The sequence below is a fragment of the Sceloporus occidentalis genome, unplaced genomic scaffold (genome assembly GCF_023333645.1).
Source record: "Sceloporus occidentalis isolate IW3139 unplaced genomic scaffold, rSceOcc1.0.p SCAF_6, whole genome shotgun sequence".
In the NCBI taxonomy this organism is placed as follows: domain Eukaryota; kingdom Metazoa; phylum Chordata; class Lepidosauria; order Squamata; family Phrynosomatidae; genus Sceloporus; species Sceloporus occidentalis.
Window position 1 is genome coordinate 79,309,129 of NW_028316986.1, and position 123,860 is coordinate 79,432,988.

Consider the following 123,860-nt stretch of genomic DNA (forward strand, 5'->3'; position numbering starts at 1 on the left):
AAAGAGACAGTAGGGGTCAGGATTGGGATTTTCTAATGAACTGCTATAGTTCTCCAAAACCCATAGCAATCACACAAAAACCAGCTGAGTCTCATCCAAAGATGTTGATTATACTTATATAAGAATAATACTTATATAAGAAATATTTTTGATACACATCTGCCAACATTTGAAGCCAACTCAGAATACTGTGGTTAAGTATGTAAGCTGTCAAAACATACCAGATAATAAAATCAGATTCAGTTAAATACTGGTATGTGTCTGAAACAAACCTGATGAGAATAAGAGAAATGTAGTGAATCATACAGAGAAATAGTAGGCAGTCTTCTCCATGAAAAGCTGTTTGGGGTTTATACAGACATTTTAAAATTTAGTTATTATCTCATCTTTCCTTCAAGGATCTCAAGGTTGTCTGGTTCTTTCACTACTCCAGTGTTATTACTGCAATAACCCAGACGGGAGGGTCAACCTGAGAGAAAATGTCTGGTGCAAAGGAGCTTCATTGTTGAAGGTAAATGTGAAACCAGGTCTTCTTGGGCCCAGAGCTTTTACCACTATCTTTCTTACAATACCAGAGCACATTTCTCATGATGGACTAATGTAAAGTCATACCCCTGGTGTTATCAGATTCAGAGCTGGAAAATAGCATCAATACTATCAGCTGCTGGGATAATTTTTATTTAGGAGCTGGCATATACACTTAAATTCAAGTAAATTTAATAAACAAAGAATAAACAAGCAGCTGCTTGCCCTCTCCTTTCCAACCTACTGTAATCTGTGGCGGTTAGTGCCTACTGTTGGCAGTTCGATGACCCTGCTCTGAGTTGTAGTCCTAACTTTAAATGCTCTTTCCAAGCTGCTGGTTCTTATCCCCCAAATAGGTCCAACAACTTGGGTTTAGAGCTTGGACTAAAAACCAGAATGGATTCACCATTCCACTGACATGAAAGCCACTAACTGCAAGTGGGTTTCTATACCGCACCAGGTTTACCCTTTTAACAGAAGAAAACATGATGATCTTGCATTTTTTTAAAAAAAAGATTTAATATTCTTTGCTTTTGCATTTGGGAACCCTGCCTGGCACACAGTTCTAGCATTATTGGTATGAAAGTGGCCTTTATGTTTATTAAGGTAACTATTTGCATTAAATACGAGCTTAGCTTTTGTAAATAATGAGTATTTCAATCCAGACAAAGATGTAGGGAGCTTACAGTGACTTAATGTGCATTCCATAGTACCATTTAACTGCCCCTCCCTGCCCCTAAAAGAAGATTTTCACCTTTAACTAGCTTCAGCCTAGAGTGTAAGAGGTGCCATAGGTATATAGACCTTCTTTACAGAAGCATTTTTGGTGAATGAGGACAGCAAGAAGTTAGCAAACAATTCCTAGAATCTAGTAGATGCAACTTAAAGACGAAGGGGTGGGTGGCTGGGTAGTGTTCTACCCAACTTGGCAATAATTCAGTTATGTTATTCTACATGTTGGCAATACAATATGTCAACAAAAAAGGAGGCCTGAGGTATTTGAAGGATATGCCAGGTTTCGGTTTTAGATTTAGAGAAAGCAATGATTGACATACTTTTGTTGATTAAAAGAGGCCAGAGAGTATTTTTTACACTTAGATGTTACTCTTCACATTTTAAAGGAAACATGCCTAAACAAGAATCTATGGTATCATTACCTTAGGCAACATGTGGCCTTCCAGATGTTGCTGGACTGCAGCACCTATCATTTCTAGCCAAAATAGCTAGATCCAACACAACATTTAATTTAATAGTGTCTGAGGCTACAGTCCTTTATACACTTACATGGACTTAAATCCCATTCACCCATAGTGAGACTTACTTCTGAGTAAACATACATAGCACTGCACATCTGCACCACAGAAGGACTCAGTTGCAAAGCTGTATAAGAAGCTTCTCCATGTTTACCTTGGATTCCTGAACACATTTATCTGGGATTAAGACAAACTGTGAAACTTGTTTTTGAATAAACATGCATAAGATTTCTCTATTAAAACCCTGGTTGTTGTTGTTGTGTACCTCAATTCATTTTTGACCTACGGCGACCCTAAGGCAACCTTGTCATGGATTTTCTGGCAAGATTTTGTCAGAGATTTGCCATTGCCTACCCCTGAGGCTGAGACTTGCTCAAGGTCATCCAGTGAGTTTTGTGGCTGCAATATGCCATGCTGCAGTTTATTCCTACCAACCTCTTGGAGGTATTAATCCTTTTGCAGGGTAAATGGGTTGGTAGTTATACTTGATTTTGTTGTCATTGCTCCATTTTTGCCTGTGAAGTTCCTGATCCTGTAAGCCTCAGCAACCACTTCAAAAATAATCACATTCTGAACAACTTGAGTAGTTCTTTAGAGTGGCCCTTTATGCCTACGCTCATGTCTGGGGGACATTTACTTCAGTCAGCGAGGACTAGCCTGGCAACTGTTAGCCAAAGGACTTCTTCAGCCACCCCTAATTTGTGGAATGATCTGCCAGATGAGATTTGACAGTTGGATACACTGCCTGAGTTTTTTTTTAAAAAAAACATTAGAGCCATCTCTTCCAGCAGGCCTCTAAAGATGGTTTTTAAACTATACATTTTAAAATTATGAATTGATTGTTTTAAATACATATGCTTTAAAAACTTATATTGTCTTTAAACCAATTGTGTATTTTTAATTGATGTTTATGTTTTTAACTGAGTTGTGTGTCTGTTTGTTGCTATATTTTAACATTCAGTTCCCACTTCAATGCATAGGGAAAAGTGGATAAGAAATTATGATGATGTGTCTTTATGTGTCATCAAATTGCCTGATGACTTATAGCAACACAATGAATTCCATAGGATTTACTTGGGCAAGGAATACTCAAAGGTGGCTTACCATTGCCTTCCTCTGAAATATAGCCTACAGCAGCTGGTTGATTTATTTAGACAGACACAGATGGATAAATAATGGATATGGTTTAAGTAGGGTGGCAATATATCTTAGCACAGACAGTCAGGAAGACTATGACCTAGTGACTGATGTGCCTGTTCAGTGTTTCCAGAGTGAAGAGTGAATCCCACTGTGGGAGAACGGTGGGATATAAACCCTGGAAAGAAAGAAATAGGTGACCTTCATGGATTCGGACAGCCCTTAAAATAGAGGATGAGCCACTGTAAAGCAGGCCACATGGCCACCTTACAATGATTCCAAGATGAGCAGCAGACTGAATAGGGGGTGAATAGTTTGACAGTTGTTTTATCATCACTGAGTTGATAGTTTTTGAATAAATGTAAGACCTTCAGCTGATCAGCTTAATGTTTCTGTGTGTGTGTTTGAGTGAGAGATGTTGATTACATTTCCAAAAGGTTGTAATTATTCACTAGATTTGGTTGAGACAATCCCAGTTAATTCTCTGTTAACCCACTTTTTCAGCTTAAAAATGTCGTTTCTCTTTCATTCTCATACTTTCATTCTTTTTCTTCAGCTTACATCAATTCCTGCAAACTGTTAGTAACGATAAACGATAAATAGAATCAGTACGTAGAGAGATCTTGCATCTGAGGAAGTAGACTGTAGTCTACAGAAGCTCATGCTGCCAAGTTCTTTCTTTCAGTTAGTCTCAAAGGTGCTACAAAATCTCGATGACTCTGGTGGTCATGTGGCCAGCATGACTGCACAGAATGCTGTTACCTTCCCACCAAAGTGGTTTCTATTTCTCTACTTGCATTTGCATCATTTCGAACTGCTAGGTTGGCAGAAGCTGGGACTAGTGATGGGAACATTTGGGCCTCAAACTGCTAACCTTCTGACCTTCCAATCATCAGAATTGGCGTCTTAACCATCAAGCCACTGCATATTTCCTTTAGGGAAAGTGGTGATATTGCCAGCTCTCTCCTTTCAAACACATTTATTAACGTTACAACGCATTGTTCATGCATGATGAATGTCTCACTTGTTGTTGATTTAATTATGATGCTTTAATTACAAGTATGTGTGTGGTCTTCTAATACCTAAACCACTTTCCCCCATTGAAATGATACTGCTTTGTTCCTGACTTGTTTGACCTTCCAAGTTTTTTTAAAAAACAATTTCCTCCCAGTTTTGCTTCAGCTAGTGGTCATTGCAGGCAGCAGGACATCTAGCTCTCATGATGAGGATGCAGCAGACAGAATTTATGGACACTGGGTAAGGAGAGCATGCTAAAAGTCCACCTACTACGTGTGGATCTACACTGAAATAAGTCTGCTGACGAAGAAATCGGTGTCAAATGAGTTTAATTAAAGCCAGCAAATAGATCAAAGCAGTTAAACAGATGCCATGTCTAATAAATAGAAGAAAATGCAATACACAAAAAGGAAGAAAACCCTCAAGCAAACAGGTCAGCACCTGCCTGAAGAGGGACAAAGAAATCTGATACGATAAAGTATGGCAAATCTTTACATCAGAATCAGCATTCTGTGGATGCTATGGATGAAAGGAATTGCCTGGAACTAAATTAATTGGGTGAACCTGGACACTGTGCGGTTTCTTATACTCCAAGAACTGGCTTGCTGTAGAGACTCCACTGAGAAAATAATGCTATCAGTTGATCACTCTTATGGGTATGGGATCACACCTTACGGGTACAGAATATACTCTTTATGCAAAATAATCTTCTCTAAGTTTTGAACTACTCTAGCACTTAACGTTGGGACTTTAGAATCCTGCTTAAGGACTCTCAATGTTTATCATTTCAAGTCTGTGGAATATGTGTTCCATCCATCTGCCTCATTGTGGTGCAGGTTTTGCCACTGACATATAGTTTGGAGAGTAAAGGGTGTCATATCTGGGCTTAACTGTTCATTGGACAAATTGCTAAGATGCTCCAGAAGACACTCTTTTGTCAGATATTGGTGTAGTTGGGAACTGCTTCTTTCCTTCTGTTCAAAGTCCACATTTCAAGTTTATTAATATAATACAATAGAAAATATAATATGTGTGTGCGTGTGCGTGCGCACACGTGCATGCATTTACATTTCTACTTTGGAATAAGATTTGCAAAGTAGAGTGAGGTTTCTGCAGAAATATACAGCAACTTAATCTCCTTGTCTCTCACAGTGCACCCTAACCCTAAATGGATACAAGCAGCTGGATCTTACAAGATGCTTCTCTCCTACTCCTCACTGTACTGGCTCTTGTAGCATTTCCAGCCCTCCCACAGGTAGGATCAATTCTATAGGTGTCATGCTTTTAATGACATGGGTATATCTTCCATCAGTGGTTTATGCCACTTCATTCTAGGCAATTGAATTTCCGATGTCAGGGGGACTCACAATTGTACTCAGGTTGTAACATAGGCTAGACACAACTTAAGGTATGGATATTAAGATCTTACAACTGAAGCCTTAAATATTTGAGGATCTGGGTTTTTGAACTACCACCTTCCTTTATATAGACTCTCTCACATGCTATGTTCAATATTTAAAGTCCTGTTGTGGGTGTATGTACAGCGCTGTGTAAAGTTACAGCACTATATAAATAAAGCTTAATAATAATAATAATTCTTACTGATTGATGATTGGTGTGTTTCTACCGAGATGAGGGTCTTTCGTAAAATAATATGTAGAGAGAGCTTGTAGACCCTTTGAGGATAACTGAAAGAAAGAAGTTGGCGGCATGAGCTTCCATAGACTTCAGTCTATGAAAGCTAATGCTGCCAACTTCTTTCTTTCAGTTAGTCTCAAAGGGACTACAAGCTCTCTCTACATACTATTTCTACAGACTAACATGGCTATATCTTTGAATTCTACCACTATGAAAATCATAAAATAATATTTATTAATAATTTTCAAAATAGAAACATATATACCGTACATACACTTTGACAAAGACATAACCATAAAAAACAAAAACAGCAACAAAACAACAAAAAGAAAATATATACCCTACTAACATTTACTGTGGGATGCAGTGGCTTAGTGGTTAAGACATCATTCTGATGATCGGAAGATCAGAAGGTTGGCAGTTTGAGGCCTGAGTGCTGCATGATGGGGTGAGCTCCTGTCACTAGTCCCAGCTTCTGCCAACCTAGCAGCGTGAAAGCATGCGAATGCAAGCAGATAGATAGGTACCACTTCTCAGTGGGAAAGTAACAGCATTCAGTGCAGTCATGCTGGCCACATTACCATCGGAGTAGTCCTCAGACAACACTGGCTCTTCGGCTTAGAACTGGAGATGAGCACTGCCCTCCTACAATTGGTTACAACTAGACATTCATGTCAAGGGACTACGTTTACCTTCTAACATTTACATCTTCTACCTCATGAAAAAAAGACTTCCTGCTTTTCTCTAAGCATCACACTTAATCATGTACTCTAATTTCTCCTCCCTTCATTATTTTGTCATCATTTATTCTTCACTAAATAACTATCATATACCAACTTCTCTTTTCCAAAGTTAAAGTCAAAAACTAACTTTACCCTCTGAAGCTAAAAACACTCATATCAATATTAAATTCCTGCTTCTTAGTCATGTTCAAAATGGAGGACCTTTTGGAATGCCTCCTGGACAGAATGAGGTTAGAATGTAGGTCGGGTGACTAGATGTCCTCACTGCAAAGGAGGACAAGGCACTCCTTGTAAAATGGAGGGCATTCAGGAAAATGGAGGGATATTTACCACATAAAAGCTAAAGACACTCCCAGAAATAAATTCCTGCTTCTTAGTCATGCTCAAAATGGAGGACCTTTTGAAATTCCTCCTAGACAGAAGAAGGTTGAAGTGTAGGAGAAAGAAGGGTCTCTGGTGAGAAGAGTCGAGATGTCCTCACCATGCAAAGGAGAACAAGGCATATATAAAATGGAGGACATGCAAGAAAAATGGAGGAAGGAAGGAATAAAAAGAAGGAATCCCAAAAGGGCCTCCATTCTGGGAAGGCCTCAGAAGCAGGGATTTACATTGATGTCAAGGGTGACCAGACTTGGTCCTCCTTTTTCAGGACCTGTCCTACATTTCAGCCTCCTTCTCCCCATGAGGCATTCCAAATGGGCCTCCATTCTGAGCAGGACTCAGAAGCAGGGGTGTAAATCCCTGAGTCCTGCCCAGAAAGGAGGACCTTTGGGGATTCCTCCTGGAGGCTGAAATGTAGGACATGGCTTGGAAAAAGGAAGGCTCCAAGTCTGGTCACCCTGTATAACAGGCTGTTGACACTCCAAACTTGTTCCTTTGAACTTCAGCTCCCAGAATCCCCAGCCAGCATGGTGAGCAACAGTCAGGGACTCTGGAAGCCAAAGTCCAAAACTTCTGGCTGGGCAAAGTTTGGGAACCACTGCCTTGCAAAGGCCTGCTTCTGAGTCCTGCTCCAGATGGAGGGCACTGGGGTGGGATGTGCTCAAACAACTGCCAGGAGGACTGGCCCATGGAGAAACCATACTTGCCCAGAGGGAAACATTGGGAATTACTTGCCCATGGAGAAACATAGGGGAATATTGACCCTTAGGAGAGTACATAGGGAAATACTTGCCCATAGGGACACATTGGGAATTACTTGCCCAGAGGGAAACATTACTTGCCCAATGTTTCCCTATGGGCAAACATTCCCCCGTGCTCCCCTATGGGCCACTATCCCCCCATGTTTCCTCCCTATGGACTCCAGAGGCCAGGGCCAGGGGAGGCGGGGCTGGAGGCTGGGCGGAGGCGGGCCCTGGGCGGCTGCTGCTGCTGCTGCTTCTGGGCCAGGAGGAGGAGGAGGAGGAGGAGGAGGGCCGAGAGAGAGACTAGGAGCCCAGTGGAGGCAGAGAGGGCAGCGGGAGCCCGGCGGGGAAGGAGCCCGCCATGGAGCCTGTGACCAAGTGGAACCCCAAGCAAGTGGTGGACTGGACCAAGGGTAAGGCACTGCCTGGCCGCCCTGCCAGCCTCGCCTCCGACTCCCCAAACTTCCCTGACTCTCTCTCTCTCTCTCTCTTTCTGTGCGCAAAGGGATCCTGGCGCTGCCCAGAGGCTCCAGACCTTGCTCCTCCGAAGGGCGGCTGCGGATGGAAGGAGTCCTGGCTCCTTGGCGGAGCTCAGGTCCCAAACCTCTGGAGCGACTCAAGTTTGGGATCTCTGCTGTTGTTGTTCACCGCCTGGAGCCACGGGGAGGGGAGCTGGGGTGACAAAACAACAACAACAACAATTTCTTACCCACCTCCCCCTATGGCTCCAGGTGGGGAACATCATCATCATCACCATTATTATTGTCGTTATTATTATTATTATTATTATTTACCTTGGAGACTAACTGCTTCTGAGTCCTGCCCAGTAGCCTGAGCTTTCCTAGACTTGAGGCTACCATAAAATGTTTATTATTATTATAATTATTATTATTGAATCCAACTTTTATTTTAAACCAGGCTGGGAGGAAGATCCCTGGATCCCTGGGTGGGTAAGAAATACATTTAATAATAATAATAATAATAATAATAATAATACCATTATCATTTCTTACCCGTTTCTCCTCATGGATCCAGGCAGGGAACATGATGATAGTGATGATGATGATGATGATGATGATGATGATGATGATGGTGTAGCCCCTTGGAGACTAACTGAAAGAAAGAAACTGGTAGCCTGAGCTTTCCTAGACTTGAGTCTACCATAACATGCCACCTCCTTCTTCTTCTTCTTCTATTATTATTATTATTATTATTATTATTATTATTATTGAATCCTCATTTTAAACCAGAATGTAAGGAAGGTTTATAACTGGCAAATAAAAATAGTAAAAGGGAAAGAGATGATGGGAGTTTTCACATAACACACACAAGTTCCCATACCCCAAATTGAAGAAAAGCAGATACATATAGTAACATATATACCCACATAGTTTAAAGATGGATATTTAGGGATGGAAAAGCAGAAGGTAAAGCCGCATCGTTGCTCCAGACATCCTTCAGGAAGTCATTTCAAAGTGAGAATTTAGTTCATGTTTGGACAAACATCCATCTGAGGAAATAGGATAAAGTCTAGGAAAGCTCATGCTGCCCACTTCTTTCTTTCAGTTTGTCTCAGAGGTGCTACTACAGGATCCCTTTGCAGACTGACCTTCCAGACTAGGGCTTGCAGTTCTCTTTGCATAGCTGACTGAGGCCTCTCTCTCCTTTTGGTTGCCCTCCCTCTCGCCTCTTTCCCTTGCCTTCTCCTGTCCCCTTGTCTCCCATTTGTTTTGTTTCAGGTTTGTGCGCCTCTTCCGCAGGGATCAAACGTGCAATGAGTTTATTGCTCTGAAAAACTGAAAAGTGCTTTGGAAGTTCCCTTGCTGTGAGCAACACAAACACACACACACACACACACACATATGTGAGCGTGACACATTCAATTGCCTGCGTGTGAGGTCAGGCCAAGCGTGGGGTTTTGCAACTTGGTGTGAAACTCCTAGGCTGTGGAAACACGACTTGGGGTTTCTTTTTCCACTGGAGATCCCAGAGCTTTCTGGTTTTTCAGAACTGAGCTGTGGCGTTCCAAGCGTGTCAGAGGCTTCCCCTCCCCTTCCAAGGATTTCTTTTCAGGCTGAAGCTTCCATATAAACAAAAGCAAAGTATTCCCTTTTCTTTGGCTGCATCTGGATGGCAGAAATAGTCTGGTTTGACCCCACTTTAAGTGCTATGGTTCAAGATGATGACATTCTGGGAATGGTAGTTCGTTGAGGTAGTTTGTATGGTGCCCAGAATGTCATACCCTTGAGCCATGGCACTTAAAGTGGGCTCAAACCAGATTATTTCTACCATTTAGATGCAGCCTTTGAGAGCTAAATCAGGAAACTTTGCACATTCAAGAACACAGGAGTCCACAAAGAAGAGTATTGGCTACTCATGAGAAAATCAGAAATACTTGAAGTGCCTCCTTATGATTTTATCGTATGTATAAAATGATGATCTAAATATGTTGGAGACTAGATTCTCCACCTCCTCAAACAGATGTTCTGTTGCCAGTTGTTCTTATTTATTATTGTTGTGAGCCTTTGAGCTGTTTCTGACTCATGGCGGCCCTATTACGCAGTTTTCGTGGCAATTTTCTTCAGAGGAGTTTACCATTCTCTGGGCTGAGAGTGCACGACTTGCCTAAGGTCACCCAGTGGGTTTCCATGGCTGAGACAGGATTTGAACCCTGGTCTCCAGAATTATAGTCCAGCGCTCTAACCACAACACCATGCGGACTGGATCTTACTTATATCAGGAGAAAAATTATGACAGCATGACGCTGGAACTTTAGACTTGGTGTACACTTTACTTGGGAGGAGGTCAGTTTGACCTGGACAAGACATACTTCAGAAGAAATAATAAGTATAAAGTTGTCTTAGTTAGCCCTTCAATTTATAGAGTCCACTTAATTTCCTGTCCGAGGCAAGCAACTCCATCCTGGGTCAGTGTTACACATTTGGGAGCATCTGTGTGCTCAGACATTCCTAACCTATTATATTTTTTGGAGCATGTGAGGTCTGCAGTTGTGTGTTTAGATGAGAGCCTGCAATGAGTTGGAGGCAGGAAGAGTCCAGATGTATGATGCCAGATATGCTTTGGGGAACTTTTTTTTTCTTTTCCTAACATATACTTTTTTTGGCTTTTCTGGAGTTTTGTTTCAGAGTGGCTGTGCACTAGTTGGTTCGTGGAATGGTATGTGCAAAACATACAAATAGTTTAATCAGAATTGCAAAATAACTGTGATGTTGCCAATTCCCCTCCTTTAATAGCCTCTTTTTCCATTTTATTTAATACAAATTAGACATTTTAACATGCAAGATTAAATATTTGAATCCATAGTTTAATATGGTGCCCTCTTCCCTTTATGATGGCAAGCATGGGCCCTATAGTGAGCCAGCGTGGTGTAGTGGTTTGAGTGTTGGACTGGTACTTTGGAGACCAGGGTTCGAATCCTGTTTGGGCCATGGAAACCCCTAGTGACTTTGGGCAAGTCACACTGTCTCAGGTTCAGAGGATGCCTATGGCAAACCCCCTCTGAAGAAACTTGCAAAGAAAACCCCATGATAGGTCCACCTTAGAAATGCCATAAGGCACAGGACAACAAATGGGTCCTGCAGTACTTGTGACCCATTGTTCTGGGTATGGTAGATATTTTTTTAAAGGTAGTCACTTGCTTCTAACTGGAAGAAAATGTTATTGGAAAACCTTATTGGGACAAAGTTAGAGAGCATGTTCATTGAGGAGCCATTCTCTGTTGTCCCCTTTACCAACTTTTTTGGACGTCTTTTTTTTTTAGCTCAAGTGCTTGAAAACCATTGCAGTTAAAACATCTTTCAGGAAAGAATGTTTTTGACCTGGGTAGCTTTTTATCTGATTGGTGTTGAACTGAACTTTATCCTTTGTTTTGTCCCTCTTGCTAGTTGTCATGTTTCCTTAGTAAAGAAACATGCCAAGCATAGCTTAGTAAAGAAAGGTAATCCACGAGCCCCTAAATAATTCAATTTCAGTTTGAGGTGCCTTTCAAACTGAATAGTGGACTGAATTTGGCCCAGTTTGTGCTCTATGAAGGGCTAATGTTTCTGAGACGTTTTTTAAAAATGGTTTTTGGTAAATGGATCTTAGGAACCTTTTCTGTTGGTGAGTGCCCTTGGAATGGCCAGCAGTGGCTGATTATAATGATATAGTGATTACAATATTATTTAAATTGGTGATTTGCCGATGCAAATGTTGTGGCTCATTCTGAGGCTCCATCATAGATGAGGAAGGTCTTTTTAGAGCTGCCTCACAGTTTTTCCATAAAATCAAATCAGATCAAATCAAAAGAGAAGATATGTGACAATCTTGATGTAGGGTTTTTTTTGGAGGTGAGGACTTTGTTGTGATGATTCATGGGCTTTAAAGGAGAAGTTGGAAACCTTACATGCCATCTGTGGTTCTGTTGTACTAGGCTTGGCATCAGTGTGACCAAGAACCCCCTGCCATTTCTGAGACACTGCATAGCTGGTTGTGCCCCAGCTACCAATACTATAACATCCCTACCCTGGTGCCTTAAGGCTTTGTATAATAAGATATTACGATATCAAGAAATATACCAGGATTTTGGTAGGCTCTGCAGTGTAGTGGCAGAGAATGCCTTGTGCCCTAGCTTGACTACTTTTGCTCATTGTGGAGAAGTCAATCAAGAACATGGTTGAGGACATCACAGTCCCAAAGATGTACTTAACTCACTTAAAGGTTGAGTTGCACTATACAAATGTGTTCATATGCTTTCAAAATATTTTTATCATAGTTATATCTTGTCTTTTTTTTCACGATTGGGGCTGCATCTAGATGGCAGAATAACTGCCATGGATCAATTTTATAGAATTCTGGGATTTGTAGATTTTTGAGATATTTAGATTTCTGTGTCAGAGAGCTCTGGTGCCACAACAGATGACAAATCCCAGGATTCAGTAGGATGGAGTTAAAGCAAACTGCATTAATTCTGCAGTGTGACAGCAGCCTGAGACTCTTGCGTGTACGCTTAAATGAGTACTGTTGAGTATGATTTGTAATAATTCATACTTTCAAGTGATTTCTCATGCCTGTACCTCTTATTTGGTAAATCTCCTAGGAGTTGTGAGAAGTTTTTCTTCTCAAGTTAGAAAGATCTGCATCTTTCAACTACCTTTCTACCTGCCTCTTAAGAAACATTGACTAGGCTCCACAAGTCCCCCTCCCAAAGCATTCTGCATTCATAATGTGGTTTTGGCCTGTGAACTGTTAACTGTTGGTCATTACCAACTAGAGTAGATCTTTTGAATCACTTGTTGAATAGTGAGTCAACCTGTAGATCAGGGATAGCCAACCTTTTTGAGCCGGGGGCCGGGTTGCTGTCCCTCAGACAACTGGGGGGCCGAAGCCGGGGGTGGAGCTTCCACCCTCCGGGGGCGGAGCTGCATGCCGGGGGCGGCGCTTTCGGCCGAAGGGAAGGGCTTGGGCACCCGTCCCAGGCCCTTCCCTTCTGCCGAAAGGGCTCCAAGGGGCCCTTTCGGCCGAAGGGAAGGGCTTGGGCGGGCCGCTTCCTGGGCTCCTCCACGGCCCTTGCGGCCCCAGGCCTCTCTCTCCTGAGGGAGGCCTGGGGCTGCGCCCGCGTAAGCAGCCTGCCGCCTCCGCGGGCTCCCCCACGGCCCTTGCGGCCCCAGGCCTCTCTCTCCGCATTAGGGATATGCCATCCCTAAGCAGCGGTGGCCTTGGTGGCAGTGGCGGCAAAATCAGGCTGGGGTTGGTCCTGCCGCCTTGCCGGGCCAGATCCGGCCTTGGGCCGGGGGTTGCCAACCCCTGCTGTAGATGAAACCTGTTAATTTTCATGGGTTTACTTTAGTTGGAATAATGGTAGAATTTACACCTTTGTATGCTTCATCCTTTATCATCCTCCCAACTCATTTATGCCCCAAAGCTACTCTTGAAGACCAGGAGATCTTTCAGGGGGCATTCAAACATTTTTATCCCAAGAAGATCTGGATTTCCATACTGATGCAATACTGGATCGGTGTTCCCACTACATTTTCCATTCCTGAATCTCTCCATGGCATTTTTAACCCTGTTGCCATTCACACTTGCCATCAGAGCGATTTAAAATGGAGGCTCCTCCTTTTCCGGGAACGATGCAGTGCAATATGAATTGATTCGGTAGCGTACTTACACTACTGAAGATGCAGATTGTTGTGGCTCTTAAAAAAAGATGTGGGTGAAAAACCCCAGTATCAAATATATTGTGTTAAGTGTGTTTTCTGGTAGCCCCCCCCCCCCCCCCCAAACTGATGTGAACGCCACAAAAATAATCCGGTTTCACACCAGATTATTTTCGTAGTGTGAATGGGGCCTTAATGTCACATTTGAGCTTGGAAGTGTTCCTCCTTTTTGGATTGTAACTCCCAGAATCTCCCAGCCAGCATGCATGGCTGGGAGATTTTGGATTTTTTTGGATGAGTCTGGGAGTTGTCATCTCAAAGAGAACATGTCTAAGGTGTGCATGTGCTGCATTGTGAAGTTATAATTGAAATCAGCAACCTGTATATATCCAAAGATGCTGTAGGCTAATGGAAGTTTAAACTGTAGAATCCATGACCCCAAGTACGTAGCACTGATGGCTGCCAATTTGGATGGCTTTAAAAAGGGATTAGGTAAATTCCTGGAGGTTAGGACCATCAGTGGCAACTAGCTACGGTGGTTATGTATTACCTTCAGTATCAGAAACAGTATGCCTCTGTAGATCAGTTAGTGGGGTACATGGAATGGAATATGCAGTTTTGCTCATGTCCTGTTTTTGGGCTTCCCATGGACAGCTGATTGGCCCCAGTTTGAATAGAATATGTCCTTTGGTATTTGGCTCCATGGGCCTTTTAATGATCTTAGAAGGTTTTTATTTTATTTTTTAATTTTTTTGGATCTTGCCAAAGGCTGTATTTGTGTGTACATTTCTTAGTATACATGCATTGGATTTCAACTGTAACGTAAATAAGGGTGTGCACATGTAACTCTGCTAGAAATAGCCTAGTGTTCAGTGAGCTTTAATGTAATATGTATGCCTTTAGCAACTATAATATTTCTTTGAGTGATGCTTGAAATTTTCCCACTGATTTAACTCTTCATCTTGCATTGAGAAGTTAATTTTTCCCCATATTGTATGATTGACCTAACCATTTAAAAAAATATCAAACTATAATGTGGGTTTAAGAGTGCTTGGTTTGTTTCCTTCTGCTATTTATTTTAGAGGATCCTCCCCTAATTAATCAAGGCTTGGCCTCGCCACAGTCAGTGGTTTTAACTGTCTCTTGGGTCTGTGTGCTTTAAACAGGAGGGATTCCTCTCTACTAATACACTTTTTTCATGCTCTCAGTGTGAATTGACCTCCGTGCTTAACATCAGAAGGTTTCCTAACACTGTACTTTGCTTGATGAGTTTGTAACAAGGCAGTGCTCTTGGAGAAAAAAGAGAACTCTTTATGGGCTTAGGTTAAACACGTTTGTTGCTTTTGAACATAATAGGTGTAATTTAAAACATGCAAGTGGCTTGATAATCACATTGATGTAATGTTTTATTTTTTAATCCATAGCCAGGGGGAGGGAGGGGGAGATACCTTTTTTGGCCATGATTTCTTAGATTGTTATTTCTAACCAAAGTTTTACATTCAGTCATGTTGTATATACTCTCCCAGGGACAGAAAGGAGAAAGCAATGGCAAACCTCCTTTGAACAGGTCTTGCCAAGAACTTTTGAGTCCCCGTAAGTCAAAAACAACTGGAAGGCACAGAGCATGCATCCATTTCAAAAAAATTGCTGTGCTAACACTAGCATTCTAGACATTTCTGCTCAAGTCTGTATTTACTGGACATAGTACTGTATGACCAGCAGTAACAGAGAACTGTATTTAAGGGCTGAAAAGAAGCTGCTTTTGAGGTGGACAGAAAACAATAGGTTTTGCTGTCTTTATGGATAATAAATAGGTGGCTGCAGCAGTGATACAACATGTGCTGCTGTGCACATAGAAGGTCACAGATTCAATTCCTGCATCTTCAAAAAAGAGAGGTGTTAGGAAGGATCAAATTAGGGGAATTTAATTAGCTCAAATTTACGAGAGGCGTGTCCTAACAAAGCACGCAGCGGATCGTCCCCCTATGTGTATACCAGGGGTCATCTAGTCCAACCCCAAGAAACAGAGACTCCAATGCCAATGAGTTGCAATTAAAATATAAACATTTATTAAAGCCACACAACAAAAGGGATCATGCACGCACACACACATTCAGTGCTAAAGCAAGGGAGGGGGGAGAGCTTGGGAGTAAAGGAGAGAGGCACCATTGGAATAATTACCTTAGGAGTCTTCTCCAAGCGATGGATGCGAGGGATGGTGGATGGTGAAACACGGCCGCGGGGGAACGGGAAAGCAAGCGGCGACCGTGGTGGCTTGAGCTGAGTTCCGGCGGGCTAAGCTAACAAGAGGCCCGGTGACAGTGAGCTTTTGTCTTAGCTCGAGTGATTTCACCGGAGCCCAAGGCTCGGGGGAACTCAAGCTTGGAGCAGCAGCTCAACAAGCAAGGTTTGAGGTTTGGAACTTCAGCTCGACAAGCCCAATGAGGGCAGAAATCTAGGTCCTATTTATACTGTGAAACATATCCTCAGGCTATGGCTACCTGGTGAACAAAGGTCTTGATGGCTATCTTTTGTCTAAGCTGAAACTTACACAATGGATACACAAAGAAGAGGTCTGACACTTTTCAGGGGAAGACAAATATCTAGATGGCAGAGCTGTTAATACAATCACTCGCTCATTGAGAAGGAGGCTACCTCTATTGTCCTCTCTTCTTTGGGCAGCCTGCGAAACTTGTAGGGCAACTCCCAAAACTGCCTGCTGAAAGGTTTGCATTTTACCTTTTTTCCTGTGACCAAGCCTAGCAGCTTGCTGGCTACGTGGTCGGCTCGCTCTTAGGGTAATGGCGGCTTGTGATGGGGTCAGTCAGGTGTCATGATTTTTGATCGCTTGGCACCCAAAATTTATATAAAACCAAACTTGGTAACAGAGGGGCTGCTGCCACGCTGCAGAATTAATGCAGTTTGACACCGCTTTAACTGCCATGGGTCAATGCTATGGAATTATAGGATTTGTAGTTTGTTGTGGCACCAGAGCTCTCTGACAGAGAAGGCTAAATAGGTCACAAAACCACAAATCTCAAAATTCCATAGCATTGAGCCATGGCAGTTAAAACTGCATTAATTCTACAGTGTAGATCTAGCCTAGGAGAACCTGAGAGCTGCTGCCAGTCAGCGCTGACTGTATAGGCTTAGGTAGACAAATCCTCTGATTGTGTATAATGCAGCCTTCTAGATTCCTGTAGCTCTTCTGTCTATAAATGGCTGATCACTAGATCCTGCTAAGAGTTCTCAGACTTCTTTGTAATCATCTTTCCTGAGTTCAGAAGTTCAGAGCTCTGAAAGTGGTGAAAACCAAATACTAAAACAGATCAAATAAATAAACAAAGAAAGTAAATATGCAGATAGTTGATCAGGGTTAGGGTTGCCAGAGTGAAAACTGAAACAGGCTCCTGCACCTTTAGTAGTTGTGCAGAAGCGGGGAAGGCAATGACAAACCTCCTCTGAACCATTCTTGCCAAGAAAACCCCATGATAGGTTTGCCTTAGGGTCGCCATATATCAGAAGCAACTTGAAGACACAGCACAGACCCAGAGAGAAGAGGGGCTTTTGACCAGTTTTGCTTGTTACATGATTGTATGACAACCAGTGCCTGCTAAAATTCCCTCTTCTACACAACCATTAAAGGTACAAAAAACCTTCTCCTAGGTCAGATCAGAACCAGGAAGGCTTTTAAAGCCCATAGCTGTCTCTAGAAATCCCAATTTAGTCTTCTCTAAATCGGCATCCTCAAGATGTGTTGTGTATAACCACTGTCCTCTCTGTCAACAAACAGCTTGTCCAGGAAGATGCAAAATTTAGGGCAGGACTTCTAGAGGGCATAAAGTTGGGGAAGGTTGTCCTAGGGTGCGTCTGTACTGTAAAAATAATGCATTTTGGTACCACTTCAACTGCCATTGCTCCATCCTATAGAATCCTGGGATTTGTATTTTGGGAGGCACCAGCACTCTTTGTCAGAAAAAGCTAAAGACCATGTAAAACTACAAATCCCAGGATTCCATAGCATAGAGCTGCAGCATTTAAAGTGGTATCAAACTGCATTATTTCTACAGTATAGATGCACCCCTAGATGTGTATAATCACTGGGAAGTTCCTGCCTTGTGTCTCAGAACCATTGATGTGGAAGAGGGACTTCTGCAGGTATGGCACTGAGGTAGAGAAAGATGGAGGTAATGAGATTCCCATCCCCAAGTCAAGTTGTATTGTGTAATGATTTGAGTGTTGGAGACCAAGGTTTAAATCCCCGCTCAGCCATGGGGACCCACAGGGTCTCAGGAGAAGGCAATGGCAAACCTCCTCTGAACAGGTCTTGCCAAGAAAACCCCTGTCTTTTGAGTCCCCGTAAGTCAAAAACAACTGGAAGGCACAGAGCATGCATGCACAAATGCACACAAACAGGATCTATGAGGGAGGCCAATGCAATGTTGCTATGTCATCAGAGAGGCTTGTTTCACACCAGGAGTTCTCTTAGGAGCTCTGGATTGCAGATGCTGTTGCATTAGTGTTGCACAGGATAGAAAAGGTTTTAGAATGTAGGTACTGGAGGAAATGGCTGTGAATGACTAAATCCATCTTCTTATACTGTCCTGTGGAAAAATTAAAGGAGTGATCCTGTTAAAAGTTAATTTGCTTTCAACTTGCTTTTTTCATGATATGCCAAAATATACAGCCTTTAAAAAACCTGCTCTTTTCAAAAGTATTCACACAAGCCTAGCCTCTGCTTGAATCATCAATTTGAAAAAATATACTGTTGTTTAAGCAAACATACCTCCTCTTGGAAAATTTTAATTTTTGCATAAGTTTATATTGGCATGTTTTTCTGGAGGCTTTGCTTTGGAAAAATATCCAAGGGGTCAGATGCAAAGGTAGCCTTAATGTTTGTAACATACCGTATAACTCTCTCTCTCTCTCTCCATATTCAGTACTTATTCTCAGTCTCAGGGGATATGCTGAAGAGCACACTAGCCTAATTTGCTCTAATAAGCCATCATCCTGAGGTTCTACACTTGCAGTTGCTAATCTGCAGCATGTGTTGCTCAAATGTCCATGTTTTAGAAGGCTGTCTAAACTTTATTGCAACCCCAGCTCTCCTGATCTGCACCATATGGGTCTGGCTGATTTTTTCTCTCTCTGTGAAGACATTAATCTGGGCAAAGACTTTAACAATTGACTGGCTGTTGTCTTAAGATCAAGGGAATTAATGAGACCTGGTTGCTGGCTATATATATATATATAGATATAGATAGATAGATAGATAGATAGATAGATAGATAGATATAGATAGTGCATGAACTAAATGTACACTTTGAAATGACTTCTTGAAGGATGTTTGGGGCAGTTATATAGCTTTGCCTTCTGCTTTGCCATTCTTAAACTATGCTATGTGTATATGTTGGTTTGGAAAGGGAAAGGAATTTTAATTTTTAAATTAAAAATTAAAGCCTTTATTTAATTTGTGGTGTGGGAATTTGTGCTCCATCCCCAAACCTGATGGTGTTTGATGAAAACTCCTGTCATCTCTGACAATTTTTTTAAAAAAAGAATCATTTTTGCTATTTTTATATGCCAGTTATAAGCATATAAGCATGCCTTACAATCTGGTTTAAAATGCAATTTGGATTCAACAAAAATAGGCATATTTTGGTTTCCATACTAATGGTCTCTTAAAAACAGAATCCATTGCTCTTTGATTAACCACATTCAGCTCAACTCTGCTTTCTCAGCAAAAGAATGAACTGATGGAAAAGTATCTGACTTGTGTGTCCAAGCATTTCTTAATTTTTGTATGTATGTGTGTCAAAAAAGACATGCTTTTGTCATTGTGCTAGATATAATTCTTTGGACTATTAAGCAGAGAAAATGCCAATTTCCTTTCTTTGTCATAGGCCACATTAGGGCAGTTATATCTTTGACTAGATAGCCAAGTTATACAGACCCTCTGCTCCTTTCGTAATCGCATGAGAATTCAAACCAGTACATCTCTGATTAACCATAGCTTGTGTTTTATCCAGACAGTGAAAGTATGGCTTGTTGTTGTTGTATGCCTTCACGTTGTTCCTGACATATGGAGACTCTAAGGCAAACCTGTCAAGGGATTTTCTCGACAAGATGTACCGTATTTTCCTGCGTATAAGGCGACTTTTGAACACTGAAAAATCTTCTCAAAAGTCGGGGGTCGTCTAATGCGCCAGATACAGGTAGATAATCTTGGGCTTTTTATTTTCTTGCTGCCAAGAGTAGAGTACATTATGCCACAAAACCCACCCCTTTCCCTTTGGCTGAGAGTCTGGCAAAATTGCAGAAGCCGGCGGCGGCGGCGGCGCAATCCCCGCTCTGCCTCTTCTTCTTCTTCACACAAAAAGGGAAGCGCTGGACTACAATTCCCAAGAAGCCTTGTGCACCGCAAATAGCATGGCAGAGGATGAGGCTGCCTGGGCTGGGTGGGGAGGAGAGGGCTAGCTACTTTGGTAGGTGCCTTACAAAATCAGGGTATCAGCTCTGAATGGCGGTGGACCTACCAGGCGCCTCCTTCCCTCCCTCTCTCCCTTTCCACAGCGAGCCTCACCTTTTTGTCTCCTCCGATCCCCTCAGGTCCTCCTTCAAATGGGGCTCCTGGAGGAGTTTGCTGGTAATGTTCTCAGAGAAGGATTGCGAGAGAGAAGTGAGTGGAGGCTCTTTCAAGGGACTTTGGACTTCAGCTCCCAGAAGCCCAGGCTATTGGCCAACATGGCTGAGGCTTCTGGGAGCTGGAGTCCAAAAGCTCTTAAAGGGAACAGTTTGGGGGACTATAATATTATATAGCAATGGTCCCCAAACTATGCTGTTCAAGAGCAAACTCTGCTTTTTAAGGGGATTTAAACATTTTTAAGGGGTTAAGGCTCTAAGGCAGTGCTTCCCAAACTTTGGTCCTCCAAGGGCTTGGGACTTCAGCTCCCAGAGGCCCCAGCTAAACTGGCAAACAGTCAGGAATTCAGGGAGAGGAAGCCCAAAATATCTAGAGCCCAAAGTTTGGGAAACATTGCTATAGGCCACAATGTTCCCCAAACTCTGCTTTTTAAGGGGATTTTGGACTTCAGCTCCCAGAATCCCAGGCTATTGGCCAACATGGCAGAGGCTTATGGGAGATGAGGTCCAACATCTCTTCAAGGGCACAGTCTGGGGACCACTGCATAGGACAAAAGATAACCTCATGGGTTCTTCAGGTTCTAAACTTTTAAGGTTTAGAATCATAGAATCGTAGAGTTGAAAGAGACCCCAAGGGCCATCCAGTCCAACCCCATTCTGCCATGCAGGAACTCTCAATCAAAACATCCCCAACAGATGGCCACCCAGCCTCTGCTTTAAAGCCTTCCAAGGAAGGAGACTCCACTACACTTTGAGGGAGTGTGTTCCACTGTGCAACAGCACTTACTGTCCCTTAGTTCCTCCTAATGTTGAGGTGGAATCTCTTTTCCTGTAGCTTGCATCCATTGTTCTGGGTACTAGCCTCTGGAGCAACAGCAAACAAGCTTGCTCCCTCTTCAATGTGACACCCTTTCATGTATTTAAACAGGGCTATCCTATCACCTCTTAACCTTCTCTTCTCCAGGCTAAACATACCCAGCTCCCTAAGTCTTTCCTCAAAGGGCTTCATGGTTTCCAGGCCCTTCACCATTTTAGTTGCCCTCCTTTGGACACATGGCTCCAGTTTCTCAATGTCCTTTTTGAATTGTGGTGCCCAGAACTGGACATAATATTAATTAAAAATTAATTTAAAAAAAAAAAACCAAAGATACACTTTGCACAATTCCTTTTGCTTCAGGGACTCAACGGTTCCACAGTATTTTATCCTCTCAGCATTCCTGTCAGGTAGATCAGGCTGGTGCAGTGGCTTGAGTGTTGGACTATGGTTCAAAACACACTGAAGAAATAATGGACTTTGAGAGTGCTTTGACTGCCCTGGCTCAGTGCTGGCTAAGTGACAGTTTTCCTGCTAAGCACCTGCATGTCATAACCATTTGAATTAAAATTACTACCATATTGAAATCAAATCTGATGTTTTTTTAATTTTTATTTGGTGTGCGTTGGAAGAGGGGTAGCCTTATACGGTGAGTATATCACAAACTCTATATTTTAACTGGAAAAGTTGGGGGTCGTCTTATACGCCCAGTCGTCTTATACACCGGAAAATACGGTATTCAGAGAGAAGTTTGGCTTTGTCTTCCTCTGATGCTGAGAGAGTGTGACTTGCCCAAGGTCATGCACTGGATTTCCATGGTTGAGTGGGAATTTGAACCTTAGTCTCCAGAATTGTAGTCCAACACTTAAATCACTACACCACACTGGCTTTCTGAAAGTATGGCTATCAGCTGTAGAATACTGTACTATAAGCAGTGAACCCCAGCCTTTGGTCCTCCACGTGTTTTGGACTTCAATTCCCAGAAGCCCCAGACAGCTTGGCTAATAGTCAGGAATTTTGGGAGTTGAAGACCATCTGGAGGATCAAGTTTGGAAATCACTGATCTAGTAGCTACCCCCCCCCCCAGATGTTGGAAAGATCCAGGGGAGCAGTAAGGGAGAAAGGAGGCAGCAGGAGGATGGTGAGGGAAAAGGGGGTGGCAAGGTGGCAATCAGTAAAGTTTTGGTGTGCAGGAAAGACAAGGGGAACCAGCAGCCTTTAAATACCATAGTGGGGATGAGATTGCATGAAACGTCTTTTCATGGTCCCTTAAAAAACACAACATAGTCTCACTGATCATTTACTGTGGTGGTATTTCCTACTTTTTGCCTACCTGCACAAGCTTAGCTGCATTTTTCACGGGTGGTGGCAGCGGCGATTGGAAAATGCTTCCAAGGCTTGTTGTGCAAAACATTGCTTCTATGTCTTGGAACAGCACCATTTGGGGACAGACTGACAGACTGGAGCAAGGAGTTAGAGCACATGGCAGAGGGTATGTGTGTTTAGAGAAGCTTCGGCAAAAAGGAGCTTTCAAATTTGGGATCCTGCTTAAACTTTGTGAGCTTTGCTGGGACTTGGCTGGCAAATTGGAGCTATTCTGCTGCTCCTGTTTTCTTTCATCGGATAGGCTGGGAGAAGAGGTAGCAGAAGAAACAATGTTTGTGGGGGGGGGGCACCTGGAGCTGTGTGGGGAAGACATATCCCTCGTGAAGGACGGGGAAGAGTATCTGGGGTCCGTTCTTGGAAATAGTCCTTCACCTTGGAGCAGCTCCTGTAGTTAAAATCTCCCTTTTCCTATCTGGGCCATTCTACAATCCAGGGCATGTGGCCTCTGTAAACCCCCTACAAACACCTCCCTCTGCCTTAACAAAGAAGGATTGAGAATTCTTCCTTGCCAGGGAGAAGTTTCTCCCTTTGCATCCAGTTGCCTTTGGAGTAACAACCGAGCAACTGGCAGAGCAGCAACCTGGAGGCCTTTTGCCTGTACTGACCTTTGCTGGAGTGGTGGCATGGGTGATAGGTTTCTTGGTTGCTGGTCAGTCAGCTGCTCAGTTGCTGCTCCCAGGAATACCAGGTGCGAAGCAACAGAGATTGTTTTCTTATTAATTTGCAGTAGAATAATAGACCTAAAAATAGGAAATATATATCGGGTGGGGGGGGGGCGATAGGGTCATCACCCAAGACAAAATGGGGTGCTAGTCAGAAAAAGTTTGGGGACACTGCATTAGAGGATATGAAACCAACTTGAAACCATTTTTAATATATTTTGGCTTGTTCTGAAGCAGGCAATCATAATTTGCTCTTCCATGTGAATTAGTACTTACTGTAGCTAGCATGGAAGCCACAACAAATCTCTTCCACACTATGAGAATTACATAAGATTGTTCTCAAAGTATAAAGCTGGTTGGAAAGCTATGAAAGACAAAGAGGCTGTGCAGACTGCCCCTAAGGGGCAGCCTGCAGCCTCCTCCAGCTGTGCCAGAAGGGGCCTGCGGCAACCGCATGCCACTGCCCTGAACTCTCCTCTCTTCTGTGCAAAAAGGAGCCTCGAAAAGAGGCTCCTTTTTGCATCTTGGAAAGGGGACGATAGCCACAGTGCTGTGGCTTTCAGGCACTCCTTTGGCGCTGCGTTATGTGGATGCAGTGCCAGAGGAACGCGGTGCACCGTGTGGATCCCATGCCTCACCGCCGCCCTCCGGCCAGCCTTAATGGCCGGTGTGCACAGCCTCCAAGTCTTAAAGTTATTTCAGGCTGGTATGTCTAATGTATATAAGGTGAGTTCTGCTTCCTGCAAAAGAGAAACACACAGATCCTTCCTTGACTTTCTTTGATTAGGATTTGCAAGTGTGGAGTGAAAAGGTTTGTGAAAGATCACCAGTAAAGATCATTCTGACTTCGGTACTGGTGTATTATTTTAGTGACTGTTGTCTTGCAGTATGTTTGTGTTGCCAGTGATACCACTCAGGATATATTTCCTAACTTTTCTTTATGTGTATGAATGTATGCACCTTGCATTTACGGCCCATACTTTGACCAAGGACCCCAGGTGGCACCTGTAATTCGGTATCCGGTGAGCTTCACAGGAGTTGCCTGGCTTTTTGATTTCATTTGCCAGCCCATTTGCCCAATGAAAATTCCATCTGCCATATGTTGTTGTTGTTGTTGGCCATGCTTTATTTACACTCCAAGGTTTATTTACAAAGAAGCAGGTAAAAAGATGGTTGTTGGGCATACACAAATACACCCATACCCACACCTGTTCTCTCAAACTTAGGTTTACCAGTCAGATGTATCTATACTATCTGACAAAATCTGGGTAATGCCCAAAGTATTCTACAGAGCTGCCCCAGATCCTCCAATATTCCCAAAGTTTGGCCTTCAACTCTCAGAAGCCCTAGCCAGTTGTGCCAACAGTCAGGAATTCTGGGAGCTGAAATCCAAAACATCTGGAGAACCAAAGTTTGAAAGCCACTACTTTATGCAATCATCACATGCACTTGCATGAGAGTGAGGTGAAGCTTTGTTATTTAGTTGTTTGGCCAAGCTGACTGTATTGGCACTGATGCTCTATTGTCCCTGGGTCTGCCAAGGTTGCTGCATCGCTGGCCACAAAAGCAGCTCCCTGGCAGAAGAGCCTCGCTGGCAACATTGCTTCTTGTGGTGCCAAAACATGGTGCCCAGTCTTGCGAGGAGCAGCTAGAGTGACCCCTCCATCATTGATCACATTGCTGGTTGCCCTGTTTTGATGCCAAGCAAGCGATGTGTTGACAGTGGGACTCTGCCAGGTGGGCACTGGAAGACTTTACTTCTTCCCCACCAGGAGCTGGGCTCAGCTGGAGAGGAGGTGGCAGGCAGCACTGCTATCTGAGAAAATCTGGAGTAACCTGGGAAACCCAGAGTAATCTGTAAGGTTTTAAAAAGTAGATTAATAATAATAATATAATTTATTTATTTATATTCTGCCTTTTCCTTGCAGAATCAAGGTGGATTGCAGGCAAAGGTAAAAAAAAATACAGATACAAAGTACAAAATAACCTCCCCATCAATTAAATCACAGCAAACATAATAACAATAAATTAATTATACAAAAAGTAAAAAATACATTTTTGATACAAAATTAATACAGAATACAAAAAATACAAAATACATGGCATATCATAACATAGCATAATAATCTAAATGACCGTCCCCAACTCTCCCCTGGCAGTAAAACAACAATCCATTATTAATTACATATCTAAAATTGTCAAACTCTATGCTATGTGTATATGTTGGTTTGGAAAGGGAAAGGAATTTTAATTTTTAAATTAAAAATTAAAGCCTTTATTTAATTTGTGGTGTGGGAATTTGTGCTCCATCCCCAAACCTGATGGTGTTTGATGAAAACTCCTGTCATCTCTGACTATTTTTTTTTTAAAAAAATCATTTTTGCTATTTTGCTAGTCAGGGGTTCTGGGGGCATTTGATTAAATGCCAGAAGGGGGAGATTCACTATGAATTGATAGCTATGCTGTGAAAACAGATTGTAGCAAATATGGAGTGAGTCTATGGGGTTTTGGCCAGTGTAGACAAGCCCAGAGAATCACCCAGACAAATTAGAGGCCAGTCTTTCTAAATAAATAAATAAATAAATAAATAAATAAATAAATAAATAACCATATTGATGAGAAACAAGAAAATAAATCACAATAAAAGTGATCTCCAGTGTTCCCCTCTTCCAGAGTTGAGTATTCTGTTCTCCACAATCCTGGTTCAACACTTTAATCTCATTTGATATCTCAAAAGGAACTGTTGTGCATCTAGCCCTGCCTTAAAAAACAAAACAGAAAACAAAAAGCAACAACTTGTTGCCTAAATAGTAATCTTTAGGGTTTTTTTTTTTACTGAACTTTTCCCCCCATTACTGTTAAAGGCCTTTTCATGCTATACCTATGAGCAATTAATTTCCTCCGTCTCATGAAACAATTGCATCTCATGAAACAATTGCATCACAGCTGTCTGTTTTGCAAAACTGCAAAACATATAGGGCACAGAAATTGGAAGAAGTGCCACATGGGGCATGAGATCATTTTCATCTCTTTTAAAGGCTTGTGCTCTTAATTCTCACTTGAGAGCACTTAACTAGTGTTGCTAGGTATGAAGTAGTGAAGTCCAACTGCGTGGGTGCATTTATGTTTCTGTTTCCCGAGTGCTTTGTTTTCATCCTTCAGTACTGAAAAGTGAGTCCTGTTTCATTCTACTGCAGAAGAATTTCCTTTGTTTCCTAGAGGTTAAAAATATATTGAAAGAGCTTTTGCATAATAGGCCAGGAAATGCCTTTGACAGGATACTCTTTCAGACTATCTATTGCAGTTCTAATAGGGCCAACCAAGGAACTACAGGGTCTCAAGACTGATTTTCTTAACTGAAATAAAATGGTACCACAAACATTGCACATTCAACTGCAATGGTCTTTGAAACTTGTCAAGAAAACCCTGTGATAGGTTCACCTTAGGGTTGCCACAAGTCAGAAATGACTTGAAGGCACACAACACACACACATCTATAAGGTAAAGTACCTAGTTGAAGAATGACAGTATTTTACTGTTAGTTCAACCTTACCCAACTTTATGCTCTTTCAGTTGGATAGATTACCACTCTCATCACCCCCAGACAGCATAGCCATAGTCCATTACTTCATGCTTTACTTTTTACTTTATTATTTTGAGATTATTTTATTTTTCCTAACATGACTGTGAATGCAGTCTGGTCTGTTTGCCTACCCCTTTTGAACCCCCAGTTTCAGTTTCATTCATTTTCATTAAATTGTCATATTGATTAATTGGAGGCTGAAGAGAGTGGGAGAAGTATATTTTTATTCAGACAATTAAGTTTGGTTAGTGCAAAAATAGGATTTTATTCACGGCATGTGCTGTCCTCATTTATGTCATTTATAAAGATAGTTTTTAAAGATATTTAAAGTTTTAATCTGCTCTATACTTTTAACTGTACAGTTGGCCCATATTATACACATATTTTTTATACACAGATTCAAGCAACCACGGTTTGAAAATATTCCAAAAAAGTATAGATTTCAAATATCAAACTTTGATTTTCCATTTTTTATAAGAGACATCATTTTGCTATGTCATTATATTTAATGGGACTTGAGCATACACGGATTTTGTTATACATGTGGGATCTTGGAACTAAACCCCAGCGTATAACAAGGGTCCACTGTACTTGTTTTATTTTATTTTAATGTTGAGCTTCAGTTTTTGGGGAAATGATAGAGCAGAAATAAGCAGGAATTATCCCCCCTCTCCCCACCTTCAAATTATTACTTCCAGAACTTTTTGGTAGCTGAGAAATCCCCCCCCCCAAACTTCTTCCACAGATGCCAAGAGACAGACAAGGGGAGAGGTTCAGATATGTGGATGCAAAACTGCTCAGAGGTCTTACTTTTCAGGATTTTTCTCTTGGATAAAATATATTTCAGAGAATATATTCTTGAATATAGGAAAGCATTTTCTTAGGACCTTTCTGGTGAAGTTTCTACGGTATATCTACATCTATATATCTGTTAAGTGGCCTTGCTTGGATGATCGGAAGCCAATTTATGCATGGATTTCCTACACTTTTTTTAGCCTGAGAATCTCTAACCATCATTGCTTAGTTTATCTGAGCTGGGGTTCATGGTTTATTGTCTCCAGGACTAGCCAGAATCTTAAGCTATAGTTAAGTTGTAGCTTCAATGGTATAACTCCTACTTAGATGTTGGAACTTCTAGTATGTTTCATCAGTAGTAAGGATTACGATGAGTTCTGAAACTTGCTGTGAGTTTAATTTGCTAGCCTTTGTTTCTATAGGCCAATAAAAGGTGTAAAATATATTTGCTTTTTAAGTCGGCTTCTAGGCATCTGGTGAATTTGCTTTAGGTAGTAATGCTGTTGAAACTGTTTTAAGAACAGATCACTTTATAAACTTTATGGCTGTAAAAGACAGGCAGCTGGACTGTATGTATAATTATTTTTGTAGCTGCTGCCAAATGAAGATTTCCTCTGTTGGAGCCTTTCTGTCATAGCTGTAGGTCATCTGTCTCCATACCACCCCAAGCTTTTTTGGACTATCATCTTTTATTGCAGTTGCCATTGATTGCTTTAATTTTCTACTGGTGTTCTCAATAATGAACCCTCATGTTGAAATGGAATATCATAAACTGGCCTCGGTGCTGTGCTGACATAACTGATGCTGTGATATGACTAGTATAGAAATGTAGGTCAGTGCTGCTGCATGGAGAATGACCATCATCCATGTGGTGGTATGGAAGTGGAGGAGCATAGAATTTTAGAGTAATATCATTGGAAGGGACCCCAAGGGCCAGCTAGCCAACCTCCTGACAATGCATGAGTCCATTGAAAATGATGCAGGTGAAGCCAGAGTGACTTGTGGATTGCCCTGAATGCTTCTGAATCACAAAAGAACCAGAGCTTGCATGCTGGAGAGAGAAAACAAAGCCATGGTAGTACATACTGCTTCATTGCCTGGATGTGGTCCAAGATGCTGCTGCAGTTACATCAGAACATCATCTGAGCTCCATGTTCCCTCTCCATAAATTTGCCATGCTTAGAGTTGAACAAAATTACTGTTTACCTACATTCAGCCCTCCATATCCACAGATTCTTTATCTACAAATTCAACCATCCATGGTTTAAAAATATTTTTTAAAAACATAAATTCCAAAAAGCAAATCCTGATTTTGCCATTTTATATAAGGGACACCATTTTACTATGGTCATAAACAACTGCAGAAATAATCCAGATTGAGTCCATTTCAACTGTCTATTTTACCTCAATGCTAGAGGATTCTGGAAACTGTAGTTTTGTGAGACATTTAGCCTTCTCTGTCAGAGAGCTACGGTGCCACAATAAACTATAATTCCCAGGATTCCCTGAGTCAGGGTAATGAGCCAGTGCAGTTAAAGCAGTCTCAAAGTGGATTATTTCTGCAGTATGTTTTTGACCAATGCCATTGTATTTAATGGGACTTGAGCATTCATGGATTTTGGTATCCATAGGGGGTCCTGGAACCAAACCTTGGTGGATACTAAGGGCCCACTTTGAACCAAACTACTGTCTTATTCTCCCTGAGTTTCTGTTTTTATATACTTTATATTCTTTGAGTAGAATGCACAGTTTCTGGTATATCAAGCTGTCATTACAGAAAATCAGTGGCAGCAAGTTCTTCATGTTTTGACCCACGTTCCTGGATAGAGTGTTTTCTGTGTAGTGCAAAAGCACCAGCTCTGTTTTAGTAACACAGCAGAATAAATACAGGCACCTGATTCCCACTGGCCTTGGTAGGTATACTTCTGAGAGCCATCAGTGCCAGGGCAGTCTGCCAAATATCACCCTGTTGCTTACAGTGGCTAAATGGCTTTTGGACTTAATTGGAAGCCTCCCTACCCCTTCCCATACCCCCAACTGCCTAAGGGAGACTTCTAATTAACCATGGAAATGTTCAACCCCAGTTGTCAGTGTGTTGATCCTACAGAAAGCAGTTTTCCCCCAGCCAATGCAGTCAACCTTGAGTTTCATACTGTGTGCAGATAAGTATGTGGATTCTGAAACACTGGGTGTACAATAACATAAACTGTATTAAATGTACAGTACTAGCCGATCTTTGGCAGAATCAGGAAGGTGAACAGTTGCATAAATGAGCTGACATGCAACAATGGATCCAGAGGCAGAATGAGCTGAATAGAAAACACAACACAAGTGTTGGGGAAATAACTTAATATAGAATACTATAGTATTGTATAGTATCATAATATTATACAGGCTGAGTTTCCCTTATCTAGAATTCCTAAATCTGAAATACCGTACTCCAAAATCCAAAATTATCCATATGGGTGACTGGTGATGCCCTTGTTTTCTGATGGTTGTGTGTACACAAACTTTGTTTCCTGCATTAATTTATAAAAAATATTATGAACATAAAATTAGCTTCAGGCTATACATGAAACATATGGTAAATGAATTTCATGTTTATACTTAGTTCCCATCCCCAAGATACTGTATATGTATATGCATTTGTTCCAGAATAAAAACAAAAACAAAACCCCAAAATCCAAAATACTTCTGGTCCCAAGCATTTCGGATAAGGGTGACTCAACCTGTATATGTATGTATATTAATAAATGGGAAACATTACAATCCTTTGTTAATTTCTTTGCCAGAAAAGGGTGGCTCAGAGTAACTAGTTGAGGCATGCCTAAGGAATGTGGATTAGAAGTAAAATGTTTGTCACCCAGTGATAGAGAATGGATGAAAAACAGAAACATTTTAGGGGGGAAATAATTAACTTTTTGATAATGGGGTTAGTTTTCTTGGAATTTAAATGAAGGAAAACATTTCTTCTCATGGTATGGTCAGACTTTATAGCCTTGTTCTGTACTGTATGATTTATGTTTGCTCTCCGCTATCCCAGGAAAATATTAGAGTTTTAAGCAAGCTGCAGGTAACATGTTATTTGCTTTATAATGCTTCTAAAAATAAGACGTTTCTGTATTGTCATTCAGAGCCTTTAGTTGTTACTGAGGGCATGTTCAAGGACTTCTTCATTAGAAGTTCACTAAACAGTACGAGAAAGTTGAAATCCTTCCTAGAATTGCAAAGGGTGCAGCTTGGCAACATGTGTTCAAAGCCTTACTGTTTTGCACATGAACGTCTGTTGCTGCTACTGAGCATTAACTGAGTGTCTGGAGTGTGCTGGGTTTTGTACAAACAGTATACATAGCAATGATGCAGCTTCTTCCAAGAGGGCTTAACAGTCTGCATCAGATGGACAGAATGTGAAGAAGTGATTAATCCAAGGTAGGAGAGGGATTGAGGAGAGTTGGATGCTAGCAGAGGCCAAGCAAGGTAAGTCTGAAATTGTTCTTCAAAGGCACAAGTAGGTTTTGAGGTGAAGGGGTTGAAAACATAGGTTGACAAATAAACTAACTTTCTTTTTCTTTTGTGACTACCTAAGAGCATATCACATAGTTGCATCCATTTGCCAGTCTCTGCAGTCTGTGGGTTTCTACTATACTATAAGGGATAAAGGAAATACTGGGGGTGGATGAGTGGGATGGGATTAAGATAATAGGATGGATGGTCTATATCCCTTGTGAGGCACTGATGGTCTGATTGTTTCTTTGGCTTTAATGCAAGTAAGCAAGCAAGGAAGAAAAGGTGTGGAGGGAAAGAAAGAGACTTGTATTGGTCCAAATTTCTTTTATGCTTCCTGTTGGGAATCTCAGCTGCACTTTCTGATGTGTGTGGTGATCTCTTTATGACTTCTCAGGTCTCCTGCCTGGAAATGTAATTCAGACTCTGAATGAAAAAAACTAAGAGGCTGTAAGGAGTCTCTTGAAAACACTTTGAAGTGGATGAAGGATGGTTTGTAAGGAACAGAACTTGGAAAAGTTCCTTTTTGAATTACAACTTCCAGTATCCCCCATGTTGATTGGAAATTTTGGGAAGTGTAGTTCAAAAGTGAATGTTTCTGAGTTCTTGTAAAAGAACACGAGATAATTTACTTTCCATGAAAGACACAGACTCGGTTTTCTCTTCTGGAAGGAGAGCAAATAAGAGCAGCTCATTGTTTTAGTTTGTGCCAAATTCAGTTTTCTGAACTTCTATTTTAGAGAATAGCCTTATAAAGTAAAAACATTCACTTAATTTAACTTCAGCGCAGTCAACTATTTGAGTAAAATAAATAACTGCTACTTCCCTGATGCAGTTATCCAGGGGGAAAAATCACCTGGAAGTATTAATGGATGACGTATCACCGGAAAACACTGTGGGAAGTTGATCCTGCCCAAATTCTTAAGCATATTAGATTGCTTTTACTTTCTGGATGTTTGACAAAAGTTAACCTCCTTGCCATACCCAATGCCAGCTTGGGATGAGTGAGCCGGAGGGAGCCAATTGCAGTGTGTCAGTTTTGGTCCTGGTTTTCTCCTGGTTTTCCTGCTAAATAAAGAGGCTGAAACTGATGGGTGCATCGTTGTGTCCCCCTCCCTTCACTCATTTGTGGACAAAAGCCCTTGCTGTGCTATTTTACTATTTATTTTGTGTTTAAATTCATTTGTTTCCAAAGTGATGCAAATCTTGTATTGCTAAGCCGCTTATCAACTTGGTATCTAAGCAGGCACAGTGGGAGCATTGTAGTGTGTGAGCTTTATTTTTCTGAAGGTTTCAGCTGGGCAGGAATTGTACTTGCACAAATCCCAAGTATAATTGGAGAAGAATTTTAACTCCCTGTAGGCAGGTCACATGCCTGGCATGCCAGGGCCTTTTATTCAGCTCTTGTTCACAGAAGTATTCACTTCCCAGGTCCTGAACCATCCTGAGAACCTTAATAATTTAAAATTGTGTTAAAAGAACTTGTGCTACCATGGAGAAAGAGGTACAGGTTGAGTCTTATCTGAAATGCTTAGGACTAGAAATGTTTTGGATGTTGGAATACCTGTATTTGCATATACATACATAATGAAGAATTGTAGATGTAATTTTACATACATAATCTTGGAGATGGGACCCAAGTCTAAACACAGCATTCCTTTATGTTTGATATATACCTTATACACATAACCTGAATGTTATTTTAGATAATAATTTTTTAAAAATAATTTTGTTCATTAAACAATTTTTTTTGTACATAGAACCTTAAGAAAGCAAAGGTAGCACTATCTCAACCACCCATGAAAAACATTTTGGTTTTGGGAATATTTCAGATTTTGGAATTCTGGATAAGGGAGACTCAATCTGTAGTGAGAAATATAAAAGGCCAGCTGACTGTCTGGTTGCAAGAAATAAGGTGTTTTGTTTTTTAATGATAGAAACTGTGAGTAATACTTCCTATTTATGGTAGGTTAGGCATAAGTAGAGTGGAGATTATCTTTGGCTTTAAATTAAAATGCTAAATGCCTGCTCAAATCACGTCTAGACTTTTGGGTTGTTTCTTGTGTTTCAGAGATGGATTCGTAAGGGGTGAAACTCCTTTCTTCTGCCAAAAAGGGAAAAAGAAAAAAGAAAGAGGTATTGGGGGAAGCCCAGCTTTCTATCAGCAGTGAAGCAGGGTGTTAGCAAAACTTGGAAAGGTTTCTTCTCTGGATGACAACTACTAGAATCCCTCAGTGAGCATGGCCAGTTCTGGGTACTGGAGACCAAATTAAAATAAAAAACACCCCCCCCCCCCCAAGCTTCTGGGTGTTAGCATTTGGCCCCACTGCCTCTGGGAAAAGTTGTGTCTTGCTGCTGTTTTGGCAACTCCGCACCAATACAGCAGTTACATGTTCATTTGTCACATCTTCTGTTAGTTTCCCCAAGATTATGCCATGGCCAGACTGTGATACTAACTACAGATGTGGGAGCTGGTGCTCTTTCAAGGATGTGACGATCTGGGTTCAGAAGACAAAACAGGCAGTTCAGTGTGAGACTAGTGTATGCAAAGATGTTCTCAGATACACATTACCTAGCACTGCCCTAGAAGCTTATACACTGTGGTTGGTGTGTCTTTCTTTGTCAGGGTGTGTTGAGGGGGGGAAAAGGGCCCTATAAGACTTCTGCCCCCTTCCTCATGAAATTTTATTTCAGTTTCCAAATCTCTAGCATTCCTATAAACTAAAACTTCAGCCGCGCATTAAGAAATCTGTTTTAGGCATCCAAAGAAAAAGGGACAGGCAAAGTTACCAAGGGAATGTGAACACAGTATTATGGTAGTTGCAGATGTGAATGGTTTTCAGTGTTTCACCCTTTGCAGTGCTGGAAATTTGGGGACGGAAGGAAAATTTAATTGGGAAGGGCAGAAGTCTTACGGGAAGGGGGGATAGTATCTAATTCCCCCCCATCAGTAGCTACAGCTGTTCTGTGGAGTACTTATCTACATTCAAGTTTGAGCAGGGGTGGGAAAATGAGTGGCCTTCCAGATTTTATTGGACTGCAACTCCCATCATTCATCATCAATGGTTATGCTGGCTAAGGCTGATGGAAATGGCAATTCCATAACATTTGCAGGATTACAGTACTTAGAGAAGGTTTTCCCACTGCTTTTTTACATGAGAGGAAAACTTTGGGGATTGTGTTTACTTGAACAGGAGCATGTATTATAACAATAAGGAGACTTCTTCCTCTGAATGTTTGTTCCCCTTTACCTTATAGCCTGCCTTTCCAACAAAATGACCCTCAAAGTGTTTTTATTCATATGCAGGCTGAATTAATTTTAAGTTAATGTGATGATGTTTTTGACAAATGAAACAATTGTCATTAAATATTATTGATGCTAAAGAAAGTAGAAGGAAGCATACCAAAAGTTTAGTTCTCATTCTGTTGTTGGAAAACACTATTCTGGCATTTCCAGGTTAAAAGTATTCTGGGGTAATAGGGTCTTTTAAATTATTTTCCTCCCACCCTTATTTTTTTTTTTTTTTCATTTCAAGTTAATTAGATTGTGAGTTGTCCTACAGTTGCAGGTGTTTCTTCATTTGTTCTTTGACAGATGATCACAAAGGAAAATGTACTTCAGTGTGCTAAAGATGTGCTTCATATTTTTAATCCAGAGGGATTGCTGAGGAAAAAGTACAGTTTGAATTCACAGCTGGCATGATGTCTAGAAGGCATGTGCATCCTTTACGTGTCCTGTGGAAAGTAGTCTCTTTGTACTACTTTAGTGTATGGTGGGATTGGAGTTTACTTGTACAAATATCTGAAGAAGGGCATATCAGTGGCTACTGGTCATGGTGGGTATGTTTATATTCTTTTTAGTAACAGAGACAACGTGTGTCAATTAGAATAGGTGCTTGGGAGCATGAACAAGATGGTGTGTTTGGGCTCAGGTTCAATTTTTAAGCTTCCCACAGGCAACCTACAGCGCTATATAAATAAAGCATAACAACAACAACAACAACCGATTTGGAACAGTATGGGAAGAGTATGCACGGCAAAATAGGTCTTTGGTTTTGTTTCAGTGTGGCTGCTCTTACGTTCCTTATGTTGGTTCCATTTTAGCTTTATTTCTCATGCTAGAGGTTTTAAACTTATCGTTCTCAATGTTAAGCGAGAATACCTCCCCCCCCAGGCATGATGTTCACAACCTATTTGATGCCAACTAGATTGCAAGTCATGTAATAAGTACCGTATTTTCCGGCGTATAAGACGACCCCCAACTTTTATTATTAAAAAATAGAGTTTAGGATATACTCACCGTACAAGGCTATCGCATTCCTTGGAAGCCGGCAGCCGGCGGTGTACGTGCGCACCGGCTTCTAAGGGGCCTCCAGAGGCCCCTTAGACGCCGGCGCGGGGCTGCCAGTTCCCCAGGCCTCCGGAGGCCTGAGAAGCCGGCGGCCCCAGAGCACGCGCACCGGCTTCTAAGGGGCCTCCGAAGGCCCCATAGAAGCCGGCGCAAGGCTGCCGGCTCCCCAGACCTCCGGAAGCCTGAGAAGCTGGCGGCCGAGAGAGCGCACGCGCCAGCTTCTAAGGGGCCTCCGGAGGCTTGAGAAGCTGGTGGCCCCAGAGCGCGCACCCTGCGTACAAGACGGCCCCCGACTTTTGACCCAATTTTAGAGGGTCTAAAAGTCGTCTTGTACGCTGGAAAATAAGGTATACCATGGAACATTATAGCTAGCTATGTTGAAGTTCCCCTATGGCATGCAAATGTGCTGTTGCTACACAGTGACTTCTGTGGAATAAATAGGGTATAATAGGCAGCGTATATCCTTGTGTATGTGTGCATTAGTAATCTGGGAGCCCATACGGGTATAGAAGGCGATGATGATTATGATATGAGCAATGATCTCTGTTGTAATCCTTCACAACAGTGTCGCATTGCAGTAGGAGGTGTTCCAGGCCAGCCCAGGTGTTGCTCCATGTTTCCCAAACAGTCAAGAGCCTACATTGCAACATGGCTTCCTGTTTTCACTGTGGGAATAATCCTCAGAGTACCAATTATTAGAGTTCAAGCAAGGGAGCCTCTGTGATTCACAAACAAGTCCTGTAACCACAGAAAATCCATTAACTTTGGAACAACGCACACTCTCAATGGCAGGCCCTCCATGAAGGTCTTGGAAGGTGTGGTGTGACTGTGTTGAGCAGAAGACATTAACATAGCCCACAGGTTCTCATGCCTGAGAAATAGAAAGAGAGCTTGCAGTATACTATGCTTTTTTTCTCCTAGAAATTGCAATAAACTTTAGCTTGGCTAGTTTAAACTTAGGGCTTTTATTGACCTCCCAAAATAAATAAATATTTTCATTTGTACAGGAGTGTATTAATAGAACTCTTCCTGGAAAGGTGTTGACTTAATTCCCTAGGTGGTACAAGTGAAACGTTATTTCTGGGTCGTTAAGGAAACAAATAATATGTTTCAAAGGAGATGCTAGCCTTGTAATATTCACACACACACACACACACACACCAGTTTGGCACTTCTGGGTTTTTTGGGGGGATAGTTGTGCTTTTTTAAAAAAATACTTTCCTTAAATACATTTTTTCCACAAATACATTACTAAAGTTGAAAGTCAGAAAAACAGAAAGTGCATGAAAACTATTATAATTTTATGCATGGAAGAAAACTTTTTCCCCCTCACAAGTGGGAACAAAATATGTAATGTTGTCTATCCCAACTTTATAGTAACAGTGTTCTTAAAAATGTTTTGAATAGTTTGTCCATTTTGCTTTGGTTCCTTTCCTAAAGGTAGTCTGTGTATATCAAGGAAATCTGGATTCTGAAGTACTTTGCAAAGTGCCTGTGTTTTTATCTTCCAAACAAGTAACCATGTTAGTTCTTTTGCAGCAAAAACAGTGATGAGGTTTGTGGCAGTCTGAGGCAGACTTCCTGGACTGAGATTGGCTTGGGGATTCTGGGAATTGTAGTCCAGTTTATCTGGATGGTACCAGATTGGAGAAGTCTGCCAAAAAGCTTAGCCATTTTTAATGATATAAGCATTTCTGGACTAGCCCCTTTCTATTTTGCAATAATGGAGTTTAGAGAAAAGAGTGCTAATCAGGACAGATTTCTATATGCAGTATGAATATGCAGTATCGCTAAGACCACCTCTGCCTCCCCAAGCTCAGAGGACAAAGAGGCAGCGCCAGAGCCTGGAGGACTTCTGGGAATAATGAGGGGAGAGAGGAGAGGAAGCACCAGATCCGGGCCACAAGGGCCAGAGGAACACAACGAGAGACCAGGAGAAAGTGGAAGAACTAAAAGAGGGCAGACATGAGAGGGGAAGGGTAGCAGATGCGAGGAGGAAAGGCGTAGGGAAACAATCAGACAACAAGGAGGAGGAATTACACAGAGAGGCAAACTGCTACTGGGCAACAGCAGTAGTGGTGGGTGGCACTGATGTTGAGAGAACAACAGTCACATCATGGCTAACACTTGCTTAGCACTGCGCACAGGGAGGTAATAGTGACCCTCCTTGCGTAACCCCCTCACTAGAAAACCCTGTGATGAAATATTCCAAGTGAGACACACAAGCAGGAAAAGGAACAAACACAGAGATAGAAAAACAGAAGAACTCACACTTGTTAGAGGAGCCAAAGGCATAAAACCCCCAAAGATGATGAGGCAAGCAGGAGATCCATTCAAAGATCCAAAACCTATCCAGAGCAGCACAACACATATAATAGGAACGTGGAATGTGAGAAGCATGAGCCAAGGGAATCTGGACATAGTAAAAATGGGAATGGAACGCATTAACATAGCAGTATTGGGAGTAAGCAAGCTAAAATGGACAGCAGTGGTCTGCTTTGACTCAGACAACTACACAGTGTTCTAGTTGTGGAATGAGAATACACAAAGGAATGGGGTGGCACTAATACTAAGAAGAGATGTGGCAAAAGCAGTAAAGGGATATAATGCCAAATCAGATCAAATCATCTCAATAAGGCTCCATGGTAAACCTATGAATATTACCATAATTCAAGTATGTGCACCAACCACAGATGCAAAAGAGGAAGAAATAGTGAGATTTTACAGAGGAGTCCAAGAAGAAATTGACAACACACCAACACAGGACATTAAGCTAATCACCAACATCAAAGTTGGAAGCGGAATCAAAAACAGTAGGCAGATTCGGATTAGGCAAAAGAAATGAAGCAGCTGAGTGTCTGATAGATTTCTGTGAAGCCAACAATCTATTCATTGCAAATACCTTTTTCATACAGCCAAAGTGAAGATTATACATATGGGCATCATCAGTCAACACAAAAACCAAATAGATTATATAATCAGAAGCAAAAGATGGAGAAGCACCATTTTGATGGCCAAGACCAGACCGGGTGCTGACTGTGGCACAGACCACGAATTACTTATTTCAACAATAAGAGTAAAACTTAAGAAAAGAACAAAACCAAAAATCATACTAAAATTTGATCTAAATATTTCAACATAATTTGTTGCCAGTATAAAGAACAGATTTGAACTACTAAGCATAATAGACCTGGAACCAGAAGAACTATGGTCAGAAGCCAGGGACATAATAAAAGAAGAATGCAGACAGACACTTCTAATAGTCAAAAAGAAAGAGAAATCCTCTCAACCTATCTGTTCAACTTGTATGCAGAACATATTATACGAAAAGCAGGATTGGACACAGAAGAAGGAGGAGTGAAAATAAGAGGAAGGAATATCTAGGATATGCAGACAACACCATACTACTAGCTGAAAACATCAAAGACTTGGAAAAACTACTATGGAAGATCAAGGAGGATAGTGCAAAGGCAGACTTATTGTTGAACATATAGAAAACAAAAATAATGACCACACAAAATTTACACAGATTCAACCTAGACAATGAGAAAATAGAAATAGTAAAAGAATTTTCATACCTGGGATCAAATATTGATCAGAGTGGGGACTACAGTCAAGAAATCATAAGAAGAGTAAGAATGGGGAGGGCAGCTATGATAGAACTAGAAAATATCCTAAAAGGTAAAGACATACAACTGAGCACAAAAGTTAGAATTATAGGGCGCCCTTCCCTTATGTGGGGATATATTCTGGAACCCCCCTGTGTAAGTGAAATTCCGTGGATGCTCAAGCCCCATTTAAAACAATGGGTCTTGTGCACACGGCGTGGCATGGTGTGTACACCGTGGGTGCGTGCACCATTGCCTTTTATGGTGAGTGGCTTACAGCGTAAGCTGAAAGCTGTGTAAAGTGCGCCCACGAATGACGCGGGCACACTGTATACAAGCTGTTGTATTCCCTATCTCCATGTATGGATGTGAGAGCTGGACAGTTAAGAAAGCAGATAGGAAAATAATTTGAGATGTGGTGCTGGAGAAGAGTACTGAGATTACCATGGACAGCTAAGAAGTCAAACAAAAGGGTCCTAGAGGAGATCAAACCAGAAATTTCTCTGGAAGCCAAGATGACTAGACTGAGGCTGTTGTACTTTGGCCACATCATGAGGAAGCACGACTCACTGGAAAAAATGATAATGGCGCGGTACAGAGTGCCGAAAAACAGCGTCCTGCCAGTGCCTGTTCTCTCCGCAGGGAAGCCGCAGCTGCCAAACCGTGTGGCTTCCCTGTGGAGTGGCTGCATGCATAACAATGGCAGCGAGCATGTGTACAGGGTGCCGCCATTTTGACGCCCACATCACATGCTAGAGTTGAGGGGCTTCTGGAAGCGCCGCCCTGAGGCAACCCTAGCATGTGACGAGGGCATTGGAAAGGGCCGGTCTGTACCGATCCATAGTTAGGAAAGGTACAAGGAAGCAGAAAGAGAGGTGCTAGAAGGATGGACTCTATTAAGGAGGTCATGGGTATGAACTTGCAGGACCTGAGCAGAGCAGTGGAGCATAGGGAGTCTTGGAGATGTCTCATCTACAGGGTTGCCATGGGTCGAGATTGACTTGAGGTTGGATAACAACAACAACAAATGAATATTAAAGTGGGTTTGCTCCTCCTTTCATGCATATGCATTTCCAGGTTCCTGGAACAAACATGATGAGAGTAACCTTAAACAGAGCCAACTCAAAGAAGAAGCTTGGATTAGAGCTTGGATCATTTGTTTTTACCACAGTCATATTCCTTTGTACCTATACTTAAGTCCTATTGAGTTCATTGGGACTTAGAGGCTGTACAGACAGGCTTATATGCCGGCCTCGGGCAGAGTGGAGGTGTGTTATGATGCATGCCTGCTGTTGCTGTCATGCTGTGCACCTGACCGTATGGTGGGTGGTGTCATGGTGCTCCTTTAGTGCTGCGTCCATATGATGCAGCGCCAAAAGGAGCACCACAAAATGCCACTGTGGCAGCAAAGGTTCCTTTTCCCTAGTGCAAAAAAGGAGTGGCATTTTGCCATTCCTTTTAGCATCGGAAAAAGGCTGGATCAGGGCCCTGCCATGTAGTTGCCGTGGACCTGATCTGGTGCTGAAAGGGGTGGCAGCAGGCCACTCCAAAGGGGTGGTCTGTTTAGCCCCTTAATCCCAAATTTATGTCTTGAAGATTACATCTTTACTGTTCCTTACCAGGGGTCCATACACACTACACAGTTATAGCATTGTGATTCCAACTGCTGTGGCAGCACTCTATGGAATCCTGGGATTTGTAGTTTAGGAAAGGACATTTAGAATTGTCAGCCACAGAACTCTAGTGCTTCACAAACTACAAAGCCTAGGATTTCATAGGATGTTGCCATAGCAGTTGAAGTGGAATATAGCACTATATTTATGTAATGTGAATCGGCCTCAGAGCTTCTCTTGTATTAAAATTAATAACTAAAGCATGGTTGGGGAGCCCCAGGCTGTGCAGTTGAATCCAACCATCTTGGGGTCTCAATCTGACCTTCTGGACTTTTTTATTTATAAAGCTTGAAAAAGCTGCCGTAAGCTTTAGTTATTGGTAGTAAGAGCTTAAAGTTGAAATATACTGAGGGCTTTTTTGGCCCCACTGTTTTGTTTTTGGAGCTGCCCAGCAGATTTGCATTTTCTGTCTTGGACTGACAGATGTTTCCTACCTTATAAAGCAGGAGTGGGAATGTGGTTGTCCAAATGTGGTTGGACTGCAACTCTACAACATTCCCCACCTTTGGCCATGTTGGGTCCGGCTGATGGGAGCTGAAGTCCAATAACTTCTGGAGAGGCACACGCTGCCCAGTTCTGCTCTAGAGAACAGTTCTCTTGGGCATGTGCATTTTCTGGGTAACCTTGAACAGTACATTTGGGAAAAAAGAATAACTATCTCATAAGTACTGAGTAAGGAATAACTTTGTTAAAAGATGAACTATTTATTATTCATCAGTGTACATTCTTGGAGGTATTAGAAAGGGCTGCCTGTGACCTCTTTTTCTAATTTAAAATTCTTGGAAAAATTAAATAACAGCAAAATGCCTTATAAATAAATGGTAAGAGCCAAAATAAAAAAACCTTATGCCAAGTCTTCCCCAATTTACTGCCCTAGAGACTTATTTGGTTGCGGGTCCCATCATGCTGTTACTTCCACCATATGTGTTTGACTATAATTTCCATAATCTATATACGGTTTGGGGATTTTGTGAGTTGTAATCAAACACATCTTTAGGCAGGCTACATGTATTCAAGGTGCTAAGTTAGTGAAGATGTCCAAGGCTGCATCTGCACTGCAGAAATAATGCAGTTTCAGAACTCTTTAAACGCTATGGCTCAATCCTATGGATTCCTGGGATTTGTAGTTTGTTGTGGCACCAGACGCATCTGACAGAGAAGGCTGAATATCTCACAAAACTTCCATACCATTGAGCCATGACAGTTAAAGCAGTGCAAACTGTGTTGTTTCTGCAGTGCAGATTGGATCCTAGACACTCTTTCTGTATTGTGGAATCAGTGCTCTGAAGTGTTTAAAGGAACATGAAAACATACTGGTTTCTGCCTGTGACCTTACTAACCAGACAGCATTCAGCTTTAACAAGATACTGTCCTTCAGCAGCACCCATTAAGGTGGCTTTGTGGTGGCATTAGAACTGTCTAGGCTTGCCTCTTACGGGACAGGTGCTTATCCAAATCGATGGATACCACATCCAGTTGTTGAAAGAAGCCAGCCTTTGCAACTGGTTTTGTTGAAACTTGAATTGCCAGGTGTCTGCAGCAAATCGCTGAACACACTTTTGTTTCTAGTTTGTTCATTCAGGCCTGGTTATTAGCGCTGGCTGCTGTTGTTGAATGATTATCTTTCAGAGGAACACAGTGAATTGCTAAAATCTCTATTGTGCTGTCAATGGGGGGCTCGTTGAGGCTACTCAGTCTAGTGATAGATTGTGTCTAAGGAGATGTGTCAGAGGCCACCATGCAGTGTTCCTCTGTGCAGCTTTATTCAGCAGTAACTGCTCTTACATTCAAGGAGACATGCTTGGTTTATCTGTTAGTTACCTTCCAAGGATCTCAGTATGATAGACATGCCCCCCCATGTTTTCTGATTAAGTGTTAGAAACTGGAATTACCCTGTCTGGACAGAAAGAAAGCCACTGTATTTGATGGGCAAGTCTGATGGGAAACAAACTTTAACTTGGAGTATTTATGATTCCTTGGAGCTTAGTTTGAACTGTGTGTGTTCTACACAGCCCAGTTCACAGTTCAGCTATTCATAAGCTTTGCTGAGATATGTAGGATGTAAATACCTTAAAGGCACCAGATCCCATCTGATCTTGGAAGCTAAGCAGGATCAGCAATGGTTAGTGCTTGGATGGGAGACTGCCAGTGAACACTAGATGTTGTAGGCAGTATTTCAAAGAATGGAACTGGCAGAACCACCTCTGAGTATGCCTTACCTAACAAAACCCTATGGGTTTATGGGGTCTCCATATGTTGACAGGCAACTTGAAGACATGTACACACACACACACACACACACATTTCATTATGGGTTGCATTCCACCTTCTGTTTTGCCTTCTGTGTGTGTACATGAGTGTTTTACACTTAGGAAAAACAGAATTTCTGCTCTTGTTTTATGAGTTTGAATGACTGAATCTAGGATGCAGGGGAAATTAATAATAATAATAATTATTATTATAATTATAATTATTATTATTTTAGCCCACCTCTCCCTACGGATTGAGGCTGGTTACAATAAAAGAAATAAAAATACATAGCACAATATAGTAATCAATACATCACCCAACAGAATAAACAATTAGACAATCCTCACCCCTATCATAAGTATCATGACAAGAAGTATGGCATTTTCCACATATAAACCTTTTCTTTTAAAGATTGTCTGGTTCTGTGGAGCTCTTCTCGGATGTTCTGTTCAACATCAGAGGTCATGCTTCATGTAAACTATACCACAGAAGAAGTCTGTTAGGAGTGGAAATTTGTTTGATTTTTTCCTCTATGGCTGGCTGGGAACCCAAGTTCCTGGGTCTTACTGAATTCCCTCCTGTTTTCCTATTTCAGTCATTTCCCTTCTGTGCCAAATCCAAAGATGGTTTGCTAAATAAATTTACTTTCACATTGATTCTAGGCACAGTGTTCATATCTTGAACTGGAATTTTAAGCTGAGAAGGTCTAAAAGTATGTACAAATTACTGTCTGACTTCTGCCTGTTGGCCTGGAGCCAGTTGTTCATGGAGGTACTCTGATTCAGACTAATAGATTTAGGACATTATTTTGCTGTTTTTTTAAAATTTATATTCTTCTTTACATGTTTGTTGGTAGGTATGTGTGTGTGCTTTCAAGTCACCTGTCAATCTATGGTAACCCCATGAATTTCATAGGGTTGTCTTGGCAATGGGTTTTCAGAGGTGCTTTTGCCAGTTCCTTCCTCTGAAATGTAGCCTAAAAACCTGGTATCCTGCTTAGAAGTAATTTCCATGATACTTAGTGGAGCTTACTCCTAGGTGAGGGGATAAAGGATTTACGACAGCTTAGGTGGGTCAACCGTTCATTTAGATTTTGCATGGGATAGTCCAAATTTGGATCCAGATGGAGAGATCCGACTACTGCATGCAAAGGAATGTGTGTGTGCGTGTGCATGTGCGTGCGTGTGCACCTTTATGTCACCTGTTAACTTGTGGTGACCCCATTAATTTCATAGGGTTTTCTTAGGCAAAGAATACTTAGAGATGGTTTTGCAATTCCTTCGTCCGAAGTACAGAGAAATAAAGCTGGACATGGGAGAGGTTGATACAAGGCAACTCTGTGTGTATACACTGGGATCCCTCAGAGCGCATAACTGGTTGTAGCTTTGTTGAGTTACTCCCCAACAAAATTTGATTGCATATGTCAGGCTGTAATTATAAATGATTAAAAACTGATTTCCTCCCCTCCACTCTAATGTATATTTATATGGGAACTGGCAGTTCCAGTCTGGTTTACTAACTAAATTTAAGCCCGAAATCAGTAGTATGGTGTGTTGGTTAATTAATCTAGAGTGCAAGGATGTAATCTTGTGGGTGGCTGGGAAGGTCTGATTTTGGGGGGAAGGAGAGAAAAATGCAGTTCTCCTGAAAGTTACCCAGAAGTAGCATTCAGTTGTATGTTTGATTCAGTACTGCAGCTGGCATGCAGCATTTACAGATACTATTTGAACACTAATGTGGATAGTATTTTAATTGCATCAGCAAGTAAATGGATGACACTTGGCATGAGGTGAGACGTTTCTCTGTTTCTACACAAGTGTAAATTGCTTCCAAGTATGATTAAGGATATGTGTGATGAAACTTTAAAGGAATAATTCAGCAGTGCAAAAGCCTTTTGGCCCTAAGGGCCACTTCTGTGTTGACAAGGGGAGGTGGTGCACATGTATGTGTACATACAGGCTTGAATCTATAGAGTACTATGCTAGGTGTTGGTGCACTATGCTAGGTGCTGCATTTTCCCCAGAACTGTGCAATGCTGGCAAGGGAAGGCAGCTCCAAATCATGTGCCCATGATTTTTTCTTCGTGATGGCATTATGTGCCAACAGGAATCCGGCCATAGACACTCTTTTTATCACCACATAGACACACATAAATTGTGCACATTGGGCTGTTAGAAAAAGTGGATGGAGTCCCACTAACTAGCAAACTCATGTGCAACATCAGTACCCCAGGTTGTGCCCCCTACAGTAGAAGAACCCTAATTTTGAAGCACTTCATTTTGTTTGGATTGGAATGACTCCAGCATGTTATAACAACCTATCTGAGAATTAAGCTGGGATACTTTTGTTTTTGCTAAGCGAGTCTGTTATGCCTTTCTTTTCAAAGTATCCCAGTTTGATTATCTGATTGCCCAGGAATTTACCTGAACAAAGAAACTTTCTTCATGTAGAACTAGTGAATTCATAACACTTCTATTGTTTCCCTTAACATTCCAATGTTTGTGCTTTCTCCTGTTCTATGATACCTCTAAGACAGCCATACACAAACAGAAGATAGTGTTGCTGCACTTTTAATACTTGTGGAGAGGAGGGATTTTGAGCAGGTGTTGCTATCACTGCCCAAATTGCAAATGCCAAGTCTGGGAGCTTATGGCTGTATGTGCCACTGAGTCACAGTCCCTCCCCTATTCTTGCACACTTATGTACTGTTTAAATGGTGCTTCAGAACTTAAATCTAATATAAGTCTTAAATCTAAGATTTTAGCACCGACACTAACTACCACATTTGAAGAGGTAGCTTGTATTATATAAATACAATACCAGGCGAAATACAGTGGCAGTTTACAATGGCAGACTTTTACATGGCCTTATCTCCAAGAATGGCTAGCTTCTATTCCAGGGGTAGGCAGTCTTTTTGAGCCGGGGGCCGGGTTGCTGTCCCTCAGACAACTGGGGGGGGGGGGGGGGGCGAAGCCAAAAAATAAACAATGAAATAATAAAATAAAAAACAAGCAGTAATAAAAATTAATGAAATAAAATAAAAAGCAATAATAAAAATTAATGAAATAAAATAAAATAAAAAAGCAATAGTAAAACTTAATGAAATAAAATAAAATAAAAAAGCAATAGTAAAAATTAATGAAATAAAATAAAAACAAGCAATAATAAAAATAATGAAATAAAATAAAAAACAAGCAATAATAAAAATAATGAAATAAAATTAAATTAAAAAGCAATATTAAAAATTAATAAAATAAAAAAACAAAAAATAAGTATTTTATATTTTTAAAAATTAATAAAAAAAACCCAAGGCAGACCTGAAATGGCCACTGACTCACCTTTCCACCTCCTCCTCCTCCTTGGCACAAAGGCTCCTTGGGAAGCCCCGCGCGCGGGCATGCAAGAGGGGCATGCGCGTGCACTGTCACTGGCCCATGCAGTGGCCCGGGCGGCGCGCGCAAAGAAAGAGGAGTCCGTCCCCTTTGGCCAACTAGCCAATGGCTGGCTGGCCAAAGGGGACGAGCTCCTCCGTCCTAGCCCCGCCGCGGGCAGCGCAGCAGCGGCGGCAGTGGTGCTGGCGAGGAGGAGGAGGGCGGTGCTGCCCAGGAAGAGAAGGAGGAGGTGGGTTGGCCAGCAGTTGCATTAGCGGCCACGGCAATGGCCACATGAGCAGGCCCAGCCCGGAGGCTGGGACAAAGGCTGGGATTGGGGGGAACCGGGGCGGGCAGGCAGAAATTGGTGGCAGGACTGGGCTGGGGCCGGTCCCAAGGCCTTGCTGAGCCAGATCCAGCCCACGGGCCGTAAATTGCCAACCCCTGTTCTATTCCCTCTTTTATTCTTGGCAAGGCCTTTAACTGTTGTCTAAGTCAAACACTCTAACCACTATACTATACTGTCTCTTCCTAGATGTATGTGCATGCAATTGCAGCCTTCAATAATGTATTATATTATTATATTATATTATAGTTATATTATAACTATAATAATAAATAGTGGGATAGTTTGAAGATCATGAGTTTTCCTTCTTCAATTATGTTTTCTGCCCCCCTCCTGTATTTATTTTAAAAGTATATATATAGCAGTTGATGAGGAGGGCGGGAGAGCTGGGAATATATTTTTCAGCATTTTACGTAAGTAAGAATAAGCTAGAGAACAGATGTGCTGATTGTCTTGCGTATGTGTTTTTAAATGTTGAAAAACTTTAGAAATAAGATTACAGTAAATTTCTTTCTTATTTAGGTTTGGATGATTGTCTTCAACAATATGTCCCAAAATTTGAACGAGAGAAGATAAATGGGGCTCAGCTGTTACAGATTTCCCACCAGGATCTTGAAGAGTTGGGCATCACCCGGATTGGGCATCAGGAGCTTGTTCTAGAAGCTGTGGATCTTCTCTGCGCACTGGTCAGTGTATAGAACAACTGAATATTGTACAGATGCCACCCCTCATTTTTCTGTCCCTTGGCTAATGGAAGTATTTGACAAAAGGGAGATAAGTTATCCTGATTGCAAGTTTCTTAAGGGAAAGGAAGAGAAGTTGATGTAAAAGCAGCTTTCAGTTTTGCAAGGAGCAATTCTTCCAGTGGTGACATTTACATGAAGCCATTCTGTTACTGAGAACATGTCTGGCAAGATCCCCATTATGAATTCCTCAGTGTCAATATGGAATAGATGATTGAAGCTAATAGGACAAAAGAGAGCAGGGGTGGTAAGAATGAACAATATATTATTTGGTGAGATTTTGGTTTTGCCTCTACCTGAAGTGGGCACCTCCATTCCACCTCCACCCCTTGAAGGAGATGGTTTGGAAATTCAGTGGTACATCTGGATCCTGTGGAACACTTAGATTCTCTTGGGTAGGTCTGTCTTGATCAGTTTCGGTTTGAACCTGGCAGTGGCCTATCCCCTCAAACCCCACCCCCACCCCCATCCTCTCTCAAGGAGTTTTTTTTAGCAGTAGCATCAACATTGAGAGTATGGTGAAAAATGTGTGGAGAAACACTTTCAGTGTTGGGTTGCAGCAGCATATCTGCAGTAAACAATGCAACACACAAAAGTTGAACAGGTTGAGTCAGCAGGATTCTACTCTATGTGATAAATGTAAAAGCGTCATTAAAACAGGTGAATGGAAAACATGTCTTTAAAACAATTAAATAATCTGTAGTGTTAATACAATTTAAAATAATTAAAAGATAATGTTAAAGATCAGCTCAAAAGCCTGATGGAATATGAATGTTTTTAGTTGCCAGGTGAAGAAGATTAGGATGGGCCTATCCTGGCCTCCCTAAAGAAGGAGTTTCTAAGTCTGGGAGCAGCCACCAAAAAGGTCCTCTCCCTTGTTCCCAGCAAATAAATCTGGGAAGGTGGTGGGACAGAGAGAAGGGCCTCTCCAGATGATCATAAAAGTCTAAGAGACTCATAAAGGGAGATATTGTTGTTCAAGTAACTTGGATCTAAGATGTATAGGGCTTTATAGGTCAAAACTAGCACTTTGAATTGCTTCCCAGAAGTGGACCAACAGCCAGTGGAGCTGTTCCAACTAGGGAATTGTGTGTTCCATGTAACCAGACCCAGTTAGCAATCTGGCTGCAGCTCTTTGGGCCAGCTGAAGTTTCTGAGCATTTGTCAAATGCAGCCCCACAGATAGAACATGACAGTTATGCAAATGGTATGTAACCAAGCCATGTGTTTGTATGGCCAGACCAGACTTCTCCAGGAATGGGTGCAACTAAACTGACTAAAATTCCTTCTCAAATCTGACTAAAATTTCGTATTAAAAATATACTAAATTGACGAAAACTGACTGAACTGACTAAAATCCCTCTTCAAAAATACCTGTATAAACTCGACTGTAAGTCGACCTCATGTAAAAGTCGAGGGCACATTTTAATTAATAATTAATTAATAATTTGTTTTATTTATATACCGCTATTCCAAAGATCATAGCAGTGAACAGCAAGTAAGCTAATTTGCCCCCAACAGTCTGGGTACTCATTTTAGCGACCTCGGAAGGATGCAAGCCTGAGTCGAGCTTGGGCCCTTTTGCTGGTCTTGAACTCGCAACCTTGTGGTTTCCAGTGAATGGCTGCAGTACAGGCATTTAACCACTGCGCCACCGGATTTTTGTGGATAAGTCAGGAGTAAAACTAGGGGCATGTAACAAAGGCTCTAAAGGATGAAGCAAAGGAAAGCAATGCTGAAGAATTAAAAATTCCAGCAGGCATAACTGTTTAGCTCACACTAAAGGCTGGATGAATGAGAGTGGCAGTGGGGTCAGGACAGATCACACTCTTATCTTTCACTAGGGGATCATTCCTTTCTTAAAATAAGAATTAAAATATAGTACTTACCGTGTATACTCGACTATAAGTCGACCTCATGTATAAGTCGAGTGCAGGTTTTGGGGGCAAAATTATGGATTTTGATATGACCCGTGGATAAGTCGAGGGTAAAACTTAGGTTCATGCAAAAAGGACCTAAATGATGAAGCATAAGAAAACAATGCCAAAGAACCTACAAAATTATGGCAGGCATAACTGTTTTAGCTCACACTAGAGGCTGGATGGAAGAGAGAGTAGAAGGAGGTCAGTGCTTCCAGGACAGATTGCACTCTTGCCTTTAAACAGGGGATGGTTCCCTTTTAAATAAGATTTAAAGAATGGTATTTACATTGACCCGTGGATAAGTCGACCTAGGTTTTTGGGGTCAATTTTTGGACTAAAATTTCTAGACTTATAGATGAGTATATACAGTATATTGACTCGTAGTTAAGTCGACACAGGATTTTTGGGTCCATTTTTTGACTAAAATGTCTAGACATACATGAGTGTATACAGTACTTTAAAACCTCAAACAATTTTAAACAGTAAAAAAAAAGAAGCCAAAACAGCCACCCGCAGTTTTAAGAACCTTGGGCCATTGCTCATGAAGACCAGCAGCTTGCTTATTTCATTTAAAAATAGAATTTGACCTGTGGCTGAAGTTGCTGATATTCAGGAAGGAAAATATTGGGGAGATTCTTACTGCCCACACATTATGTTTGTATGGAGAAGGCAAACAAGAAGAAATTCTCTGCTTTCAAAGTTGATCTAAAATATGATTGCCTGACTGTGACATGGGTAGTGAGAGTTTAGTGGCTTGCTTGGTTAGGAGCAAGAGGTGTCCCGGGATCTGGCAGTGGCATGGAATTAGGCTTATCTCCTCCCTCGCACAAGAGTAGAAATTCCAAGGCACATATTCAGTAAACAAATAAAAAGTTATTTATTAGATTGGCCCTATCATACTTTGCCGATGACCTGTGTGAAACTGGCCACCATTGTCTTAAGTTATAATGTCAAAGTTAGGTGTGTCAGGGAATGGAGTGTGAGCTGTAAAGATAAGCAATTGTGTCTTTGAGGCCTGGCCCCTGTGGTGAGAAGTGTGCATATGTGGACTTGAGTGGGAAGTATGAATTTGAGTATTTAAGAGGGCAGCTTCCTTCTCCTTAAACCTCCCTGGGTTAGGATCTGTGTCACTCTTGTGACAGAGGTTGCATCTGCACTGCTGAATCACTGCACTTTGACACCGCTTTAACTGCCATGGTTCAATGTTATGGAATTCTGGGGTTTGCAGTTTTGTGAGATATTTGGCCTTCTCTGTCAGAGAGCTCTGCTGCCACAACAAACTACAGGATTTCATAGGATGACACATGGCAGTTAAAGCAGTGTTAAACTTCCTTAATTCTGTGGTGGGGTAGCAGTCAGAGTGACACAATTGAAAAGCTAATCTTTCATAATGATGGTGGATCCCTATTTTTCTTGTATGCAGAATAGTATTTCAAGTTTATTTTTAAATCTACCACAATATTCTCTCTTCCCAGCCTTTTCTTTAATTTCTATTGCATCAGAGGTATTGTGGTAGATACAGTTTACCTTGTGATAGGGATATATATGCTTGTTCTGCAGGCTTGCTCCAGTTCTCTAAACCCATGCCAACAGTATATACAGTTTCATCAGTGACAATGGCGGGGGGGGGGGGGGAGTGAAAGAGTGCTTTCACTCTTTTATGTCCTGACTCCACTACATTCTATCCATTATGTAACTGCTCTTGCACTTGAATGTGTTCTTCTTAAAATGGGCAGAGCCTTTGACTCCCAGTAGAAAATATACCCTTATTTTAGGGGAGAAGAACAGAAATAATTAGTGCTGAAATATTTGGAGTGTGTGTGTGGGATGATCTATAACAAATGTATTCTATATGAAATAGCTGACCTAAATATACCCTGTATATAGTTGTAAACATCACAGATTTTTTTTTGAAAAATATAGTGTTCAGAAAGCATCTTTTAAAATTAAGTAATTGGAAATATGATAACCCCAGCTTCTCACTGAAGTATAAAAGAGGGATGTGTAGTCCAGGCTGATATTAGGCCTGAGATGCAAGTCGGTGGGGATCTAGAAGTCATGGCCATTGACTGTGCTACCATTTTCAAAGTGTCATTTCAGGAAATTGGAGAGGATTGGGGTTTGTACCTCATTAATTGCTATTTAGCCATAAATTAACTGGCTGGTCCTCAAGCTAGTCTATTTCGATCTCTGTTCAAGAAGTTTATAGTAATAATACTGTACTGTAGCAACTGATGTTTTGCCATAAAAGCTGAAGGCAATACAAATTGCTAAAGGCTGCTGCTGTATTGAAGTGTTGTATAGTGGTAAGTAATCAAAATTGGATAGTCTGTAGTTTTTAAAATAAATAAATAAAATATCTATTTCAATACCACAGTTTAAGACAAAGAAACAATATTTCTGCCTGTCTCTCCCCTGTTGCTTCATGTTGTGGGATGCATGGGTTACTGAGCTCAGCATAATGTCTATGTAAACCATAATAAGCTTTTAGGAACCTTGTCAAAGGCAACTTGATCCATAGCTAGTCAGATTAATGATTAACGAGACAAGAATGTTTGACCTTAATGTGTTCCCAGTTGTGTGTGCCTTTTTCTTCTCTATGTGATGAAAAGGGTGTGTTGAACTGAATAGGGGTTTTGGAGCTGTCCCATGCAATTGCCTATGTGCAAGTATGAGGGAAATGTTTTTGAAAACATCTTTGCTCCAACAATATAGCTCCTTTGCAAATATTGCAAATATCATTTCCCCGCATAAATTGTGGTTTGGGGACAATAGTTTTTACACGAAAGGGACAGAGTTATGGGAATAAATTGCTAAAGCTAGAAGTCTACTAATGAAACATTTGGAATGTTCTTCCCTGTCTCTTTAAAGCTCCAGAGCTGAAAAAAAAATGTTGGTTTCACAAAGGGGCATCCCCCAGTCTCAGGTTTTTGCCATCAGGATCTGGAATGCTCTGAATTATCAGTCTTAGTAGAGAGGGACCTGACGTCTCCCTGATCCATTGTATTTTGCCATTGAGCCAGTGGAAGTCCACTGTTGGCTCAGGCTGGAAATGATTTCCAGGCATTTCCAGGCAAAACAATAACAGAACATAATTTCTAAGTTGGAACGATGCTCTCCATGACCTTAAATGAAATTCTGTGACTATGAAGATGACTGTTTCCAATACTGAGTCCCCAGATATTGGATTTCAGTTTCCATGAGTCCCAGCCAACATGAGCAATGGTCAGTTATAGTCCAACAGCATCTGGTGGCCCAAGTTTACGAACCACTGCCATGGTTGATGCTACTGCAAACATTTCTATGTACCATGTTCCTTCTTACTTACTTGGATGTCTTAATTAAAATTTAGAAGTGCTCCAATTGCTTTGTTTTGATGTTTGTGGCTGCCATGGCACTGTGCTGAGTTTGATTTCTTCAGGCATTGTAAATCTACTGTCCTTGGGCGATGACGTAATTTTTGCCTGCCTGCAGGAATGTAAATTCCTAAAAGTGCTGCCCAGCTGCACTGTGTGCATCTAACTGGTACGTTGTCTTCTGAACACTCTGCATGTCTGCATGCATCACCTCAGACAACACAGCCAGTGGAACAGGATGATGCAAACTAGACCTGACAATTTCTGGAGAGCCCCCTATTTCCCATGTATATATGTTATATATACATAAAAATACTGAAAATCTAGATTAGCCTAGGTGTGTACATCTGTTCAGTCCCCCCTCCCCCTCCCCTAGTTTGGGATAGTGGCTTGCCATGCTTAGTTGTGATTATTGTCTACACAAATTAATGATGCAGTTCTTGTTTTGTAACTATGTGAGCATGCTCAGTCATTTGCAGTGTGAACCCTGAGAATACAGCAGCTAGGAACACTTTTTGTTGCTTATATAGGATAGTTGCAAATTACTTGACCAAACAGCAGCTCATGTTTGAACATGTTCCGTTTTCTTAGAGGAGATGTTATGAGTTAGAAAATTATTGCCTTTGTTAGCAAAATACTGTTGCTCATAGAATTTGGCCCAGAAGCAGATTTGGAACAGTTGGGGAAGGGAAGTAAACATAACAGAAACACATCTCACTGTGTCCTATAAAAGGCAATGGGAGATAGAAGAGCCTTAGGGGAACAGCTTCTCATGCTTGTGTATAAATAAATTTAAAAGTGATAGATTTATATTACTGCTCCATTTAAATATTTACTTTGTTTATTAAATCTCTTAATGCAGAAGTGCTATTTTCTTGTGTTTTTTTTAAAGAAACCCTAAATTTCAATTGTTAACTACATAGAGACAACAGAATTTTAGGCGCTTTTAAATAGAAGTGTAGGTTTATTGTTGGCCTGTTTCTTGGTGTGATTAAGCACACAGCAATGGCTTTTTGTGGCAATATGTCAATTCAAGAACATTTTCTTGTGTGTTCATTTCTTCATTCTGTTTTTATTTTTTTAGAGTGGCTTGTCTTGCATTTTGAGATGCTTATCTTTAGGACAGACTTTTCTTAGTGATGCTTTAGAGAGTATATCCTGTGCATGTAATTCTGCTAAGACTAAACAGACCAGGGTCTTAAACAGATCTGTATATGTTTGCATGCACAGGTTTTTTCCCACTAAAAACTGGTTGTCAGCAAAATATGTCATATGTGCCTTCAAGTTGCCCATTGATTTATGGCAATCCCATGAATTTCATAGGTTTTCTTAGGCAATGAATATGCAGAAGTGGTTTTGTCAGTTCGTTCTTTTGAATAATTACAGCTAAATTATAAATAGGTGGTCAAAATCAATTCTTTAAAATAAAATTTAAAAAACAGTTCTGTGAAGTGAGTCCAGATGCATCTGAGGAAGAAGACTTAAGTCTATGAAAGCTCATGCTGCCAATTTTTTTCTTTCAGTTAGTCTCAAGGGTGCTAAAAATCTTTTTACACACTGATTTTGCAGACTAACATGGCTATATCTTTGAGTTCTATGAAGTATTACTTTTAAAAAGATAACCTGGTTTTAAAATAAATCTAACTATAATGCAAACGTATGTGTTAATTTCCCCTCCAGGTTTCTCAAACATTTTCATCCCGTGCCTTGAAACTGGGGTGGTGGTGGTCTCTGTCTCCCCAACACCACCATGGCTTCAACGTTTCTGGAAATTTTATATTTCTACTTCTGGGTTCTATGCCACAATCCAGCACAGCTAATGTTGAGCAGGTCTATGGCCTTTGAGTTCAGATAAGATTTCTTGCATTTTGTCTGTGTACACAGACCCATACATTTTCATAGCAGCACAGAAATGTTCAGTTATAGAGTTCACAGAATTGTTTACATACATGTTTCGCAGTTACATTTCTAAGGAGATGTAGTGTTATACAGAACACATGGGGATAGTGCTTTATTTAACTGCAAAGCAATGTTTTAATCATTTGTACAAATGAATAGGCATCTGCTGTTGTTTAGAAAATACATTGATTTGAAATTTAGTGAAATTTGATTTTATATTTGGTATTTAAACTGATCTCTATTCTCCAGCCCAGTGACTGTAAATTTCTGATTCAGAGTGCCTTATCAAGCATCTTTGTAAAGAAAATTGAATGGATGCAAGAGTAAATGCTTTGTTCTGACTCCTACCGATACCCATAGTTTGAGTAAATCTAATCATCATGCGAATTTACATAAGTGTTGACTCACCATTCAAGAATTAGTTCAAGCAGTCTATTCCAGTTGGCACTACCAATAAAATCTAGGCCTTCAAATTCTTAGTATGTTTACTGGGGCTTAATTTATCACCTTGGGATACTTACCCAACAGAGAGTAGAACTGATTTTATTATGTCTAAATATTCATTGAAGACAGATTAGTATATTGACCTTGGTGTTTAATTGCTTTAGATGTGAATACTCTAACATTGTTATAGAAAATCTTCCAAAGTCCCCCTGCGGTATTCCCAAGTACATTGTGTAATCTTTTGCTAGTTCTTGGGCAAACTAAAGAAAATTTGAAGGGAGTGGTGGTGACATAGAGGAACACACTGTAAAACATTGAAAATTGCCCCTTGAGTTTTCAAGCACATTATATCCAGGTCCCTTTTCTACTACAGTGGGCGGTTGCGATCCAGCTCCAATCGATCCTGGATGAAACGGATTATCTAGACCCATTTCAAACTGGCTTTCGGGCGGGCTACGGGGTTGAGACTGCCATGGTCGCCTTGGTCGATGACCTCCGTCTGGGCATTGACGGGGGAAGCGTGTCCCTGTTGGTGCTCTTAGACATCTCAGCAGCTTTCAATACCATAGACCATGGTATCCTTCTGGAGCGCCTGGTAGAGGTGGGAGTCGGGGGCACTGCGCTCCAGTGGTTCCAGTCCTACCTGTCTGGGAGGTTCCAGATGGTGCAGCTGGGAGACGTGTGCTCCGACAAGAGACCCCTAACATCTGGGGTCCCTCAAGGAGCCATTCTGTCTCCCATGCTTTTTAACATTTACATGAAACCGCTGGGAGAGATCATCTGGAGACATGGGGCGCGGGGTTATCAGTACGCTGATGACACCCAAATAATTTTCTCTATGTCTCCGACTGATGCAGTGACCAGGGATGGCATCTCTCCTCTCGTGGCCTGTCTGGGGTCGGTAATGAGGGAAAACAGACTCAGCTTGAATCCAGAGAAAACGGAAGTACTCGTGATAGGTTCTCCTGGCCCAGGGATGGTGGTGGTTCCACCTGTCCTGAATGGGATCACGCTTCCCGTGAAGGACTCTGTACGCAGTCTGGGGGTGCTCCTCGACTCGTCGCTCCACCTTACATCTCAGGTGGATGCGACAGTCAGGAGCACCTGTTATCAGCTTCGGCTGATACGCCAGCTGCGTCCCTACCTGAGCCGGGGGGACCTAGAAACAGTGGTACATGCTCTGGTAACCTCTCGGTTGGATTTCTGCAACGCGCTCTACATGGGGCAACCCTTGTACCAGACCCGGAAGCTGCAATTAGTGCAGAATATGGCAGCAAGACTGGTCACTAATATACCTAGGACCAGTCATATAACACCGGTCTTAAAAGACCTACATTGGCTGCCTATTCGCTTCCGGGTGCAATACAAGGTGTTGGTTATAACCTATAAAGCCCTAAATGGCTTGGGCCCAGAGTACTTAAAGGACCGCCTCTCTCCGTACAATCCGCCCCGCACACTCAGATCCACCGGGCAGCATCTGTTAAGAGTTCCGGAGGCTAGATTAGTTAACACCACTAGAAGGGCCTTTTCCACCTCAGCCCCCACCCTCTGGAACTCGCTGCCCATTGAGCTCCGTTCAGCAACCTCCCTGGCCCAATTTAAGAAGGGGTTGAAAACTTTCTTTTTCAAGCAGGCTTACCCCTGATTCTTTGCCCTGAGAGCCCTCTCCCCCCCTCTGTTAGTAGCTTGCGATTTGGCACAAGTTCTTTTAGTGTTATTGTACTATTGTTATTGTTTTTATTGCACTGTTTTAAATTTGTATTGGATGTATGTTATTATTGCTGTTAACCGCCCTGATGTTTCGAAGGGCAGTATATAAATAAAGTTTTATTATTATTATTATTACAGTGGACCTTTGTTATACGCTGGGGTTTGGTTCCAAGATCCCCAGTGGATAACAAAATCTGTGTATGCTGAAGTCCCATTATAATGACATAGTCCAATATAATGACATAGCAAAATGGTGTCCCTTATTTAAAAAAATGGAAAATCAATGTTTGATATTTGAAATTTATACTTTTTTTGAACATTTTCAAACCGTGTATGCTTGAATCCTTGTACTGTATAAGAAATCTGTGTATAAGGAGGGCCGACTAAACACAATTATATCACTGTAGTTCCAATTTAAATGTCAGGGTTCAATCCTGTGGCATCCTGAGTATTATGTGGTATTTAGAATTCTCAGCCAGAGCTTCTCTAGTGCCCACCAAACAACAAACCCCAGGATTCCATAAGATTTCATGGCAATTAAAGTGGAATCATAGCACTATAATTATGGAGTGTGAGGGCCCTAGATATCAGTTGATGGGATAAATGGCCAGTTCTTCATTGAATATGGATTCATATGTAAGCTGCCCTGAGATTGTAATATGGGATATAAATGAAATGGTAATACAATTGTCAGTACAGTGGGCCCTTCTTATACACGGATTTTTTATACATGGATTCAAGCATACATGGTTTGAAAATGTTCAGAAAAAGTATAAATTTCAAATATCAAACCTTGATTTTCCATTTTTTATAAGGGACACCATTTTGTTATGTCATTATATTTAATGGGACTTGAGCATACACGGATTTTGTTATCCACGGGGAATCTTGGAACCAAACCCCAGCGTATAACAAGGGTCCACTGTACAGGTTGAGTCTCCCTTATTTGGAATCCTAAAATCCGAAATATTCTCAAAACCAAAATGTTTTTCATGGGTGGCCAAGATAGTGACACTTTGCTTTCTGATGGTTTAGTATACATAACATTGCTTCATGCACATTTTAATAATAGAAACATAAATGAATTTTATATTTAGACTTGGATGCTATCTTCAAGATATAGCATTATGCATTTTGGGTAAGAGAGACCCAGCCTGTAATAATACATGGTCCCCGTTGATTGCCAATCTCACTGTTCAGTGTGACCTGTCTTGAGAACTATTTTAAGATGATCAGGTGATCACTTTTAAAAAAATGTTTCCTACAGAATTATGGCCTTGAAACAGACAACATGAAGAACTTGGTTCTGAAGTTACGAGCGTCTTCCAACAATCTACAAAATTACATCGGTAGCCGGAGAAAAAGTTCGAATTATGATGGAAATACCTCACGCAAACCTCCAAATGAATTCCTTACCTCAGTGGTAGAACTCATTGGTGCTGCTAAGGCTTTGTTGACGTGGCTGGACAGGTATGGTAAACTATATGCAATAAAAAAGAAAAACCAAGAAGGCAATTTATGTTTTAGGATTTGTACCTGGTGTAGTACAGTGGGCCCTTGGTATCTGTGCGTTTGGTATCTGTGGATTTGAGCAACCATGGATTTAAATAAAGAAACATTTATTTATTTTTTAACCAGTGATGGTCAGGCTGAGAAGCAGTCTCAGGGCAGTAATGGATGCTTCTGCGATAAGACCAAGGCAAACCAATGTGTCCTTCCCTCATGGATGCCAGTCCCACCACAAAGCCACAGTCAGAACTTAAACCTCTTCCTCTTTCCCACCCTCTCATAAGGAAGTCTCTGCCATAAATTACACTTCTGTCTCACTCTCTTTTCCACTTTATTACAAAGAAGCCTCTGCCAGAATTTAAATTCCTATTTCTTCCAGAATTTAAACTCCTGCTTTCCCACTTTCCCACAAGGATGCCAGAATTTAAACTACTGTTTTCCAACTTTATCACAAGGAAGCTTCTGCAAGAATCTTTCTCCTGTACTTGCTGCGGTTCCCACTTTCTCCCAAGAAAGCCTCTGCCAGAATTCAGACTCTTGCCTCACTTTTCTTCCCAACTTCATACAAGGAAGAGCTTATACCCCTTTTCTGCTGATACACTTAGCAATAGCTATAGCAAGTACATTTCTATACTGCTTGTCAGTGAACTAGCATTCCCTAAATGGTTTAACAATGTGTAATCAATTGCCCCCAACAATCTGGATATTCATTATACTGAAAGGATGGAAGGCTAAGTGGACCTTGGAGCCCTGCCTGGGATCAAACTCATAACCTTGTGGTTGTGAGTGGCTGTAGTACCAGCATTTAACCATTGTGCCACCAGGGCTCCTTCCTTGCCCCAATCCTCCTGCTGCCCCTCCTTGAAGTGGATCGGCGGCAAAGGGGTAAAAAAGGGAGAACTCCATTATGCAGAGAAATGGCTGCTCCGCGAACACTTTAATGACGGGATAACTCCATGACAATTTTAATCACGGGAGGAAAGCACAACCGGCGATCACACCCTCACACTTTACAGATGATTTAGTGACGTTTCAGAGATGGTAAGCCTCCGTCTGATAATCCTATTACTTCCAAGCAAGTGGGTATCAAGCTCCAGCCTGAATTTCTATTTCCTAATTGAAGGAAAATTGTGGCCAGGGTAAAGAAGGGTTCCAAAGCCAGAAATGTGCCTTTTTCCTGGCTAAAGTAATCAATGACTTGTGGTGACAAGGACAACTATCTGAGCAGATAATAGCCGAGTTTGAGGTCTGGTGATAAGCACAACACCTTTTGTATCCTGTCAGCCGTTCCAAGAGCTGTGCTTATGAGACAGGAAGTACGTAGTAGATCACAAGTGAGACTGGAAATGACAGGATGAAGTGGAGTCTCTGAAATGGCTTTGTTTGTAACCACGGGTTGGATCTTTTGTTTGGCAGTTTGCTAGCTTCTTCCTTCCTTCCTTATTCTGTGTTTACCATATGCAGTTAAACACCAATTGGATCAGTTATTCATTTTCAAAATTGTTGTGGTCCATCCTGGTTTGCTTCCCTTTATCTGTCCCTCTGAAATTAGGAAACAGAGAAACAAAGCTAACTGCCTTTAAAGAAGGCCATAATTATCCTTTTAAATACTGAGGTACAGTTGGTGTTTTGTTTTTGCAAGCTGTGTGAAACAGCTTACCAGAGGTTTCCTTAGGTCAGACAAAAGTAAAGCTCAACAAAGCACTTAGTTTTTATTAGAACATTTTATATAGGTATTGGGAAAAATTTTAAATATTTGATTTGCCTATTTCTTTTAATATCCCAGTTGTCCTCCACTGATCTCAAGGGGATATATATCCTCCTCCCCATTTTTAGAGCCAGTGTGGTGTAGTGGTTTCAGCGTTGGACCATGACTCTGGTGAACAGAGTTCGGATCTTGTTCAGCCCTGGAAACGCACTGAGTGACCTTGGGCAAGTCACACTCTCAGCCTCAGAAAATCCCAAAATAGGGTTGTCATAAATTGGAAACAACTCAAAGATACACAACAATAACAACCCCATTTAATCTTCATAACAACATTCTGAGGTACTATTCAAAGAGATAGCTGTGCCAGTCTGTTTCAGCATAAAAAGACATAAAGGAATCCAGTAGCATCTTTGAGACTAATAGGAAAGAAGATATGTCTAAGCTTTCAGGGACACAGGTACTTCTTCAGACCATTTTGTCAGTTTTTGGCAGTGTATTGTGTCCATGAAAGCTTATGTTATACATTTCTTCTTCCCTGTTAGTCTCAAAGGAGCTACTGGATTCTTTTAGCCATTGAACATTTATAGCTAAATGGGGATTTGAACATGGATACCTCCAGTTGTAGTCAAACACTGTAACCATTGCACAGCAATAGACCTCATCAATTGTTTCACATAGATGGATCAATATGAGTATGGAAGAGCTGCAGGGTCACATCTTTAGTCTGTCTTTGTTCTTATGTGACTTCTTTTAGCCACCCATGAGCAGCTGGAAAGTGGCAGAGGGCTTCCTATATACCTCTGTAGGATTCCTATACGATTGGGCTGCCTCCCTTACTCCTGTTTAGCAGTTTCCACAGTGTAGACATTTGACGTGAATGCATGGATAGCTGGAAGGAGCCCAATGACCACAGGAATGGGACTCAAGAGTAGAACTCAAGAGTTCTCAGCCTTTGTGGGGAGGTCCCCAAGAATCTCAAGAATCTGATGAAAGCTCTGGAATATTCCACCCCTTTCAAGAAAATCACACACAAATGCACATACACATAGTTTTGTATACAGTGTATTTTATTGTGTTGGAAAATGATTCTAAAATAATAATAACACAGAAAACATATAAAAGGACTGCAACATCCCAAATCTACAAAACAGTGATGTTTATCACACTATACTCTTAAAGTGCTACTATTCCACTTTGACTCCTCTAGCTGCCTCCTGTTGCATTCTGGTACTGGCAGTTTTAAGGAGGGGTATTTGGAATTCTCAGGCAGAGAACTTCTCTGCCTGAGAATTCTAAATACCCCTCCTTAAAACTGCAAATCCCAGAATGCAACAGGAGGCAGCTAGAGGAGTCAAAGTGGAATAGTAGCACTTTAAGAGTATAGTGTGATAAACATCAGTGATACCTTTATGGTGCCAGCCAGTGCCTTTATTGAGCCATCAAATAAATTTCACTATTTTGGGGATTTTGAATGTTATTGTACTTTGCTACATGGCCAACACAACTACTTCTGAATGTGTTTTCTACTTAAAAGGACTAAATGTTTTCTTAAAATTAATTGTGATGGGAGAAGTTTAAAGTAACAGAAAGGAAATTTAAGGGGGGGAGTATCTTTGCATCCAGTTCCCCTGAAGCCCACAGACCATCTAGGTGCCTTAGGTGTGCAATTTTATACACACACACACACACACACACACACACAAAGTTTTGAAGATTCCCAACTCTTAGAGTTGTCCAGTCAGCATGGCCAGTGACCATGGGGATTGTGTGAGATGGAGTCCAAAAAAGTAACTTTCCCAAGTTCTCCTGAAAGACCTTTTTAGTCACATACCCCTTTTGGTAAGAAATGACTGAACCACTAGCTCTCTAAATATCTTTACTTCAGAAAAGATTAGCTAATCCAGTTTTGCTTCCAAATAATGTCAAGGAGTTTATTTTACATTGTATTGAAACCTTACTATAGTTGCTGATCCACGTTTGAATGCAGGGTCTTGTTATGCTGTGGGCTATTTGTAAATGGCCATTTAGAGATTTTTCTTTTTCTTTCTTTCTGTTTTTTGTCCAAGCAAACACAGCAGACTTTTGTGTACCCTTACATTTTTATCCCTTGATTTCTGTGCCAAAAGATAAGTGTTGTTTTTGCAATTAGACTAGTGGAGTGCTTACTGTTGTTTGCTTTCTCCCACAAGTCTGTCCCACAAGTCTGTTCGAACCTGTGTGAGAAAGGTTGCTGCACTCCAGTGGGTGGTGGTGGTGATGGGGGTGATGTTGTGAAGCGAAGGAGAGAAAGCTCCCCTCTCCCCTCCCCCGGTCATGTATTGGTGCTAACAATGTCTGAGATGGGCCCAATTCAGATTCTGCCAAATCTGCCTCCCTTCATTTTGTTAGGTAGGAATGAAAGCCTTCTTGCCTCTCGTGCTGCTGACAGGCAAGGGTGAGTGAGAATATGGAGGAACTGTTGGGATCATTTACAGTCCTTGGAAAAATTACAGTATTTTTCTGAATTTAAACTCCCAGATCTCCAGCTGGCATGACCATATAGTTCAAAATAGGAACTTTCTTGAGTTCTTCATATCAGAGTAGACAGTACAGTGGACAAGCAGGGCAAAATAAGGTAGTTTTCTTAATGTTTTCAAGATGGTTGTGATGTTTCTAGCTAACAAAATACTGTTGAAGTTTCCCTGTCGGCTTCTTGACCAAGGATGGCTCCCTTTGCAGTTCTTTGGGATTACTTTCCATCCGAAAACTCACAGATTCTCACAGCCACCTTGTTTACACATTGTAAATTATAACTGGGGCTAACCACTCTCGAGTAGCTGTTCTTTTGCTCCCAGAAGTGACAATGACATGTCTGGTGAACAAGCATCAAGTCTGTAAAATAACACTGTTAGATTCATTTAAAGTTTCAGAAATATATTAACAGTTTGCTTGTGACTGCCTGACAAAGCATCTGTTCCTTTTGCTTTCTGTGTTTGTACATTGGGCTATACAACTGCTGTCTCATGCATCATTGCTGTTAGGATAAAGACCTTACAAATGGGCTCCCCGGATTACTAACAGCAACTCTTCTCTGCCCTAGCCAGCCCCAGTATTCTCACCCAATTCCAGATGATGCAGACAAAGATTTGTTTTTCACTTTGAAAGTGGGATGTTTTCTCTCACCAAAGGCCTGTGCAAAGTGAAAGGAAACACAATTCCTCCCATGAAATCTCCGCTGTACTTGGAGGGCTCTGTTTTTCTCTCCTCCTTTTTCATCCTTTTGTTTAACAACAACAAGAAGAAGATACAGTAGGCCCACAGTATCTGCCGGGGTTTGGTTCCAGGACCTTCTGTGGATATTAAAATCTGTGGATTCTCAAGTCCCATTAAATACAGTGAGGTAGTAAAATGGTGTCTCTTATATAAAATAGCAAAATCACAGTTTGCTTATTGGAGTTTAAATATTTTTGAATATTTTCAAGCCATGGATTATTGAATCAATAGATAAAAAATCTGTGGATATGGAGGGCCAACTGTATAATGGGTAGTGCTTTGAAAATGGAAAGAAACAACACAAACCCCTCTATCTCAGCAACTAGAACAAATAATTTTTGGATTGCCAGAACCCCCTCTGACACTGGCAGCATGGTTTCTGTTGAGCTAGCCCCGGGGGGTCTGGGAATTGTAGTCCAACAATCTAACATAGCTGAGCTCTATCCTCTGTTGCTGGCTTCCATGGTGAATGCACTGGATAGAAAGCATGGGGTGTGTGGAGCAGTGATAGTGGTGTGTGCCTCTTTTCTCATCCTCCAGAACCCCAGAGAGAAAATGGACCCTAATCTGCCTTTGAAAGTTTCCGCAGAAATGCTGCTTTTGGGAAGCCTCCCAGGAGCTTGGTTCCACTGCATATGGGGCAGTATTCTCCTTCTTTTAAAGGAAATAATACATGTTTTTCTCACCAGTACTGTGGTGCATTTGGCAATAAAGGTTAATAATAATAAGAACAATATGAGGGATACAGTCCCCCAAGATTTAGAGGGAGACTACTGTGGTGCAGTGGTTTGAGTGTTGGACTTTGGGAGACCATGATTCGACTCTCCGCTTGGTCATGGAAACCCACTGGGTGACGTTGCACAAGTTTCACTCTCTCAGTCTCAGAGCGAGGCTGTGGCAAGCCCCATGTGAACAAATTCTGCTAAGGAAACCTCATGATAGATTTGCCTTACGGTTGCCATAAGTTAGAAATGACTCAAAGGCACAACAATTACAAACTAGTGTAGTACCCTAATCCAGGGGTGGGCAACAGTCAAGTTCTGGGGATGACATTAGGCCCTGACAAGAGACCATAGAAGACCATAGCCCCTGAAAAAAAACCAAAAATGTTTTGTTTTGTTTTTTGCCCCAAATGCTTTTTAGGGGACATGAGGGAGAATTTCACCCACATTTTTGTCATAAAACCGTGGATCGTTTTAGCCAGAGTAGAGACCATTTTTTACAACAAAAAGTGACCAAGGCACCCAAGGGATTTGAGGGCCTTTCTGGGCCATTTAAGACCTCTGGCATAATGTGGCTCTCAAGAATGGTCATGAGGTCACATTAAGCCCCTAACCTCTAGAAGCTGCCCACCCCAATCCTGACAGGTCCCACCTTTTCCTGTCAGAAGAGGGTTTGATCAAGAAGGGGGACTTGTAAACTAGAAATATTGGCTGGCTAGAAATATTTGTAAGTCAAGCTGAAATGTTGGCTGGTTACGGCATTAGCATGGTCACCTTAAGCAGCCATGAAGAGAGTTAATACCTGGCTAAAAAGGTGGTTGTTATTCTAAAAATTAACACTCAAGTGTGCGATCATAGGCCTGTGATCATCTATATGAAGCTTGTAATGATGACTACTGTTGGGTGGCCTAGTTTCCCTGTTTAAAGGCTTATTCTTGTCTTACCACAGGACTCCATTTACTGGGATAGCTGACTTTAGTATGACAAAGAACAAAATCATTCAGCTGTGCTTGGATCTGACCACCACTGTTCAGAAGGTCAGTCTCTGTTTGTCTGTTTGTGTGTCTCTGTGTGGCCCCTATTGCCTGTGTTCTCATTCTTTCCATGCTACTAAAGTGGAAGGCAAAAATCTGGATGTATGGAAGTAACTGTAATGTAATTTTATGTGTTGTTTGGTAACAGAAATAAATTGGAGTTTTAGGGATTTTTAAAGATCATTAGAACAAGCAGGTGTGTGCAGGCTTTTGCCAGATCTCTCCCCATAAATAATAATAATAATAATAATAATTATTATTATTATTATTATTATTGCTGTTATTTTGAGATGCTGTTTTTTGGAATTACTTACTTGGTCAATTTATTAATTTAGAAGTGTAATCGTAGTATTGTAATATATTACACCTGGTTGTCACCCAGTTACTCTGCAGTGGTATGTGGTTGAGCTACATTTTGGCGCGTTACAGACCGCCCCTTTGAGGCGGCCTGTACCCGCCCCTTTCCCCAGGGTATTGGGGCCTCAGCGGCCAGAACGGCAGCTGCTGAGGCCCCGATCCGCCACTTTCCAGGCAAAAGGCCGCTTCCCCGCAGCCTGGAAAGGAGTGTCCTTGGGGCTTCAAGCCCCAAGGACACCCTGCGGCGGCGGGGAGGAGGAGAAAGGGGCCACTTGGCCCCTTTCTCCTTTGCGTCGCTGGGCGCAGCCGTGTGAAGGCTGCGCCCAGTGGCGCAAACCAGGAAGGAGCTCCGAAACAGAGCTCCTTCCTGCTCCGCGCAAAGGGCGCACTAAGCGCCCTGGCGTGGAGCGACGACGTCACGTCCGCGCCGCCCCGAATAGAGGCGGCGCGGTCGTGACGTCGTCATGGCGGCCCCCATGTAGATGGGGCACCGCCATTTTGTACGGACTCAGTCCGTACTAGGGTTAGGGGGGTGCAGTAGCACCGCACCTTCCTAACCCTAATACGGACTGACTACGTACTTTCATGGCGGTCTGTAACCCGCTGCTATTAACTTTTTTGTGATGTACAAGTATTGTTCATGAAAGCCTTTCTGGTGTTGTGGTTTGTATGCTGGTCCATTTCACATTCACAGTTATTGTGCTATTAAAACTACTATAACTGCCATGGCCCAGACATATGGAATCCTGGGATATAATAATAATAATAATAATAATAATAATAATAATAGGATTTATTTCTATCCGCCCAATCACTGGGAATCTGGGTGTCTTACAACAGTGGGGATAATACAAGGCAATAACAATAAACATGAAAGTAATAAAACAATATAACATAGCAATACATAACAAATAATAATAATAATTTCATAACAGTTCAATAATGACAAAAGATAACACAAAAGATCACATTCAAATCAGTAATTATTAAAAGGAAATCCCCATTTCCAACCCCTCATTCAAAAAATAACAAGACAGATACCAAAAAAACAATGAAATAATAAAACAAATACAATATAGCAAGTTACGAGATTACAGTTAAGAAGTTACAATTAAAAGATTTGTAGTCTATTGAGGCACTAGAACTCTCTGGTTGAAAATTTTAACTGTTCCACCCTAGACTGCAAATTCCAGGATTCCATAGAACAGAAGCATGGCTGTTAAAGTGGAAGAATTATGCTATAAATGTGTAGTCTGAATGGCCCCAAGACACTAGGAGACCAGAGTTTGAATCCCTGCTCAGCCATGGAAATCCGCTGGGTGACCTTCAGCACATCACACTCCCTCAGTCATAGAGGAAGGCCATGACAAAAACTTCTTCTGAGTAAATCTTGTAACAAAACCATAAGTTGGGAGTTGACTTGAAAGCACAACAACAACACCACAAGTATTGTTCATCTTCACTTGTTCCTTTATATTTTTCCTTTCATGCATTTTCTTCTCATACACAAGTAAATGTCCTGCTTCCCACTGACTTGTTTTAGGAAGTACAGTATATCATTTTAACATAGTGTTTTGTAATGCACATTATGCCACAGGCAAATAAAACTGACTACAGTGGGCCCTCCACTTCAGTTGTGGAATCCCCCATGGATGATGAAAAACATGGATGATTCTGTCCTATATTATTAAATGGCAGTGATGTGCTTGCAGACATGTCCCAACACTCTCTCATGACCACCTTGTTGCAGTCAGAGAGGGCCTACTTAATGGTTGCTGGCAGGCTCTAAAACTCCTTTCCCAGGCAGAGAAAGCCCTTGTTTAAAGTCTAAAAGACATTTTGAATTGTTATCAAAGTTATAGTTTGTTTAGCCACATTTTAAGGATAATTTTTGTATGTTTTTCCTCTGTATAGTATTTGTTTTAATGTTTTGAACCTCCTTGAGTACTGGTTCCTAGGGAAACGCATAATATAAATTAAGAAGACAAAGATATGATTATGATAGCCCTGTTTAAATATTTGAAGGGATGTCACATTGAGGAGGGAGCAAGCTTGTTTTCTGCTGCTCCAGAGACTAGAACACAGAGCAATGGATGCAAGCGACAGGAAAAGAGATTCCACCTCAACATTAGGAGGAACTTCCTGACAGTAAAGGCTGTTTGACAGTGGAACACACTCCCTCGGAGTGTAGTGGAGTCTCCTTCCCTCGAGGTCTTTAAGTAGAGGCTGGATGGCCATCTGTTGGGTATGCTTTGATTGAGAGTTCCTGCATGGCAGGGGGTTGGACTGGATGGCCCTTTAGTCTCTTCCAACTCTATGATTCTATAATTCTATGACAATTAATATTCCCTTCTTTTGAATTTTCTTCTAATATATTTATATGGTGTGAAGGATGTCTTCAGTATGAAAAGTAATCACACATATTAGTACGACGGTTTCCAAAATCCTCAAAATTATTGGCCAATCAGAATGCACAGAATACATCATGCAAGCTTTTAAAAGTTCACTAGCTTCTTCACCAGGCAAAAATATTTAAAGTCATACAGGAGAAAAAAAAGTGATGTTAGAGTCACCGGTCTACATTTTTTTAAAATTAAATTTTATTACAAATATTACAAATATAACATTCACCCCTACCCCTCACCCAATCAACCATCATAGAACATTATCACAACAACCAACCCAACACATAAATTAAAAAAAAATATAACACACACACACACACACACACACACACACCACCCCCAATCAACAAAATACAGATCAACAAAAAAGGTCTACTTTTTGTCTCAGCTGTTACTTCTGTTGTCATTTAAGATGGTATGATGGGATTTCAGTGCAAGCAGAAGCCACTCCATTTTGGATTTTGTTGTGTTTTGCTGCATGGGCCATACAGGTAGCCCTGAAGATACATATATTAATATGTATACATATAATAATATGTGGAATACTAGTGGCATTTAGATGCCTTTGAGGCCTGCGGGGGAGCTGATGAGGCAGGCCCAGCTCCATCAGGACTATCCTGGAAGAAGAGACCCCTCCCTCCATAACTGTCATCTTCCGGCCTATGAGGGAGTTGACCAGGCAGGCCCAGCTCCATCAGGGCTAGCCTGAAGAAAAAGAGCCCTCCCTCCAGTCCATCTGCCTTGGTCCAGGCCTTAGAGGGAGAGAAGAATGCTGGACCTGATCCCCTCCCCCCCCTTACCATTCCCTTCTCCTTTTGTGTTGTGTCTTTTTAGATTGTAAGCCTGAGGGCAGGGAACCATCTATTATCCCTTCTGTTGTAAGCCGCCTGGATTCCCAGTGATTGGGCGGCATATAAATAAATCCTATTATTATTATTATTATTATTATTATTATTATTATTATTATTACCTGTATGGCCCATGTATTTCTGGCACTGCAGTGGTTCTTGGTCTGTTTATTTTGACCAGAACTTAACAGCATGGCTGGTACAGAACTGGTGTCATTCTGTTAATAGAAGGCTCCTTAATCCAGCAGAGTCTTTGGTCAGTAGAAGAAGAGGGGAGATGTTTTTGGTGATGTCCTTTCCAGTCTGCTTGTGGGACCCGTCTGAACATTGTGAGATGTGGTGTGTGGAGAGGGAGGGAAACTAGATGCCACCTCTTTTCCTAATTGACTTCTCTGTTTAGGCACTTCTTCAAAAGCAGAGAAAGCAATCCAGTCTTCTAAATGGAATTCTTTTACTTCAAAGTTATCTTTGCCTTCTGTTCAGTAAATAATACGGTGTCTACTTTTATACTTTTCTGGCTTCAATTCCTTGAATGATATTATGTGGAGGATTGCAGGTAGCACCTTTCAAATCAAATGCTTAAATGTAGGATTACTTTGTGAATCAAATTTCAGTCTCTAAAATGAATTCATACTGGCTGGAGTGAGGGTGCAGAGAATCATGAGCTGAGGTTTGCTTGTGCAAAAGTTCTTTCCTTGCTTCTAGTTTCAGACTGCTGAGTCTCAAAGTCCCGGTTGACTCCCAAAGCTAATCCAAATCACAGTGGGATCCAGTGCTAGAGGCTGCTCTTGCACAAGGGAATGGAGTTAAAAAACAGAGCTCTCCACCTGCTTTCTATGAGCCAGAATGCCCTGGGCTAAATCAAGAGGTTCCTAGATCCAAGTGACTGAGTATTTTATAAGTGTGTGTTTAATAAGGAAGGGAAATTGCTCAATGATAGAGCACTTATTTAGCATGTCATTCTGTGAATACAAAAGAACGACTGTTGGATGAGGGATGGAAAGAACCATGAACAGAGTCCTACTCATTTAGCAGAGGTTTCCCATCTCTTTTTTCAGTGTGCAGACTCTTGATTTCCCTTGCCTCCAAAGCTGATCCACAAAAGCCCTTGTACTGTCCCCAGCTTCTCAAAGCAGAGCTGGAAAAGTTATGTTATGTGGAGAAGTAGTGGCTCTGTCTTTGCTGGACTGCAGCTCCCCTCAGTGAGGGATGATGGCACTTACAGTTCAATAATATCTCGAGATGAGTGCATGTTCCTCATTCCGCTCCTACAGAGCTGCTCCGAGTATTGAGTGACATCATCTTGCCAACATGGACCAATGGCTTAAATCTGTGGAAGGTAGCTGCCTATGATTTCTTTTAAAAAACTGTTTTTATCTCTTGTAAGTAAACAAATGTGCCATGTGTGCTAAGTGTCCTTTGTAGAAGCAGTTGATGAACTTGTGGGAGATTCCTACTTGCTCTGTTTTTAGAAGAAACAAGAAATGAGGGTCTTTGGGTCATTATCAAAGGCATCTAAATGTCACCAGTATTCCACATATTATTTACTTACGGCACATTATATTGAAATATCTCTTTGGCCCTACGTAGGATTTTCCAGGAAAAGAATATTTACTTTCCTCTTTTTTCTTTCTTTCTTTTTTTCTTTACAGGACTGTCTTGTAGCTGAAATGGAAGATAAGGTTCTCAGTGTGGTAAGTAAGAATAAAAGTTTGCATTAAACTCATTCTTTGAATTCCTTTCTGCTTGGAACATGTTTTAAAGGGTTGAAAGCAGCTTTGCATGTAGTGGAGCTTCAGAGGAATGGCAGACGCTAGTGCCTTGTGCTTCCTTGTTTTCTGTGTCCTGATGCTCATAGAATCATAGAGTTGGCAGGAACCACAAAGGCCACCAACTCCAGCCCCTTGCCAAGTAGGCATGCATAATTAAATCACTGCTGAAAGATGGCCATCCAACTTCTGTTTTTTTTTTAAAAAAAAAACTCAGCAAAAGTTCTTTAAACATTTTAGTTATTTAAAATAGAAAGTGTCTGGGATTTGGAGATCCATAAGTCTCCTCTCAGATAATACTCCACAGAACATGGAGTTGTTCAGCTTGCTCACAGGAGAGCTAAAAGTGAGGAGGGTTTGTGGGATGAAAGCTCATAGAACCTCTAGTCTGTGAGCCAGATGTAGCCTCCCATCTGGCCCATGTGTTTCTTCTGTTGTCTAGTTGGTCTAGTTGGTGGTCAGAGAGAGGGTATTTGAATCTTCAGTATCCTGTATAAAATCAAGCAGTGTTTTGCAAGCAGGTAGGCTGTTGCCTTGGGGTTTACTCAAGAGCAGATATGCATGGAAATGATATTTGCGTTGTATTCTTAGAGGAAAAATGTCTAAATTAGTAAGAATGACATCAAGTCCTACCCACTTTGTTTTGGTTCCACTACAGCTGTAATTCAGACCCTGGGTTAAAGAAGGTTTTCACTCCATTCTTCTCATTACCCAACTTTCTTGTGCTGAAACTCAAGGTTTGAAGGGGAAAAGGGTCTCTGCCCTCCCTCGAATATGAATAGAAGTCTCCATGTAACCAGAAACCTCTACTTTATGAGTGTTCCTGACTGAATGGAAGCTTTTCATATTCCAACGAATGCATAATATGGCCCTACATGAGATTTCATAACACAACATAGGAAGGCGAAGGATTGAGGGATGGGGAACTGGGATGGGAGTGGATTTTGTACATTCCCTCCTTAGTTTTAGGCCTTATATGAGCTGGCCTATTGGCCAGGTTCCTGCATTAGGTTAGAGAATAGGAAATAGGAAGTGTAGGACTCCTGGGGCCCTTACACAGAGCATGGAAAAGTTATTTTGGGAAACTAAATTTCCCATAATCCACCAGCACAACTAGGGAATTCTGACAGTTACGAGTAAGAAGAAATAGCTTTTTCAAGCTGTGGTCCTTTGGAAATGTGCCATACATAGAACAGTTGAAATTTTCTTTGGTTTTAGTTCCATTGTATGTATTTTTTAATTATTATTATTTTGCTTCAGTTCTGCCCTGTATAGTATAAATGAATCACTAGTCTTTTTATTACTTATTGCTGAAGCAGTAAAGTTGCAAATTTATTTTGTTTTGCTTACTGAAGGAGTTGCCGTATTGTCATCAAATTTTATTATGTAGACACATGATTGATTTCTGACTTACATTGGGACGACAAATTCACATTGCACAAAATGTTGAAGTTCATATACTCCCATGACAGGAGCAATAAAACTATCAATAATACAGCAAGCATGCCTTGTTCTGATAAAAGGTGTATAGTACTTGGAGTGATACAAAAATTTAGTTTCTAATTATGCTTGGTTTGAAAGGGGAGTTTTCCAAATATTTTTGCAGCAGTCTTGTGACTGGAATAGGGATGCAGTGACTGCTTTTAATATTTTGTAATGGTTAATCATCACTTCCTGCTTTTGACACAAATCAGGCTGTGTTCTTTGATAAGGCTTCTGCCTGCCGATAGATGTTTAGGAATGTACAAGGGCTAAAAATATACACACCTCAATCAAACATAGAACAATTACAGTGTGTTCGACTTTCCCCACATTTTTTCATGCTCCCTTCTATTCATACATACTGAATTTTTAATGAAATGATTTTTATGATTACAGTCGACCCTTCTTATACACGGATTTTTTATACATGGATTCAAGCATACATGGTTTGAAAATTTTCAAAAAAAAGTGTAAATTTCAAATATCAAATGCTAATTTTCCATTTTTTATAAGGGACACCATTTTGCTATGTCATTATATTTAATGAGACTTGAGCATACATGGATTTTGTTATACACGGGGTATCTTGGAACCAAATCCCAGCGTATAACAAGGGTCCACTGTATATTTTTGCTGTAACATTGACTTGATTTTTTAGAAACAATTATTTTTCCAGCATAGTTGTGTGCTTTAACTGTGCAGAATATTAGGAATGCTGGCTGCACTTGGATAATCAAATTCTGGAGTTATAACTCAGGATCTACATGAGCTTCATGCACCCACATCACTGCTCCTCAGTGGATTTTAAAGCTAGGGCCAAAGATGTGTTTAAATCCCAGTTCTTTAATGCCCCAGCCAACAGGTCCAAGATCAGGAATCCTGGGTGTTGTAACCCAATGATATCTGGGGCCCATGTTGGAAAACCACTGTTGCTTCCATTAGAGATTATCACACGAGGCATGTCCCATCCCATCCCTGTCTTGTCACTGTCTTGTCCTTCCCACACAATTGCAGGAAGGACATTCACACCATACTGGAAGCCAGGTGGAGAGCATCTGGATAAAAATTAAAGTGGAGGGAAACAACAAGGATGTTATGGTGGGAGTCTACTACAGACCTCCCCCCCCCCCCCCCAGTCAGACAGAGGAATTGGATGATGCCTTTCTAGAACAGATGACTACACACTCAGAAAGGAGAGATGTAGTAGTGATGGGTGACTTCAACTATCCTGATATTTGCTGGAATTCAAACTCAGCCAAATCCTCAAGGTCTAGCAAATTCTTCACTTGCCTGGAAGACAATTTCATGGTCCAAAAGGTGGAAGAGACAACAAGGGGATCAGCTATTTTAGATCTGATCCTAACCAACAAGGATGACTTGGTTAATGGAGTGAAAGTGGTGGAATCATTAGGTGGAAGTGACCATGTTCTCCCGGAGTTTGTTATATAGTGCCAAACTAGATTACAGCTTTTTCTCCAGTTGGATATTTTGATCCTCAGAGTACAGGTGTCAAAGATGTCTAACATGTTAAATTCTACCAATCTAGCATGTTAAATCCTACTGATCTCAGTGAAGTGTCCTTCTTAGTAAGAGAGCCAGTGTGGTGTAAGGGTTGGAGTGTTGGACTAGGATTTTGGGAGACCAGAGTTCGAATCTCCACTCAGCCATGGAAACTCACTGTCTGACCTTGGGCAAGTCACACTTGGTTTCGCCCGGTGGAAGGGCAAACCTACTCTGAATAAATCTTGCCAAGAAAAACCTAGGGTCACCAAAGTCAGAGTTGACATAAGGTCACATAACAACAAGCATCCTATTAACTATGTCTAGAATAACACAGCTATCATGGCTATATAGTCTCTGTCTTGAATGGTAGCCTTAGATGTTCTCAGAATTAATTTTTTCCTGATAATCCTCTTGAGATTTCCCAAAATAGGTTTGCTCCACTTGTTGGAAGTTTTGTAACATTCCTTCTGAGTTTAGAAGTTCTACATTTTGGATTACTAAAAAGGCCATTGGTCTTGCTGATTATTACAAAAATATAACTTCTAAATTGTGGCTTTTGCATTTGGTAACTGCTGGGGTTGGACTCTCAAAACTCATTTGACATCTTGCAAGTAAGGTTTTGTGGGAGCCAGGTGATTTTCACAATGCATGTGGGATAATACTTTGGGGGCAAATCTTTCCTAGATTTGTGCACATGGTCACCTTGTTCATACCAGAAGAGATGCTAAGGCCTAGTACTGGACAATAATATTAATATGGAACCTTGGTGGCGCAGTGGTTAAATGCCTGTACTGCAGCCATTCACTCAAAACCACAAGGTTGCGAGTTCAAGACCAGCAAAAGGGCCCAAGCTTGACTCAGGCTTGCATCCTTCCGAGGTCGCTAAAATGAGTACCCAGACTGTTGGGGGCAAATTAGCTTACTTGCTAATTAGCTTACTTGCTGTTCACCGCTATGATCTTTGGAATAGCGGTATATAAATAAAACAAATTATTATTATTATTAATTAATATTATCCCAGGCTACCTATATCATAACTTGATGCAAGATGGGAGAAGGAGAGCAAGCTTTGAAACACACAGATTTTTTCTGATATAGATCAAGTTAGCCCTAGAGTAGGGCTAAATTTGGTGTGTAATCTCTTTGGCATTTAATCCTGAGTACATGCCTGTTTTAATCCTGAGTACATGCTAAATTTCCACTGAAAATTGTGTCCCCTCCATGCTGGTGGCTTCTGTGTCAGTGGCATGGGTTAATCAGAAATTTAACTGAGTGACCCAAGGTGCAAAAAACGATTCTGAAAATAATAGTAATAAGTACAACTTGATACTGCATCTGGTGGAGTGGGTTTATATCCACAAAAGCTCATGCAAAAATAAAAAACAGTCTTAAAGGTACTGCCATATTTTATTTTACCCTCTCCTCCCTCCTCCCCCTTTTTTATATAGTAGGAATAAAACACTAATTTAGATAGTGTGATATACCTCCAGTGATCCTCTCCCATTTAAGCTGGAGTGTGTAACCATTTTGATCTCAAAGGCATTTCCCCGTTCAATCCAGTGTCTCAACATACAGGTTTAAACCTCTCCTCTTCATAAGGCTCACTTGTGGGGGTGGTGAGTACAACTGAAAACCTCCAGCCATCTCCACTGTTTCCAGGAAAGCAGCAATATGGGAAATGAAATCATGAAAGGGGAAATATTTCTCATCCACACAAACATTCTCCATAAAGTTCACGATTTTCTCACTGCTCCCAGTAGCAGGAAAACACTAGGGTAGCTCAGGGTTGGGAGAGACTTTTCCAGCGATCTCTGTCGAGATTGCTATTTCTCTGCTAAGTCTAGCAGTGGCGGAACATGAGTAGTAGTAGTAGCAGCAGCAGGAAAATGAAGTTGGGAGATGTTTCCACCTCTCTCATCTTCCTATGAACTTGACTGAGAACATTTTCCTGCCTGATGATGCTAACAGTAGTGCCAGGACCAAGATTTCCATAGCATATTGGTGAGGCTTACAGTCAAAACATACAAGGGCATTGTAAACTCCTTCCTTTTGACGGATTAGGTTTTGTGGTCTTTGCTATTCCTTACTTCTAAACTGTAAATAACTGTAGTCCTTTGTAGAACTAATTAATGACCTTGTTTGAATTACCAAGGCCTGATGTATTGACACAAAGACCACAGTTTTCTAACTAGCTTTCTTCTGCTGCTTGACAGAACTGCTGCAGCCTAAAATTGGGATGCAGTGATAAAATAAGCGTAGCAATTTCAATCCCCTGGCCTCCTTTGTTTAGGGAGAAAAGAGAATAATTTATGCATAAGACAAGACCACCGGAAAAAGTAATACTGTAGCTCATGTTCTCCCTTTCTTTCAGTCCAAGGTTTTAAATGGTATTTGTGATAAGACAATCAGGTCAACAACGGATCCATTGATGAGCCAAGGAGCATGTCTTGAGGAGGTTCATTTAACCAATATCAAACCGGGGGAAGGCCTGGTAAGAATACTTTCCTTCTACTCTTCTTAACTATTCCCCTTTCAAGCTCATTTACAGTAGCTTTGTGAAGCTGGTGCAGTTGGCATTTGAGCTCATGCTGGCCAGTCTCCCATTAGAAACATATCCAAACATAATCTCCCTTCTGACTGGCTATAAATTACTCTGGAGTTTGAAAAAGTTACTTCTTTGGATTACAGTTCCAAGAGTACCCCAGCCAGCACAGTTAGTGACCAGCTGTAGTTCACAAAAGTAACTGTTCCAGTCTTTGGATCATACTGTAGGTTTCAGGAGATAATATCGTAATGTGATCTTGTCTTCATTTTGTGTACTCAGTCTTTTATGTGTGTTTGTGTATGAAAGATAGATAGGGAGTATTGTTTAAGTACACAAAAGGATATATTCTTACAACTATTCTAAAGAACTACAGGAATAAATGTTAAAAGAAGTCTAAAGTATACGTATGGTCAGACCTGCTGATCATGGATCTTCATTTTTTTTCCAAGCTCTCTCAGGAAAGGGAGATGTCTGGACCAGAATCTACCTGTTCACACTGCACAATCATAGTGCTTTGTTCCACTATAACTGCCATGCCAACATTCTATGGAATCCTGGGTTTTGTAATTTTAGGAGGCAGTAGTACTCTCTGGTTGAGAATTCTGCCCCCTCAAACAGCAAATCCCAAGATTCCAAGGGATGTTGCCATGGCTGTTTAAGTGGAATATCGCACTATAGTTGTGTAAAGGAGCCCTGGTGGTGCAGTGGTTAAATGGTTGTATCTATTCACAGCCACAAGGTTGTGAGTTTGATCCTAGGCAGGGCTCCAGGGTCCATTCAGCCTAGCATCCTTCCAAGGTCGCTAAAATAAGTACCCAGCTTGTTGGGGGCAATTACCTTACACACTGTAAACTGCTTAGGGAGTGCTTAAGTGCACTGATAAGCAATATATAAATGTACTTGCTGTTGCTATAGTGTAAATGGGCCCCAGATTTATTTCCTATTAACTCTTTATTGAAGGCCAAACTAGGCTGTGCGTTGGTGCATGTACATAGAAGAGGTCTTTCCTCAACTGGTGAAAGACATCTGTTTGCCCTAACATGTGATTTTCCTCAAGCACATATCATATCATGCATTCAGTGTCCTTTGCTTTATAATTGTCATCAGAAGGTAGACACTGGATTAATTTGAAAGTCTTATTGCTGACACACATGTCAGGAAATTCTAGTGTGAGACAGAAAACGTATTAATCACGGAGGAAATGCATTCTCTATAACATTTAGTTTGTCCCTGAGTTGTATGGGTTGGAAGAAAGCTTTTTTCTTCTCTCCAGTGAGACTCCTGACACCTTCATTTATACAATTAAACAGTGCTGGATTAGGGCTGATGCCAAGGCAACATGGAGGTGGGATTTACTCCTAAAAAATAAATGATTATACAAAGTCTAGTAAGCATTGCAAGTGAGCTGTTACATTGTGTATGTAATTTAATTGTTGTGCTTACTTTATCTCTTCAATTGCCCAACTTAGGGAATGTATATAAAATCTACTTACGATGGATTGCATGTTGTTACTGGAACAACAGAAAATGTAAGTAATTTTTTATCTTCCTCAAAACATAATGAACACAAGCTATTTTTAGATAAAAAGGAACCTAAGGCATGAACTTGATTAAAAGCAGATTCTGAACTTGTTATATTTTATTTATTCAGATTTCATAACACTATCATTAACTTATCCTTGACTGTGATAATTAAGTGTGTTCTTATTTAACTGTATCAACCTGCCTAATATCAACTCATTAGTTTATTTTGCAGCATGCAAATAGATGAGGATGTTTCAAAATGCCAGTGGGGTTTGAAATAACTGGAATTACCAGAACGATTGTTGAGTGAGGTGGTTATGGTGTTTGGTTTAGTAAATGTAGGCTGTACAAATATGTACTTCTATAATGTGATCTGTCCTTTATAAACCCAGCAGCAGGATGTTTAGACTGGGAATAGAATGTAAGATTCCATATACTTCCTGGAACAAAAGGAATTTTTCCAAGATAACAGAAACAGATCTTTGTAGTTGTAGGGCTTCTTAAGAATTGAAAAGGCCCTGGGGATGTGTTGAAAAGCTATGGAAAATTATCATAGGAGCTTTGTAAGTTCAAGAAAGGTAATATTTCTTCTGAACAGAAACATGATGACTTCCTTATTCATCTGGTAAAACTGATATCAAAGCATTAGTTGCTGCTTATCCTGAAATTTTGTATTATATATACATGTTTAAATCCTTCAGAATGTCCGGCAGTAGTAGTCTTGAGTACAGTTTAAAGAACAGTTCTGTGCTTGGCACAGGGTTTTCTAATTTAGAAGAATTACTAGATGTTTGATTTATAGAGCCCTTTTTACATAGAAGAAGACATTGAAATAAATTTGTAGCAGTGAACCTTTGGCTACCTTGTATAAGAGCCAGAGTGGTGTAATGGTTGTAGTGTCAGAATGGTACTTGTTCAGGTGCCCATTGAGGCATGGAACATCTTGGGTGGTCTAGGGTGAGTCGTGATCTCTCCTGCCTGAACCTCCTTCTCAGGATTGTTGTAAGAATAAAGTAGGGAGGAGAAGATAATATTTATATCGCCTTGAGCTCATTGGAGGAAAAGTGGGGTTGAAATGCAACATACACAAACAAATATAACCATTACTTCCTTTCTTGGGAGACTCTTGATCTCTCCAGGAGAATAAGAAATCCACATGTTGCCAGAATTCCTTCTTTTTTGCTTTGCAATCAGTAGTAGTAGTAGTTTCAGATGTAGGGGCAGATATTTCGCTCTGCCTTCCCTTTTGTTCTTATTTCTCATTTGTGTAATCATGTCTGCAGGGGAAGGCTTGAGATAACTGTTATTGAAGCTCTTGAGTTATTCCAAAAGGAATGAGATGTGTCTGGTTCCAGTCACATGACAGGATTTCCAAATTGTTTTTCATGACTTGTGATTTCCTGCCTTCTGGTGGGAATGCTCTGGTCTAAACAAAATTTTCTGGTCATCATCCAACAGCTCATGATGGAAGCTTGGTTGGGTCTATGGCTTTTTTTAAAAAAACAACAACACACAATTGGATGACTTGAGCAAATAGATGGGTATTCCTGACAGACATTCCTTGTGTAACATGCACTTTAGACCTCAATGTCTTTGACTCTGTACTATGAGGCAAAATCGACTGGATTCTTTGAAGAATGCTTATTTCCATGCCAAGGGAAGGGAGTTGCTCCTTGTGGCTAAAGATTCCCATCTTTCCCAACATCTTTCCTCACTTTCCCTGTAGCTTCCTTCCATGAAGGTGCCGCTGAGTGCATAGTGTTGCCTCCCAATTCTGACTCGGTATGATTGGAATGTCTTAGATCAGTCAAGAGGAGATGGGTGAGGGAATCTTTCCTAGGGAAGTTTTTAGTTCTCAGGTCACCCAAGGGGATTATCCTCTCCTCCATTGTGCTTGATAAGAGAACAAGGGAAATGAGGTGTTTGCTTCATTTGTATGAGTCACATGTACCAGCTTAGTACTTTTTCCCTTTCTGTCTGATGTGGGTTCTCAGAGTATCATTGGATGTGATGTAATGTTGTGGTAGCAGAGATGCTTTAATCTGTAACTGCAGTAGTATGTCCTGTGGTGGACAAAAGAGAGTAAATATTTAGGTGCTGAACTGCTGCTTACTGACAGGTCACTAAGCATGTCATCCATCTTGTTAGGATGTCTGTGCTATCAAATTTTTAACACCTCTCTCTGTCTGTGCACATAAGAGAGCTTGCAGTGTGTTCTCTGGGATTCAAATATTAGATGGCTACCTCAGAGATGTCTCATTAAATTGTCAGCTGTTTATTAGATGAATAAGCAGTAAGGAACATGAAAACTAAAAGGATTTGTCAGCTTAAAAAAAAGGAACATGGTGTCCAGGTGGAAAAATACCTAATTTATTTTGTTAAAACTGCTGAAATGTTGGTGGGAGAATAGTCTTAATCACTGTAAAAAGAGGTTACTTGAGGTGACTCTCTTCAATGAGGCCTTTGGGTGCTTTTCATACAGGGTGAAGAGTCCTTTTTATCTACCCTTTTCCGGAACAGATCCCCGCTTAAGGGAAGGGCTCATTGTACTTGTACTAATAAAAAAAAAGATTGATCTCTTACTTCAGGTGAGAAGATCAGCAAATGGGTGTTGCTTGTGGTAACTGACAATTGCAGAAGAGCATGAACATCTCAGAATATCTAGGCTCCTCAAAACCTGAATAAACATTTTGGGGACTAACTTTTATTTATAGTATTTGCAAATAAAATGCCAGTCCCCAAAGTACAGTTGCAGTGAAGCATAGCTCAACTAAAAGGTATCTTATTTGGGGGGAAGGAGGCCAGGAGTATGCAGAGAACTTGCTGGCTTTTGAGAGCTTTTCCACAATTGTAACTTTTATGAGTAATGGTTTATTGTTTGTTGTGTACCTTCAAGTTGTTTCCAACTTATGGCAACCATATCATAGGGCTTTCTTGGCAGGTTTCTTCAGAGGGGGGGGTTGCCATCGTAGAATCATAGAATCATAGAGTTGGAAGAGACCACAAGAGCCATCCAGTCCAACCCTCTGCCATGTAGGAACTCTCAATCAAAGCATCCTTGACAGCCATCCAGCCTCCGCTTAAAGACCTCCAAAGAAGGAGACTCCACCACACTCCGAGGGAGTGTATTCCACTGTCGAACAGCCCTTACTGTCAGGAAGTTCTTCCTAATGTTGAGGTGGAATCTCTTTTCCTGTAGCTTTCATCCATTGCTCCGGGTCCTGTTCTCTGGAGGCTGAGGCTCAGAGTATGTGACTTGCCCAAGGTGACCCACTGGGTTTACATGACCATACCAGGATTTGAAGCCTGGTCTCTAGGGTCATAGTCCAAAGCTCAAACCATTACACTGCTGGCTTTCTGCGTAACGGTTATGCCAATGTAAAAGCAGGCTATGCAGAAAGGAAGCAGCTTGATTCTCAGTTGTGGGAGTTATGAATGAGTTATTTGCAATAGCCTCACAAGAATGATCTCCTGTGTACATAATTAGAAAGTAAATGACAAAGAGGGGCACTGATGAAATTTTTGTTCAACACTGATGGAAAAACTTGGTCTCCATCCCCAGTCACCCAAAAGACTTGGTTCTCAGTTGCCCCCTGGCCTTCCCCCAGGGTTTCCATATAATTGGCAAACCCTTCCTGTTCACATAGTTTGCTAGCCATAATGGTGGACAGGGCAGGGCATTTCTTACAGAAATGTCAAAGGTATGCTCACTGGTGTATTTTTTCTATCAAGGTTCTCCTTCTAATCAAAAGCAAATGATTACTTAGTAGTTCTTAAGTGACAGAGTCATCGGGAACGTGCATTTCTGTTCTTATTCTCTCTAGTCCCCTGCTGATAGGTCTCAGAAAATCCATGCTGGTGATGAAGTGATTCAGGTGAATCGGCAGACTGTGGTGAGTAAAGGACATTTTGTGTTGTCCTTTTTCTTGGAACTTAGCTTAGTGGATTTCAGAGTATCAGTGGCTTATAAAACAGATTTTTGTCTTTGTTTATGGGTGACTGATACTTTCAATTATATTCTTATTTTTAAACTATCATTTATGGCAAGGTGGTTAAAGTGTGGCCCTTGGGGCACCTAGGTTTGTCCCCTGAAGTGCCCTCAAACCCTGGATTCTCCACCCCCTCCATTTAAATCTTTTTCAGGGTGATTTTAATTGTTTTTTTGTTACAAAACTGCCTGAAAATGTGGTGGTTTGCTTCCCCTAGTCACCCCACCCCAGCCACCAGAACAAAGAAATCAGCCAAATATTAGTCAGAATGATTGCTGGAAGTGAGTATGTTGAAATGTGTTGGTGGTCAAGTGTAAGGGAGAAAATAGTGCCTGCTCCTTGCAGAGTTGCCCACCTCTGATTAATGAGGCATGAGACAGAGTGGTACTTAGGATCTCTTATTAGTAAAAGAGATAGTCCAGCTTTACAAAAGATGGTAGTCGTCCTAGTAACATATATCTAGTGGCTTACTGAGATTCTCTGATGCTTGGGAATGCAGTCCTTTACATAAATAGACTATAGTTTATTATTGCATGGTTTAACAACAAACAGACATATTTTTACTATGTGCTGTTTATGTTCCAAAATGGTTAATTGGGGCCATTTACCTAGTGTGAGTGATATATTAAATACCTTTGACATATAAAGGCTTTGGACAAGATTCATTTAAACTCTGCATTTATGCTATCTCTATCCTTGTATAGCTTCCATAATATGCTGCATTTTTTTGAATCCGCAGTGAAAGGTTATTTCCATAGTAGCATTGTATGGGAGATGTCCTCTTGTTACCCAAAATGCGGGGGTTCTGGGAGGGCACACACAATTGACTTCAATGGGGGAATTGTTTTAGCTCAATTGGAAGTGGCGAGAGGTAGCTCTTAAAAGTCAGGAATCTAGTCTATGTATAACAGTTCTAAACCAAGAACTTCAGACAGCAAATTACAAATTAGCTTATTTTCTTTATGACAGCAAGGGGAAATCAACTTTCACTCAAGGGCACTCACTCACACACATATCCAAGAACTAACAATGTAAGATAGCTGATAGCAATTTCCGAGGGTTTTAGCAGCAGGCACTACTTTACGTGATGCAGGCACAGAGCTCCAATCAGGGGATACAGTGGATGAATCTGGCTTAGCATGCAGCCAGGACCTGAGCATGTGTGTGCCAAGGAGTCAAGGGAGAAATGGACAGGTTGGCTGCTTGAACTCAACTTGGACTGAATTGGTAGTGGCCCAAACGGGTATATTTATAAGAGGAAACAAGTCCCGAAGCTGTTTCTCAGGAGTTTGAGTGGATTTCTCCAGGAGGAAGAATGGCCAGAGATATATGGAAATGGCAGGGTAGTCAATTCTGATGTCTCGCACAAAGAGGTGTCATCTCCTGAAGGAAGTGCCCTTTAATTCCTGTTGGCATGTAGCTGTTGTACTGCCCACCATCACAGTCCTGTTTGATGAGGTTATACAGATTCCAGTCTCAAAGGACCTATCCTGTCTACATGCGCTAGTGCTTCCCAGCCAAGAATGCCAGATCTTCATATTTGGGCAGGCTATCATCCTTACATTGGGGCACCTTCAGTGGCTATGTGACTAAACATCACTTTTTATATTAATTTGATATCCGAGGTATATCACTGGGGTGAAGAGGGTCTATTCCATGGGGTAACACTTTGAAATAGTACAGATCTTCTGTTTAAAAATGTTTTATTCATTTTGTCTGGTTTATTTTGAAGGTGGGATGGCAGTTGAAGAATCTCGTGAGGAAGCTCCGTGAGAATCCTTCTGGTGTTACTTTGCTAGTGAAGAAACGTCATACAGGCTCTTTTAATTTTACTCCTGCCCCACTAAAAAACCTAAGGTGGAAACCACCACTAGTTCAGGTAATGTCAATTGTCAAACTGTGATGAATGAATGAATGAATGAATGAATGAGTATTTATTACGTTGCACAGCCAGCACAGAAAGAAAAAGAAAAACAGTAACCGAGCATCAGAACAGTATATGCTCATATACACACGGCATAAGCAACGTATAATTACAACACCAGCCTAGAGAATATCCAAAAAGTAAATTGGGTATATTTTGAACAACAACAAAACACCCCAATACTGGTCCAGAATGTAGATATGGGTAGATAACTATAAACAGACCTATCTCCTAGAGTAAACATTTCAAGGTCATGGTTTCAGATTACCCTATTATATTAAAAAGTTATTAAAATATAAAAGCTTCTACAAATTCCTATATATTAACATGATCAATCGATTTAAACAAAGTTGCAAACTGTGATGAGTAAAGGCCATTTTGGTGTTGTCCTTTTTCTTCGAATTTAGCTAAGAAGATTAGAACCAAGACCAGCGGGTGTGTGTGTGTGTGTGTGCAATTTTTGTCTCCATGGCAGACGTCAGTGCCCCATTTTTACTCAAAAAGGGCAATCAGTAATTATTCCATGTTATTTATGGGCCTTGGAGAGAGTTTGGGAGTGTATAATTACTTAGGGTTCCCGGGGCGAGATTATCCTCCACCTCTAGGAGGTCCTTTTCCATCACCGCCCCGGCCCTTTGGAATACGCTGCCCATAGAGCTCCGCTCAGCTACCTCCCTGGCCCAATTTAAACGGGATTTGAAGACCTACCTGTTTCAAATAGCATTCCCCGATTAAGGCCCTATAGCCCCCCCCCCCCCCGCCGCACAGGCAATGGATTGGTTAACCCGGGGGCTTTTGCTTTGTTTTTGTTTTGTTTTTGCTTTTGCTGTTGTCTTGATTTTGTTTTATTGTATAATTGATGTAATTTTGATATGTTTTATTTGAATATTGTGTATTTTAATCTGCTGTAAACCGCCCTGATCTTATGGAAGGGCGGTATACAAATAAAATTTTTATTATTTATTTATTATTATTATAATTATAACCCATCATTCTAGGAGGCAGGCAGGAGCAACAAATTGACTGTTTTTAGGCACTTATTTTGCCCTGAACAGTGTGTGTGTGTGTATGTGTGTGCGCGTGTGCATGCATGCGTGCATATGTGTGTGTCAGTTGAGGGTGCAAAAAAGGTGTTGGAGTGCCCAGGTCATAATTTATCCACCTCACTTGTTTTTTAAGTGAATGGCATTTCTTGTTTCAAAGATTGGGGATAGTTAATAGAAGGCAAATATTTTATCTATTTAAAAACACCTACAGTTTTGGAAATTGTACAAAACTGGCACAGAACTGGATAGGACTGAAATGTCTAAGTTAGTTAAACATGGAAGAGAAACACATAGTACAGTCCTTCACAGACTGAGAGTTATGTGTTTGGCATGGAGTGGGGTTGTATATTGTAATGATCTCCCATTTAAAAACAAAATGCAAATTCCCTGCACATAATCAAGCAAAAGTATTTTTGCCTAGCCTTCACCCTGACTTGCCACTTTCCCATAGACAGTTGTTGTTTTAACATGGAGGAACATTTGAGTTAGATGTTTCTGTCACACACCCTTATAGTCTGAAGTTGTTTAGACCAAGAAATATTGGACTGTACCAGACTCTTCTTGCATGTTTTAATAAAAAAAAAATTGTGCTGCTTTGAGGTTAGCCTCAAAAAGATGAAATCTGAGGGGGCGGCATTTTAAGTGTCTGTGTCTTTGCAGTATAAACTTGGTACACTTGAGGAGATATTCTTGTTCAAATCTTTTAGAGACTGAAATGGAGATGTTCCTCCTGGTTTAATCAATTTAGAGATGTATGTGCTCATACCAGCACCTTTAATTAAAACTAGAAGACAGTAGGGAACCAATGCTTGTGCTGCAGTTTTGTCAAATATGTGCGTGCACACACGCACTCACACAACTCCCTTGGGAAAGCACTGAAGCTTGAGTTTCATAGTTAATGGATTCTCATAATTTCACATTAGTAATAATTTAGTTAAAACAGTCTCTCATCTATTGCTGTGTAGAATAAAAAAAGCCAAATGTTTTGAAATTTTTTGTGAAAGCTGTTTTTCCTTAAAATAATCTTCTCATTGTAATATACCAAAAGAAGTTGGGAGTAGTCAGGCGATATGATGTTTTTCTCTGTAATCCCTGAAGGAGGACATTGTTGATTGGGACAGATATCTTAGTGAGGCCATTTGGGGCCAAATTGCTTATAATCTTCTGGACAGATGAATTCTGAAGTAAACAGTGAATACTCACTAGGTTAAAAAAAAACAACTGTCAAGAGATTATATTTGCTAAATAGAACATTGTTATCCAGGGTGTTCTCTGTAGCCTAGCTGAATTGTGACTTTTCCCTCTTTGCTTTGTTTTATCCCGGGGTGTCTGCATTTGCCAGCTGCTGGTATCAGCAGAATTGGGGATGGTGTGAAGCCTCTGGGAGACAAAGAGGCAGAGGGTGTGGAAAAGGCAGAAGGATTAATAGCTTTAAAGAGATGTTGATTTTCGAGGTCAGCAGGTAATGGGAAAGGAAGGAGTGTGTTGGCTTCTTCAGGAAGTTAGGTAATAAATGAATTAGTTATAAGCACAGACATAGCACTCGGGATTCTGCAGCTGTTACAGGTACTTTTCAGTTGTTGCTGTGCACAAAGATGAATAGGTTCTGCTGTAGTTATTTCTCTGGATAGTGTTCATATAAATTGCTGGAAGGCCTTGTGTGTGGAAAGTAGCTCAATAATAATAATAATAATAATAATAATAATAATAATAATAATAATGTTTGCTACAGCTGTAAAGAGTGTGATAAGCACAGCATTTTCCTAATTCCCCATGGAATTATCAGAGAGGTCATGTCAATCGGCTTTGGATGGGTCAAATAACGTTTCTTGTATAATTCTAAATGATGACACTACAGGGAATCTTATGGCACTGTAATTCCACTTTGCCTTGGCTGCATCCTATGGGGTCCTGAAATATGTAGTTTTGTGAGGCACTAGAAATGCTTTCTGGCTGAATACCTTTGGTTAACCTGCCAGCCCCAGGATTCCATAGCATGTTGCTATTCCAATAAAAGTGGAATATAGAGCTATAACTATGTAGTATGAAAGGGTGCCAGAATTGAGTCTGAGGCACCTTGCACTGGAGCTACAGGTAAAGGTTAAAAAATCTATTAAGTAAGGAAATATCTCCAAGACCGCTGTGTGTGCCGTGTGCCTTCAAGTAATTTCTGACTCACGTTGACCCTAAGGTGAATCTATCACAAGGTTTTCTTGGCAAGTTTCTTCAGAGGGAGTTTGTCATTGCCATCCTCTGAGCCTGTGAGACTTGTGCAGCTTCACCCAGTAGGTTACCATGTATGAATAGGGATTTAAACCTTCTCTTTAGAATCATAGTCCAACACTCAAACCACTACACCTTGCTGGCTCCTACTATACAAGACCTACTAGGCCTTAAAGGTTAAGAGTATTCACTCACTCACACACCCTACCCCTGCACTATGATCCCATGATGCAAACAGTTCTCTTTTACATCAAGGATAGATAGAGAAGCAGGACAGAACCATCCAAAAGGACCATCTTTCTTCTCTAAAGGAGACTTTGAACTCCTGGCTGTGAGTCAATCCACCCAATTTTGTTTACTGAAACCTTTTACTTTAGACGATTGGTGTAAAACAGAAGTTTACAGGAGTGCTTCTGTTTGGTCTGGGGACTTGGGTCAAATCCAAATTTCAAATACTAGGGTGGGATGGCCAAAAAAAAAGTTCAGGCACCTCCAGACAGACATTTATTTTAAAAATGTTACAAGTAGTCCTGTTTTAAATAACCCCAGGCAGATGCATAATAAAATCCAGAAGACAAAATAAATAATCCTAAAGCAGGATACTTGATCAAATAATAAAAAAATATTTTCAGAGGTTTGGGTAAGAGAGGTGATAATGAGGAATTTTGTCATACAGTGGATAGGAAGGACTGGTGGAGAGGCATGCTTTTACATAAGAAATTCTCTACTTCTTCTCACAGCAGACCAGTCCTCCGCCAACAACAACTCAGTCTCCAGAGAGCACCATGGAGACTACTTCACTGAAGAAAGAGAAGCCTGCCATTCTGGACCTCTACATACCTCCACCACCAGCTATTCCATATGCTCCTCGGTATGCCAGTGATTCCATATTGCTTCGCAAAAAGCTCCTATATTATTCAGGAGTTCTGTATTATTATTTTGGCCTTGTTTCTTTACAATATTGCTGTTGAGTTAGCTTGAAAATTACATATTAGATCTTTTTATATGTGTTTGAGCTACTAAGCATATAACTGCATTACTGCCTGTTTTTGGATGGGATGGAGTAGTAAAGGAATCTGCTGTGGGTTGTGAACACCAAAATGTCTTGAGGGAACTACAATCTGCCTGCGCCATACGCAGGCGCACTATATGCGGTTTCCAGCTTACGTGGAAACCACGTTGCAATTAAAGCAATGATGTATGCGTTGCCACAAGCATGCACACCATTGTTTCCAATGGGGTGCAAGCATACGCGGATTTCCCCTTACGCATAAGGGGAGGACCCGCTGTATTAATTAAGTTATATCTTTTGAAAACACAAGGTATTGCAGAAATAGCAACCCTTTTGTTCTTTCCACCATTTATTTTCCCCTTGTTTTCTGTTCCTAGTAACCTAGAACTAGACAACTTGATTTAAAAAAAAAATAGAAACCCAGCACTGAAATTGATGTAAAAAATTATGGCAATTCCATGCTTGTGTGGTAAAATCAAGTCTAGCCAGGGCATTGGACATTCTCCTGTCTTCAGGTGGCTGCAAACTCCAGAATTCTTGTTGCTCAGAATCAAAGTGGGGAGATTCTGCAGCTACTAGAGTCAACTGCTCCATCCAAACAAACTTTAAGCTGTCTTGTCAAAGCCTAGACTACAGTAACATCTGAGAAGACCCAACTGTGCTTGGTTAGTCAGGTTAAACATAGGTTTCTTTATTTGTAAATAGTTGCATTTTTCTCTTCAGTTACACGTTTCAAGGTTGTTTACATCCCACTCTGGCCCCACTTGCCATACTATTAAGGACAAGTGTTCCCATCTCCATAGTAGTAAGAAACCATGAAGCACTAGCCTAGGAGTACTAATTGATAGCTGCTGAGTTGCTGTACCAAGATGGCTGTTAAGGCTTAGTAATCAAGCAAGGGATCAGGCTGTGCTTTTACATTCTGGTCACATGGGAGCTGTAGACCCCAACTTCTAGAGAACTAACAGTTTCCATCCCTTGTTTGACTTTTAAGGCCTAAAGTTTAGGCAGCAGCTTTCTTCCTACTAGCATCATTCATTTGCTTACCAAAGCCTTGTCCTAAACAAAATTTCCTGTCATCCTTGTCATGCGGCCAAGAAGGCAGGCAACATTCTGTGTTATAAAACAAAACTGTATTTGGAAACAAAGCTGATACTAAGAAAAATTCAGTTCTATGTCATGTATATGTTATGCATCATAAGCAAAAGTGGCTAACGTTTCTTTGTTTACCTAGTTTATTTGGAAGCAGTGACTGTTGTGCATGATTATTAGTTGCTCCTAATCATGAGGAGGAGAAAGGTGAATTGCACAGCACTTATGCCTTGCTCCTGATTATAGAAATCCTATTGAGTTGCCTCTCGTATGCATGATAATGGCAACATGCATTACCCACATTCCTTTTTTTATTAATACATTTTTATTAAATCTTTAAAATCGTTACAAAAGAAAAAAACACAAATTCACACACCATACATTATCAAAGAAAATTCCATCATACAACAGTCCGGCCAGAGAGAGGAGAAGGAGAGGAGCTGCTTGGCAGCCATTTTGAGACCGTGTGCTTGAGACCGTGTGCTCGTTGTTGAAGGGGCGGAGCTTCTGTGAGTCACATCTGTGAGTCACAAGGGGGCGGAGCTAGCAGACTAGCTTTATATACCACCTTCCAGAGCCTTCCAGAACAGTCCGGCCAGAGAGAGGAGAAGGAGAGGAGCTGCTTGGCAGCCATTTTGAGACCGTGTGCTTGAGACCGTGTGCTCGTTGCTGAAGGGGCAGAGCTTCTGTGAGTCACATCTGTGAGTCACAAGGGGGCGGAGCTAGCAGACTAGCTTTATATACCACCTTCCAGAATTTTCGTTTTCTTTAACTCAACAACTCTGCTCAAGTGGCATCAGGTTAGAATCAGATATTGAAACAGAACCTTCCCTTTAAGTGTAAGATAGCAGCCAGTACTTACCTTTAAAGAAGTATTCCCAGTAGATTGACTGTTATATTTATTACTAAAGACTTTGCAGTATGGACAACGAGGGATCTGCCGCAGTCACCTGCAACTCTTGTGGGATGTTTCTCTTCTTGCCTACAGAAGTGGAGAACTTCACATGCACCAAGTGCAAGTTGGTAGCACTCTTGGAGGAGAAAGTGCAGCAGCTGGAGTCCAGAGTAGCTACACTTCAGCATATTAGGGAACAAGAGGATTTCCTGGACACAATAGAACGAACCATCTTGGATGAGTACCACGCAGAGGAAGATGCTAGGGTGGAAGAGGTCACTTGCCAAACAGAGGAGGCAGACAGCTGGAGGAATGTCACAAAGAGAAGTAAGCCAAGAAGGAATTGTTCGGGGAGCTCGCAGCTAGAGAATTGATTCGAAGCTCTTTCCCTTATCAAGGAGGATGAAGAAGAGCAGCATGGACAGACTTCAGGTACAGAGCAGGGGAGCCTGAGAGTCCCACCCGAGGGAATAGTCGATGCTAAGCCTCGGAGGAGGCGTGTGGTCATAGTGGGGGACTCCTTGCTGAGGGGTACAGAAGCAGTGATTTGTAGGCCTGACAAGATGTCTCGAGAGGTGTGTTGTCTTCCAGGTGCAAAGATCCGTGATGTGACAGAGAGGCTGACAAGACTGGTCAAGCCTACTGACCAATACCCCTTCCTTTTGGTCCACGTGGGAACTAATGATACTGCAAGACACAGCATTCAGAACATCAAAAGGGATTACGAGGCGCTTGGTAGGAAGCTGAAAGGAATGGATGTACAGGTTGTCATCTCATCTCTTCTGCCAGTTGACGGGCATGGTCCAGGAAGGGAGAGGAAAATAGCAGATGTCAACAACTGGCTTCGCAGATGGTGCCGCCGAGAAGGATTTGGATTCTTCGATCATGGGCTGCGGTTCCATGAGGAGGGACTTCTTGCAACAGACGGGTTGCATCTCACGCCAGTTGGAAGAAATGTTTTTGCCAACAGTCTCAAGAACTTGATCAGGAGAGCTTTAAACTGAGTTCCGAGGGGAAGGGAGACAATATTAAGGAAGGCGAAAGGGATGGCGAAAATAGTCAAACTGACATAGAGGAAACAAGGCAAACAGTGCAAGGACCCAACAGTGGGAGGCAAAAAAACTTGCACAGGCAGCAAGTAAAAGGGAACCATGGTCTGCAATGTCTCTACACTAATGCACAGAGCATGGGAAATAAGCAAGATGAACTCGAACTCCTAGTACAACAAAGCAAATATGATATAATAGGCATCACTGAAACCTGGTGGGATGAGTCTCATGATTGGAATGTGGAAATAGAGGGGTATAACCTTATTAAGAGAAATAGGCCAAACAGGAAAGGAGGAGGAATAGCACTATATGTCAGAGATATTTAAACCAGTGAAGAGATCCTGGACATCAATCATGGAAGCCAGGTGGAGAGCATCTGGATAAGAATCAAAGGGGAGGGAAACAACAAGGGTGTTACGGTGGGAGTCTACTACAGACCCCCAAGTCAGACTGAGGAATTGGATGATATCTTTCTAGAACAGATGACCACACAGTCAGAAAAGAGAGATGTAGTAGTGATGGGCGATTTCAACTATCCTGATATTTGCTGGAAGTCAAACTCAGCAAAATCCTCAAGGTCTAGCAAATTCCTCACTTGCCTGGAAGACAATTTCATGGTCCAAAAGGTGGAAGAGGCAACAAGGGGGTCAGCTATTTTAGATCTGATCCTAACCAACAAGGATGACTTGGTTAAGGAGGTGCAAGTGGTGGGATCATTAGGTGGAAGTGACCATGTTCTCCTGGAGTTTGTAATACAGTGGAAAGGAGAAGCCAGGCAGAGTCAGACACGCATCCTAGACTTTAAGAGAGCGGATTTCAGTAAACTTAGAGAAGTATTGAGGGCGATTCCATGGTCAGAAATACTAAAAGATAAAGGAGTTCAGGACGGATGGGACTTTCTCAAAAGAGAGATACTGAAGGCACAATTTCAAACAGTTCCAGTGAGAAAGAAAAATTGGAGGTGTCTCAAGAAACCAGGATGGATGACTAAGGAACTTTCAACCAAGCTAAGTTTGAAACGGAACATGTATAAGAAATTGAAAAAGGGGGAAATCACGAAAAAGGAATTCAAAGAAATAGCAGGCATGTGTAGGGGTAAAGTCAGAAAAGCTAAAGCGCAGAATGAACTCAGGCTTGCTAGAGAGGTTAAGAACAATAAAAAGGGCTTTTTTGGATATGTCCGCAGCAAGAGGAAGAAGAAGGAAACGGTAGGGCCACTGCGTGGAGAAGATGGCAAAATGCTAACAGGAGATAGAGAAAAGGCAGAATTACTCAACACCTTCTTTGCCTCAGTCTTCTCAGAAAAGGCAAAGGGTGCTCAACCTGAGGATAATGGAGCAGAGGACAGAATAGGGGAATTTCAGCACAGAATAAGTAAAGAGATAGTAGAGGAACACCTTGTTAATCTAAATGAATTTAAGTCTCCGGGACCAGATGAATTCCATCCAAGGGTATTAAAAGAACTGGCAAAAGTAATATCGGAGCCATTGGCAATCATATTTGAAAACTCCTGGAGAACAGGAGAGATTCCCAGCAGACTGGCGAAGGGCAAACGTTGTCCCCATCTTCAAAAAGGGGAAAAAAGAGGATCCCAACAATTATCGTCCAGTTAGTCTGACATCAGTTCTAGGAAAGATTCTGGAGCAGATCATTAAACAGAGAGTCTGTGAACATCTAGAAGGCAATGCCATAATCACAAAAAGTCAACATGGGTTTCAGAGAAACAAGTCATGCCAGACAAATCTAATCTCTTTCTTTGATAAAATTACCAGCTTGGTAGATGAAGGGAATGCTGTGGATATAGTATATCTTGATTTCAGTAAGGCCTTTGACAAGGTTTCCCATGACATTCTTGCAAACAAGCTTGTAAAATGTGGGCTAGACAAAGGAACTGTTAAATGGATCTGTAATTGGTTGACCGGCCGAACCCAAAGAGTGCTCAACAATGGCTCCTTTTCATCCTGGAGAGAAGTGACCAGTGGGGTCCCACAGGGCTCTGTCCTGGGCCCAGTGCTATTCAACATCTTTATCAATGACCTGGATGACAGAATTGGGAGCATACTTATCAAATTTGCAGATGACACCAAATTAGGGGGAATAGCTAATACCCCAGAGGACAGGATCAAGATTCAAAATGACCTGAATAGACTAGAAAGCTGGGCCAAAGCTAACAAAATGAAATTCAACACAGAGAAATGTAAGGTATTGCCCCGATATAGGATGGGTGACACCTGGCTGAATGAAACTACGTGTGAAAGGGATCTAGGAGTCCAAGTAGACCACAAGTTGAACATGAGTGAACAGTGTGATGCGGCAGCTAAAAAGGCCAATGCTATTTTAGGCTGCATCAATAGAAGTATAGTGTCTAGATCAAGAGAAGTAATAGTGCCACTGTATTCTGCTTTGGTCAGGCCCCACCTAGAATATTGTGTCCAGTTCTGGGCGCCACAATTCAGAAAGGACATTGAGAAACTGGAGCGTGTCCAAAGGAGGGCGACAAAAATGGTGAAGGGTCTGGAAACCATGCCCTATGAGGAACGACTTAGGGAGCTGGGGATGTTTAGCCTGGAGAAAAGAAGGTTAAGAGGTGATATGATAGCCCTGTTTAAATATTTGAAAGGATGTCATATTGAGGAGGGAGCAAGCTTGTTTTTCTGCTGCTCCAGAGAACAGGACCCGTAACAATGGATGCAAGCTACAGGAAAAGAGATTCCACCTGAACATTAGGAGGAACTTCCTGACAGTAAGGGCTGTTCGACAGTGGAATGCACTTCCTCGGAAGGTGATAGAGTCTCCTTCCTTGGAGGTCTTTAAACAGAGGCTGGATGGCCATCTGTCAGGGATGCTTTGATTTGGATTTCCTGCATGGCAGGGGGTTGGACTGGATGGCCCTAGTGGTCTCTTCCAACTCTACGATTCTATGATTCTATGATTTTATGATTCTATACTGAGCATACAACACATATTTATAATTACATACCTACTCTCTTCAACATTACTTTAAACTATTACCCAGCATTACCCACATTTATTAAAAAATGCTTTTGCATCCTTGTAAACATTAGGAACACACTTTTACAAAAAAATAGAGAGACAGGATTCTGGAGCCAATAATGACATGCTATGCTTTTTCTCCAATGCAGCATATAATGCTTCTCCCCATCTTTCCTATATTTTCTACTTTATTTCTGTGGCAATCATTAAAATCATGTACAAATGCAGCATCACAGTAATTTATGTTTACATTCTTAACTGAATCCACTATCTTTTTTAGGGATGAAAAGGGAAGTTTTGTTTATGGAGGAGGAAATAAGCCGAAGCAGCCCCTACCCGGTTCCAAAGGTGCCGAATCTCCCAATTCTTTCCTGGATCAGGAGTGTAGGAGGCGAAGGTTTACTCTTACTGATTCTGATCCACTGCCTGGCCATCCAATGGAAGCAAATATTCTACCAGCAAAGATGAGGGAAAAAACCCAGTCTTATGGTAGGAAAATCTCTTCATCCATTTATCCACACAGTCTTCTTTCCAAGTTGTAAACCAGAGATGGGCATCTTGTAGCCCTCCAAATAACACTGGGCTTCAAATCTCATCATCCCTGCACAAGATGGATGGGATGATGGGATGGGCATTGCAGTATGGCAACATCTGAAGGGCCACAGATTACCTAAACATACTTTAAACTATTCAGTTCCTCCACCCTTTGTAATGAATTTGGAAGACTGAGAAACATACACCTAAATTATTCCTGTTGCTTTGCTGACTAGACGCACTGGATTAATAAGATGTACATACGTGGTGACTTACCATTCAGACCATAACATTCAATGAACATTGTGTGTGAAATCACTTACTAGTATTTGCCAAAGTGAAAACCCATTGAGTCAGCATTTTGTTTTATGTGTTTCCAATCTGAGTGTTGGTCTGACTCTGGAGACCAGAGTTCGATTCCCATCTTGGCCAGGAAACCCACTGGCTGACCTTGAGCACATCACATGCTCTCAGGGGAAGGCAATGGCAAACCTCCTCTGAACAACTCTTGCCAAGAAAACCCCATGATAAGGTTGTCTTAGGGTCGCCATAAGTCAGAAACAACTTGAAGGCGCAGACAATAACAAGAACAACAACTTCAAGTTAACTCCAGTATAAGGCAACTCTATCACATGGTTTTCTTGGCAAGATTAATTCAGAGGACGTTTGCCATGGCCTTCTTCTGAGGCTGAGAGAGTGCGATTTGTCAAGGCACACTCTCTCAGCCTCAGAAGGCCATTGCAAACCTCCTCTGAATTAATCTTGCCAAGAAAATCATGTAATAGAGATAGATAGCATTAACAAAGATCTAAGTAAAACATTTCAAGTTATTGATAAAATTAAACATTTTGGACCATTAAAACCCTTTAAAACAGATTCATTAAAAGATAAAAACCAGCACAAGAACTCACCATTAAAACAGCCTACAATTAAAAACACTTGCCATTAATTCTTAAAACCCTGATGGAAGAGGATGTTTTCACTTGTTGGTGGAAGGACAGCAAGAGATGGGAGACATCCTAGCCTCCTTGTGTTCCTGTCAAACATGCCTGAGAAGGTGATAGGACTGGGAAAAGTGCTACCCCCAAAGATCTTAGAGCCTGACTCTGCTCATATGGGGAGTCCTTGAGATAGCTTTGCTCTGAGCTGTGCTGAAAAAAAAAATACTGGACTTAAGGCAAGCTCTTGAGAGACCATATCTCTCCATACGAACAGGATTTGAAGCACTGTATCTCCCCATACGAATCAGCTAGAGCCCTAAGATCCTCAGGAGAAGGCTTTCTCTTGGTCCCACCACCATCATAGGCTCACTTGGTGAGCAAATGTGGAACTTGCTTCCGCAGGAGGCTAGACTAGCCCCCTCCCTGTTAGCCTTTTGCCGGCAGGTAAAAACGTTTCTATGCAGGCAGGCTTTTTAAAATCATGCAAGCCTGGTTTTATTTTTGGGGGGTGGGGGATGGGTATTTTTATAGATTATGTTTTTTAACTTTCGTATGTTTGCATTTTAACTTTGTAGTATCTTAATTGGGTTATTTTAATTCTTTAAAATATTTTAGTGTGTTTTTATATTGTGAGCCACCTTGGACCCCTTTTGGGAGAAAGGTGGCATAGAAATAAAATAAATACATAAACAAATTTTCTGTAGCATACCACTTATTTTTATTTCTGTGTGGGTTGAGAAACTATGGAGGATCTGGGTGTCATTTTCCAGGTCCCACTGACCACACTAGATACTTCTGAAAAAACTGGAAGTGATGTGAAGGTCATTTCCTGTTTTCAATGTTTGCTCTTGTGGTCTCTTCCAACTCTATGATTCTTTGATTCTTGCTAAAATGGGGGAAGGCGTTGATTAATAGAATAATTGTACCCTCTGTAAGGTGATGGAGGCCCAGCTAAAGCAGAAAAAGCCTTAAGTTACTTTGTCAGCTTGTTTTGTGATGGGACAGGGAGTTGAAGGAGCCTAAGAATGTCAGAAATCACATGACAGGGCCAGCATGTGGGTGGCAGGCAGCTTGAACCCCTCCATACAAAAACTCAAGGCTTTTTCTTTTTCTGCTTTAATATTTTGTGCTTCTTTTTCTGATAATGGCATTTGTAGAGACAAGCCAGTTCAGTATTCTCTGATTTTACATTATATTTCTGGAAACTTTTCTCTATTGTTTTTAGGAAAGCCTCGACCATTGTCAATGCCAGCAGATGGGAACTGGGTGGGAGTGGTAGAGCCTTTCTCGAAGCCAAGAGCAATGGGGAGAAAAGGTAAGGAAATGGTGTAGGGAACATGGGTTGTTTGCTTTCTTAAATATACATCTCTTAATGTGCTTATGCTAATGAAAGGACCACTTTAAAGACGGCCTACCTGGATGCTGAGAATTCACTTTGGTATCTGGCATAGGGATGAAAAGAATATATTTGGAAAATGGCCAAAAATATGCTAAAAATATGACAGCATCTCCTATGTATAGTGCAGTCTCCTTCTTGGAGGTCTTTAAGCAGAGGCTAGATGGGCATCTATTGGGGATGCTTTGATTGGATTTCCTGCATGGCAGGGGGTTGGACTGGATGGACTGTGCGGTCTCTTCCAATTCTATGATTCTATGTAGAAAACGACATTTTCTCTGCAGAAAATGCTGTTTTTGATACAAATATGTACTCTTTTTTTTTTTTACACAGAATAAGTTCCAAACTTTGAATACTCTACAAAACTGCACAGGTTTTAATAACTTTCTCAAAGTGAAGAGAAAGGTGGTAAATTTATTTCTTCTTACCTGTGAGGTCTATTATGTCTGGGTACCTGTAAAGTGAAAATGGGGATCCTGGTAGTTGAAACACATAGCTTGGGTCTTTTATCAATGAGGATCATTGTTTTTTGCAAAAGCCAGCTGGGTTAGTTTATATTAAGATGGTCCAGCATAAATATTCAGAAGATGGCTTGTGGTTATAGTGTCCTTGAATCCCTGGCATTGATGAAACATACTCTGTGGTTGGGTTCCAAGATGGGTAGGAGCTGGGAAACCAAGGCCTAAATCTAACTGTTAGTTCCAGCTGGAGTAGTCTTGTTGAATCAATGAAATATAGAAGTATTAACCATTTAGCAGTTCAGTCAAGTTTACTCTGCTTGGGACTAAGCAATTGGATTTAGGCACAGATTGTCTCCAGGTATGTTATGGGAAAATGATCTAAACCAGCCTTCCACAATCTTCCCTTGAAGAGACAGCCATGGGATAATAGTAAGAATGTGTTTTGTTAAATTATTTGTTTCCTCAAGGGAGAAAGGAAATTTTTTTTCTCCCCATTGCCAGATGTCTTTGAAAATTATGCAATATTGTGGCAGGGGGAGTGTCCAGCAAGAGAGATCCTCTGCTGAGATCATCTCCTGATGTCCTCCCCAAACTCCCCTGTCATTGGCAGGCAAGGATTGGCAGGCTATAGCCTTCCAGGATCCTCTCCCGGAATCACCCTCCGCCTTCCCCATGTTGCATTAAAAAAACTAGGAGGAAAGGCAGACCAGGATTGGCAAGCTGAAGCCACCCACACTGTGTGACATTGAGGAAAGGCAAGGGAGGATCAGCAGGCTGTATCCTTGACATCAATGTTATGTTAACCGTTTCAAGATGATGCAGACATTGTCATTGTTTTTTTACTATCAAAACACAATTCATGATGATGATCCTTATTGCTGGGTTGCTCCTCCCTCCTTACACCTCTTTGCTTGAGGGAACAGGAACAGGTGAATCTGAGGTGGGAGAAGACAGAAGTAGTCCTAGAGTCTGTTTGGAGATGAGGGGTTGTAGGAAAGGGGCTTGAAGATAAAGGTATTGGGACATTTGAAAAGCCATTTTCTCAGTTTTCCCCTTGAATGGTCAAATATTCTTTCTTTTCCTAGGTAATAGTGTATGCATTTCCACCTAACCTAAAATTCAAATACTCCAGTGTGAATAGGGAGAACTTAAATGAAAGGCAAGTTGTTGAAGCATTAGGGAGAAGTGAGGATACAGGGACAGGATGGTGATACTGCAAGAACTAGTTCAAATTAGGGGAGGAAAAATCTGTCAGTTTTGCACTCTTAACCAGCTGGTTAAATAAATTATGGGCCTGGATGACTGAATCTAGGTTTCTCCCATATTGATTTTAAAAATAATTCTTATGGTCTTCCAGTCCATATGTCCAAGACATTTTCAAATTTTGGTAATTTTGACTAACTGAAAGGAAATTCTCAATTCCCTATTTCTGATTAATTTCGCCCTACACACAGACCAAGCTCTGGCCCTGGTAAGATATGGGGAGCATAATTTTGAACCATTCTTTACTGCATGCCACATCTCAACCACTGAGACCTGAGATGAAACATGAGTTTTTTCTAAATGTTATTTTTGTGTTGGCAGGTGAAAATGTTCTCTGCCGGTACTTCAGCAACGAGAGAATCCCACCTATAATTGAAGAAAGTACCCCGCTGCAGCATCAGTTTTCCAGACCTATGGCAGAAAGGCAGTTAGTCAGAGGTGCAGACTACATCAGAGGAAGTCGGTGTTTTGTTAATGTGGATCTTCACAATAGTGCCACCATTCCTTTCCAGGAGGATGGTGCCAAAAAATCACCTGTGCCCCCTTCCTCTACAAAATCCTCCTCCACAGAACCTTCCCTGCTGGTCAGTTGGATCACAAGGCTGAAGCTATTGACTCACTGAGTTCACTGACTGGATTGTGATTATTTTGTGGCGAGGAAGAGATATTTTACCAAGTGCCTTTTCTTCTTCATCACCCCTAAGTCAAGAAGCTCTGCATTATCTACAGAGTTATTTAGTAGTTAACACATTTTATTTTATTTATCTCCCCAGAGAAGCTTGCTGTTTTCCCTGATGTTAATGTCTCAAATTCACTGGAATTGGAGAGAGAGGGGTGTGTGTGTGTGTGTGTGTGTGTGTGTGTGTGTGTGTGTAGAGGGATGTGTGGAAAAGAAAACATAAAATGTAGGTTTTTCTTTTACCTGCTCAAGAATGGAGGAGAATTCATTCCTCTGAAGAGAACTGATCAGGTTTGACTGATTCTGAGGTGGCTGATGACCTGAAAACGGCGTGACCTATGCAGAAGCATTCTTTGCATTGTAATGAGACCTGGTGGCACCTCATTTGCCACAACGCTCTCAATGTCGTGCAACCTACTGGATGTGCAGCCGATGTAGCACTCAGCAAAAACCCTGAGCTGCAATCCTAAGCAAGAAAAAAGAAGAGGAGGAGACGTCATCCCACCCCCCGTCCTTTTAAACGATGTGGTGTGTGCTGCAAGTGACTGCAGACGACTCAACTCTAAGGAATAAAAAGACAGTTTCTTCCTTTGTTCTGACAAGCTACTAATGTGAGCCTTTTCTGGTTGATACCCCAGTTGTTAAAATTTTAGTGCAGTTCAACTATTCTTCCTTGAATTGCTGCAGTGCTCATCTAATTAAGATATGGATTGCTACAACATGCCAAGGAAATGCGTCTCTAGGGACAATGGTAAAAATGAATATATCTTACTATTTTTTTAAAATCCACAAATGATTAAGACTGATTAGCTGTTAACCAAAGTGTTCTGAAAAGAACTCCTGCAGGGTTCTTGTGCATCCCTAGTAGTTCAACATTGAACTAGTTTGATCATATTTGTGCTGTAAAGACTGACTTGTGATAAATTAACACTTTTGTAAGACAGTTTGCTCTCGTAAGCCATTGGCTGAAAAACTACTTTGCCCTCATTGATTTAGTTATGTTTGGTGGGAATTGGGGTGGTCTGTGGAATGGAAAACTTGGAAAAGTGTTTGGATGCTAATGTAGAGAAGAAATTTTGTTAGAGATCCACAAAAAACATACTGTTTAAAATAATTTAAAAGTTTTTAATTGTACTGTATTTTTTAACCTTATGCAGTTTTCACATTCCTCTCCTACAGAGGACTACTAGAACTCTGCGCTAACTAACTAGTATAAACAGTTGTTCATTTCCTTATGCCCTAAAATAGCCATCAAATTATGTCATTTGGATAGTCTCAGAATACTTACTGGGCTTTTATTCTACACTGAAGAGTTCAGAAGATTTTACACTACTAACATTATCAGTTTGACCTCAGTACAATGTGTTGAGCAAGTTTTGTTGTGTTTTTTTTTAAAATAGGCATCAGATATCTCTCTGGAAATGTCTAATCCTGGATATGATGATATTTTTTCAGCTTGGAAAGACAGATGTTAAATTAATTTGTGTAGGAGACTGACACAACGTTATCAAGTTCACTGGATTTGCACTAATTTTTACTATTAAAGATGCATATGGTTATAACTCATTTTGATCCAGTCTTCATAGACAAGAGGAAATGATGGTCTAGCCATGAGTTATTGTTCTTTCAACTATTGGTACCAACACAATGCGATTTCACTACCAAGCTGTTTGTTAATTATGTTTTCCCATCATATCCAAAATGGTTGTATTTCATTTTTAAAGAGGGAAGGATTAATTGAAAAGATGACCCCAAATATCAGTTCTTTTCTCTGTGAAGGTCTATGCAAGTATGTGGGTAAATGTGAAATCTATCACACAGGGTTTTTGTATATGTCAAAACTCTAAAATAATAATAGAGAAAGTTGTGGTGGTAATGGAGATAAACTTCCTTTTCTCTTTGTGTGAGTATGCATATCTTTGGGCAAGGGATACACATCTTGGTATTGAAGTGCCTGTTTGTTCAGTCTCATAATGTCTCTTAGGGTTTTCATGTAAAAGAAGAAATCTTTTTCACACTTGCTTTTAATTTGTTGTTATTCAGAGCTATGCAATAGATATTTGAATGTATTTCGCACCAGGGAGGGGGGTTATAAGATTACACTATGCACCAGAAAATCCTGGGCTCACAAATTGCCTTAAATGTGAAATAGCAGTGTAGACAAAGTAGATACCATTATTTGGCCTTAATCCCTCATTCTGAATGATTGGGATACTTCTTACTGTCTGAATCAACTTTTACTATAACTAGTTCTAATGTGCATTTCAGGCATAGTACTGTGGTGAGCTCTGATGCTTATTTTACCATTTTAGATTAATTTGGCCATTCTCTTGAGGGATAGCATGGGGAGTTATCAGGAAGATTTTTGCACCTTCTTTGGTAAATCCTTCCTCTTGACAAGGTAATAGAGTTTAGTGTTCCTTTCACATTATACAATTATAGCATTTTATCCCACTTTTAACTGTTATGACTTCATCCTGGGGGGTTGTAGTTTGGCGAAGTACAAGACCTCTCTGGCTGACAATTCCAAATATCTCTCCCCAAACGGCAAATCCCAGGATAACACAGACTGTTGTCTTGGCAGTTAAAGTAGAATTGTAGTTCTATGGTTGTGTAGTGTTAAGGGGACCCAGGTCTAAAACACATACAGAGAGAGCAAAAACAAGAGCCTGCAGTGTTCACCCCTGGGTGAACTAGGGGGTGGGTTGAGGGTTCGGACTGTATATTTTAATCTTGTAAGCCTCCCTGATTGCATTTTGTAGAGAGGTGGGATATAAATTATTATTATTATTATTATTATTATTATTATTATTATTATCTACTTTGGGCATCAATGAATACTTTCCAATTGATTAATTTCAACATCTACAGTACTTTTCATTCTCTAGAATCTGTTCCCAAGGTTCTCTTTAACACTCTGGGGGAAAAATGGCTGCAAAAGCTAGGAAGGTCAATGAGTATGGAAATAATTCCACGGGAAATGTACCTCTGATCAAAACTAGTAAGGCAAAACTCCTTTAGGCCTATAGTTGGGATTAGTACACTTGGAGTATCTCCTCTAACAAATTTCAGTGTTGCTTCCTTTCCTTTGGAAAGTACAAAATGCAGAAAAGTCACCCCTAGTTCCACAGAGGCAGCAAATAGTCCATTACAGTAATCTTACATGGGCTAAGTTCTCTTTATACCAGTGAACGGGCATTGTATGGTTTACTTAGCTCAAAAAAACAGGTTTAACTTCCATGAGGAATGTTTCCACTTGAAAAATGACTAGGTTCTTACAAATCTCAGCTGTAGTACATTTTTTTCAGATGTTTATGTATTAGTACCTATATCTGGGGGGGGGGGGGGAGATGTCTCTAGGCATTTCCTAGATCCTCCAGTGCATATCTATGGTCAACTTCCTCTGGAAGTCATTCATTTCAATGGGTTTCACTATTATCTGTGGCTTTGTGTTTCCACAGTAAGTTCAGGAACGTATCCCCTGTAGTTATGGGGGTCATACTGTATGTTCAAACAAAGCTGCATGTAAGCTAGTCATGAAGGTCATATGCCTTGGAGTGCACATATGCACATGGATGCATATATACAGAAACAAGCATGGGAGCTATTTTTCCTTACTTCCTGCTAGAAAATAGTGTGAATCATGAATGTGATTTGGGAGTGCATTGGTGGGGGTGGGAGGGAGAGAAATGGTGTAAGCTTTTCTTATTTGAGCAATAGCACCCTTTTCCCCAGTGGGCTCCTGACTGGATGGGTGTGATTAATGTGATTGCTCTCCACTCGTTGTTGCCATGTGGGCAGTTGTTCTATACAAAGGAGTCCACAGCGTTACCACAAAATGGGGTGCCCTCTTTCTGAAAATATGGAAAGCACTTAATCTCTGCAGATACAAACAAAAAATGCAAGAAAGGAAAGCAGAGTTCTCCACTTTTATAAGCAGTCAAAGTTTATCTTTGAAAGTAGGTGCTTGTGTAACTTCAACAGATCATTCATATTTTCTGTAATCAATTCTGTACTCTAGGATTGGAAATCATATGGCCCTCCAAATGTTTTTGGACTACAGATCCTAGCAGCTCTGGCCAGCATAGCTAATGGTGAGGAATGCTGGGAGTTACAGTCAGTGACAGCTAGGGGGCTGTTTGATTCTCACACCTGTTCTATACATTTTAGCACATAAAACAAAATAGAAAACATTTCACCCTAAAGATGTTTTAGATTACAGCTCCTGTTGACCATACTGGATGGGTCTCTGGGAACGGGGAGTCCAAAGATTCCCCATGTCTGATATAAAATAAGTCAATAATAAAATGTGTATTTCGGTTGAAGTTAGTGAATATGTGATCAGTTTCAAAAATATACTGTTATAAAGCCTGTTCTTTTTACTTCAATGTTAACAACATACTTGTTTATTTATTTAACGTATTTGCTTTCTACCACTTAGGGTAACATTTTGCTAAGGCAGCTAGCAAAAGTCAAAAAGTATATAGAAAATAGCAACAAGGCAATGAAAAAAACATAAATCAACCAAGATGAAAACCAGCATAAAAACCATCAATGAGAAGTCATTTAACTTTTTTTTTTTTTTTTTTTTTTGAAGAGTTCATTTAGAAGTCATCCAACATTTCAGGACTGTTCTCTCCCACATGATTTGCCAGAATTAGCTGTGCCAATCTTCATGACAGCTGTAGCTGTGGATGCAGAAAGGATTTTGATATTTACAGACGACATTTGGGATATACATTTTTGTAACATTTTCAAAGAGAGAGCTCCATCAGTTTCTTGTAGCATACAAAGGAAAGAAAGGGGTGAAGAATCAAGCAGTATCTGTGATTTGTTGTTGTTATGTGCCTTCAAGTTGTTCCCAATTTATGATGGCTCTGTGGCAGGGTCTTGGCAAATTTCTTCAGCAGGGGTTTGCCATGGCCATATTCTGAGCCTGAGAATGTGTGACTTGCCTAATGTCACCCAGTGGGTTTTATGGCCAAGCTGGGATTCAAACCCTGATCTCCAGAGTCATAATCCAAACTCAGCCACTACGCTGCACTGGCTCACAGCCTCTGTGATACCAACCATTTATTTTAGCATGAGCTTTCATGAATTTAATCTACTTTAGAAGCACTGTTATACAGTACAGAAGTAAGCCACCAGTACCTAAGAATGCTTACATATTTCTGAGAGTTGTGACAGTGTAATAGGATATTGAAAAATTCAGGTTATGTGCCTTCAAATTATCTCTGTTTTATGGTGATCCTATCATATGGTTTTCTTGGGAAGATTTAGGGACGAAACAGGCAGGCAGGAAAAAGCAGCTTGAAGCTGCCTTTTCTGAAGCTATGTTGAAACCTCACCAAATGCACTACCTGCTCCCAAGGTGGCTGCTGTGCACATGTCATGACCACATCATGTGAATTCAAGCTGCTGCACTGGATACGTTTTTTTTCCTGGTCTCCCCCCCCCCCCCCCAACTACTACTACTTTGCACCTTCTTAGGAGCGAACTGCCAGCAACTGCCATCCCATTCTATGGCTGTCCTTGAACCTGCACATTTCAATGTGCAGCATTTCACTAGGGCAGAGCAGAGGTGTGCCCATGCAGATGCTGGCAAGGTACAGTCATGTCCCCCTTCACTCCCTCCCTTCACCCCATGTTTTGTTTATGTTTTATTCCTCTCCATGAGTTTCTCATTTGGGCATTTCCACCCTCACCACACCTGGCATCTAAGAGACACCCTCGCAGCTCTGTCCCTTTTAAATGTGCTTCTTTGATGGGGCATTTATATGCACAATTAGTGTTAGGGTTTGGAAAGAATGCCCCTTTAGAGCCGCCCTGGCGGCAAGGCATTTAAATGTACATGCAAAAGTGTACACTTTCTATAAAGAAGAAAAATCCAGCTCCTTTTTAATCTGGCTTTTCTCCCTGTAACATGGCTTGGGTGCACTTTCTGGCCAGCTTCAAGGTGTATGTTGTCTAAATGCCCAGCCTCGAAACCAGCCAAAAACCTGCTTATTTTGACCATCTGTTTTGCCCCTTATTCAGAGGAGGTGTACCATTCCTTTTTTCTAAGGCTGAGAAAGTGTGACTTGTCCAGAGTCACCCAATAGATTTGCAGTAATATTCTCCCACTTGTAATCCCTGGCATCTAAGAAACACATTTCCTCTTGTAATGTATATCCATGAGGACAGTCAACAAAGGATAGCTCCATCACTCGTGAATCTGCCCAACCCTTTTAAAGCTATCCAGCATCACCTGGCAGTGAATTCTACTGTTCAGCTATATACATTGTGTGAACAAGCCATTCCTTTAATCAGTCCTGGATTTCCTATCCCCTGAGTTCTAGACATGAGAAGGGGGAAAGGCATCCCATTTCATTTTGCTGTACTGCAAAGATCAAGGACAGCAAGAGCCCCCAGAGCAGAAAATGAGGTACTTGATGCCAATTTTCAATTCCTGAGAACCTTCGCTTTTAAAAAGTAAAACAAGTTTCTAGATCTTGTGCCTGCAAACACGTGCAGTCAGAGTAGTGTCAGATACTGTTTTCAGTGACTGAACATTGAAGCTTCAATCTGACCACCTTGACCGGAATAAATTCTGCAGCATGCCAAGTATGATATAATTTATTATACATTTGAAACTATGCATATTTAAGGAACTTGCATAGTTGGTAAACCTGCCCAATTTAGTTTCTCTTGGAAGAGAATTTGAAAAACCTAGCACCCCTTTTATAGCATAGATCTGCCTCTATCATTAGTTAACCCATCAAATAGCAGCGAGCTGTTTCCAGTAAGAAGTGAAAGGCTGGGTAACAAAAGTGTGGTGGGTAACAAAAGTGTGGCGCAGACCGCCCCAAAGGGGCGGCCTGCCGGCAACCCAATTCCCTCCAGAGGGAAGCCGCAGCCACTTCCCGCACGGCTTCCCTCTGGAGTAAAAAGAACCCGAAAAATGGGGGGGAACATCATGAGTGTGCCAACACAGATGCTACGCGGTGCTTAGGTCACCATGGCGGAGCCCTTGTTAATGGAGTGCTGCCATTGTTACGCCGCCACTGCGTACTAGGGTTAGGGACCGTGTGATTGCCACACATTCCCTAACCCTAGTATCGCCGCCGCCATGCCACAAAGGGCTCGTCTGTATCAGGCCAAAGATGAGTTCTAGAAACGTTCCCCAAAGTATCCCAACTCGAATAAAATAAAAATAGCCTGCTGTTCTTGACAGGCAGAATTTGGATTAGAGTTGCTGAAGAGTTCTCAAAGTAAGAAGGATTATCTAAATATTCAAAGTGTCATCATACTTTTCTAAATAGGCAAGCAAACTGTCCAAAGTGTAGCTTTTCCCATTGTGCTTGGCAGTAACTGTTCAGTTGCAAACTTGGTGTGGTAGTTCAAATGGAAAAGCTCTTTCTAAAGAAAGATATTAAGTGATAATTTAATTTTGTTGCACAATACTCTGGAGGGATTATTTTCTTATTTCTGGAGAGATTGTTTTCTTGCCAATATCTTGAGGGGTAAATAACCTGGTGTGAGTGTTTTGAATTGGCCATGGGCTTTCTTTTCACTCTGCTATAGCAAATAAAGCTGGAAGGGGAATGGTTCTTTTGCTGTCCTTTAAAAAACAACAGGAAACAAAACTCCTTGCTTTGGGGGACAGAAACATGCTCACTTTCCTGGAAGTCTTCTGTGTCTTCCTCCAGACATGGCTGGAATTCTGAGCTGTAAAGAAATATGTAAATGAACATTTTATTTTTATTTATTTTGCTTCAGTTAATGAATTTGGGGACAGATGGCCCTCCAGATGCTAGACTGTAGTCAATTTAGCCCTTGTCCAGGTAAAATACAATGGGAGTTGCAATCCAATAGCCTTTAGAGGGCCATACATCCCCTGTCCGTAACTTTTGTTACATCTTGTTCTAAACTAATCACGAAATGTGATATGCAGCCTAGTTCTAGGCATGCAAAGTAGAGTTTACAGAGTCTTCTGAGATACTTGTGGAAGTCATGTGTACCTGTAATTGTAGAAGTAAGTGTGGCTATAATGACGGCTTTTGGATTAAGTGCAGTGTGGATCAGAAAGGCTGTTCCCCTTTTTCAAGATGTTTTCATCAGCTAGAAGAGTAAATTGGGATATGGGTAACAGTGGGACATTTCTATTCTGATAGGACTCAAGAGGTTTACGTTAATCCTTGTAAACTGAAAGGATGAGGCGTACTAAGTTCTAATGGGTCTAGAAAAGCAGGTTGTTATGGAAAGAAGTGTTTTCCAGTTGATTTTAGCTAGCAACAGCAGTTTTATGTAAGTGTATTCTCAAGGAAATGAATTAACTTTCTGCTTCCTCTTTTGTAACCAAAATGTAAAAGCCATGTTCTGTACAGGTTCAGGTAGGGAATTAAAAAAGCCAAACGTTCTGCCAAGTCAGGAAACAGATGGTAGAAATGGAAAGCTTTACTCTTCAAAGTGAAAACAACACTTTCTTCCAGTGTGTATGTGTGTGTTTCCTTTGCTGAGCCAGCTTGCAAAATGAAGATGTCCTCAGAGAGACAGAACCTCATCCCACAAGCTGTTCTTGGAAGCTAGCATTGGGTCTATGCACTGAAGTCAATAGTCCAACCTATTTGGATCTCATCTTGAAGCAAGGCTTTAGCTACTGAGGTTAGAGCAAAATAAAGACACTCCCCACCCAAATAATATGGTCTCCCATTAAACTTTCTTTCCCTACCCAAATGTCTAGCATTGCAGAGAGACATTGAAAATTGTGCACACGTGGGATTTTCATTTGTTGTAGTCTACCACATGCAATTTTGGGCAATGGCAAGCTATTTTCGGGCAATGGGAAGTCAGTTCAAATGCAATTCGAATTCACGTAAATTCGCTGAGCTAGCAAATTCACGTGACTGCATTCTGGCCCCACTTTCCTTTTATTCGAAATTAAGAGAAATTCCTCCCGTGTGATAAACTCCTCTGTATGACTAATGCTATGAAATTATTAACTTGACAAATCTTCACAGTTAAAGCTGTGTCAGTAGGAGTGTATATAAATCATTACCCAGGTTTCCTCTATTTTACGTGGAGGATGCAATTTGAAGATATTTCTGAATAACTCCTTTGATGATCTTGTGCTGCACATCTGAATTAAGCTGTTGTCATCTTCAGCAGCAAAGTATGAACAGACTGAAGATTGTGGTTTTCAAATTCTATTCCTGGAATTCCTCTGACACTTATCTGGTTCTTCAGGACTATTAAAGGGTAGGAAGGTTTCCATCAGATACAGCTTCCCTGCAACTTCTGATCTTTCTCTGCATTTTATATCCATGCAGGGGGACATTGGCACATTCTTGGATATAGCCTCTGTTCATATGGAATGAGGATGATCACACTGAGGCCTGGCATCATACAGTAGGACATACCCAGAATTTATAGGGATATCTGAAGAGTCCATGAAAACATTTCAAGGATTCCTCAAAAGACAAACTAATGGGAAAAGGATTTTCGTAAGGCATAAACTCATTGCTATGTGAAATTATGAACTGTGGGATACCTTTCTGTCACTATTTAGAAAGTTGCTTTTAAGAAGTAATTAACTACTCATTTGATTATTGTTGTTGGTTTCAATTTTTTTTGGGGGGGGATGTCTTGTCAATTCTTATTTACTCCTTATTTGAAGAATAAGACATCATTACTAACATACTGATGATCTGTTACATGTTATGTTTTTCAAATATCCTTAAAATAAGAAAGTGCTCCAAACTACCCCCACAAAACCCCAGAAAAGCAACAATTTAAATCTCTCTCTCTGTGTGTGTTCACTTTCAAGTTATTTGTTGATTTATGGCAAACCTGTAAATTTCATAGGATTTTCTTAGGCAAAGAGTACTCAGAGGTGGTTTTTACATTTCCTTCCTCTGATATATAATCTAAGTACTAATCAAAGCTGACCCTGCTTGACTTTCAAGATTAGAAGGGATCTGCTGCTTTTAGGGTATTTAGATAATGAGTACATATTACTGGTAACATAGAAATCATGTCACCAATCATTACACAACAGTTCTACACATCAGTATGCATTGTTTTTAAATGACATTATATGTACTCATTACCTGCCTCCCCTGCAACATGTTACAAGTAACACCATTACCTGTAACACATTACAGTACTTCCAAATTCTCCCTTTTGTCTCTGCTCATTTTAGGAGATGTAAAGTCTACAATAGTCCCACAGAAACATGAAAAAGACCTGTGAAATATCAGCTTTTGTCCTGTTATATTCTTCACTGGATGCACTACAGACCAATAAGAGATTGCACAGTCCTCCCCACTTTAGAAGATCATCAATGCACCACTGAACTTCGTGATAATGTTGCATTTCCATATATAGCTGAATGGCTGGGACTTTGGTGCCAAGTCATTCCATGCCACAATGATCTTGATTCATTTCCTTCAGCTTTGTGTTAAATTAACACTGCAGACAATGCTTGCAAACAATCTTGGGAAGGGGGAGCACTAAATATAGAAAACTAGAGTGGCTATGCATAAAGTAAACATTTACTCCTTCCTTAGTGTAGCCTTTATCCTGCAGAAGTATTATGCTTCTTTATTCAGTTTGAATAGTAACTGCGGAATATTTTTGTGGAAAAAATCCACCATTTTCTAAGGATAACCCATCCTGATTGATTCTCTAGTCCAGCTCTTTATTTCAATCTCATGATGGCTATGTCACAAGCGGTGGAAGCCATCTTCCAATATTTAATCAAATATGACTCCCACAACTGCTTATGTTGCTGCAACTTTGGTTTAAAAATAGAACACTGGTAACTGCAAAGAGTGGTTGACTTTGAAAGGAGTATAACAAGCATTCATTCTTTTGTGTTTAGGTAGCAGAAAGTGGAGGAGAAGCATTAGTCAGCCTGACACAGGGCCTACATAGAAGGAATTTGTACATTAAGGCCTAAATCCTGTTCTTAGTCCAAACCAGTAGAACCACCGAATCTATGAACCTTACATAACTATTGACTTGCCAAGTGTCCATTTATTCAGTGAATCTATTGAAGAAACGAATTTAGCTTCTTTTGGCTATTTAGTGAATATTTAACGAAAAGAGAAATGACCTGGCAAAACAACTTCCAAGGCACCAAATAAGAATTGGTAATATTTTTGCATGCATGTGCCTTCAAGACTACCTTTTGAATATTTGTTGGGTTTTTTTAAAGAGCTAATTGACCTTGTAAGAATCAAAGTCTTTGTGTGTCATTGAGGTGGCATGGTCAACTGAATAATAAGATCATGAGGTAGAAGTTACTTTGTTCCCAGAAAAGAAAAATATGACAAAAATTTCATTTACACAATACTGGAATATGTTCTTATTCTTTGCAGTAGCCTTACAAGGTAGTTCATTGGCCTCATTTCACAGATGTGTGTGTCTTAGGTAATTTTTTTTTTTAACCAGATGAAGGACATTGTAACCACAATTGTTCGTTTTTTTTCTCCCTTTCTCCACTGTCTGATTTCAGCTCTCTATTCACCATGCTATTTTTATTCTCTCTGGGCTCTCTAGAGTAGAAAAGGTCCACTTGAACAACTTTGGTTTAAAAGGAATTGCTGCAATAGATACCAGCATCCTAACACAGTAGTGACATTCTGAGTGACGTTCCAATGGCCATTCCTGTAACTTCTCCAGGTCATGGGAGGAGCTGTACTCAGACTGGCCTTTAAGCTATGCTCTAGCATTTCAAACAAATGGTGAACTGCTTGCAAAAGAGGATGCTGGGTAACTCCTTATACTAGTATACAATCATGGATTAAAAAGATGCCCCCAAAGTGCCTAAATACCTTAAAGGCACCAGATACTGTCTGATCTTGAAAGCTAAGCAGGGTCAGCCCTGGTTATTACTTGGATGAGAGTCTGTCAACAAATACTAGACTCTGTAGGCTATATTTCAGAGGGAGAAACTGGCAAAACTACCTCTGAGTATTCCTTCCCTAAGAAAATCATATAAAACTCCTAAGTTGACAGGCAATTTGAAAGTGTGCGCGCGCACACAATGCCGCAACAATACTCTGACCTTTATCTGTGAATTTAGGTTCTACCCACCAGTGATATGTGCCACCCAACAACGTGTTCCCAAGGGAATGTGGGTCTTGGATGAGAAAATGATTTGTGATTTCTCTACTATATACATTTCAAAGGGTATTTTTAATACATACACACACAGACACTCCTTTCCTGATTTTTGTTGCTTTCTTATTCTGCTGTTTCTCACACAGACCTCTATTCTAGAGTCAGGATGGGATCAACTCAGTATTTCATTATGCTTATGTTAAAGAAAGTATCCCTAGCTACACTTATGTAACTGCATAGAAAATTTACTCTTTGTAACCATTTCCTGAGACTTCTGGGGAAAATGAAGACACAGTAATAGTTATTTCAGTGAATGACCAGCAGCTATGTGAATTCAGCTATGTATGCAGGTAAGAAAAAAATGAAACCCATGAGGCCAACATAGATGTCCACTGCTTGCTTGATATATAGCTTGCTTGACATGAAGGGAATTAAAATTCCATATACAGTGGTCAGAACTGAGATGTCATCCTTACAACTTTATTTGCAGTGAGAGAAATTTCATCTATTATATGACAGAAGTGGGAGTTAAATGCATGTTTACATCTTTGGCTATTCACAGCTATTATCAGAGCAATTTTTTAAAAAGCAAAAATTAATTTCCCTATATTGTAGGGAACATTGTACTCAGTGTAAGAACAGTAGCTCCATCAAATTTCCTTGCTCTTTCAGGCCTTGGCTTGGGAAAATGACAATTTTTCCAACATGGTTAGCAGAATATTTAGGTGAGAAACCCATGTTCATCGGTTACGAGAATTTGGTGGTTATTACAGAATGTTCTGGGGATGCACTAATGCGATGTTGGAGGAAAAGGAGCAAAAAGGTTATAAGTCACTCATGTGAGAGGTCTTTTCAAGGGTGCCCTGTGTGTTACACATACCAGCATTTGTTTAACTTGGCAGGAGATTATAATGAGTTAGCAAAGGCTGTTCCCTTTTTCATCAGCACTTGTGCTGAGCTGCTGGAGTTTTCTGGACTGATAAGAAAATATGTTTGGCTGCAAACCTTAAGCCACTTGCCACAAAATTAATCCTGCTGGCAGAAAAATAACTGAACAGGGGGAGATATATTAAGTACCCACAATGTGCACATATACCAAATCAATCAATCAATCAATCAATCAATCCCTACTAGGACTTTCAGTTTGCTTCTGCTTTCAACACTGGAAGATGTACTGTAATTTGCAGCTTACTGTCTCCATAGTTCATAACAATCCCACTCCAAAGGAGCCAGAGAACAGTCAGAGTACTGGCAATCTAACACTACCTACCAAGAGGCCTTCCTTAAAACAGTGGATATGCAACAACCAACCACAGAAGCCTGAAAGTTTGCATGTTACAAGGTAGCAAGGGTTCTTACTGCATGATTTCAAAACCACAGGGGTTTGGCTTAACGTCTAAAACAGGCCATGACTCAATGAGCTGGATTTATCTGCTGGAGAATGCTGGCAGCCCTAACCATCTGCAGTGCAGACTCTGCACGTGAACAGTAGAAGTCTGGCAGGGAAAGCAAAGTCAGAAGACAAAGGGCATTTCCTGTTCACTTCTGCAGGACCAGTCAATGGCTTGAATTTGATGCTTTTCCTGCCTAACTAGAGCCAAACAATAAGAGGGTAAGCAAACCTCTTGCCAAAACATAAAATTAATAAATAAAGACATAGCATCCCTGGACAAATGCCTTCTGTGCTATCCAGGTGTGTCCTCACTTTTTTCTCCCTTGTCATGAACAGCCTTTGAATCCTGTCCCACACCCAGCACTTCTGTCAGTGGCCCTGTCTGCATCACCATTGTGCCTGCTGTTGCTGGGAGGGAATCTTCCCATGACATTTTGCCCAGAATCTCTTCAATCCTGAAGCCACCTCTTGGTTACAAGCCATAAACCATCTAAAGCCATTTTATTTATTTATTTATTTATTTATTTATTTATTTATTTATTTCAAAGATTTATATCCTACCTTTCTCCCACAATGGGATTCAAAACTGTGACATAAATGATATTAAAAGGAACTCATAGTTTCTGCTATCTGTTGCAAATGCCTGCCACGTTCTAAGTTTTTTACCGAGATTCTGAGCCTACAATGGAGATACTCTTCAGTTTTTAATACCTGGTATAGATAGTTTGCACTCACTATTTCCCAGTGGCCTGAATCCTATTGGTGATTCCCAAGTAGAGCAGACTCATTGAATCAAGTGCTGGATGGGGAATTCAATGGTTCCTGTCTATTTGAGACTAGCAATATGATTCAGGCCAAAATGGAGCAAAAGGCTGGTCTCATAATATGTACCGTCAGCCCTCCATATTCATGGTTTTGACTATTCGCAGGTTAGTAGCTGGTGCTTAGCTAGCTTGGCCTCTCCCCTTCCTCATCTTCCTATCAATCTCTTAACCTTCTAAAAGACCCACCCAGGTTTTAAGCCCCTTTCAAGCCCATAGATCTCCCCACCCCACTCCTGTTCAGCCCAATCAACCTCCTTTCAATCTTCTGTCCTGAAAGAGCCAGCCAGGTTTTAAACCCCCTTCCAGCCCATAGATCTTCTCACTCTGCCCCTGTTCTTCCCAATCCACCTCCTTTCAAAAGAGTCAGCCAGGCTTTAAATCACTTTCCACTCTACTGATCTCTCACCATACTCCTGTTATTCCCAATCCATCTCTCAAAAAGGATCACCTCCTTTTTAAGGAGCATCCTCTCATCCCTTCCAAAAGAGCCAGCCAGGCTTTAAACCCCTTTCCAGGCCATGGATCTCCTCATCTCACTCCTGTTCTTCCCAATCCTAGTGTACTCAGCATTTCAGCCATGGATGTTCTAATTCCACAGCTGTTCCTGTCTTGCCTTCTCCTTATGGATTTCAGTTTTCCAGAGTTCTTTCTCATGTACAAGAGGCCCTCTGCTTCAGTCATTTTTCACAAACATACTTTCCTTGGGTGGTCCCAGGAAGTCTTAGGCAGGGATTATCATACTTTATATTTGTCTTCAGTTAATCCTTTGAAAAGAACACCTGAAGAGGGCTTGAATGTCTGGCACACCGAAACTACACTGTAGAAATAATGCAGTTTGACACCACTTTAAGAGCTGTACCTCCATCCTATGAAATCCTGGATTTTTAGTTTTACAAGGTTCTTAGCCTTCTCCGCCAAAGAGTGCTGGTGACTCACAATACTACAAATCCCAGGATTCTCTAGAATGAAGGCATGGCAGTTAAAGTGGTTTCAAACTGCATTACATGTACAGTACGGAGGCACCCAAAGTAAAGAGGCAATTTAAAGTGTAGTGTGAATGAAATCCCTCCCTCCCTCCACAACCCCACTTCCATTCCCCAAACCATTTATCTATTTTCTCTTAGCAGGTTGTCTATCTAGTTTTGAGGATTTCTCTGGAAAGAAAAATAGTTGGAGGAAAGAATGTAAAGGAATGATTCTGCCCACCCATCCACCCACCTCATTGGACTTGGATAGCAAGTTGCTTGTAGCAGCATGCACATTTCCTGCCATTATATCTCATTTGCCAACAGCCTACAGCAGTACTCTCCAGTTATTTGCAAGGAACACTTCACTGCTGAATAATATATTCACAAATTTTAATTTACAACCTGACTCTATGAGAGTTTACTCAGAAATAAGTCCCACTGAGTTCAGTTAGGTTGATTCTTATTAAGTGTGCATAAAGTTGAACTAGACCTTAAAAAGGCCTCATCTTTGATCCTAGCGTTTATGGTTTGGCAATATTTATGTTGTGATGAACTCAGGTTGGTAGCTTGCACAAGACATAAATGGATAGAACTGCAAAGCTGTAAAAACTTTGTAACTTTTAAAAAACTTATATGGTAAAGTCTTTTAAAATGTTTTGACTTGTGAGCTGCTTTGAGTCCCTTTCTGGGAGGAAGGCGGCATCAAAAATAAATAAATAAATAAATAAATAAATAAATATTGTAAGGTATCTCTAGGTTCATCAAGTTCAAGGGTGGGCAAAGTGAAGTCAAGGGACCAAATTTCCCCCAAATGACTTCTTGAAGTGTGTGGGCTCTTTTACCATAGCCCTTATCAGATGAGTCTGGAACTGGGGGCCTTCAGCACTGGGCGGTTCGAATTCACGTTATTTCGCACAATACCATCATACCAGCATTCGAATGGCCCAATCCGAACTCACGTGAATGCGCGAGATGCCGAACTGAATGCGTACTGGCTCCTCTTTTTGGAGCGTGTTGGCCAGTGCGCTGATAAGGGGATTGGCAATATCCTGGATTGGGGCTCTGTTCGATCTCAGTGCGAATGGCTCTGGTGTGACTACCCAATCCTGAATTCCATCGCAAGACCCCCAGATTCCAATTTTAACTTCCGGTGGGTCTTTCCTCTTGCCGGTTCCAGGGAAGCGGGGGGGGGGGGGCGGTTCCAGCGGCCTCCTCCTCCTCCTCCCGGCTTGGGAGCCAGCATAGGCTGCATCCCAAGAAGGGAAGAGGCGCGGGGGGCCGCTGGAATCGTGGTTCCGGCAGCCTCCTCCTCCTCCTCCCGGCTTGGGAGCCAGCATAGGCTGCATCCCAAGAAGGGAAGAGGCGCGGGGGCCGCTGGAACGGCGGCGATCGCCGCGATTCTAGTGGCCCCGCGCCTGTTCCCTTCTTGGGATGCAGCTTATGCTGGCTCCCAAGCCGGGAGGAGGAGGAGGAAAAAAGCATCCCCATTTACTTAGATGGCCATCCAGCCTCTTTGACAGCTGCTGGAACTGGTCCTCCCCCCCCCCCCCCCCCAGAATACATATTCACACACTCACACACACACACGTACAACCGGGCATTGCTAATTTGTTGCAAGGGAAGGTCATGGTAACGTTAAAACCAAGCAGGAATGTAGAGAGGAAACAGAGAGGAATGTAGAGAGGGCACGTTGTATTGCGATTGTTAATGTGCATGAGCTGGCTCTCCAGCTGTTTACCGGGCTGTCATGACGTGACCTCCCCTTTCACCCCGGAAGCGTTTAAGGTCGCAACCCATGCAGGGCACCACTGAGCATGTGTGAGGGGGCCGATACGAATCGGCCAATCCTCATGTTGAGCACCGGTGTGACAAAACATTCTGCACTGAATGCACTTCGCACGAATGCGTATTGGCCAATTTGAATCATGCCAATTCGGAGGGGCTCCCAGGTATGATGGTATTGTGCGAAATAACGTGAATTCGAACCGCCCAGTGCTGAAGACCCCCAGTTCCAGACTCATCTGATAAGGGCTCATGTTTGGAAGCCCCCTGGGCATGAAAAAAAGAGCCCACTACCTATGAAAGTGTTTATTAACAGGACTATCCAGCATGATTTCTGCAATAAGGGCTTCCAGTTCTGTTAGTTGCTTTGTCTTCTCTTAAACAATCCTATTTAGTCTGAGCTTGCACACATTCCCTGAGAACAATTATTCAGTCCATTTCTTCTGCGGTTTATTAGTTTCTGTGCTCGCTCTTCTGCTTGATGCATGTGCGTAAATGGGATGACTGTTATTAGTTCACATGACCATTGTTATCGTTGTGAGCATCCAGAGTCATACTGTGCTAATAGTGCTGTCCAAATAGGGATCAGATCTGGGGTTTCAAACCCTTAAGCATGGGCTTCACTGACATCAGTGAGTTAATAACAACAATATTATTTGAGGAACAAAGTACATAGAACACAGTATGAAGTACAAAGAACACAGTAAATTGAAATCTGGGAGGAATGCCATTTAAACCACTCATTGCCAAACCCTCCAAATATCCCAATCTGTCAGGGATACTCCCGATTAATCCTCTTTCATCCCCCTTTGCCAGCCCCTTTAAAAAATGTCCCACTTTCTCCCTTCTCCTCCCACTTTCTCTCTTTGTCACATTTGTTGCTACAAACTGAATTCAAAGTGTAAAAGCAGTTTGCACTGAACTCGGTAGAAAAGAATAGGAGGGATCAGAATCTTGCCCTTCCCAGTAGCCTGAGGCAAGAACACACTTGTTTGTTCTTTCTCATTAATACTTTTGGCCATCTTGAGCACACTCAGATGTTATTAGGCCATACATGTCCACTTTTCATCTGTGAAAGATAGTATGCATCCAGTGGTATCACAAGGGGCTGCAGGGAGTGCCCCCACGATGTTCTTCGAGAAGTGGGGTGTATCCTTTACCTTTTCCCTCAGCTCTCCCCCCTAAGTCTCATGCATTCAGTTCTCCCTTAGTGCTGTCACCCTGAGGGCTGCCACGGAAGCGTAGACTCTCCAAAGCACCCCCTGCAACATGACCCCCCTTTCTAATAGTCGGGGCGGGGTGCTTTATCCTTCTTCTCCACAGCTCTGGCTCTCTCCACTAGGCAGAAGCCAAGGCAGCAGAAGAGAAAGAGGGGCAGCTCATGCCCTTTCTTCCCCCTCCTGCTGCCTCACTTGCTTGGCCCTGCCCCAGGCAATCCTGGGTGGGCAGCAGCCAGGTGAGTGAGTGAGGTGGTGGGAGTGGACAGAGGGAGAGCAGGGTAGGCTGCTGCCACCTGGTAGCCCTTTCTGGAACTGGCCAGGTGGGGAGGAGCAACACGAGAAGAAGTGGGAAAAGGAGTGAGCACATCCCTCCTGGCTTTGCCATCACCAGGTTCCCTCCTCAGGAGAAAGCCCAGTGGCAGCAAAAGAGAAGGAATGAGCATGTCAATCTTAGCTTTGATGTGGCTGGGCTCCCTCCTCAAGGTGAAGCCCAGTGGGGGTGACAAAGAAGGAGATCCTCCTGCTACCTCCCTTGCCCAGCCACCCCCTGGCATGCCTGGGTGGGCAGGTCACTGAGTGGAGGAGGCAGAGAAGACCCTCCCAGAAGACCCGCATGCACTGGGTGACACAAATCCTGGGGATGCCACTGTATCAATCTTCTTAACCTTTTTCTACTCCCATTTCACAACTGACAAGATTCCTGTTGTCAAAACTCCACCTGTCATATTGTAGTCCCCTAATTACTCGTATTTACCTTAATATCCAGTAACCCAAGAAATGTTGCAAACACAGCCCTTTCTGACATAGTTCATTATGAAAGTGCTTTGCAAACATCATTTAAGAACCTCCTGTATTAGTTGTATAGACTCAGTAAGGTTTATTATCCCCCAGGTTGCAAAGGGACAATCGAAGCTGCCAATGTTTTGCCTAAAAGCATTTTGCTCATAACCAAGGTGACACCTGAACCGGGGGATTCTTATCTCAGTTTTCCCATCCTGGTACCCTCCAGACAGGTTGGATTACAAGTCTCATAATCGCCAGCCAGAGATTCAGAGTAGGAAAGATTGTACTAAGTGATTATTATTAGCCATGATGTTTTGTTAGGATCTGTAGGCTATGACTTCCATTCTCATTTATGATATACAGTCATCGCTCCATATTTGCGGCTTTGATATTTGCGGATTTGATTATTCACGGATTTCATTAATATGTTCTCTCTAGAACTGTCTAGGTCTTCCAATGCAACTCTGTGGTCAACTTTAACTAAAAGTTGCACTGAAAGATCATTTGTAGCTACTCCAGTGCCATTCTATGGCCAGTATATGTTGGACACTGACCACAGAGTTGCCCTGGAGGATCTAGAGATTCCTAGAGAAGTGTCATCTCAGGTAAAAACTGTCAGGGATGATGGGAGTTGTTGCTCTTCACCTCAGGCTGTAACTCACCACCTTGTTAATGAAGCTGAGCTGACCAGCTTTGGTCAGTGGTTATTGCTTTCTCCCAAAGCAGCAGAGTTTTCTGAGAATAGGCTGAAGACCCTGACAGTCTTCTCCAAGCCTTCTCACTCTTCTTCTTCAGATGTCTCCAAACACCATCAGGATTCTGCTGGTTCTTGTATCTTCACTCAAGACACCAACACAACTCAGTAGTCTTAGATAAAAGATCTACTTTATTCTACTATATACAGTTACTATCTCTATATGCCCAACAATTCACAATATCTCTACACTCTACCAATACTCCTCAACTACCCACAAGTTACATTAGCAAAACTGGCAATTATTATAGTAAATGTTTGTTACCACCCACTAGACAATTACCACCCAGTGGGTGTGTACATTCACAATGATTGGTTGACTTTTGTTCATCCCATACTCAAGTCCAACCCATGAACATCATCTGATCACCTTGTACATGTAACAAGTCTCAGGTGTTACCAATGTACATTCCTTAATTTTGTCCTTGGCTCCCAAGACTTCTAAATTATATCATCCTTTACAACTGTGTGATTTCTTAATTGTTCACGCTTAGTCATTCTGACTCTCACATACATATTTTATTTCTATAACTGCATGTCCCATGTTGCATTTCCTTGACAAAAACAGTGTTTTTATTATGTGTGGTTTTTCCATATTCATGGGGGTCTTGTTCCCCTAACCCTAGCGAATATGGAGGGACCACTGTATAGTATTTCCTCTCTGGGTTCTTGAACTATTTACCTTAATCACTGTGAAGACCTGGCAGAGATGGACCAGCCTAGCAATAACCAATAGGAAGAGAGCTGATGAAGATAAATAGGGCTATTGTTGAGAGAGAGAGAGTTATATAGGGTTTGTTATAGTAAAACTCCAGAAGTGTGGGACTTAGACAGGGTCTGGTAGGGGTAGAGTCCAGTAGTGAGGGACACCCTATGCACAGAACCTCAAGAGAGAAAGTTGCTGTGGGGTCATATCCTGAGGGGTAGTTAACTTTAGTGGCTGGTGTAAGTTTAGAAAAAAAACCTAAGATAAGGACAGTGTGAGGGTCCTGGGTATAAATGACTAAGAGTTGTTGGAGAAAGTGTGGGAAAGTTATCTGAAACTACAGTTGGCCCTCCATTTGCCTGGGGGATCCGTTCCAAACCACCAGGGACGTAGCCAGGATTTTAGGAAGGGGGGGTTTCAGACTAAGTGCCACCATAATAATGGGGCTTGGGCGTGGCGGCGCAGCAGAACACACCATTCATTTTTCTAATGGAAGGGGGAGTCCGGACCCCAGGACCCCCCCCCCCCGGCTACGTCCCTGAAACCACCACCACAAAAATGTATTCAAGCATCATAGGTTTGAATAGGACGCGCTTCCGTGCATGTGGCCCGGGCATATGGCCAGACGCACAAGCCATTAGAAATAACAGATGTCGCCCCTCTGTACATAACTGAGGTCATGAATCTCAGATCCCCGAGTTAGGAGGGGCGACTGTATAGCTAAATAGAACTAAGAAAATACTACCTTAAAGTAATGAACATATGTACGATCCCACCTGGAATATTGCGTCCAGTTCTGGGCACCACAATTCAAAAAGGACATTGAGAAACTAGAGCGTGTCCAAAGGAGGGCGACTAAAATGGTGAAGGGTCTGGAAACCATGCCCTATTAGGAAAGACTCAGGGAGCTGGGGATGTTTAGTTTGGAGAAGAGAAGGTTAAGAGGTGATATGATAGCCCTGTTTAAATATTTGAAGGGATGTCATATTGAGGATGGAGCAGGCTAGTTTTCGGCTGCTCCAGAGAACAGGACCCGGAGCGATGGATGCAAGCTACAGGAAAAGAGATTCCACCTCAACATTAGGAGGAACTTCCTGACAGTAAGGGCTGTTTGACAGTGGAACACACTCCCTCGGAGTGTAGTGGAGTCTCCCTCCGTGGAGGTCTTTAAGCAGAGGCTGGATGGCCATCTGTCAGGGATGCTTTGATTTGGATTTCCTGTATGGCAAGGAGTTGGATTGGATGGCCCTTGTGGTCTCTTCCAACTATGATTCATTGATTTCTATTCGAAGCGGGCTGAAAAGGACGCTTGGGAGCGATTGTGGCGGTTGTGAGATTGTTGTTCCAGGTGGACACCAAGGCTTTGACAGATTTGCCAACATTACCAGCCATAGCACCCTCCAGGGCTTCCTGGAACCTTTTGGGTTCAATTAACCTTTGAGGGCGGACCATTCTAATAGGTCCATCACCCCTGGGGGAGTTATAAATAGTGGCCTTTAGTCCAACCTTAACCTGGAAATGATCCGTCCACGACAAAGGGGAGCTACAGATTACCTCCGCCCACAGATTTTCCTGTTCTGAACAAAAGACCACATCGATGGTATGACCAGCGCAATGCGTAGGCCTGGAGACAAGGTTGTTTGCAAGAATGTCATGGGAAATCTTGTCAAAGGCCTTAATGAAATCAAGATATACTATATCCACAGCATTCCCTTCATCTACCAAGCTGGTAATTTTATCAAAGAAAGAGATCAGATTTGTCTGGCATGACTTTTTTTTCTGACACCCATGTTGACTTTTTGTGTTTATGGAATTGCCATCTAGGTGTTCACAGACTCTATGAAGTTTATCGCACCGGGTTTGTGGGCCGTTCTCAGAATGGCCCGGCAGGAAATGGAACGAGTGGGGGACGGAGTTTACTGCACACTCCAGTCCCTCACTCATTCCGTTCCCCCTCTCTTCTGTTCCCATTCCGTTCCAGAGGGAACGCTTTTTGAGAACTGTTCTGAACAGTTCTCAGAAATTGCCCCTTCTGGAATGGACTGAGAACGGAAGAGAGGGGGAACAGAACGAATGAGAGACTGGTGTGTGTGGTAAAATCCATCCCCCACTATTTCCGCACTCGTTCCTGCTCCTTCCATTCCGTTCTGAGAACGGACCCAGGAGGACCTGTGCGGTAAGCTTCTCTTTTTAATGATCTGCTCTAGAATCTTTCCTGGTATTGATGTCAGACTAACTGGACGATAGTTGTTGGGATCCTCTTTTTTCCCCTTTTTGAAGAAAGGGACAACGTTTGCCCTCCTCCAGTCTGCTGACACTTCTCCTGTTCTCCAGGAGTTTTCAAAGATTACTGCCAATGGCTCCGATACTACATTTGCCAGTTCTTTTAATACCCTTGGATGTAGTTCATCTGGTCCTGGAGACTTAAATTCATTTAGATTAACAAGGTGTTCCTCTACTATCTCTTTACTTATTCTGTGCTGAAATTCCCCTATTCTATCTTCTGCTCCATTATCCTCTGGTTGAGCACCCTTTTCCTTTTCTGAGAAGACTGAGGGATAGAAGGTGTTGAGTAATTCTGCCTTTTCTCTGTCCCTGTTAGCATTTTGCCATCTTCTCCACATAGTGACCCTACCATTTCCTTTTTCTTCCTTTTGCTGCGGACATATCCAAAAAAGCCCTTTTTATTATTTTTAACCTCTCTAGCAAGCCTGAGTTCATCCTGTGCTTTAGCTTTTCTGACTTTACCCCTACACATGCCTGTTATTTCTTTGAATTCCTTTTTTGTGATTTCCCCCTTTTCCCATTTCTTATACATGTTCCGTTTAAAACTTAGCTCAGTTGAAAGTTCCTTAAAGTTTCTTGAGACACCTCCCATTTTTCTTTCTCATTGGAATTGTTTGAAATTGTGCCTTCAGTATCTCTCTTTTGAGAAACTCCCATCCGTCCTAAGCTCCCTTCTCTTTAAGTATTTCTGACCACGGCATCACCCTCCATACTTCTCTAAGTTTACTGTAATCTGCTCTCCTAAAGTCTAGAATGCGTGTCTGACTATGCCTGGCTTCTCATTTCCACAGTATAACAAACTCCAGGAGAACATGGTCACTTCCACCTAATGATCCCACCACTTGCACTCCATTAACCAAATCATCCTTGTTGATTAGAATCAGATCTAAAATAGCTGACTCCCTTTTTGCCTCTTCCACCTGTTGGAAAATGAAATTGTCTTCGAGGCAAGTGAGGAATTTGCTAGACCTTGAGGATTTTGCTGAGTTTGAATTCCAGCAAATATCAGGATAGTTGAAGTCACCCATCACTACTACATCTCTCCTTTCTGAGTGTGTAGTCATCTGTTCTAGAAAGGCATCATCCAATTCCTCTGTCTGACTCGGGGGTCTGTAGTAGACTCCCACCGTAACACCCTTGTTGTTCTCCTCCTCTTTGATCTTTATCCAGATGCTCTCCACCTGGCTTCAAGTATTGATGTCCTGGATCTCTTGACTGGTGTAAATATCTCTGACATATAGTGCTATTCCTCCTCCTTTCCTGTTTGGCCTATTTCTCTTAATAAGGTTATACCCCTCTATTTCCACATTCCAATCATGAGACTCATCCCACCAGGTTTCAGTGATGCCTATTATATCATATTTGCTTTGTTGTGCTAGGAGTTCAAGTTCATCTTGCTTATTTCCCATGCTCTGTGTATTAGTGTAGAGACATCGCAGACCATGGGTTCCCTTTACTTGCTGCCTGTTCCAGTTCTTTTGCCTCCCACTGTTGGGTCCTTCTACTCTTTGTCTTATTTCCTCTATGTCAGTTTGACTATTTTCTCCAGCCCTTTTTCCTTCCTTAATATTGTCTCCCTCCCCCACGAAATTCAGTTTAAAGCCCTCCTGATCAAATTCTTGAGACTGTTGGCAAAAACATTTCTTCCAACTGGCATGAGATGCAACCCATCTGTTGCAAGAAGTCCCTCCTCATGGAACCGCAGCCCATGCTAGAAGAATCCAAATCGTTCTCGGCGGCACCATCTGTGGAGCCAGTTGTTTAAATCTGCTATTTTCCTCTCCCTTCCTGGACCATGCCCTTCAACTGGCAGAAGAGAAAAGATGACAACTTGTGCATCTATTTCTTTCAGCTTTCTACCAAGAGCCTCGTAATCCCTTCTTATGTTCTGAAAGGAAGGGGTATTGGTCAATAGGCTTGACCAGTCTTGACAGCCTCTCTGTCACATCACCAATCTTTGCCCCAGGGAGACAACACACCTCTCGAGACATCTTGTCAGGCCTACAAATCACTGCTTCTGTACCCCTCAGCAAGGAGTCCCCCACTACAACCACACGCCTCCTCTGAGGCTTAGCAGCAACTGTTCCCTCGGGTGGGACTCTCAGGCTCCCCTACTCTGTCCCTGAAGTCTGTCCATGCTGCTCTTCCTCATCCTCCTTGATAAGGGAGAGAGCTTCAAATTGATTCTTTAGCTGCAAGTTCCCAGAACAATCCCTTGTTGGCCTCCTT

At 41.4% G+C, this 123,860-nt stretch overlaps 1 protein-coding gene across 6 annotated transcripts; it reads left to right on the plus strand.

Moving 5' to 3' along the window:
* Positions 1 to 7,734: 7,734 nt before the first annotated feature.
* On the plus strand, positions 7,735 to 100,749 carry LOC149310985 (connector enhancer of kinase suppressor of ras 3). 6 transcript variants are annotated; one of them, XM_089530159.1, is made up of 13 exons: positions 7,735 to 7,850; positions 47,103 to 47,266; positions 57,922 to 58,124; positions 64,795 to 64,882; positions 70,142 to 70,183; positions 75,615 to 75,734; positions 77,258 to 77,317; positions 81,137 to 81,205; positions 83,034 to 83,180; positions 87,235 to 87,365; positions 93,817 to 94,025; positions 96,237 to 96,326; positions 98,453 to 100,749. In XM_089530159.1, exons 1-13 carry the CDS (start codon positions 7,799 to 7,801, stop codon positions 98,752 to 98,754), a joined length of 1,677 nt encoding a protein of 558 aa, XP_089386285.1. In that variant the 5' UTR covers positions 7,735 to 7,798; the 3' UTR covers positions 98,755 to 100,749. The 6 variants fall into 6 exon arrangements, with proteins under 6 accessions (XP_089386285.1, XP_089386286.1, XP_089386288.1 ...); XM_089530160.1 differs by having other exon boundaries at positions 87,238 to 87,365; XM_089530162.1 differs by lacking the exon at positions 7,735 to 7,850 and adding an exon at positions 8,161 to 8,168.
* The last annotated feature ends 23,111 nt before the right edge of the window (positions 100,750 to 123,860 follow it).

Bases quoted from the DNA above. Each gene is read 5' to 3' on its own strand.
- LOC149310985 (XM_089530159.1), top strand. From the start codon at position 7,799: ATGGAGCCTGTGACCAAGTGGAACCCCAAGCAAGTGGTGGACTGGACC. The intron at 70,184-75,614 runs GTAAGTAAGAAT...CCTTTCTTTCAG, and splicing joins AAGATAAGGTTCTCAGTGTG to TCCAAGGTTTTAAATGGTAT. The intron at 96,327-98,452 runs GTAAGGAAATGG...TTGTGTTGGCAG, and splicing joins AAGAGCAATGGGGAGAAAAG to GTGAAAATGTTCTCTGCCGG.